At 43.6% G+C, this 144,179-nt stretch overlaps 2 protein-coding genes across 2 annotated transcripts; both read right to left on the bottom strand.

Annotated features, from left to right (window-relative positions):
* Positions 1-36,171: 36,171 nt before the first annotated feature.
* TMEM121 (transmembrane protein 121) lies at positions 36,172-91,158 on the bottom strand. The gene is made up of 2 exons (XM_072115247.1): positions 90,526-91,158; positions 36,172-37,887 (listed from the first exon to the last, which is right to left on the bottom strand). The coding sequence occupies exon 2, from the start codon at positions 37,380-37,382 to the stop codon at positions 36,444-36,446; it is 939 nt and encodes a 312-aa protein (XP_071971348.1). The 5' UTR covers positions 37,383-37,887; positions 90,526-91,158; the 3' UTR covers positions 36,172-36,443.
* A 10,118-nt stretch (positions 91,159-101,276) lies between these two features.
* Positions 101,277-131,570, bottom strand: TEDC1 (tubulin epsilon and delta complex 1). The gene is made up of 8 exons (XM_072115246.1): positions 131,384-131,570; positions 127,136-127,232; positions 124,888-125,090; positions 110,561-110,719; positions 108,500-108,598; positions 105,651-105,737; positions 105,228-105,422; positions 101,277-101,650 (listed from the first exon to the last, which is right to left on the bottom strand). The coding sequence occupies exons 1-8, from the start codon at positions 131,501-131,503 to the stop codon at positions 101,312-101,314; spliced, it is 1,299 nt and encodes a 432-aa protein (XP_071971347.1). The 5' UTR covers positions 131,504-131,570; the 3' UTR covers positions 101,277-101,311.
* Between the last annotated feature and the right edge of the window lie 12,609 nt (positions 131,571-144,179).

Below are 144,179 nucleotides of genomic sequence, written 5' to 3'. Positions count from 1 at the left end.
CCTATGAGGCTCCTCGATTCATTTCCCACTCCCATTGCCATGGAATTGGCTTGTTTGCATTTCCCTACCTCAAGTGGCACGATATCTTCCTTATATTCGTCACAGTTTTCCTCAGTTTCTTCTTTGTCTTGACTGGTAGCTAGGAAGAAGGACATCGGAGGCAGACGCTTAGTGATCACTAGCAAAATGGCCTTATATGTTGCAATACTGCAGGTATATAGTACAAATGATCAAACCCTCTTGGAGGTCTAAATAATAATTAAAAATAGTTTAAAAAAGTAAAAAAATATAATAAAAAACTAAACATTTATTTACTCCCTTTTTCTCTAGAACTGACATAAAAATAAACAAAATACATTATAAACATGTTAGGTATCCCCTTGTCCCAAAAGCCCTTATCTATCAAAATATGAAAACGGTTATTCCCAGCAGAAAATAGCGCCACAAAAGTCTGAACTGATGCTTTATCGCCATTCCACAACTCATAAAAACTTAATAGAACTTTTTGGAAACTAAAAACTGATCAAAATGTGAATGTGGTACAGAACGCAAAAAATTTAGATTTGAACAAGGTCGGGGGAGGGAATCGCGACAGCTTTGCATTCTCGTCGGGTAACGCACCTCAGGGATCGCGCAGGGACTGGTAAGTAAATCTGCCCCAATGTGTTTTGTTTTTTTTGCCAATTTCACCACATTAGGATTTTTTTTTTAACTGGCAACTGGAGAGGGGATCACACTGTTGTGTGGTAGGTATGACAATTGAAAGGAAATTTATGGCTTTGGTAACTTGTTTTTTAACTGGACACAACAGGATAGAGCAGTGGTGGTGAACCTATGGCTCAGGTGCCAGAGGTGGCCAAGAATGTAAAATATGGCTGAAAACGGCACATCGTGGGCCTCCTCGACCTGCAGAGAGAGGCCTAGAGTCCTATCTGGTGAGCTCTGTGCCGGGTTGTGAAGATCTGTGTGCCTACATAGAGGGTTCTGAGGGCCCGTTTTTTTTTAAGCCCATGTTCCAGGAACCGATGGCAATAAAAAAGATTGTCTGAGCCGCAGTTATAGGAATAGGACATGCTCTAAAATGAGGCTGTCGGCTTATATTAGGGGTTGGGGAAAATAGTCCAGGAATAGGAAAGCACTGAATCATCGGATAGCACATGGATTAATTCTATGGGGGAGATTTATCAGAAGTGCCTGAGGTAAAACTGTTCCAGTTGCCCATGGAAACCAATCAGAACTCAGCTTTCATTTTATGAACATAACACCCTTCCCACTCCTACCCCCACTTACAGTATTGTATAACACCCTTCCCACCCCTCCCCCACTTACAGTATTTTATAACACCCTGCCCAACCCTACCCCCACTTACTGTATTGTATAACACCCTGCCCACCCCTACCCTGCTTACAGTATTGTATAACACCCTGCCCACCCCTCCCCCCGCTTACTGTATTGTATAACACCCTTCCCACCCCTCCCCCCGCTTACAGTATTGTATAACACCCTTCCCACCCCTTCCCCCGCTTACAGTATTGTATAACACCCTTCCCACCCCTTCCCCCGCTTACAGTATTGTATAACACCCTGCCCACCCCTTCCCCCGCTTACAGTATTGTATAACACCCTGCCCACCTCTCCCCCACTTACAGTATTTTATAACACCCTGCCCAATCCTACCCCCACTTACTGTATTGTATAACACCCTTCCCACCCCTTCCCCCACTTACAGTATTGTATAACACCCTGCCCACCCCTACCCCGCTTACAGTATTGTATAACACCCTGCCCACCCCTCCCCCCGCTTACTGTATTGTATAACACCCTGCCCACCCCTCCCCCGCTTACTGTATTGTATAACACCCTGCCCCCCCTCCCCCCGCTTACAGTATTGTATAACACCCTGCCCACCTCTTCCCCACTTACAGTATTTTATAACACCCTGCCCACCCCTTCCCCCGCTTACAGTATTGTATAACACCCTTCCCACCCCTCCCCCCGCTTACAGTATTGTATAACACCCTGCCCACCCCTTCCCCCACTTACAGTATTGTATAACACCCTTCCCACCCCTCCCCCACTTACAGTATTGTATAACACCCTTCCCACCCCTTCCCCCACTTACAGTATTGTATAACACCCTGCCCACCCCTCCCCCCGCTTACTGTATTGTATAACACCCTGCCCACCCCTCCCACACTTACAGTATTGTATAACACCCTGCCCACCTCTCCCCCACTTACAGTATTTTATAACACCCTGCCCAACCCTACCCCCACTTACAGTATTGTATAACACCCTTCCCACCCCTTCCCCCGCTTACAGTATTGTATAACACCCTGCCCACCTCTCCCCCACTTACAGTATTTTATAACACCCTGCCCAACCCTACCCCCACTTACAGTATTGTATAACACCCTTCCCACCCCTTCCCCCGCTTACAGTATTGTATAACACCCTGCCCACCTCTCCCCCACTTACAGTATTTTATAACACCCTGCCCACCCCTCCCCCATTTACAGTATTGTATAACACCCTTCCCACCCCTCCCCCCGCTTACAGTATTGTATAACACCCTGCCCACCCCTTCCCCCACTTACAGTATTGTATAACACCCTGCCCACCCCTCCCCCACTTACAGTATTGTATAACGCCCTGCCCACCCCTCCCCCACTTACAGTATTGTATAACACACTGCCCACCCCTTCCCCCGCTTACAGTATTGTATAACACCCTGCCCACCCCTCCCCCACTTACAGTATTGTATAACACCCTGCCCACCCCTCCCCCACTTACAGTATTGTATAACACCCTGCCCACCCCTCCCCCACTTACAGTATTGTATAACACCCTGCCCACCCCTTCCCCCGCTTACAGTATTGTATAACACCCTGCCCACCCCTTCCCCCGCTTACATTATTGTATAACACCCTTCCCACCCCTCCCTCACTTACAGTATTGTATAACACCCTGCCCACCCCTACCCCGCTTACAGTATTGTATAACACCCTGCCCACCCCTCCCCCACTTACAGTATTGTATAACACCCTTCCCACCCCTCCCCCGCTTACAGTATTGTATAACACCCTTCCCACCCTTTCCCCCGCTTACAGTATTGTATAACACCCATCCCACCCCTACCCCCACTTACAGTATTGTATAACACCCTGCCCACCCCTCCCCCACTTACAGTATTGTATAACACCCTGCCCACCCCTTCCCCCGCTTACAGTATTGTATAACACCCTGCCCACCCCTTCCCCCGCTTACAGTATTGTATAACACCCTTCCCACCCCTTCCCCCACTTACAGTATTGTATAACACCCTGCCCACCCCTCCCCCACTTACAGTATTGTATAACACCCTGCCCACCCCTTCCCCCACTTACAGTATTGTATAACATCCTTCCCACCCCTTCTCCCGCTTACAGTATTGTATAACACCCTTCCCACCCCTCCCACACTTACAGTATTGTATAACACCCTGCCCACCCCTCCCCCACTTACAGTATTGTATAACATCCTTCCCACCCCTTCTCCCGCTTACAGTATTGTATAACACCCTTCCCACCCCTCCCACACTTACAGTATTGTATAACACCCTGCCCACCCCTCCCCCACTTATAGTATTGTATAACACCCTTCCCACCCCTCCCCCGCTTACAGTATTGTATAACACCCTTCCCACCCTTTCCCCCGCTTACAGTATTGTATAACACCCTTCCCACCGCTTCCCCCACTTACAGTATTGTATAACACCCTGCCCACCCCTCCCCCACTTACAGTATTGTATAACACCCTGCCCACCCCTTCCCCCGCTTACAGTATTGTATAACACCCTGCCCACCCCTTCCCCCGCTTACAGTATTGTATAACACCCTGCCCACCCCTTCCCCACTTACAGTATTGTATAACACCCTGCCCACCCCTCCCCCACTTACAGTATTGTATAACACCCTGCCCACCCCTCCCCCACTTACAGTATTGTATAACACCCTGCCCACCCCTTCCCCCGCTTACAGTATTGTATAACACCCTTCCCACCCCTCCCCCGCTTACAGTATTGTATAACACCCTGCCCACCCCTCCCCCACTTACAGTATTGTATAACACCCTGCCCACCCCTCCCCCACTTACAGTATTGTATAACACCCTGCCCACCCCTTCCCCCGCTTACAGTATTGTATAACACGCTGCCCACCCCTTCCCCCGCTTACATTATTGTATAACACCCTTCCCACCCCTATCCCCGCTTACAGTATTGTATAACACCCTGCCCACCCCTTCCCCCACTTACAGTATTGTATAACACCCTGCCCACCCCTTCCCCCACTTACAGTATTGTATAACACCCTTCCCACCCCTTCCCCCGCTTACAGTATTGTATAACACCCTGCCCACCCCTTCCCCCGCTTACAGTATTGTATAACACCCTGCCCACCCCTACCCTGCTTACAGTATTGTAAAACACCATGCCCACCCCTCCCCCACTTACAGTATTTTATAACACCCTGCCCACCCCTACCCTGCTTACAGTATTGTATAACACCCTTCCCACCCCTCCCCCCGCTTACAGTATTGTATAACACCCTTCCCATCCCTTCCCCCGCTTACAGTATTGTATAACACCCTGCCCACCCCTACCCTGCTTACAGTATTGTAAAACACCCTGCCCACCCCTCCCCCACTTACAGTATTGTATAACACCCTTCCCATCCCTTCCCCCGCTTACAGTATTGTATAACACCCTTCCCACCCCTACCCCCGCTTACAGTATTGTATAACACCCTGCCCACCCCTACCCTGCTTACAGTATTGTAAAACACCCTGCCCACCCCTCCCCCACTTACAGTATTGTATAACACCCTTCCCATCCCTTCCCCCGCTTACAGTATTGTATAACACCCTGCCCACCCCTACCCTGCTTACAGTATTGTAAAACACCCTGCCCACCCCTCCCCCACTTACAGTATTGTATAACACCCTTCCCAACCCTTCCCCCGCTTACTGTATTGTATAACATCCTTCCCACCCCTACCCTGCTTACAGTATTGTAAAACACCCTGCCCACCCCTCCCCCACTTACAGTATTGTATAACACCCTTCCCACCCCTTCCCCCGCTTACAGTATTGTATAACACCCTGCCCACCCCTTCCCCCACTTACAGTATTGTATAACACCCTTCCAATCCCTAACTCCACTTACAGCATTGTATAACACCCTGCCCACCCCTCCCCCACTTACAGTATTGTATAACACCCTTCCCACCCCTCCCCCCACTTACAGTATTGTATAACACCCTGCCCACCCCTCCCCCCGCTTACAGTATTGTATAACACCCTTCCCACCCCTTCCCCCACTTACAGTATTGTATAACACCCTGCCCACCCCTTCCACCACTTACAGTATTGTATAACACCCTGCCCACCCCTCCCCCACTTACAGTATTGTATAACACCCTGCCCACCCCTACCCCCACTTACAGTATTGTATAACACCCTGCCCACCCCTTCCCCCACTTACAGTATTGTATAACACCCTGCCCACCCCTACCCTGCTTACAGTATTGTAAAACACCCTGCCCACCCCTCCCCCACTTACAGTATTGTATAACACCCTTCCCACCCCTACCCCCGCTTACAGTATTGTATAACACCCTGCCCACCCCTACCCTGCTTACAGTATTGTAAAACACCCTGCCCACCCCTCCCCCACTTACAGTATTGTATAACACCCTTCCCATCCCTTCCCCCGCTTACAGTATTGTATAACACCCTGCCCACCCCTACCCTGCTTACAGTATTGTAAAACACCCTGCCCACCCCTCCCCCACTTACAGTATTGTATAACACCCTTCCTAACCCTTCCCCCGCTTACTGTATTGTATAACATCCTTCCCACCCCTACCCTGCTTACAGTATTGTAAAACACCCTGCCCACCCCTCCCCCACTTACAGTATTGTATAACACCCTTCCCACCCCTTCCCCCGCTTACAGTATTGTATAACACCCTGCCCACCCCTTCCCCCACTTACAGTATTGTATAACACCCTTCCAATCCCTAACTCCACTTACAGCATTGTATAACACCCTGCCCACCCCTCCCCCACTTACAGTATTGTATAACACCCTTCCCACCCCTCCCCCCACTTACAGTATTGTATAACACCCTGCCCACCCCTCCCCCCGCTTACAGTATTGTATAACACCCTTCCCACCCCTTCCCCCACTTACAGTATTGTATAACACCCTGCCCACCCCTTCCACCACTTACAGTATTGTATAACACCCTGCCCACCCCTCCCCCACTTACAGTATTGTATAACACCCTGCCCACCCCTACCCCCACTTACAGTATTGTATAACACCCTGCCCACCCCTTCCCCCACTTACAGTATTGTATAACACCATGCCCACCCCTTCCCCCACTTACAGTATTGTATAACACCCATCCCACCCCTTCCCCCGCTTACAGTATTGTATAACACCCTGCCCACCCCTACCCCTACTTACAGTATTGTATAACACCCTGCCCACCCCTTCCCCACTTACAGTATTGTATAACACTCTTCCTACCCCTCCCACACTTACAGTATTGTATAACACCCTGCCCACCCCTACCCCGCTTACAGTATTGTATAACACCCTGCCCACCCCTTCCCCCACTTACAGTATTGTATAACACCCTGCCCACCCCTACCCCCGCTTACAGTATTGTATAACACCCTGCCCAACCCTCCCCCACTTACAGTATTGTATAACACCCTGCCCACCCCTTCCCCCGCTTACAGTATTGTATAACACCCTGCCCACCCCTACCCTGCTTACAGTATTGTATAACACCCTGCCCAACCCTACCCCCACTTACATTATTGTATAACACCCTGCCCACCCCTTCCCCCGCTTACAGTATTGTATAACACCCTGCCCACCCCTCCCCCCGCTTACTGTATTGTATAACACCCTGCCCATCCCTACCCCCGCTTACAGTATTGTATTACACCCTTCCCACCCCTTCCCCCGCTTACATTGTTGTATAACACCCTGCCCACCCCTTCCCCCGCTTACAGTATTGTATAACACCCTTCCCACCCCTTCCCCCGCTTACATTATTGTATAACACCCGGCCCACCCCTCCCCCCGCTCACTGTATTGTATAACACCCTGCCCACCCCTACCCCCACTTACAGTATAATATAACACCCTGCCCACCCCTCCCACACTTACAGTATGGTATAACACTCTTCCCACCCCTCCCCCAACTTACAGTATTGTATAACACCCTGCCCACTCCTACCCCCACTTACAGTATTGTATAACACCCTGCCCACCCCTTCCCCCACTTACAGTATTGTATAACACCCTGCCCACCCCTACCCTGCTTACAGTATTGTATAACACCCTTCCCACCCCTCCCCCGCTTACAGTATTGTATAACACCCTTCCCACCCCTACCTCCGCTTACAGTATTGTATAAAACCCTTCCCACCCCTACCCCCACTTACAGTATTGTATAACACCCTTCCCACCCCTACCCCCGCTTACAGTATTGTATAACACCCTTCCCACCCCTACCCTGCTTACAGTATTGTATAACACCCTGCCAGCCCCTACCACCGCTTACAGTATTGTATAACACTCTTCCCACCCCTACCCCCACTTACAGTATTGTATAACATCCTTCCCACCCCTTCCCCCACTGACAGTATTGTATAACACCCTGCCCAGCCCTACCACCGCTTACTGTATTGTATAACACCCTGCCCAACCCTACCCTGCTTACAGTATTGTATAACATCCTTCCCACCCCTACCCCCGCATACAGTATTGTAAAACACCATGCCCACCCCTCCCCCACTTACAGTATTGTATAACACCCTGCCCACCCCTACCCCCGCTTACAGTATTGTATAACACCCTGCCCACCCCTTCCCCTGCTTACAGTATTTTATAACACCCTGCCCAACCCTACCCCCACTTACTGTATTGTATAACACCCTGCCCACCCCTCCCCCCGCTTACAGTATTGTATAACACCCTGCCCACCCCTTCCCCCGCTTACAGTATTGTATAACACCCTGCCCACCCCTACCCCCGCTTACAGTATTGTATAACACCCTGCCCACCCCTCCCCCACTTACATTATTGTACAACACCCTTCCCATCCCTAACTCCGCTTACTGTATTGTATAACACCCTGCCCATCCCTACCCCCGCTTACAGTATTGTATAACACCCTTCCCACCCTTTCCCCCACTTACAGTATTGTATAACACCCTTCCCACCCCTTCCCCCGCTTACAGTATTATATAACACACTGCCCACCCTTTCCCCCACTTACAGTATTGTATAACACCCTTCCCACCCCTTCCCCCGCTTACAGTATTGTATAACAACCTTCCCACCCCTTCCCCCACTTACAGTATTGTATAACAACCTTCCCACCCCTCCCCCGCTTACAGTATTGTATAACAACCTTCCCACCCCTTCCCCCACTTACAGTATTGTATAACACCCTACCCATCCCTAACTCCACTTACAGTATTTTATAACACCCTGCCCAACCCTACCCCCGCTTACAGTATTGTATAACACCCTTCCCACCCCTCCCCCGCTTACAGTATTGTATAACACCCTGCCCACCCCTTCCCCCTCTTACAGTATTGTATAACACCCTTCCCACCCCTCCCCCGCATACGGTATTGTATAACACCCTTCCCACCCCTACCCCCACTTACAGTATTGTATAACACCCTTCCCACCCCTTCCCCCGCTTACAGTATTGTATAACACCCTGCCCACCCCTCCCTCGCTTACTGTATTGTATAACACCCTGCCCACTCCTACCCCCGCTTACAGTATAGTATAACACCCTGCCCACCCCTTCCCCCGCTTACAGTATTGTATAACACCCTGCCCACCCCTACCCCCGCTTACAGTATTGTATAACACCCTTCCCACCCCTTCCCCCGCTTATAGTATTGTATAACACCCTGCCAGCCCCTACCCCCGCTTACAGTATTGAATAACACCCTTCCCACCCCTTCAGCCGCTTACAGTATTGTATAACACCCTGCCCACCCCTTCCCCCACTTACTTTATTGTATAACACCCTGCCCACCCCTCCCCCCACTTACAGAATTGTATAACACCCTGCCCACCCCTACCCCGCTTACAGTATTGTAAAACACCCTTCCCACCCCTACCCTGCTTACAGTATTGTATGACACCCTTCCCACCCCTACCCCCGCTTACAGTATTGTATAACACCCTGCCCACCCCTACCCCCACTTACAGTATTGTATAACACCCTTCCCACCCCTCCCCCGTTTACAGTATTGTATAACACCCTTCTCATTCCTACCCCCACTTACAGTATTGTATAACACCCTGCCCACCCCTACCCCCACTTACAGTATGGTATAACACCCTTTCCACCCCTCCCCCCACTTACAGTATTGTATAACACCCTTCCCACCCCTCCCCCGCTTACAGTATTGTATGACACCCTTCCCACCCCTACCCCCGCATACAGTATTGTATAACACCCTGCCCACCCCTACCCCCACTTACAGTATTGTATAACACCCTTCCCACCCCTCCCCCGCTTACAGTATTGTATAACACCCTTCCCATCCCTCCCCCGCTTACAGTATTGTATAACACCCTTCCCACCCTTACCCCCGCTTACAGTATTGTATAACACCCTTCCCACCCCTCCCCCGCTTACAGTATTGTATAACACCCTTCCCATCCCTCCCCCGCTTACAGTATTGTATAACACCCTTCCCACCCCTACCCCCGCTTACAGTATTGTATAACACCCTTCCCACCCCTCCCACACTTACAGTATTGTATAACACCCTTCCCACTCCTACCCCGCTTACAGTATTGTATAGCACCCTTCCCATCCCTACCCCGCTTACAGTATTGTATAACACCCTTCCCACCCCTTCCCCCGCTTATAGTATTGTATAACAACCTGCCAGCCCCTACCCCCACTTACAGTATTGTATAACACCCTTCCCACCCCTTCCCCACTTACATTATTGTATAACACTTTGCCCACCCCTCCCCCGCTTACAGTATTATATAACACCCTTCCCATCCCTCCCCCGCTTATAGTATTGTATAACACCCTGCCCCCCCCTACCCGCACTTACAGTATTATATAACACCCTTCCCATCCCTCCCCCGCTTACAGTATTGTATAACACCCTTCCCACCCCTCCCCCGCTTACAGTATTGTATAACACCCTTCCCACCCCTACCCCCGCTTACAGTATTGTATAACACCCTTCCCACCCCTACCCCTCTTACAGTATTGTATAACACCCTTCCCACCTCTTCCCCCGCTTATAGTATTGTATAACACCCTTCCCACCCCTTCCCCTGCTTACATTATTGTATAACACCCTTCCCACCCCTCCCCCGCTTACAGTATTATATAACACCCTTCCCATCCCTCCCCCGCTTACAGTATTGTATTACACCCTTCCCACCCCTCCCCCGCTTACAGTATTGTATAACACCCTTCCCATCCCTCCCCCGCTTACAGTATTGTATTACACCCTTCCCACCCCTACCCCCGCTTACAGCATTGTATAACACCCTGCCGACCCCTACCCCTCTTACAGTATTGTATAACACCCTTCCCACCTCTTCCCCCGCTTATAGTATTGTATAACACCCTTCCCACCCCTTCCCCTGCTTACATTATTGTATAACACCCTTCCCACCCCTCCCCCGCTTACAGTATTATATAACACCCTTCCCATCCCTACCCTGCTTACAGTATTGTATAACACCCTTCCCACCCCTCCCCCGCTTACAGTATTATATAACACCCTTCCCATCCCTACCCTGCTTACATTATTGTATAACACCCTTCCCACCCCTCCCCCGCTTACAGTATTATATAACACCCTTCCCATCCCTACCCCCACTTACAGTATTATATAACACCCTTCCCATCCCTCCCCCACTTACAGTATTGTATAACACCCTGCCCATCCCTACCCCCACTTACTGTATTGTATAACAGGGATACCAAATTTACAAAGGTATTATCAGGTTTTTAAAAAAATTAAAACCTTTTGTACGAAAAATATTTGTTAACTATGTCATATTTTCATGCTAACGCGTGGAGGGGCGTGTCTTGAGGCAGAGAGCAAGAATGCCGGAGCCTATGGATGCATCCGGCTTGGTGAAGGGGCGGGATTTACATCATAAATACCCCAATGAGTTCAAGAAAAAACGTGTGTAAATTCATGAAGCAATCAGCTACAAGTCCAGCACAAAGCGATGGGTGGTAAAATAACTTCTTTTATTATCCAAGGGGTCCCAGACCGACGCGTTTCGACACGGCAGTGTCTTTATCAAGGTCTGAATAAAATACAAGCGGACTAACTATTTGAAGGAACCGCGTCCAGGAAGCTCCACCCCACAAGGCGGGGAAAACCCATCACGTGATCGGAGCCACCGCAGTAGGCTCATATGTCACGCATAACAAAACTAAAACATTATACAGATACAAAGTAACACTACAATTGGTAGGTAAGGCGGTAACATGGAAAAGGAAACTAGTGCCAAAGACAATGGTAAGTATCAAACATATTATACAAATTCATCCCCAATGAAATATAGATAGAAGGAATCTAATGGACATAGCATTGTCGTTAGCACTGTCGTTTACATAGAGGACAAAGAGTTCAGAATGGATGAATGAATACATGGGTAAAAAAGAAAAAAAAAGTAAAAAGAAAAAGGATGTTCGGGATAATACTTACCTCACCTTTAGTACTACATTTAGCAGACAGTTCAATGCGGTAAAGGGTATCATCAGGAAGAATCTCCCCATTCTTGCGCGAGATCCAGAACTCTATGATCTTGTGAAGGATGGAGTCAGATTCATTCCCATGAGGGCTCCAACCTTGGGAAATCAACTATCCCCTAGTTTGTATCAGAATGAAAATGGTAGAACCCCCTCTTGGCTGGCATATCCAGGCAACCACAAGTGCGGACACCGCGTTTGTAAGATGTGTATATCACACAGGGCAATACAGATTCATCTTATTCTACAGGACAACGATATCCTGTGAAGTCCTACATTAATTGCAACACTGCATATGTTGTATATATTATTTCATGTACCTTATGTAGGATCCAATATGTTGGTTGCACCACTGGTCCACTCAAAATTAGATTACGTCGACACTGATCTGATGTTTCCAATAACGCATACATTGTATCTACGGTTTCACGCCACTTCAGAGATCTACATAACAAGGACTGTGCAGGTTTTACATGGCAGGCAATTGAAAGGGTTAATCGCCCAGTTAGGGGGGGTGACCACCAGAGAAAATTACTAAACAGAAAGTCCTTTTGGATTTTTTCTTTGGAAACTAGAACACCTAAGGGCCTGAATGCCAGACAGGACATCATTCTCTGTTATTGATAGATTGATATTATCTGTCATCTGCCGTTCTTATGTATGCTTAACTTTACTTGCTAGATGGCTCAAATGTAAATTTTGTTTTACCCATGTATTCATTCATCCATTCTGAACTCTTTGTCCTCTATGTAAACGACAGTGCTAACGACAATGCTATGTACATTAGATTCCTTCTATCTATATTTCATTGGGGATGAATTTGTATAATATGTTTGATACTTACCATTGTCTTTGGCACTAGTTTCCTTTTCCATGTTACTGCCTTACCTACCAATTGAAGTGTTACTTTGTATCTGTATAATGTATTAGTTTTGTTATGCGTGACGTATGAGCCTACTGCGGGTGGCTCCGATCACGTGATGGGTTTTCCCCGCCTTGTGGGGTGGAGCTTCCTGGACGCGGCTCCTTCAAATAGTTAGTCCGCTTGTATTTTATTCAGACCTTGATAAAGACACTGCCGTGTCGAAACGCGTCGGTCTGTGACGCTAGCTGTATGTTCCTGACAATGGTTTTACCCCTTGGATGATAAAAGAAGTTATTTTACCACCCATCGCTTTGTGCTGGACTTGTAGCTGATTGCTTCAGGAATTTACGCATATGTGGTCTGGCTCCGGACTAGTCCGCGCACTCTAGTGAAAGAGGTGTTGTCTGCTGGATTATTCCAAGAAAAAAAACATGTGTTTTAAATAAATAGATCAGTGTTAGGACTGAAATCATACAATTGGATAATTGGTTCATGGGCAATGCGCCTTATATTCTCCAGATGAGCCATGAGATTTGGGGAAAAGTTTAGTAGAGCAGTGTTTACCTTGATAAAGTATCCCTGTAAATAGGAAATGTATTTAAAATTATTATCATTATCTTTTATGTCCTATAATTGACTTATATGGTTTCTTATAGCAGTTATAGTTATTAGGTGTTGGATATTATTAAGTTATTGGTCCCAGCATTGATAATGCTATAAATTCATCTACCTCTATTTAAGACTATTTGATCAAGGGCTATATTTTATTTTATTTTTTCAATGAAAGAAGTTCTAAGTCGTAAAAATCTTTATCATTTGATCTCAGTGATAGGCGCCAGACTTGTCAAAATTCAGAAATCTGCTTTTAAAGGATGATTGAGAATCAGTGCTCTTTTATAAAATAAATACAGGCAGTCCCCAGGTTACGTAAAGGATAGGTCGGGAGGTTTGTAAAGGGAACCTGTCACCAGGAACCCATTTTTAGCACTCCCCCAGTCCCCACAGAGCATAGTACATACACTGCCAAAGTGTTTTTCTATAAAAAATAGGTTTTATAGAAAAAAAGATATGTTATATTGTACCTTTCATTAGCATCTGCTGTGTGACTAGGCAGTTGCCAATTAGGAGGGGCTGGAAAGGAGCAGTTTCCCCCCCACCCTTGGAAAACATGTGACCTTTTCAAATATATGAATAACTCCCAACACTCGGGATTGGCTGTAGAGGAGCAGGGGGCGTCGCTAAGCCAAGTGATGGGTGTTTTCATATATTTGAAAAGGTCACATGGAGAAGCTGTTTCCCAAGGGTGGGGGTGGGGGCTGCTCCTTTCCAGCCCCTCCCAATTGGCAACTGCCTAGTCACACAGCAGATGCTAATGAAAGGTACAATATAACATATCTTTTTTTTTTGTAAAACCAATTTTTAATACAAAAACACTTTGGCAGAGTATGTACTATGCTCTGTGGGGACTGGGGAGTGCTAAAAATGGCTCTCCTGGTGACAGGTTCCCTTTAAGTTGAATTTGTATGCAAGTCAGAACTGTAAATTTTTTTGGTCTCTGAGACAATTGGATTTTAAAAATGTTGGGTTGTCATAAGAACCAGGATTATCAATAAAGTTTAATTGCAGACACCTGTGATAACTGTTATAGCTGTTTATTGTAGCTTAAGGCTAAAGTACAGTAAATCCGGAGGTCGTCTGTAAGTCGGGTGTTCTTAAGTAGGGGACCGCCTGTACCAGAAAAAAAAATCAGAAAACAAAAACAGATGTAGAGACTGTCATATGAATAGAGGTAAAGGGAGCAATGCACGTTAGTGATCTGTACAGGTACAGTAACAATCCTGATGTTCTCTGTCTATAGATCCTCTATTGGCTGCTTTCTCCTGCATTCCTTGGTTTTCTTTGTCCTTTTTGGGCAGCCGGTACATGTGATCGCCATCTAGTGATAAAATTATGGTATTGCAACACTCCAGAGCTGTAGTAGCTGCTGTGACAGCCTGCTAAGTACCTGAACCTGAATGAAAAAGTTATGTTGGACTGTCTAGTGCTTTTGTAATTTTTTTATTGGACATTTTCGTATATGGCAGAGGGGTATAAGGATTTGGTTTACATCTACTGTCCTTATAGCTAAGCCTTTACCCATTTTTCCTGGTCCCTTTGGTGTGTCTGCTCTGGCTGGTTTATATCCGTTTTTCTACATTTCAGCAAGTCGTAGCCTCTTTGTTATAATTTTCACAGCTGCTTACACTTCCAGAAATTAAGAAAAACTGATTCAAATCAGTCAAATGCATGATAAACATGAAAAAACGCTGGGATTTTAAAACACAACACATGCACCAAGAATTCCACACACCAAGATTGCACCGTGTTATCGCACCCTCTGGCTGTGTTCACAAGGACCCTCTGTATTGTGTTTCAATACGCAACGGAGCAGGGTAGGGCTTGGCCTGATCGAATATGTGTTTCAATAGTTCCCGGTATTTGGAATGTAAACAATGCAATACACTGGGCACTCGTTACTGATTGCATGCTTTTTGGTTGAAACATATATGTGATCTGGCCAAGCCCCTCCCTGTCTGGATTGTGTTTTGAAACGCAACCCAGGCAGAACGTGTGAACGCAGCCTAAAGCTGGGGCCATGTGAGTCACAAACCACTTGAAAAAAATTGCTTTGTAAGAGAAAAAAACAAGCTGTGTAATTTTTTTTTTCTTGCAATGCAAATTTTGAGGCCACGTTCACATCTAGCATTTGTATTGCTATAAGATTTCTTGAAAGCTGTATTCACATATTGCATTTCACATGCAGTTTCATTGCATTTTAGATGCCTTTTGCCCGATGCTCAATGACTTTTGCAGTGTATTTCAAAACCGCAATGAAAATTCATCCAAAATGCAGCATGGGAAGAAATCCTTGATCCCATCTGTTAGGGAGATCGCATTGGTTTCGGACGCCATCTTGACTACTGTCCGCCATCTTAGATACAGCAGACATGTTCCCTGACCATTGTCCAGTTAATGTCGTGATTCAAACTTCATTTTATGTAACCTGTTTGCTCGCCTGTCAGCTAATACCCTTTAACATTTAATGAGAAGCCAGTCTGTCCTTGATGCTACATTATATTATGATTCTGGAGTCCGCTTATCTTCTTCTTCTCAGCAAATTAGTATAAACAATATCTGTCTACAAGGTCTCTGAGAACTGAGCACAATTAATCAATTTTTTTCCCAGAATGTGCTGATGTCCAATAGAATCTAAGCGCCTTATCTCCTTTCATACAACACCCAAAATGCTGATTTCTCTGTATTAAAATACAGCTGGGGTTTTTTGAAATAAACAGTGTGATTTGAGTGCATCGGAAGACCGGACTCTGTCTTTCTTTTACTCTGTCATCTCGCTGCCGGCAGCTATCTCATCCTCCCTCAAAGGGTTAATTAGGACTCACCTTACAAAAGTCAAGAGGGCTGTTGGGGCCCCTGCATAAAAATCCCTATCACCGTCCATATGTTATGATAAAACGGGGCAATATAACATCCATAGAATGTTAATCATTACTCTGAATGTTGATTCCACACACAATGCAATGATTTAGTTACATCCCCCCCCCCCCGTTGTAGCAATATATGTGCTTAAATCAGCGGTGGCGAACCTACGGCACGGGTACCAGAGGCGGCACTCAGAGCCCTTTCAGTGGGCACCCGGCCATCGCCCCAGCACACCATACTGGACTCAAAGTATCTTCCTGCAGTTCCAAGCAACTTAAAAGATGCTGCTTTCAGACATATTTTGATACTTACCTCACTGCTTGGGACTGTAGGGAGAGGGAGAAGGAGTAGACAGGGCCAAATTATCTTTGAAGGACCTTCTGCTGTGCCCACGATTCTCTGTGTACAGAGGGACACTAGAAAGAAGCTAAAATGAAGCAAATTTTTCATCTTTCTACTCTGTTGTTGTCCTCAGGAGACCAATAAGATTGAAAGTTGTTGAAGAACAGGGAGCAATAAGTTACTGCTTTAACTTTTAGTTGGCACCTGGCAATAAGTAAGGGGGGTTTGGGTTGCAGTTTGGGCACTTGGTCGCTAAAAGGTTCGCCATCACTGGCTTAAATCTTCTCACCAGGATTGACATTTTTCTATAGCCTATGCTATGTTAGTTTTAAAAATGCCTTTGTCAGCATTCTGCATCATTTCAATGCTTTATAAATCTTTATTTCACATGACCAGCATTTATTGACTCCTAAGGGGGGTGGGGAAGAGGCAGCAGCCTGTGTCCCTTCCTCTCCTCCAAACTCATCCAGCTCCCTCCCCACTTCCTGTCATTTACATTAAGCAGGTATGGAGGGAAGAGGATGGTGTGGAGGAGAGGAAGAATGCACAAGGATAATGAGACACAGGCACATGCAAAATAACACTGAAATGATTCTGAATACTGACAACAGCATTTAAAAAATTAGCATAGTGTGAGTTGTGGAACCTGTCACCAGCTTTAAAACATTTTTTTTCCAAAAAACTGAATTGATAAAAGATAAATATCAACTTTTGGAGTAGCCCCTGCATGTGCCCAGTCAGTATATAGATAGCCCCTGCATGTGCCCACTCAGTATATAGATAGCCCCAGCACATGCCCGCTTAGTATATAGATAGCCTCTGCATGTGCCCACTCAGTATATAGATAGCCCCTGCATGTGCCCACTCAGTATATAGATAGCCCCTGCATGTGCCCACTCAGTATATAGAGAGCCCCTGCATGTGCCCACTCAGTATATAGATAGCCCCTGCATGTGCCCACTCAGTATATAGATAGCCCCTGCATGTGCCCACTCAGTATATAGATAGCCCCTGCATGTGCCCACTCAGTATATAGATAGCCCCTGCATGTGCCCACTCAGTATATAGATAGCCCCTGCATGTGCCCACTCAGTATATAGATAGCCCCTGCATGTGCCCACTCAGAATATAGATAGCCCCTGCACCTGCTCACATGTATATAGATAGCCCCTGCACATGCACACTCAGAATATAGATAGCCCCTGCACCTGCTCCCATGTATATAAATAGCCCCTGCACATGCCCGCTCAGTATATAGATAGCCCCTGCACATGCCCACTTCGTATATAGATAGCCCCCCCAGCACATGACCCCCAGTCCATAGTCGCTTCTACCAGTCCACAGTCAGCCGACCCAGTTCACAGCAGCATGCCCTCTTTAATGAAATGCCCACCCCAGATTCCCCCCTTCACATATATCTCCCGACATCATTAATGTGATGTCCACAGCAGGATCCTCTTGAAAAAAAAATCTATACTCACCTTCGGCTTCTTCTCCGTGCAGCAAATATGTGGCAGAAAGAAGAGAAGACAGAGCCGTGGGGCCGGGGAGAAGAAGCCAAAGATGAGTATAGATTGTTATTTTTGTTATTAAACTGATGGATCTTTATGTAGCGCCCGCCTATATGAATATCCGCCATTGTCCGTCCGCAAAGTGCGGCACAGTGCTGGGGGGGGGGGTTGTCTTTACTGTGAAACCCCTCAGCCTCCCTTTTGATTGGAAAGCAGGGGGCCCTTGAACACAGTCCCACAGTTAAATACGTCGCTTGGTTCGAATCAGTTGGACGGAGCAACGGCACGCCGCCTAAGTTGTGTCGCACGGAGGCCAGTGCAGCTGCGCCACAAAAGGGTCGCGTGTGACACAAACCCAGCGCACACACTTCTTAAATACCTGTGTAAGCCGTATTAGCCTAGAAGAACGTGAAAAGTCCGACAAAAGTGCAGCGCAAAGCCCTTAGTAAATGAGCCCCATAATTGGCAAGCTGCAGATAAAGATCCAGTTCCCTCCTATTTTATAGCTATCTTGATGTCCAGTTCTGCAGCTCACAGAACCATTGAGATTTTTGTCTTTAATACGACATTTATAGGTTTTACAGAACCAAAGGGCTTCTGAAGTGACACTAACCTTACAACCTCTAAACTTGACTCGTCTCGTGTGAAAATGGGATGAGAAGAGTCATATTTGTCTGACTTTTGGGGAGCGATTTTAAAGGTAAATGGTAGATATTTGAAATAAAAGAGGGCAATCTAGAAAGGACATTTTTGTTAGCAGAGATTCATACGCTTAGCTGTCTATCCTCTGTGCAGTAGACTCTCTGCTCAGTCAGGCAGCAGCTTCACATCAGGCTTTTGCTGTGTGTAAGGATTATCTGATGTTCCTCTGTCTGATGTCCTACATTAGCGCTGCTATCATATCTTGATAAGGTATCACAGCTCCAGAAGTACTTGCTGTCTGTGCATTTGAAAGTGATCCAGCATTTATTAGGAGTCACTGATCGCTGGTGTAATGTTTTTTTCTCCTCTCCGGATGCTTCTATTACATCCCTCATTTTGTCTTAGATTCCCCAGTCACTTTACACTCCGCTTAATCATTTGGATTTGTGCTAAAACTACGTCATTACCTCAATATATCTCAAATATACATGAAACAACACAGGGGCGTAACTACATTGTTAACAGCCAAAGCAACTGCCATGGGGCCCGCAGTGTCAGGGGGCCCCGTCATCCTACCTGACATATTAAAGAGTGGATGATGTGCACCATTATATACCTTGAACAGCATAACATGTATATAACATACAGTATATGTGATGTATATATGCTCTAGATGTGTGTATAAATGTGTGACTTGTAACATGTCTGAGTATATGTATATTTCTTAAGTGAGAAGGGGGGGCCCCCATGCAGAAGCCTTCTATAGGGCCCTGCTTCTCCTAGTTACGCTCCTGAAACAACACATACATATATGGTGGCGGTCACACGTTCCGCTAGTGTTGCGGTTCTTCGGACTCGGCTAGAAAGCTAACCAGCACCCAATGTCTTCTATTGTTTAATTATCTTTTATAATTTTTTATTTATTTTTTACAAAGTTTAAACTGTGACTGCTGGCTACTGTGTGGGGTTACTGTTACACTGTCACTGTATTTTGTACAGTGGGGACAGTGTAATTATATTGGCTACTATGGGGGAACTATTACTATATTGGCTACTGTGGGGGAACTATTGCTATATTGGCTACTGTTAGTGGACACTGTGGCAGCACTACAGCCTATCAGTACAGAGCCATACATGGAGCTGTAACCACAGTGCGCAGCCATACATGGAGCTGCTTCCCTAGTGCACAGCCATACATGGAGCTGCAACCGCAGTACACAGCTATACATTTAGCTACAGCAGCAGTACATAGCCATACATGGAGCTACAGCAGCAGTGCCCAGCCATACATGGAGCTGCAGCAGCAGTGCACAGCCATACATAGAGCTAAAGCACCAGTACACAGCGGTACATGGATCTACAGCAGCAGTACACAGCCATACATAGTGCTACAGCAGCAGTACACAGCCGTACATGGAGCTACAGCAGCAGTACACAGCCATACATGGAGCTACAGCAGCAGTACACAGCTGTACATGGAGCTACAGTAGCAGTACACAGCCGTACATGGAGCTACAGCAGCAGTACACAGCCATACATGGAGCTACAGCAGCAGTACACAGTCATACATGGAGCTACAGTAGCAGTACACAGCCGTACATGGAGCTACAGTAGCAGTACACAGCCATACATAGAGCTACAGCAGCAGTACACAGCCATACATGGAGCAACAGCACTAGTACACAGCCATACATGGAGCTACAGCAGCAGTACACAGCCAAACATGGAGCTACAGGGGCAGTATATTTATTGAGTTTTATGGAATCTTGTGGATCGCTGGGAGAGAGTTTGTTGCAAATCCTCCTCATTTGGCATTTCCCAATACATTCAATGAAGTATTAATGGTGCTCATAGGAAGTACAATTTTCTTTGCATATAACAAGCCCTCATAAAGATCTGAAAATTAAAAAAAAAATTAAAATTATGAATTTGGAAGATGAAGAGTGAAAAATGTGAAAAGTGACCCCCTAGGAGAATAGCTAAATAAATTAAATTAATTTTTATGATTGAATAAATGTAACTTATTTTAGTCTTTCTCATTGTTAATGTTCTTTCCTTCTTTGCACTTTAAACCCCCTCTAGGGCAGTTATTTATCACCTCTAGGGCAGTTATTTATCACCTCTAGGGCGCTCACTTTTGCCACCCCTAGAATTGCACTGTATATTGTCCCCAACACTGTATTAGAGAATGGGTAATAAGTATCAATATGTTGTTCATGTCATTTCAGTCCATTCCATTTTTTAAAACACAACAGTATCCTGCTGACTTTAGAAGCAGCTGATTGACATTGCATGCTGATATAGACGCAGATCGCTTTTCATTAGTGACTTTCTTTGCTTTTTTTCCCCAGGACATGACTTTCTTGATGCATATATTTTTCTCAAATTGAATCTCATTTTCTAGGTGGATGTCCTCATATCCTAATATGCCCCTATTCAGTTTATCCCCCCTAAATACAAATACTAGACAGAGTCATCTTTGATAGATAAAGCCAATGCCCTTGAATATTGTAATACATGGTCATTCTCTAGTGATTTTCTTATTTTTCTGATTAGCAAACAGAATAGTGAACCCTAAAACTCCAGACCCCAACAGCCCCGCCTGCTTGTCTTTGTGTATCCTAGATATGTGAAAAACATCAAGCCGGTTGTTCCCTGTGCCAAAGTGCAGACACAAAACAAGAAAGACAAACAACACAAAGGGGAGGTCAGCAATCCGAATAGCACTTGAGATAGCATACAAAGTATAGAATCATATGCACAGAAGAATAGTCAAAAACGTAAGCCAAATATTAAAAAATCAAAAGTAAAGACATTTAGCAAAGTGAAGACCAGACAAAACAGCTAGCAAGACTTACTTACAGGGTCACCAGAGTTCACTAAAAGTGCATTGTCCGACTATAATGCACCATGCAGCTATTCACTAAGATTGTGCGCCTAATATTCTGCATGTGTCGCTTCCCCGCTAAGGTCCGACAGAGATCACCATCTTTTTAGTGGTGCATGTAAATTTGCTGTCATGTGAACAAGGATTAACAATAAAGCTAATCATTGCAGCCTGGGAGCTTTACCAGAGGTCACAGGGGGCAGAGAGGTCTGTCTGTAACTAGGGGTGGTCTGTCAGTCGGGGACCACCTGTAAAATGGAGTCAACAAAAACAGGCACCCCAATGATGTTATTGGAAAATACAACTCGTCTCATAAAAAACAAGACCTCAAATCCTTTCTTTGGAAACGTAAAATATATGAAAACTGCAGTGAAAAGGGGTTAATCTGAGCAGATTGACATAGATTATACTAATAGGAGAACTATTTACCTAAATACAGAGGCAAAAAATATCAGCAAAGTTCAACCTTGCAACCATTTTTTTTTTTTGGAATAAAGGAAATGTTCTCAGTAATCACAGGGCTGCACTTTGGGAGGTTTCGCTACCTTACAAATTGTTCCCTGTTCCGGTGTCCATGGAAACTGTGATAAAAGACTATAAAGACAGGGTTTAAGGTTAGTGCCGGACTTAGTTGTACATTTCTGTAAAATATTTGAGATTTTTTTTTTTTCCGTAATTAAAATCAATGTAGGGCGATGAGATCTATGGCGTCTGCACCCGGGTCTATGCACATTATATACATTCTCTTCATGGAGGGCTGCAGGATTGATTTGTCTTGATTGATTTCTCTCTTGCCGACTATTATTTGATGTCTTTTGATTCCCTGCTTCCTACGCGGCGGCAGCAGCACTTACGCCGGCAGGTGCAGTGGAGGTGCAGAGCGCCAAGATGTCCAGATTAATACCATTTTATCTCACTTTTGCTCAGTTTTTTTCTAACTACCCTTTATGGATTCTTACAAAATGTATCATATTTCACTTTAGAGGGATGTTCCAAAAAACGAAATAGATTGAAGAACTGCGTGATGCAAGTTGGGACAATGTTTGTAGATGTTCTATGCTCAGGATAAAAGATTAGAGAGTAGAGAACTTCCCCCAATTAAAGGGGATTTTACTATTAGTGTCAGATCTGTGCTCTGGGCTTTGATTGGCTCCATCGTCCGTGGTCACCAAGTGCCTTGGAAGAAACTAACAAGTGTGTGAGGGGGTTATCAAGCCGTGACTAAGGGCTATTTCACATTGACTTTGTTTTTCATATCTGTGGTTTAGAGATTTTTAGTGGTTTAGCCTCACAAAGCCATTATTTTCAATGGGTTTCTTGAAATGGGTCCGTGAAAAAAAAATTATGAAACATGTCCTATTATTTTCATGGATGTGGATCACTGAAGCCCATAGAATGGAGCATTTCATTAGTGAGGGGAGGCTGCTGGGTATTTTATTAATGAGGGGAGGTTGCTGAGAATTTCATTACTGAGGGGAGGCTGCTGATCCTTTCATTAGTGGACATTTCATTAGTGAGGGGAGGCTGCTTGGGGCATTTCATTAGTGAGGGGAGGTTGCATGGAGTATTTTATTAGTGAGGGGAGACTGCATGGGACATTTCATTACTGAGGGGAGGCTGCATGGGGCATTTCATTAGTGAGGGGAGGCTGCATGGGGTATTTTATTAGTAAGGGGAGGCTTCATGGGGCAATTCATTGGTGAGGGGAGGCTGTGTGGGGCATTTTATTAGTAAGGGGGGGCTGCATGAATCATTTAATTAGTGAAGGGAGGCTGCATGGGGCATTTCATTAGTCAGGGGAGGCTGAATGAGGCATTTCATTAGTGAGGGGAGGCTACATGGGGCATTTCATTAATGAGGGAAGGTTGCTATGCTTTTTTTTTTCATTAAAAAAGGCGTGACAAAGGTGCTGCGTCGCCACATGGAATAATGATACCCTGATTTTTCCACTACTTTGGAGTGCTGCCTATTCCTTAAAGTATTTACTAATATCCTCTGGCCAGGGGACATACGGATTTGCACCCACATGTATGCAGTGCTGCTCTGAACTTTCCTTTTTGAAGGCTTTTTTTTATTAGTGATTGCATGGGGCAATCGACCTTTAAATTGCATGGGGCATTTTATTAGTAAGGGAAGGCTAAATGGTGTATTTCATTAGTGAAGGGAGGCTACATGGGGCATATTATTAGTAAGGGAAGGCTAAATGGTGTATTTCATTAGTGAGAGGAGGCTACATGGGGCATATTATTAGTGAGAGGAGGCTACATGGGGCATATTATTAGTGAGAGGAGGCTACATGGGGCATATTATTAGTGAGAGGAGGCTACATGGGGCATATTATTAGTGAGAGGAGGCTACATGGGGCATATTATTAGTGAGAGGAGGCTACATGGGGCATATTATTAGTGAGAGGAGGCTACATGGGGCATATTATTAGTGAGAGGAGGCTACATGGGGCATATTATTAGTGAGAGGAGGCTACATGGGGCATATTATTAGTGAGAGGAGGCTACATGGGGCATATTATTAGTGAGAGGAGGCTACATGGGGCATATTATTAGTGAGAGGAGGCTACATGGGGCATATTATTAGTGAGAGGAGGCTACATGGGGCATATTATTAGTGCAAGGAAGTTGCTGGGCAGTTGCTGTTGCTGGGAAAGGCTTTGACCAATGCATTTTCCACCCTAGGATTATACTCAAGTCAATAAATTTTCCTAGTTTTTTGGGTGTAAAATTAGGGCCTCAGCTTATACTCAAGTATATAGGGGAAGTAACAGGATAAAATAAAGGTGGCCTAAAATTCAGTCTTTAAGATATAATGCTATTAATATAGAATGAACCCCTTTTTAAGGTCTCTCCACAGCATCTCAATTGGATTAAAGGGGTTGTCTGAGGGTATAAAAAACCCTTGGGTGGCCGAGATGGGGCAGGTTAAAAAAATAAATAAACGTGTACTTACATCCCGGGGTCCAGCCGGCCACACCCACCCAGACTGGAAGCTGAATGCGACCAGAGAGATTGCAGTGCTGGACGCCGGACCCACCCCATCCCGGCCACCCAAGGTTTTTTTTATACCCTTGGACAACCCCTTTAAGGTCTGGGCTTGGTCTAGGCCACTTCAAAGTCTTCATTCAGAGGTAGACATACTGGTGTGTCCATTGTCCTGCTCTATAACCCCCGTGCTTCGGCTTGATCTACCAGTCTCTTGCAGGATTTGTTTGTGGACAACAGAACTCATGGCTCCATTTATCTCAGCAAGTGTTCCAGGTCCTGCCCAGGACCAGCGCACCCTCACCACTATGTACTTCTGCTGATATGATGTTCCTTTTCTAAAATGATGTGTAGATTTTATGCCAGTTCTAATGGGACTTATATTTCCCAAAAGGTTTTACTTGTTTTCTGGCAAAACCTATAACGACAAGGTTCTTAATTATACTCAGGATAACAAAATAACACATTCTCTAATTCAATGTTATTAACAAAAATACAACATTTCACAGATATAAGTCCAACCTGTCTCTATCAGTCCTGGTGTATACAATTTCAGTTGCCCCTGGACACGACCCTGTATCTTCTGACTATGGGGTCGGTAGCCGTCTTGCTTTTTTATCTGACGGATGTGAAGCTGAGATTTCTGTTTCTCTCCCTCGGCTCTCTGCCTCTAGCCTTCCCTTGCATTCAAGGACAGAGCTCTCACTGATACACAGACACTGACTTCCTGCTGTGATACACAGACACTGACTTCCTGCTGTGATACACAGACACTGACTTCCTGCCAGCAGCAGCGTGAGGAGTGTAAAGCTACGGACAGATAAGTTCTTTATCTGGGAAGGGGGAGGAAGGTACAGCAGATGTAGCAGTGTGTTGTGGAATAGCAGAGATGTAGCAGACTGTGTCATTGTGTGTAATGGGCATCTCATTGATCTCATAATTTCATCTCTGATCTTTCTCATCTTTCTTTTTATGTGTCAGATACTAGTAAATGTTCAGAAGCTAAATAAAAGTGTCTATAAACCCTGTACCCTGATAATCTAACCACACTGTCAGCACTCAGTACTAGATAGACCATAATGTGTCTGCTTAGAGAGTCCCCGCTCACACTCTGGAATCTTACACTGACCATCACTGAGTAATGGGAGCTAATACAGCAATAAAACTGAGTAAGGGGTTAAAAATGATCTTTATTGTATCAACATCACTAGCGGGTTGAAATTTTAAAATTTTCTTTCATGGGCAAACCCCTTTAATGTTCTTTTAGCTCAGCAGTGGTTTCCTCTTAGGACTCTCCCATGCAGGATATTATTGTCCAGTCTCTTTCTCATGGTGGAGTCATGATCACTGATCTTAACTGATACAAGTGAAGCCTGCTGGTCTTTGGATGTTTGTGTATTTTTTTTACCTCTTAATTAAGTTGTTGCTGTGTTCATGGAGATCTGTTGCTGTTCACATTGTTCACATTTATTAAAGTTTTCCTTTTGGGGGTACTGAGTGACATACCGTAAATGATAAATTAAATCTTGTATAGCCAGTAAGTTATAAGGGATTGCAAGAAGATTGAAACACAAAGAGTGGTATAGATCAAAATAAGAACTGTAACAGAAGTAAATAGGGAGGGGGCAGAGGGCATGATGGTTAGGGATCGGGGCTTTCATAGTCATTTTGGACAGCCAGCCACTCCTGTGTTATGATGAGTGTTGCAGATATCTGTCACGCATGGAGGTGTGGGAAGAGTCTCTTGAGGCTAAAAGTCAGTGGACTCCCTGGACCATCGCGGGGGATGATGGTACTAGCCGCAACCCGGGAGCGGAGTCTAAGTGGACCCTGAGCCAGAGCCCGCCGAAAGCAGGATGGTTTTGCTGCGGCGGGTAGCCACCAGGTCGCTCCACGGGTGCGACTAGGCCCGCGGTGGCAGCCAAGGTAGACAGGACCTTGGGTAGGCAGGACATCGGGTAGGCAGGACCCAGGGTAGGTAGGACCTGGGGATGGCAGGACCTCGGGAAGGCAGGACCTCGTGAAGGCAAGACCTCTGGACAGCAGGACCTCTGGAAGGCAGGATCTCTGGAAGACAGGACCTCAGGATGGCCACCTGGATACAGGACCGTCACAGGAACACAGGAGCGCCACAGGAGCACAGGACCACCACAGGAACACGGAACCAAGAAGGCATCTGGAAACGCACAAGAAACACAGAGAGCTTTCTCTTCAGTGGAAAGACTTGAAGATCCAGCAGGGGATGCTGGGAGCCGCTGGGCTATATAGGAGTCCGGAAATGTCAGCGCCAATTGGGAGGATGCTGGCCCTTTAAATCTTGAAGGAGTCGGCCTAGCAGCGAGAGTGCGCGGCCTAACCAGGAAGCAGATCCACGGCTTGGACAGGACCGCGACGGAGCCATCAGGAGCCGGGAGAGGTAAGTATCAACCCGGGGGAATGGGGACCACTCATGCAGGCATGGGTGCACGGTTCGGATCGCAGGTGTAACCGTGACAATATCTACTCTTGGAGATGAAATTATTAGTATATTTAATACTGTTGTTACATCTGTGTTCTTGGTTCTCTGCTGTTTGGCTAAGAAGACACTGAATTCTATTCACAGATATAATTCCAACCTGTCTCTATCAGTGCTGGTGTATGCAATTTTGGTTGTACCTGGATACGAACGTAAAAATTCTGACTCATGAATAGCTTCTCCTGTCTGCATGATCCAGCACTCTCTGCCTCCTGCCCCTACCTCTACATCACAAGGCCAGCTCAGGCACAGGCACCTCCTTCCAGCAGTGTGGAGAGACTTACTCTACAAGCTACAGACAGATAAGGTCTTTATCCCAGGAGAGGGGGAGGCTGTGACTGTGTGTTTTATTGATTAGGTGAGTGAGCAGAGCTGAGAGTGTCATTGTGTTTTATATCCATCTCATGACTCTCATCATCTCTCATCTGTGAGCTGTCTCATCTCTCTTTCTGTGTCAGATACTAGTGAATGTTCAGAAATAAATGTTGTCAGCTAAATACAAGTGTAGATAAACCTAATTAGATAGGTAGGAGGGTGATAAGAGCCAAAGTAAGTGAAGAAGGAAGCATTTTCCTCTGATACGATATAATACAGTCACTCGTACTATTCAGATATGCAAAGTTTGTTGAAAAGTTACAAACCCGTTAAATTCAATCAATTCTCATGAAAAGCAGTGAGAAAGCAGGACCAGGGACAAACTTTTCTTTTTTAACGCTATTACATGGTCCAGTAGCTGTAATTCCTCTCTTTTATGTTTCTATGTATATTTACATATTCATTTATGTAGGGTACAGATGCCGGCGCTACATCTTCTCTATGTGCATGGATAGCTGCTAGATGTGATGGAAGAAGATGCTGGATGGTTGTGGTCACCTGGTGGGATCACTGTGAAGAAGTGACAGCATGAATAGTTATTAATGGTCGGCTCATTTTGTAAATCTGCTGGAGTTGAAGGCAAAATTGACAGATCACCAGGATGATAACCTGACAAACCCGCTGACTGGCTGCAAGCAATTACATGCACTAGAAAATTCAAGATTGCTTGGCGAACCTATCCGTACGAATGTTTGGGCTTATTTACTAAGGGTCCGTGGCCACACTTTTGTCGGAGTTTCCGATGGTTTTGGGATTTGCGCCGCTGTGACAGGTATTTAACAGGGGATTGTGTCAGAGCTGCGCTGGTTCCATGCAACAGAAATTGGGGGGTGGGCCGTAGGACGATCCGGATGATTCGGACTGAGCGCGGGATATAACTTTAAAATTGTGTCGCAAGATCAAGCACTTCTTCTACCATCTTCTCTTTGTAGTCAAACAGTTTGTCTGCTAGCTTCCATTCAGTGCTCCTGCTTTTCTGTTTTATTCTAGTCATTTTGATATTGGCTACGGCCTTGACTATTCTCCTGCTATTCAATTCTGTACTTTACTTGCTACCTAGCTGTGACTAGGACTGTTGACCTGCCCTCTGTGTTATCTGTTTGTCTGTCTTGTTACATGTTTACATCTTGGTGCAGGAAGATAACAACACCCTGGTATTGCCCACTTTTTAGGGTGGACCCAAAAAGCAGGCAGGCAACGGTTTAGTGGCTCAGATTAGGGGTCACTGTCCTTGTCCATGTCCTGCCCTTACAACTGCATTATAGATTTTCAGTTCAAGCTGATTGACACTAACTTTACTGGCATCAGGCAGAAGAAGGTGAACTCCGTCGGACCTGAGCGGGGAAACGACACATGCAGAATATCGTATGCATGATCTAAGTCAGTGGTGGCGAACCTATGGCACGGGTGCCAGATGCGGCACTCGGAGCTCTTTCTGTGGGCACCCGGGCCATCACCCCAACACACCAGACAGGACTCAAAGAATCTTCCTGCAGTTGCAAACAACTTAAAAGTTGCTGCTTTCATTCATATTTTGATACTTACTTTGCTACTTTCGACAGTAGAAAGAGGGAGAATGAGTAGACAGGGCTAAATTACCTTTGGAGGACCTCCTACTGGCCCCATGATTTTCTCTGTGTACAGAGGGTCACTGGAAAGAAGCTAAAATTATGAAAATTTCCATCTTTCTACTGTGTTGCTGTACTCAGGAGGCCAATATGATTGAAAGTTGTTGAAGAACAGGGAGCAATAAGTTACTGCTTTAATTTTTGGTTGGCACCTCGCAATAAATAAGGAGGGTTTTGGGTTGCAGTTTGGGCACTCGGCCGCTAAAAGGTTCGCCATCACTGATCTAAGTGAATCGTGGCACAGTGCATTATTGTCGGACAATGAACTTTTGGGGAATGCGTCAGGACGGATAAGTAAATGTGCCCTGTTATGTTGCCTGATTATGGCTTTACCCTTTAACGCCCCATTTTTCACTCCCCACCTTCAAAAATTCATAACTTTTTTATTTTTCTGTATACAAAGCTGTATGAAGTGTTGCTAAAGGGAACCTGTCATCAGGAGCCCTTTTTCTGGATCCCCCATAGAGAATAGTGTGCACATTGCCAAGGCGACTATGCCGGCGGCGTTTAAAAGACGGCGGCGCGCGGGCGCCGCCATCTTTTTTCCGATCGCCACGCCCCCGAAAGTAAAATTTGTTACGCACAAAATAAGCCCTCACACAGGTCTGTACACGTAAAAATGAAAAAGTTATGGATTTTTGAAGTTGGAGAGCGAGAAATCGGCCGGAAAACCCTGCGTCCTTAAGGGGTTAATAGCGAAAATTATGTTTTCATGGTGAAAAAAAGGGTGGTTTTGGACATTTGGGTGCTATTTTCTGTTATGAGGTTTATAATTGTTTTTATATTTTGATAGATCGGGACTATTGGGACTCCGGCCAAACCTAACATGTTTATTAGTTTCTTTTTTCTTTTTATTTCCAAAATGGGGGAAGTGGGAGATTTGAACTTTTTACATTTTTTTTATCTACTACTATGTTTTAGGCCCCTTAGGGTACTTTAACCCTAGAGGGTCTGATACCAAATACTGCAGTTTTGGTGCCCTGTATGTGTTACAGATCTGTCTAAATGACAGGCCCTGGAGTATAACATAGACTCTGAGCTGTGCCAATTTATAGGGTTAATACCTGTGAGAAGTTTCAGCACTGTCCAGGTGTAGTCCTATGCAGCAAATACCTAGGATGTACAGTATGGAGAGAGCCTTCTTCATATACCCATCCGGGCACTTTGCCGTAATAATTCGGAATGCATTGGGAAGGGGTTGATATACCTAAAAATATGGTAAGTCATGGAGACTTCTTTACATCTGACTAGCCACAGTTGCCCCCATTACAAGTCTAAAAGGGTTTTCCCAGGAAGGAGAGTTGAGCCCTATCCAAGGGATAGGACCTAATTTGCTGATCAGAGGGGGTCTAAGTGCTGAGACCCCCACAGGTTGTGAAACAAGGGGTCCTTCAGACTCCTCGTCGCTACGTCAGAGTAATAGAGCAGACGGCCGCACATGACCGTTCTGCTCCATTAATATTTATGCAGCTGACGGAAATTGCCGAGCTCCATGTTCACCAATCTCCGTCAGTTCCATAGATATTAATGGAGCAGAACGGTCATGCGTGGCTGGCGGAGCGACGAGGGGTCTGACGGACCCCTCATCTTCTAAATTTTTGGGGGTCTCAGCACTGAGACCCTTACCGATCAGCAACTTTCCTTTGTGGGAAAACCCCTTTAAGAACAAGTATATGACATGAACGGTCACTTATCTGCAGTAACCTGGACTGACCACTGCATGGAGAATGGAGCTGGAGTGAAGCTGGACCACTACAAAAAAATTGTAAAAACACAATAACCAGGTTTTATTTTACAAAATGCAGAATTGTAGAATTGCTTGTGTGTTACTGGGGGTATAGGATTGTATAACCTCCTCCTGCTGCAGTGTAACATCTGGACACCACATGGAATTACAGCCTTAGGCTTCATGCACATGGCAGAGCCACGGGGACTCGCTGTACTTCTCTTTCCTCCGTAGTGTGAAAAAGCTTCAAACATATGTATTTTATTTTGTATAAAACGTGATGGATTTCGTGTCACAGTAAGGGCCCACGCACTTCTATAGTATCCCTATAACTTCCCTATGGCCATGCTGAGCTCTGAGGGCCAGGAATACTTTGTGAATTGACATTGAATACATTCACATTGACACCGATTTTCCCCACATCTAGGGACCATGACATTGTAACAGCCTGTGAAGCTACAGCACAGAGGGGCTCTGATAACAACCCCTCAGAGCACTTCTGGCTCATTACCATAATTTCAAAAGTTGATTTTAGAAGGAAGGAGGCCACGGATAACACATTTAAGAAGATGACCACAGTCATGGGGCCTGGATCTATGAGTAATGTCCCTGGTTTATCAGGATGGATTGTGATGGTTGATTTCCTTTATAGAGGTTTTTTTCACTGATGACATTTTGGAAAGGGGATAAATGTCTGACATTAAAAGAAATCTACCATCATGATAAACCATGGACACGTGCTCACAGATCCAGGCACATTGACCGTGGTCTTCTTTTTTTGTTACCCATGGCCTCCTCCCTGCTAAGATCAACTTTTACCATTTAAAAAAATATATGCTAATGAGTAAGAAGGGCTCTCAGAGGCTTTTACCAGGGCCCATCTGTGCTCTTGCTTCACAGGCTGTTACACTGCTCAGGAACATGTCTCCTACTCCTCCTGCCTGCTGTAACACAGTGGGAGAGTGGAAGTGCTTATACAGTACACAGTGTAACAGCATCTGAATCTACAGCATGGAGGGGCTCTGTAACACCTCCAGAGCCCTTCAGACTCATTATCATAATTTTAAAAGTTGAAGGAGGAAAAAGATAGCAAATATAAGAATATTACCACAGTCACAGTGCATGGGTCTATGAGTATGTGTGGCTATTCATGATTGATTTTGATGGTTGGTTTCCTTTAACATGAGAGATAATATGGATATATTTTATCATCTCTTTTTTTCTGTGATCAGACATTACAAAAATCTGTTGTAATTTGTGCCCCAAACTAACATATGTATCAAAGTTTTAGATGTACATGACATTGAGGAGTGGCCTCTTACAAAGGAGCTATAGTCTAAGCTGCATAAAAAATGATGCTATTGTAACACAATTGTGGCTTATTCTACTGGTATAAACTTAGGTCACATAATGGAGGGGTAAAGTTACACTCAACCTACACTCGACTTATGATAGATCTCTTGAAGTTTAGAAGACTTGTCTAGTTTGATAGCAATGACTATGCAACAACTAAGCAACTGATACCCTGCAGGAATAGAGGCAGAAAAAACAGAATTCACAATGTGGATGAGAACCCAGATTTATATTTTTGCAACCCATTTTTTTAATTTTTAATCAAATATTTTCACATTGGTGGTGATAAATGGTGTAACTATAAAGGTCACAGTAATGACCCTGCATATAAGCCAGGGGTCCCCTATGCTCCTGTACAGAACTTTGATCTCCTTTGACAAATTGCAATGTAAGCATTTTAAATCCTTCAACCTTACTCTGTGCACTGAGATTTATGACTGCAATCTGCCATACAAAATCTGTGTGGGGACACTGGGCCTGTAAGTCTCTAGTTACACCCCTGATTTCATTTCTCAGTTTTGGCTAAGTGGTATATGTGTTAGAAGAATGTAGACTACTTTTAAAAGGCATTGACTTTCTTACTGATTGTCTTATAAGGATCGATACTAACCACGCCTGATAATTTGTGTCTTGACTTTTTGTGACCTTATTTCTATAAGTAAATTACTAGAATCAAAATAATAGTTCCAAAATAATCGGTATAAAATATAGTATATATGTATATTATTAGTCTACTGCCGTCTCTATTGAATTTGTATCATACACTTTCTAAAAGCTGAACATCAAAAAGAGAAAAAATAATTCACATTATTTACAAATTGAGCTAAAAAGTAGAAAAATTCTTAGTCACTACAAGATTATCAGAATGACATGTTTTTTAAATTTTAACACTTTTACATTTTTAAATCTCTCAATACAGAGTTCTGTGCAGAAGTTTTAGGCAGGTGTGAAATATATCCGCTGCAAATTAAGAATCAATTCAATAATAGAAGTGTTTGTTACTATCCGGTGTATAAAAAGGAAACGGAAGGAACTATCGGGGATGTAAATTAAGTTGATATTTGGTTTGTCCACACTTTTCCTGCAAAGTAGCAACAAAACTTCACTATTATTGAAGGAGCTCGGCAGGCAGGTTGTCCCAGACATCTTGGAAAATTGAGCATAGATTGTTTTTTTTGGATGAAGCCTTGCTCCAATTCTTGGTGGTCAGATCAGAGCTTTGTTGGGGCCATATAATCGCCTCCAGGACTCGTTCTTCCTTACGCTGAAGATATTGTTAATGCCCCACTGTATTGGGTTCATTGTCTTTCGGCAGAATACATTTACACTTCTATTATTACTTTGCATTATTCTTCCACACCTGCCTGAAACTTTTGCGTTCTACTGTGTGTTTTTGGGCCTTTGTACCTCTAGAAGAAGTGGGATGTTGCGGTGACTTACCTGTGAGCTCCCTGCTGCCTCATGTACACATCAGATGATTTTTAGGCATCGATCAATGGGATAAAAGGTCCTGGGATTCATGACCTCAAGCAAAGCAAAAATAGTTATTCTGGTCAAGACTTTCATGTTTGCTCCACAATTCGTTTTGCACATCTTTACCTCTTTAACTTACCTGCTCATGTGCAGACCAAGTGTTCATTAAAGAAGTTGTCCATAAGTTTCCCATGTGCCTTTACTACCTTAATAATAATCCCAAAATGTTCATCAAGTCATTCAGCAACTTCACTGACACAGATGCTGTAAGCGCCAGAAATTGGTGTTCTATGACTGATCTGTGGGTACATCTATGGGGACCTTTTAGTGATTTGCTGTCCCGAATTGCCCATCCAGATTCCCTACGAAGGTGTTATCCAAAATTTACAATTACTGACCTATCCTATTCAAAATGGGCATTAAAGGGGTGTTATGCCCTATCCACATCCCAGTGATGAGACCCCTACAGATCACAAGGGGTCTGATGATGTCTCAGGTGCCTCCGTCAAATCCCTGGTCGCTCAAGGAGATGAGTGGAGCAGACGGGCGTGCATGACTTTTCTGCTCCATTAATCTCTATGGAGCCAACGGAGATCAGTGAGCGCTGCGTTCGACAATTTTCGTCAGCTCCAAATACTCTCATTACTGTGGGAAAGCGACAAAGGGTCCGACGGAGGTATCTGGGACCAGTGTCGAACTGGGGCCTACCAGATCAACCATGCTGGGGGCCAGGGGCGCAACTTGAGGGGGTGCAGAGGTTGCGGTTGCACCTGGTCCCAAGAGGTTTAGGGGGCCCTTATGGTGTCACTTTCCCATATGAGAAGACTATTACTATAAACCATACATTATAGTCGGGGGCCTGGCACAGACTTTGAACTGGTGCCCATCAGCTTCTAGTTACGCTGCGGGCCCATCATCTATCAGCTTCTAGAAAACAGAGTCCAAATTAGGTGGTATTCTGCTGTACCTTTGGGATCCAGTACTGGTTTAGAGCCTGGGCCCACCGGAGGATCCTCTGGTACTCCGGTTGGCCAGGCCAACACTGCCTAGGACCCCAACGGACCCTTTGTTCTCATTATCGGTGGGGGCCTCATCACTGAGACCCCCACCTATCAGCAAGTTAGGCCCTATCTTGTAGATAAACCCTAACTTGCTTGTGGGAAAACCCCTTTAATTGGAGATTAGAGAGTGCCTGACACCAGGGCACTGCACCGATCATTGATTTCTACATGGTGCATGGAGCCAGACACAGATTGCCCTCAGGTCACATACTGTATTTGCTAATATTAGCTGATCATTGCAGGGCCTGGATATTAGTCCCATCAGTTTCTCTGTAACTCTTGGATCCTTTAGTTGTAATTTCCTTTAATGTAGTCTTTGTATAAAGATGCTGTGAAATTTAGAGCCCTATCTATGAATATAATGAGCTCTGAACGACCCCTATAAACATTAACTTTAATAAAGTTCAATGTTAAAAAGGCTTTTCATTGCATAAATAGATAATGTTTCATTTTTATATTTTAAGTCAGTGATGGTGAACCTTTTAGAGACCGGGTGCCCAAACTACAACGAAAAAAAACATTTATTACAAAGTGCCAACATGATAATTTAGGCAGTAACTTACTGATCACTGCTTTTTTTTATAGCTTTCAATCGTATCAGCATCCTGAGGACACCAATACAATAGAAAGACGGAAGAGAAATTCATATTATAATTGAAGCTTCAGGGTCCCTTGAACAGGAAGATTTGTGGGGCCCAAAGCAGAAGCTCCAATGATAATCCAGCCCTGTCCATACATTTTCCTGTAGTCCCAGGCACTCAGAAATTTGTCACATCAAAATAACACTGACCACGGCACGTCCTGGTTGTCCTTGTACTGCAGGAGATGGCATTGGTGTCTGGTAAACTCTCTGCTGGGTGACAGCCTGGGTGCCACAGAGAGGACTCCGAGTGCCACCTTTGGCACCCGTGCCATAGGATTGTCATTATAGGAAGTCTATGGGCAGGTTTGACCATGCAAACAAATAGTGTTAGTTATTGGCCCTGGAGACTTGTGTTATAGCTATGTTAATTGTTTTAGTAGCAGCAGGATTGTGAAAAATTTATTTATATAGCTTTTATCTAGTATTTATGTAGCTTTGTGGGTCTGTTCTTTCACTTCTGTCCTTTGACCCTGGTTGTGACAGTGATCATAGTTAATAGAAGTAGTTTCAGAAACTGATGTAGATATAATGAAGAGAGCCATGTGTTCCTTCAGGGGACCCCTATTTTCTTAGGAGGTGCTGGAAGTAGTTACACTTTTACTACACCCTTAATCTTTTAGGTTAGGGATTGTATGAGTCAGACCATACAATACGGTGCATCCTTGTGCTATACATAACCTCTAGCCATATATCACTACATAAGATGGACCATACCTGGGTTAAAGAGATCAAGGGACATAAGTTTTATTAAAATATTTTTGTGCCTTGGATACCATTTTTTTTAAATTTGAAAACAATCTGTTAAACAGAGATGGGCAAATTCTTCTTATAATACAGTACAATGGGTATATGTGAGTATTTATTCACGTATCACTAGTGCAATCTGAGGATATCACACACTTGTGTATTATCTGTACACATAAAACACATTTCAGGCCGTAAGAGACATAGCAATTCCTGTTTTTCCCCCGAAAATGTTCTTATAGGGTGACTTTTGACAGATGACATAGTGAAGTAGTAATTTGCCCATCACTTTTATTAGCCACCAATATTTCCATATATTCCATTTTACGATTCAGGTCCATAAAAAAAAAACAAATCATTGAATGGCAAAGCTGTCATGTATCCATGATTTCCCTGGAAGGAGACTGCTCGTGGTTGACTCCTTGTGTATTGTGAATTGTCTGATTATGTGAAATTGAATTCTGCTGTAGTTCTAATGCAATCGTATTCTGCGGAAATTCCTTCACTTGCTTCCTGTATTCCAAGAAAGTGCAGACCTTGGTGGATATTGCAATAATATTCTTGCCGATGAAGATGGTGGAGACTCTGCTGTCCTGAAATAAAATCATGTTGACCACTCGGATAAAAATGGTGACAATGTTGATGGTCACCAGGCTGAGGACGGGGTAAAGCATCATCTTCTGAGGAGCAATGTGCTCCCCCTGCATGCTTATTTCACTCAAAGAGACACAAGGTAAAATCAAAAGTAAGATGTAACAGTAAAAAAACATGAGTCCCTCTGCCCATATAGGAAGTCCTGTTTTATGTGGCTCCCACAAATTAGCCTGGATATCCAAAATGTCAAGTAAGTCGAGGGCCACCCAAAAGAGACGACCCCTCAAATCCTCCTTTTTCCTGAATGTCCTCACATACTCCATGCTGTCTAGTGACACCAGAACCAAGTAAAGCCCTGGGACAGAAATGGATAGGAGTAACGTCAGTGCTTTTCGCGCCACCGTATCTACGTTTTTCTTATCCGCCTTGTAATTCTGAAATATAAAATATAATTTAATTTCCAAAACAAATATGTACAGAAACCACAAAATCATTGCATATCCTCTCTTGGCTGTTTTTACTTCCGCTCCGACCCAGACGGCCACATAGCGCAGAACAATCAAGAAGCAGATGTCTCCGACCAGCACGATGATGCAGACCCCAATCTTTCTCGGGCCTTGGTTTTGCTCCACCAGATATGCATCCATGAAGGCCATGCTGGTCATGATGACGATTGTTGTAAGACACACATGACGCTTGTCTGGAGGTGGAAGAACCATTTTTTGCCTCTATGTTTTGGGTTTTCATGAAGAAAGTACAAGTCTCGTGCATTAGAAATGCCTCATCAAGAAAGGGATCATGGCGGATTTACTTTCTCAGGATTGATTCATGTTGGGGCCTCTTTCCATTTAGAGATGCTTCATGATGTCATCCCAAAGGCTTCCTTCTTCTCATCAGGCTTCCATGTATGATCACAGTATAAAAAGTAGAGTATATAGTAATAAATCCACATAAAATGTTAATATTTATGCAGCTTTGTTACCTGAGGTGATGTCCAGGGTTACACACAGTCATCAGATGATGGGATTTATCTCCTGTGCTGTCACAAAAACATTGCTTTGAAATTTCGGAAATACTGGAAAGGGGATTGTAAAGAAAAGAATCTTCAGAAAGAGGAGGAACGGAAAACCGCGGAAAGTTTAAAGTTCTTTTTTAGTTGTTAGTGACATGGATCTTGGTGGGATCCTACTGTTCATGTTTCCAATTCGTTGTTATATTTCAGTTCTGAAAAAAACAAACAAACAATAATTTAAGAGACTCTTCCGAAATACCACATGTATGGTTACAGACTCTGTACACACTGGGGCTCATTTACTAAGGGTCTGAATACTGCACTTTCTACGGGTTTCCCCGGGTTTTTGGTGCACGCAATCGGAATGTGGTGCATCGGTGTCGGCATGCATGTGACAGAAATCAGGGGACGTGGCCATCGGACAACCCGACGGATTCGGAAAAGACGCGGAATGTAAAAAACTAATTGTGTCGCAAGATCAAGCACTCTCATGCATCAGGAAGAATAAGGTGAACTCCGGCTGAGCTCGACGCAGCGGTGACACCTGCAGGAACTCGGGCACACGATCTTAGTGAATCAGACCCGAATCCTCGTCGGACAACGCACCACGGGATCGCGACAGGACCGGGTAAATAAATCTGCCCCACTGACTTCAAGGAGCACCTTTTAGAGTAACCAGGATTGATCGGGCACGCTACCTTCAAATCATGTGGGATCCACCATGGATCGCCCAAAATCAGTCAATGTTGGATCATGCTCGATTCTCAATTGATAGTCTTAGGCTACATGCACACAGCCGTGTATTCACTGGGGTCAGAACTCGGGTGTAGCACAGGGCCGGGTGGAGAAGGGAGAGGGAGTGAGCGCTTTTCACCCTTTCCCTCTCCAAACAACAACACAAATCTACCCAAGTATAAAACAGGCCAAATTATGGTTCGGAAATACGGTGAATCAAATGCATGACTGTATTTTCCATTGAAAACGATCGTGCCTTGGGCTAGCTGTGAAAAAAGTTGCACGTTACGGCTAGCAGAAGGCAAGAAAATGAGGCAAGAGAATATGGTCGTGTGGATGTAGCCATAAAGCGTCAAATGTCAGGTTCATAGTTTATTAGATGATTGAATGGCCCTAACAAAATCTGAGTAATCTATTGTTCTTAGTAATGTGTGTGGTTACCTAATAAGAACTTTAGAGGGAACCTAATAAAAACATTTTTATGAAATCAAGAAGATTTTCACATTTTCATCATGGAATTTTAAAAATTCTTAATACAATATTAATTGAATAGTGGGGGTCATTTACTAAGGGCCCGATTCGCGTTTCCCCGACATGTTACCCGAATATTTCCAATTTGCGCCTATTTTCCCTGTATTGCCCCAGGTTTTTGGCGCACGCGATCGGATTGTGGCACATCGGCTCCGGCACGCATGGGACAGAAATCAGGGGGCGTGGCCATACGAAAACCCGACGGATTTGGAGAAACCGGCGCATTGAAAAAAAAAAAAAGTGTCGCGGGACACGCACTTACCTTCACCAAGTATAGCATCGTGAACTCCGGCGGGCCTCGGCGGACTTCAGCGGAGCAGCGACACCTGGTGGACGTCGGAGGAACTGCCTTAGTGAATCGCCGGAAGGCCCGAATCCACTGCAGAGAACGCACCGCTGGATTGCGAATGGGCCGGGTAAGTAAATCTGCCCCAATGTTTTTTTTAATCATTGCAATAATGTGTGTTGCAATGATACAAAAGGATTCATTACTATCATGCACATACTATTATGCACTGATATATACATTTATACGTTGACATGTACAGTGTATACACATCAAATGCAAGAACATATAGTATGTATACAGTATATCCTATATACAGACATGCAGCATATATACAAACACACATACAGTACCATGTACACCCATACAGCATAGACACGCTATATACACAGACATACCAAATATACACATCCCATATGCACACACATATAGTAGATATACAGTACATCATATATACAGACATACAGCATATATACACACACATACAGTACCATGTACACCCATGCAGCATAGACACGCTATATACACAGACATACCAAATATACACATCCCATATGCACACACATATAGTAGATATACAGTACATCATATATACAGACATACAGCATATATACACACACATACAGTACCATGTGCACCCATTCAGCATAGACACGCCATATACACAGACATACCAAATATACACATCATGTATGCACACACATATGGAGCCTATGCACATGACATATACACACATCACATTGCTGATTCGCTAAGTGGACGTTGGGACCTCAGTTCTCATGATCACTGGGGGTCTCTGTGCTTGAAACTGTTACCCATACTGTGTAAATGGACAAGTGGGAAAATTCCTCAATTACTGCATCCAAAACCAAGCTTATTCCAAAAATCAAATTATCAGTATGGAATTACTAACCTAAAATCACATGGCGTTAATAGGTGGGCATAGCCTTTATACATATACTTATAATATGGAAAAAACAGCAGTGGGCAGAAGACGTGGCCTGTTAAACTGTTTCCGGATGGAAAACCAGAAGATTTATTTTGGCCTTGGTGTTGGGTCACATCCGATAGATTGTCATGGATATAAAGTTAATGAACCTAAATGAATAACACGCGCTCCGTCAGACCACTGACCTTACCGCTAACACTTTGTAATCCTGAAATACCGGAGCAGATTGTATCAGGGTAATGGATCTGACACCTTCCGCTCTCCAGGGACTACATTATGATCACAATGGACAACCTCTCCTTGTGCATTATATTTAGACTTGTGGGTAATATTTCCTGGAGAGTCTGTAGCACCAGAACCACCAGTGATGGATGTAGTTGCTTTCACCTCTCTGCACCGCTGGGTTTAAGAAGAATTATGTGCATATAGTATTCATAGCCGGAGCACAGGGGTCTGCTGGTAGAAAAATGATAAAGGGAAACTAGCACAAATCTATTCACAGCTATCTGCTAATGGGGGCGGGGGAGCCGGCGACACAAAAACCTGAGAGGTGCACAATGGAGAGCAGTGCCGAGCTCAGACGCCATAAAGAATAACAGAGCCGCCGGTGTTATTGTAGGTAAAACCATCTGTAGTTATTGTATGAAGAGAATGAATATCCGTGGCTGATCCACGTATACACCAGCAGGTGTATAATGTAAAACTGCTGGGCCCCAACCCACACTCTGTACTATAGTACTGGTCTATGCAGATTTTGAAAAGACATCTTATGGGCAGAGGCGTAGCTTGGGGTTCAACATAAAAAAAAACTACAGGAGTGGCCCCCTACCCAGGAATACCAATATTCCATTCTTGTGCCATATAGTGGTAGGTCCAAAAAATGTTTTCTATATTAAAATACTCACAGGTGTATCCTGAGGGAGCTACAGATTCAGGTAAGTCAAACCCAAAAACAAACCAAAAACTGAAAACATTTAATGTACCAAGCTTCTACCTTGAATAAAGACGCGGAGTCCTTGTAAAAGGTATGGAACCAACAGCACTTTCTAGTCCTCCAAATAAACAATAAAAGAGCTTGTAACCCGTCTCCTTTTCTTTCTCCACTGGCCCAATTGGTAACCGTACACACTGCTTCAAGAAAAACGCATTGCGGTTGTCTGGCAGGTCCGGCTCAATTTTTGGCTCCTTTCGTTGAGAAAAACAGATCCATAATGCAAATCACCAATGACTAGGGAAGTGCTTGTGAAAGAGACACAGATAGAGTTGAAAGCTGTGAGTGTGCCCCTCAAACTCATTTGGGCAGATTTACTTACCCGGTCCAGTCGCGATCCAGCGGCACGTTCCCTGACGCTGATTCGGTTTCTGCCAGGATTCACTAAGGTCGTGCGACCGATATCCACCAGGTGTCGCTACTGCACTGAAGTCCGCTGGAATTCACTTCCTCTGACTCTGTGTATGCGAGTGCTATTTTTGCGACACATTTTTTTTTTTTTAAATTACGCAGTTTTTCCGAATACGTCATGTTTTCCGACGGCCACGCCCCCGATTTCTGTCGTGTGAAAGCCGGCGCCGATGCGCCACAGACCGATCCCAGGGCAATTCGCTGCAAATCGGAAAAATTCGGGAAACCCCGTGGAAAAACGCAATTCGGACCTTTAGTAAACGTGCCCCAATGAGCCCGGAGCCACTGCTCCCTTTGCCCCCATGATAGCTACGCCTCTGCTTATGGGGCTTATAAGACTCCTCAGGGCACCCTCCGTACCTTCATAAATTACACCCCTCTTTGGGCTGTTACCCATCTGGGGCACGAAGGGTATATTGATAATAATGATAATATGAAAATGCCCCAATTAAGAAAAAAACCCACTTAGTATATTTTTAGGAGGCACTAAGAGGGTATAAAGTGGTTACTGCATTGTGAGGAGATTTACTGTGCAGATGGGAAGATTGCTGGAGAAATGTAGAGAGGATGATAGAAAACTAGAAGATATTCTGACTATTCTGAAATATCCAAAAGGGTGAGCTGTGGTTGTTTGAAGTCGTCATGATAAGGTCTGGGTAGAATGATAAGAAAAAATGTATGAATGTAAGAATTGTGGATTAAGGATGTCAATGTTTGGTCACAATCACCAAAGGTGTTTTCGGAGGAAAGAAAAGCACTTCAGGATATTTTGGATAATATAAAAAAATGCTCAAAATCAATGTCTCACAGTAAGTGATAAATAAAGCAAGACAGAGCCGCAGAAACACATATTTCAAATTCAACCTCGGAGGAAACAATTAAAGGGATGTCCAGCCACCGAAAAAAAAAAAACAGACTTGGGCAGGAGACCTAAAAAGTATCGAAATGGAATAAAATACTTCTTGTTTTACTTACTTCACCTCCTTGAAGGCATAACAGGGGGGGGGGGCATATTGACAAATCTCTGGGAGATGCCTAAATCATTTACTGTAGCAGAAAATCCAAGGGAGGATGTCGGCTGTTAGGTGATATTTTGTCAATTTTATTTACACTGGGGTCGCGTTCCTGGCAGAAAAGTTCTGCAGCTTTGATTTACTCGATGGAAATCAATGACAGATCAATGGCAAGACAGTTAGGTCCTTTCACAGGGAAAAAAATACATTTCTACACTCACCTAAAGAGAGAGGTATTAACTAGAAATACACTGAGGCCATTAAGTTTGGCATTTATATTTTTTAGGACCTTAGGGTAGACACTATCGGTAGAAAAGTGTGACAATCCGCACTCCCTAGGGTTATGCAAGATCAATCAGCTATTGTTTTTCACAGACACCACTGAACATACGGGTTCAGAGAGCCACATGAAGTGAGAGACTGGCCCACGTAACTTCTGACACCATACTCACCCAAAACCCTGGAAGGCTGAGAGTCCCTTTTCACTCACTTCAGTGAAACAGAGCTCACAGAGCTGCATAGTTCGGCCACCAGCCTCTTGTTAGATATAAACCCGGTCCTTAATAGGAGTATATTGGGCCAGAAGTCAGCCCAAGTAGCATATATATTGTGGACCAAAAACACAAATGTGTAGATCAAGAGAAAAGAACATGGAAACCTAGCAATTGTCCCCCCCCCCCCCCCCGCTATATTCACATAGATGTGCATTTGCCAGCCCAGCTGGGAGCCCGAACACTTGTGGGAGCCCGAACACTTGTGAGTGCCACGCTTACTTTTTTAAGGGGGCACTCTGCTGGACATTTTATTAATAGGGCACTCTGCTGGATATTATATTTATGGGGGCACTCTGCTAAACAGTACATAAATGAGGGCACTCTGCTGGACATTATATTAATGGGGGCACTCTGCTGGACATTATATTAATGGGGGCACTCTGCTGGACATTATATTCATGGGGGCACTCTGCTGGATATTACATTAATGGGGGCACTCTGCTGGACATTTTATTAAATATGGCTCTCTGCTGGACATTATATTAATTGGAGGGGCTACTGTGCACATTTCATTCATGCGGGGAGACTACTGTACATTTTATTAGAGAGTAGCAGCTGCATTTCCCATCCTTGGCCTATACCTGAGTCAATAAGCTTTCCCAGTTTTTTTGTGGTAAAATTAGGAACCTGGGCTTATACTTGGATCGGCTCATACTCCAGTATATATGGTAATAAAAAATCCAAAGATGGATTGGGTTGTCTAGGGCCCCCCAGTAAAATCCATTCTCCAATGCCCATCATACCCTAAAAACAGGCAACACAAATTTGTAATGCTTGCTCAAGCACTGGATAGTAGCGATGCTGTATATCTATATGTAGTACAGTCACTGTAGCCTGCCATGCATCACTCATGCAGCATCTGGGGGTTCAGTTGGCTCAGGGGTCCACTAGGGGATTCGCCTTATCACCTGTGGGCCAGCCCAAGTCTGAACTAGTCTTTATGCTTATGAGTAGGTGTAAAATCAATTTCTGACAATTGAAAATGAAGTATTTAAAATCCATATACAAACCAATGAGCACATCCCTTCATAAATCAGTGTTTGAGGTACAGGTGAGTACCCCACCCAGTCCTCTGTAGCTCACTGTGCTGCTTTGGGATGGGTCTTGCTGCCAGTTAATAAGGCTGGACCCTATGCAGAAGGGAGCAAGAAACTAGCCGTTATTCATCAATACAGTAAGGAGTTATTGTCTGATCTGGGGTCTGCATTATTAACCATTGTCTGGTTAGGGGTCCTCATTATTTGCTATAAGTTGGTTTGGGGTATATATATATATATACACACACACAAACACATATACGAGGGCGGTTCAATAAGTACCCATGTTAGAAATGAAGACACCATTTTTTCCCAAAAAATGTTTTATTATTTTAACCCCTCCCGCGAGCCATTTCTTCATGTGTTAGGGAACAAGAAAAAGTCGCAGGGAGCCAGATCGGGTGAATACGGGGGTGTGGCAAATAGTCATAACACAATCCATGCAGTTTGTCGGCAACAACTCTGGATGAATGTGCTGGTGCGTTATCATGGTGAAACGGCACTTCTTTTTCACCAAATGCGGCCGCGTCTCCTTAAATTTTTTGCCTAAGCGGTCCAATAACTCAATGTAGTATTGTCCAGTGATCGTTCTTCCTTTCTCTAAAAAATCCACCGTGCGCATCCAGAAAAATCGTCGCCATGACCTTTCTGGCCGATGGGACCATCTTCACCTTCTTTGGAGCAGATTCACTGGGAGAAATCCATTGTTTTGATTGTTGCCTAGTTTCTGGTGTGTAGTGATGAATCCAGGTTTCATCAACGGTGACAACTCGACGCAAAAACTTCTTTGGATCTCGCTTAAATTGCTCTAACTTCGAAGTTATCAGCTGCATCCGCTAGTTGTCCACCATGTGCAATTGCGAAACTTATTGGGCCGACAATATTTTCATCGCCCACTTATCATGTAAGATATTAATTGCCGTTCCGGTCGACACGCCTACGGCCTCTGCTACTTCGCGCACTTTCGTTCGTCGATCAGCGAGTATCATGTCGTGGACTTTTTGAATGATTTCCTCGGTAACCACGTCTGCTGGGCGTCCTGGTCGCTCCTCATCAAAAACGGATGTTCCCAAGTTTAAATTAGTTGAACCAATATCTAACTGTGGTCATAGATGGCGAAGTGTCCCCATAAATAGCATCCAACTTTGCTTTTATCTCCTCGCATTTTTTCCCATCCAAAAAACAAAAATCGAATTACCGAATGATTCTGCTTTTTTTTCCATCTTAGCGAAAATCACGAAACACTCAAATGGCTGCCAAATCTAAACTAACCAATCAGTCTGCAATATGTTTTGAGTCGTTTGATAGATGGAGTGCTTCACTTTAAGGGAAATCGTCTGAATCACTGATGGTAGACCCATGTCTGTCACATGTCCGTCTCTTCTTCTGGTCCCTTCACTTGCTAAAATATAGCTTCTAAATATATGAGACATGTTAGTGACAGTGATCTACTATGAGTGTTGATTTCCTTTAAGTTTTGGCTGTTCCAAAAGCAGTGCCAGACCTGACCTTGGCTTGTCCTGGTATTGCAGCTCAGATGTATACATATGAATGGAGCTTAGATACACTACCACACACCACCCATGGGAAGGTAAGGTGCTATTGATTGAAGAAAATCAGCCATGTTTCTTTTACAAAACAAAGTGCCTTCTCTTGTAGTATATCACAGTGTTACTAGTCTACCAGTCTAAGTTGCACATTCACATGTAACATATGGAAGTGTGCAGACCACGCAGTTGTCCATCCAACCCTTCCATTTCCTTTGCATTGTGTTCTGAGTTGTTCCGAGGCAGCTGCATCTTATTCATTATGATAATACATTCCAAATCAGTGGCCTATTAAGACAAGTTGCTTTGCAATAGGTATGACTTTCATGTACAATTTCTGGCGGAATTGAGATACAAAGTATAGGATATCCAACTGTCTCGGATCGCAGGCACTCCCGTGCCCCTCTCCGTGGCGGCGCCCTCCCTGGCCCTCACTTACCTCTCCACGCTCCTTCTTCCATCCTGACTGGTCGGCGCATGCCGCTGATTAGTGCTGATCACTTCCGGGTTCTTATTTTAACCGGCTGCTCCCATCAACCCCCCACCAGATCTTTGAGCTACCAGCCTTAGAGAAAGCTTCCCATTGCTGTTCCTGTTCCCATTCCTACGTTTGATCTCCTGTTGTTACCTCGGACCTGACCTTTACTCTGCACCATTGCTGCCAGCCCTGACCATCTTCCTGTCCCCGACCTCGAGCCTGTATTGTGATTCTGTACCTCAACCTTGGCTGCCACCGTGGGCTAGTCGCACCTGTGGAACAACCTGGTGGCACCCTGCCGCAGACCAATCTGCTTTGCAGCGGGCTCTGGTGAAGACCGGGTGCCACTTAGACTCCGGTGACGGCTAGGGTTATCGTCCGCGGTGGTCCACGGAGTTCACTGACCCCGAGCTCTGACACCAACATTGCTGTCGTTGCTATCTTAGGTGAGTACACTTCTCCTCTGACAACTTAGATGTCATGCTGGAAAAGTATATGAAAGAAGACAGGACACGAAAACAAGATTCTTAATTATACACTGGATAACCTAATAACAGATTCTCTAATTCACTGTTATTAACAAAAATGCAACATTTCACAGATATATTTCCAACCTGTCTCTATCAGTCCTGGTGTTTACAATTTGGTTGCCCCGGGATCCAACTGTAAATCTTCTGACTATGATCGGATTCTTCTCATTATTAGCTTCTCTTATCTGCACACTGCAGTGCTCTCTGCATCCTGCCCCTCCAGCTCAGGCACTTCATGCTGGCAAGCAGCAGTGTGCAGGGACTTACTCTATTAGCTACAGACCGATGAGGGAGCCATATAGCTGAGCTGACTCTGTGTGTGTTATAGGTGAGTTAGCAGAGCTAAGAGTGTCATTGGGGGTCATTTACTAAGGGCCCGATTCGCGTTTTCCCGACGTGTTACCCGAATATTTCCGATTTGCGCCGATTGTACCTGAATTGCCCCGGAATTTTGGCGCACGCGTTCGGATTGTGGCGCATCGGCACCAGCATGCGCGCGACGGAAATCGGGGGGCGTGGCCGAACGAAAACCCGACGTATTCGGAAAAACCGACGCATTTAAAAACCGAAAAAGTGTCGCTTGGGGAGCGCTTACCTTCACCTGGTCCGAGGTGGTGGATTCCGGCGCGATGAGATGACTCTCAGCGCAGCAGCGCCACCTGGTGGACGGCGGAGGAACTACCTTCTTAAATCCCGGCCGGACCCGAATCCAGAGCAGAGAACGCGCCGCTGGATCGCGAATGAGCCGGGTAAGTAAATTTGCCCCATTGTGTTTTATATCCATCTCATGGATCTCTCATCTATGATCCATCTCATCTCTCTTTTATAATGTTTCTGATTCTAGTAAATGTTCAGAAGCTAAATAAAAGTGTAGATAAACCATGTACCCTGATAATCTAAGCACATTGTCAGCCCATAGCATCTCATAGTAAAGGGGGATCATAAAGTGTGATAGGATTAAAATTACTATCACTAGGGGATTCAAATTTGAGAACTTTCTTTCATGGACAAACCTCTTTAAAATGAACCCACCAACACTAGTATCTTGAGAGACACTGAGCGTAAAGAATGTAAATGTTTTAGTCTTGTCCATATCAGAATGAATAACCTGCAGTGCTGCACAATACTTTGTGCGGGGGGTCCTATTGTAAAATAGTTCAAAAATGTTGATCAGTAAATAAATAATAGCCTTATTTGTACAGTAGGATGCAATTTGATGCTGGTGGCCTATATCACTTTTCTGTTGTTTGCACTGCTCAGCTACAGCCTTCTACTAAAATAGTTAAAGTACAACTGTAAAGTATAAAAACTTTTGTCTAACTCTTCACTAAGCAAAAATAAGCAATTCTCTAATTTACTATAATGCGCTATCTGCAGGAGCCTTGCTCCCCAGGCTAATCTCTATTTGTCATGCTTTCTGGATGCCATGGGAAACCGTATAGTACAGCTAGAGAAGACAGAAGGCTTGTTGAGAGCGGTTGTAGGACCAGGCCAGGTACATGCTTCAGGTCCTCCAATTACAAACAAGCTGTCCTGCATCATTTGAAAGTCCTTAGTGTTCTGGCAAAAAAGACCTTCAGTGATGTTACAAGCATGTGACTCATCACATGCTTCAGATTGGCCAATTACAAACATGCTGTCCTGTTCTGGCTTCACTGCCCTGAGCTGATGTCACAACCTACCCACATCAGGAATAGCTGAATCTAATGTTAAATATACCAGATATATCTCAGTCTAGGAAGAAGCCAGCAGCATGATACAGGCATCGTTGGAATTGTTATCAAAGTCTCTCTCCGGCTGTGTAGTTTTTGTCAGTGATTTTACAGTTACGCTTTAAAGGGAACCTACTTTAACTAGTAAGCTAATGGAATGCTGCTTAATTTCATTAAGATCAATCATATTATTTGCTCAGTGAGGCTGATTGTGGTGTATCTATCTGAGTTTCACTGATTCACACGCATTAGGTATTTTTTTACATTTAAATCTATTACAAGCAAGGACTGACATGGGCTCTGGGCTCACCACAAGTCTAACTTATTTAAATGGTTTGACAACTACTAATATTGAGACTGTCCTAAACCAGACATTCAAACACATGGTTTTCGGATAGGAGGCAGCTGTTGTTTCTCTGGCAATTTCGTTTGACAATTACTTCCTACATAAGTTATGAGAACTAACCTTACTGGGAAAGGAGGGGCGGTCCTTTCTTCTGAAATCTTGAATTAACAATGGACAGTGTTGTTTTACCTGGCAAGTTTGTTTAATCTCGCATGAAGACATCTCTTGAGTCTATTGACCTCTACAATATCATCATGGGATGGACAATGTGTGGGCTGTGTATATGTGTGCAGCTGATACACACAAACACACACATATATGGTGGGTCAGTGGTTAGCACTACATCCTTGCAGCGCTGGGGTCCTGGGTTGAAGTCCTATCCAGGACAACATCTGCAAAGGGTTTGTATGTTCCCTATATGTTTGCGTGGGTTTCCTCCAGTTTCCTCCCACACTCCAAAACATACTGGCAGGTTTATTAGCCCCATGGGAACAGGGACTGATTTGGAAAGCTCTGTCTCTGTGTAATCTGTGTGCACTGTATAAATAAAGGAATTATTATTATTAATATTATGAATCTGAACTGTATTTCTGGTGATAGTCATTGGCTATAACTGTGGCTACATGTTGGTCCTGCTGCTATGACAACTTGCCGATGCTTTTGGATTGTAGACAGTCTTTTTGAAAAAGTATAATTGTTAAAGGGAACCTGTCATGAGGTTTTAACCATTAAACCTAATGACAGATTCCCACAGATTCTGCATACTGTGCCACATGTGTTTTTTGTATAAAAATCCACAGCTCAGTTCTAGTTAAAATCACCAAAAAAGTAGTAAGCATCTCCACAGGAGACGTGTGGAGGGGTGTGTTTTGTCTGTCACTGTGTGATTTGGCTCAGCTCCATCATTCTCCCCTCTCTCGCGATTTCTCTTCAGTGAGTCACACACAGGCAATTTCTCCATCCACTCCCTCATTCACCCCTCCCTTTGGAATTCTCTTCAATGAGTCACACACAGCCAATGTCTCTCTCAACTCCCTTATTCCCAGGGATGAGGGAGAGAAGAATGAGGGAGCCGAGTCACACAATGACTTGGCTGAAGAGAAACCACATCGCTGGTTCACGTGGCGAGTCTGCTGGCAAGATCTACGTATTTGTATAACAAAAGAGCACGGGCAGACTTATGTGATTAGTTTTTACTAGCAAAAATCTGATGTCAGGTTCCCTTTAACCAGACATTAACCGACCTCCCTATACAGTATGTCATGCATTGACTTATACATTGTCAGAACTTCTCCCTGTATTCTTGTGTAGCAAATTAATGGACTATTCAGCCCATTTTTAATATGTGATTGCAAAAAACCCAAAGTCAAAATGATACAAATGTAGACGGGAGAAAAAAAAATTACGGAGAGAGGGGGAACAAATCAGCAACCTCCTCATTTGCCACAAAATCCAATGTAACAACACTGGGATGTAACGACGGCTAAAAATACACAATAATTTCCACTTTCAGATGCTGAGTCGCGGTCGTCTTGCTGGTTGCTAAGTGATGTTGCTAGGGGAGGCATTTTTTTTTTTTGCGAAAAGCGTTTTAGCTCAGAAAGAGGGTTATATTCCCATCCAGAACAGAACGGCTATGTTGCAACGTAAATTAAAATAATTATGTTTTTAGCATTGACCTTGGAGGCTTGTTCGGAAAAGACGTAAACGCTGCTTTTACTCGGCAGACGCAATCTCACGTACTTCCAGAGACCCCCATCCAGGTTGGGAGTCATTTAATGTACTTAAACTAGGACATATAGGAATAAATGGAGCACTAGGTTATTATAAAGGAGTCTTTAAAAATTTTTTAGAAAGTCGTGATGACGCATGACTGGAGAAAGCTTCATTCGGCGATATTCCCACAGAACAGGAGGGGTGTTGTAGACGCCATGGGGAGCGCTAGATATTGGATTGTTGAACTTGCTGTGTAGGAAGAGCGAGTCTGGCCAATGCTTTTCAATGTAATTAAGGACAATTTGTCTATTCATCTATGTTAATGACTTCTGGGATCACTGAATTTGCTTGTACTGCAAGCTGACAGTACAATAACTCTCCACCTAGAGGGAAACCCCACAATGTGCACAAATACAACCTGATAAGGTAAATTGGCTTAATCAATAATAATAATAATTCCTTTATAAAGTGCACACAGATAACGCTGCGCTGCACAGAGTTTGCCAAATCAGACCCTGTCCCCAGTGGTGCTCACAATCTAATCAACCTACCAGTATATTTTGGAGTGTGGGAGGAAACCGGAGGACCCGCAGGAAAACAACACAAACACGGAGAAAACATACAAACTCTTTGCAGATGTTGACCCTGGGACTTGAACCCAGGTCCCCAGCGCTGCAAGGCTGTAATACTAACCACTAAGCCCCCCTGCTGCCCTATGCTTTGTAACCGTATTATATCTCCATGTCACATATTCTTACCCCTTATGAATGACTTCATTTGGCAAAAATATATACCAAATGTACGCTATAGGCTAGTAATGCAGTCACTGTAGTGCATTGTTTTCGGTATACAGAATAATTGTCTGGCTGCAAGAATCCCTAGTAATCAAGAGGCTGAGGGTCCATAATGTCCTAATGCATGCTCCTCCATATTCCCTCTACGGGATATGAGAGATGTAATAATAATAATAATAATAATTCCTTTATTCATATAGCACACACAGATTACGCAACGCTGCACAGAGCTTACCAAATCAGTCCCTGTACCCAATGGGGCTCACAATCTAATCAGCCTACCAGTATGTTTTGGAGTGTGGGAGGAAACCGGAGGACCCGGAGGAAACCCGGGGAGCACATACAAACTCTTTGCAGATGTTGAACTGGATTTGAACCCATGTATATCTTCTACTGTCCCCCAGAAGGGAACAGACTGTCACTCTTACAGGTAGGGGAGAAATGTCATTAGTTGGAAAACTACAGGGCAAGTCAAAAGTCTCATTTTATTTGGGGAATAAAAGGGAAAAATGACATACACTGGAACTTTGGATTACGTGTACAATTAATTCAGGTCACATGCATGTAATGAAAATCACTTGTATATCAAAGTTTTTCCATAGGAAATCATTGCAACCCGGACAATTCGTTCACAACCCAAAAACCTGTAGTCATGTCTAGTAAAACATATACCGGCAGTCCCCGGGTTACGTACTATATAGGTACTCTAGGTTTGTTCTTAAGTTGAGTTTGTATGTAAGTCGGGACTGTATAATTTATAATTGTAACACCATATAGAATTTTTTTTGGTCTCTGTGACAATTGGATTTTAAAACTTTAGGGTTGTCATAAGAATCAGGATTAACAATAAAGCTTCATTACAGACACCTGTGATAACTGTTATAGCTGATTATTGTAGCCTAAGGCTAAAGAACAATAAATTAGCAACATCCAGACGTCCGTTTGTAACTAGGGGTCGTCTGTAAGTCGGGAGTTCTTCAGTAGGGGATAGGTTGCTTTATTTTCTACACCATTTTGTTATTTTTGTGCACTGGGGAGGTACAGTGCAGTAGAGGGTGGGGAGGGCTCATATAATGATTGTATAATGAAATTTAGCTTGTAAATCAAGTTACAATTTTTGCTTGTCTTGCAAAACCACTGCAGACCTAGTAACTTGTAATCCAATATACCCCTGCATCTGGATCCCCCAGCAGGCAATGAGTGATGGGCACGATCTTTTGTCAGTGAGAAGGAGGCACAAAAGACCCATGTGTGCCCTGGAAGTTTTTTTGCCAGCACCCGCCCATTACTTCACTTCCACACAATATTATTTCCCCCTTATTGCCCTCCTTTTCCCTCTCACATTGTAGCCTCTCTTACTCTTAGTGTGCCCCCAGCAGGTCCCCCTCACATTGTGCCCCCCCCCAGCAGCTCCCACTCTTATTTTGCCCACTTAATTGTGCCCACCCTAGCAGCTCCCCTAATAAGTGTAACCCCAAGAGCAGGGGCTTCTTCTTGCCCCCTAGCAGGTCCCCTTCTTATTTTGCCCCCTTTTTTGTGCCCACTCCCAGCAGCTCCCCCTGCTGTTGTACCCCCCAGCAACTCCCCCTGTTATTATAACTTCCCCAAACAGCTCCCCCTGTTATTTTGCACCTTCCCCATCTGTATGTGCCATTCTCCCCAGCAGCTACCCCTGTTATTGTTCCCCTCCAACAGCTTCCCCTGCTGTTGTACCCCCCACCAGCAACTCCCTGTTATTATGACTCCCCCAACAGCTCCCCCTGTTATTGTGTCACCTTCCCAACAGCTCCCCATCTTTTTGCGCCATCCTCCCCAGCAGCTACCCCTGTTATTGTTCCCCTCAATTGCTAAAACCTGCTCTTTATACATTATGCCGCTCATGTTCAGTACATAGCCTAAATTATACACTCACCGGCCACTTTATTAGGTACACCTGTCCAACTGCTTGTTAACACTTAATTTCTAATCAGCCAATCACATGGCGGCATTTAGGCATGTAGACATGGTCAAGACAATCTCCTGCAGTTCAAACCGAGCATCAGTATGGGGAAGAAAGGTGATTTGATGCCTTTGAACGTGGCATGGTTGTTGGTGCCAGAAGGGCTGGTCTGAGTATTTCAGAAACTGCTGATCTACTGGGATTTTCACGCACAACCATCTCTAGGGTTTACAGAGAATGGTTCGAAAAAGAAAAAACATCCAGTGAGCGGCAGTCCTGTGGGCGGAAATGCCTTGTTGATGCCAGAGGTCAGAGGAGAATGGGCAGACTGGTTCGAGCTGATAGAAAGGCAACAGTGACTCAAATCGCCACCCGTTACAACCAAGGTAGGCAGAAGAGCATCTCTGAACGCACAGTACGTCGAACTTTGAGGCAGATGGGCTACAGCAGCAGAAGACCACAACGGGTGCCACTCCATTCAGCTAAGAACAGGAAACTGAAGCTACAATTTGCACAAGCTCATCGAAATTGGACAGTAGAAGATTGGAAAAACGTTGCCTGGTCTGATGAGTCTCGATTTCTGCTGCGACATTCGGATGGTAGGGTCAGAATTTGGCGTCAACAACATGAAAGCATGGATCCATCCTGCCTTGTATCAACGGTTCAGGCTGGTGGTGGTGGTGTCATGGTGTGGGAAATATTTTCTTGGCACTCTTTGCGCCCCTTGGTACCAATTGAGCATCGTTGCAACGCCACAGCCTACCTGAGTATTGTTGCTGACCATGTCCATCCCTTTATGAGCACAATGTACCCTGTAACATCTGATGGCTACTTTCAGCAGGATAATGCGCCATGTCATAAAGCTGGAATCATCTCAGACTGGTTTCTTGAACATGACAATGAGGTCACTGGACTCAAATGGCCTCCACAGACACCAGATCTCAATCCAATAGAGCATCTTTGGGATGTGGTGGAACGGGAGATTCGCATCATGGATGTGCAGCCGACAAATCTGCGGCAACTGTGTGATGCCATCATGTCAATATGGACCAAAATCTCTGAGGAGCTTCCAGCACCTTGTTGAATCTATGCCACGAAGAATTGAGTGTATATTATTTACTTGGATATTGGGTTTTCTGCATCATATCCTGGGATTTTTGAGTCACCGTGTACGTCAATGCAAAATCTCCATCAGGCCCCAACTGCAATAACAGCACCGGGGTGTGATAAATCTCCCACAATTCAGTGCATGTTTTCCCAGAATCCCCCTAGTGGAGCATCTATGGCTATAAGACTCCACATGCCAACTCGGCGGCCTTAACCGGCAGTCTTCATAAGGAGAACTCTTACTCCCCGACCCTATTCATGAGCCTCTCTCTCAGCCAAACCAGTTTCCTACACTGTACTGATGAGACACAACCAGGTTGAAACAGCGCTGTCTACAGTTGTGAGTCTGTTCCTTCTGGAATAGATATACTGGTTTGGTTTTAATCCCGCATCATGTCATAAGGCTTCCAGAAAGTCATGCTTAATGTCAAGGGAGCTGCCTTACAAGGCAGATAAAGAGCTAAAAGCCAAAAGAGGCGTGGTTTTCCTTATCCCATCCTAGAAAACGTTGCATATTTTCCCAGAATCCCATTAATGCAGTGTGTAAGTAATAGCGCCATATACTGGGAATAGAAGCTATTGTCTGTTTCCGAGAATTATGGGTAATCATTTGGGGTCTTCACAACTTGACGCCCTAAGTCATCAACAGGTACTTCTTCTAACGAGAACTCATTTTGCCAGATACCTGAATGGTAATGAAGCTGCTATACCAGACATAACCCATGGACCACAATGGTGCTCTGTTTGGCAGTAAGCAGCCATAGTTTTCTAATTTCCCAAACCCTTTTAACCCGTCTTCTTAGCTTGAATATATTTAGGAACTCTCTGATGGGAAGGCCCATTTAACCTTTGTAACAAATTCTTGCAGAATGTAGAAAAGCTCCATAGAAACCTGCCATATTAAATTGAATCTCGGGTAATAAATCCCATTCTGACCATTATCAAAGGAACATTATTGATTTTTCCGGATCTCATTGAACTGTCGCAAAAACATAAATATTCATCTAAAACGCAGGTCGATAGCTCAATGACATCTACAATCGGAAGTATGAATCAGATTATATGTCAGGCAGTTAATATTCAGACCACAAAGTAGAAAAGTATAGGCACAGAGTCATCCGGCATACTGATCCAATCCACCAGAAGAACATAGGGAGAACATCAAGAGATGCCTCCTCACCAGCGTGGTCATCACCACCGCCCGCACAGTCACTGGAGGTCATTTACTAAGGGTCCGATTCGCGTTTCCCTGACGTGTTACCCGAATATTTCCGATTGGCGCCATTTTCCCCTGAATTGCCCTGGGTTTTTGGCGCACGCGATCGGAATGTGGCGCATCGGCGCCGGCATGCACGCAATGGAAATCGTGGGGCATGGCCGAACGAAAACCTGATGGATTCGGAGAAACCGCCGCATTAAAAAAAGGTGCGGGACACGCACTTACCATCACCAAGTATAGGATCGTGAACTCCGGCGGGCCTCGGCGGACTTTAGCGCAGCAGCGCCACCTGGTGGACGTCGGAGGAACTGCCTTAGTGAATAGCCGGAAGACCCGAATCCAACGCAGAGAACGCGCCGCTGGATCGCGAATGGACCGGGTAAGTAAATCTGCCCCACTTTGCTATGGGCTCCTGTACACTCCCCAATGAAAGGGAAATAGCTGCAGATCTCCCTCCCTCTACTCAGCTCTCCAAATATGTGCAAATGCCTCTCTTATATTTCGACATTGATAGACACATATACATTCCTATTACAGAATAATAACACAATCTTCTAATCTTCTTCTCTCCCGTGACTCCTTATCTGTATTTTAAAGCAATCCTTTACAAGTTTATCCAGAACCCTCATGAGAGGAGCCAGATCTAGGTCATGCGATTTTTGTGTGTTGCTTAAAGGTGTTGGCCACTTTTCAATAAATCTCCTCCATTAGACATGTATATCTACCTGCATCTTTGTATCCATTAAGAGCTTCAGCCTTTTCCTGTTCTCCCCATGCTGCCCTCTGCATATACACAGCTTCCTCTCTCTCACTGCTCTAGGCCGGCATCATGGAGTGTCCTACTGTATCTTTCATATCACATTCCCTCCATCATTACTGACTTAGACTGGAAGAGAGGAGGGGGAGGGAGCAGGATGAGTCATAATCTCCTGCTGTGGCTTCTCCTATTCAGCAGAGCACAAAAGTAGGTAGCAGGACTGCTGAATCATTTAATGAATATTCACTAGGCAATAAAGGCAAATGTGCAACATACCCCTTTAAGTAAACTTGAAAAGGAAATTTATGGTTGTTTATTTTATTCTTTTAATGCAAATTAAGTGAGTTTTCTTATGGCAAACCTGACATCAGGATTTCACATTATCTTTAGCCTTTATGATACTAATTCCCAATCTCCTTTAACTCCTTCCCGCCGCAGCCCTTTTTTCGTTTTTGCGTTTTCATTTTTCACTCCCCACCTACAAAAATCTATAACTTTTTTATTTTTCCATATACAGAGCTGTGTGATGGCTTATTTTCTATGTAACAAATTACACATCAAAATGGTGGTATTTATTATTCCATGCCGTGTACTGGGAAGCGGGAAAAAAATTCCAAATGCAGTGAAACTGGTAAGAAAAAATGTGCCGCATTCTTGTGGGCTTGGATTTTTACAGATTTTACTGTGCGCCCCAAATGACATATCTACTTTATTCTTTGGGTCGGTACAATTACGGGGATACCAAATCTGTACAGGTTTTATAATGTTTTCATACATTTAAAAAAATTAAAACCTCCTGTACAAAAGATTTTTTTGGGGATTTCTTCTGGTGCTAAAAACATTTTTATACCTTGGTATATGGAGCTGTGGGTGGTGTCGTTTTTGGGGGATTTTGATGACTTTTACAATGTTATCATTTTTAGGACTGTACGACCTTTTGATCTTTTTTCTAGAATTTATAATTTTTTTTTTAAATGGCAAAAATGTGCCATTTAAGACTTTGGGCGCTATTTTCCGTTACGGGGTTAAACGCAGTGAAAAAACTTTATTATGTTTCTATAGATCAGGCATTTTCGGACGCGGTGATACCTAATGTGTTTATGATTTTTACTGTTTATTTATATTTATATCAGTTCTAGGGAAAGGGGGGGGGGTGATTTGAGTTTTTAGGTTTTTTTTAAACTTTTTTTTCATTTTTACTATTTTTCAGACACCATAGGGTACTTTAACCCTGGGATGTCTGTACGATCCTATCATATACTGCCATACTACAGTATATGTGGATTTTACTCCTCATACATTACAATGTGCTGATAGCACATTGTAATGAATAGTTAACCCGAAATAGCCTCAGGTCTTCGGAAGACCCGAGGCTACCATGGCGACGGATCGCGGCTCCCCGATGACATCACGGGGAGCGATGATCCTCGGAAAGAAGCTTTTTGAAGCCGGGTGAACCACTGATGTTAATTATAAAACCAGACTATGGGAAGCAGTCAGCAGGTGAAACTATTAAATCCTGATGGCAGGTTCCCTTCAAATCCTGTTGTAGTCATTTCACCTGCCAAAAGTTTCTGGGAGCTTTTAACAACCTTAAGGTATTCACCAGCTTTTATTTGAAAAATTCACCTGTTAAAGGGTATCTACCACCAGGATGAAGAGCTTTATGCAAATGAGCCTCCAGCTCATTTGCATACAGGCTTTCATCCTGGTCATAGATGTCCTTTAACTTGTATTTAAAAAAAAATATCACTCCAAAGTCATAGCAAGTAAGAATCCCATTTTGCCTACGATGAGTCACTTTTAGAGGCTGTATGAGATGTGTCCCTTTCAGACACCCATATATTGAGCTCTATAGCAGCTGGAACCATGGTTCTGGTGTCAGAGAATCTCATCTTTCAGGTTCGCATTTCCAACTGTATATATTTTAGGTCCTATAGCACATGGAACCACAAACTAAGAGTGTATTGAAAGAGAAATTTGTATCTTTAAAATGAAACCAAAACTAGCTAGCTGTTATAGAGCTAGAAAAGACGCATCTGAAATTATGCTCACATTTCCAGCCTCTAAAAGTGACTCATCTCAGGCAAAAAAAAGTTACTTTTCTAAGCTCATTTGCAACTTTGAAGGCAAAGTAAATATGACATTCGACCTAAATGAGGTTTTAGAAAGAATATTTCATACTTGAGGGTTTCGTTTAACGGTGTAGAAGCTTGTGAAAGAATATTATGTAATGTTATTAGACAATAGTGGCAAAAATATTGGAGTGCATAAAATAATACTGTATAATGTAGATACCATGTAACAGAAATATAACCGTCCTATGTGCCCAAGGAGTGAAGTGAAGTAAAAAGGACAGTAGAGTCGCGATAAGAAGTCTGGGTAAATAGGCCACTTTGTATGTGCCTCAAAGGCTGCGGTTGTGGGTTTGATACATTTATGTATTACTGTAGCATGCCTGAATGGATGCGCAGAAGACAATTTTAGATCTTAGTTTGATGGCTCCGGGCTAAGGATAAGGAGCACAGCTGCACCACGGGAGAAGTCTTGGAGGCTCGGGAAGACGTTGTGTTACGGCAGGATGATAGGTCAATGGCTGAATGGAGTGTGAAGCAAAGATAAAGAGATGGCACAGCACTGGGGAGAGCTTTGAGGGCTAGTTAAGCTGGTCTTACAATCCACAGTTGTCTTGGCTCTGCCATACACGTGCAAGAGCACCTCGATTTATGTTCTCAATAGGGAGCCGCTTCTCTTTCTTAAAGGACATCTACTATCAAACTCAAGCGTGATAAACCAGGGACGCTTAGGGTGCATTCACACACCGTCTATATACACGTTCCCATAGACTTCAATGGCGGCGCGGCGGCGGTACGGTCTGTGCCGTACACCAGGAAAGGATAGAACCTGCTCTATCTTTTCCCTAGCGTGCGGTCGTGCGCGGCTGTTTCCTATGGAGGGCGGAGGGCTCACCTCTTCCTCCTCTCCAGCACACGGCGGTATGCCTGCACGGCGGGCATAGCGCTTGTGAATAAACCCTTACTCATAGATCCAGGTAATTTTCTTATATTTGTTATTCATGGCCTTATTCATTCTAGAATCAACTTAAAAAATGATGCCAGAAGAGTTTTGGGGTCCTTACCAGAGCTCCTCTGTGCTGTAGCTTCACAGGCTATTACACTGTACAGGAGCACTCCCCCCTTCCCCCTGTGTGTGATTACATCAGGGAGAGGGAAGGCAAAGTGCAGAGGGAGCAGAGTGGGAGACAGTGTAACAGCCTGTGAAACTACAGCACAAAAGAGCACTGGTTATCTCCCCTTCTCATTGGAGTAATTTTAAAAGTTGATTTTAAAAGCAAAGAGGCCGTGGATAACCAATATAAAAAGATTACCAATAATCAACAACCAGTAAGTTTCCCTGGTTTATCCGGATGGGTTTTGATGGTAGGACTTTCGCTGCTGCTTCCTAAATGCCCCCAGCATTCAAGTGCAGTGTGTGAACGCAGCCTTAGGGCTGGACTTGGACTAAAAAGCAGCCCTGGAAAAAACAACGTTACCAGCCTACATACAATTTTGCCGCCCCATGTGACAAAGACGGAGCTTTATTTGGTCCCTCCTCTTATAACTGTGTATTATACTATTTACCTAGCTTTATTTAAAGGAAATCTACCACCAGGATAAAGGATTGTAAACCAAGCACGCTGACATACTGGTGTGTGCCCCCTCTGGCAGAAGATGCTCTTCTTGTATGTCTTTGTTTTTAAGAAAAAGAGGTTTTATGAATTATGGAGATGAGCTTTCGGGTCTCCAAGCACCATTGATATATATATATATATATATATATATATATAATGGAGCCCCTGTGGCTCATTTGCATAATCTGTGAAATCTTTTTATTGTAAAAACAAGGTCTCACCAGTATGTCAGTGTACTTGATTTACAAAACTTCATCCTGGTGGTAAATTTCCTTTAAATAGTTGTGATATGCAGTTTTATGTGCCTATATCTTAATGTTTTTAAGTAACTTGTAAGGGAAAGGGGGTAGGGGGTTTCAATGCTCTCCTCAGGCGGCAGAATATCTAGGTTCACCCCTGAAGAGAAGTCATCAGGGCGATCTTCAGTGTGTATGGCAGCGCCAGGCAGAGTTGTAATGGGAAGTTTGATTTCAAGAGACTCAATTATTTGACACTTTAGATACCTGTTTTAGTGACAGCTATCCCACCGTAGCCCTCTATATACCTGCACGCCTGGTTGAGCATGCACGTGTTCTCAGTTGAAGACAGGGTAAGGTTATATAGATAATACAGAAGAAGTAATGTGTGTTACATTTCCTGGCAGCCGTCTTCTGGGCTTGTACTTTGTAACTGCACTTCAGCCTTCATAATAAAAATAGCTCTGTCCTCGCTGACATCATAAGAGTCATCATAGTGAGATAATAGGGGAGATGATGCTTGCCAATTAGTAACGAACATAAATCAAAGCCTCCTGAACATTAGCTTGCTATTCCGCCTGCCATTTGTGAATTTGCACGTCTGCCCACGCAGTTCGCCGCTGCCATGTGTGGGCAGGATTAGAAGTTTCAAGCGGCAGGATTGACCGTATTTGCCTGGAAAGGGTATATGTGCACCTGGTGGCACTCATGCGTATTATACATGTACAATGGAAGGTACAAGCACATAATTAGTATGTGTCTCTCTGTATGGTGAGCAATGCTTCTAAGGAAAAACTGTGTGAGATCACTGCGTCTCATGTAGAGCTATGACACAGATTCTGAATACGGCCATGTTCATAAGGCTGTAGTGTAATATCTGCACTTGGGCAACAAAGTGCGGTGTAGGGCGTCGTTCTGTCCTTACTAGTCTGAACGTTGGTCTATTACTTCCGAGCAGTATTGATTGATTATAAAAAGAAAAGAAAAAAGGGTTCAGCTCACCACCACTATGTGCCGATGATGTGGGCAGCCGATGCGTGGACATGTTGTGCGGGGGCCAGGGTAGAAATCCAAAAATGTAAAGAGAGCCCAGCATCCAGGCAAAGTATAAAATGATAAAATTACAACTAAGGACCCTCTGTGGTCTGAAACGCGCTAGAAACGTGCTATAGTGACGTCTCTATGTGTTTTTAAAGTTTTTCTTAAAAAAAGAGGCTATTACATTTTATATTTTGCCTGGATGCTGGACCCCCCGTTTAAATTTTTGATTATATAGACTGTTTTCTGTAATCCTCATCCTATCAGCGTTTGAACCAGAATTACGACAACACTGCTTATTATACTTCCCACTTAAACAAGCTTGTTTGTATTCTGTCTGCTCATATCTGGTATCTTCTGACCCCTTAGCTTGTCTTTCTGGTTCTGCCTATTGTCTATCGATTTGGTCCTCCGTTGTCCTCTTGGTTTTTCATTCGTTTCATTCTCTTCTTATTTGTTTGTCTTGTGCTCGTCTGTTATTAACCCTTAGAGTTAAGCAAGGACTGTTGTCCAGTAACTGACTACATAGGGTAGTTTCAAGTAAATAGGTAGGGAAGGTCTTTTGGGTTCAGCTTCAGGGTTTACGGCCTTTGTCCATCTTTCTGTTCACAGTCTGCACCTTACATGTGCATTGCCTGTGTATTATGTTTCGTGTGAGCGTTTCACTAAGAAAGAGCGCCAGAAATCATGAATGTGTCGCTTCCCCGCACAGAGTTCACTATCTTTTTTGAGGTGCATAGCAAACACAGACATCCGGCTTCAGAGGAAAACTCCACTCCAATTTAAAAGTGATAAGTTTTTTTTCTTTATTCAAATCTTCAAAAAGCGGACACGGAAGACTGGGAAGCCATGGATAAGAATAAAGTTTCTATCCGAAACGTGTAGGATTTTTTTCGTTACTCTATTTGCCTTCCGTGTCCGCTTTTTAAAGATTTGTGTGTACTTTTGAAGATTTGAATAAAGAAAAAACGCATCACTTTTAAATGGGAGTGGAGTTTTTCTCTGGAGCCGGATGTCTATTTTTGCATAGTATACTCCACAGAAGCTGGTGAAACCCGTGCTCGGGCAACCCACCCCCCCACCAATCAACTGCATCTCAGGTGAGCTGACAACGCCTTTTGTTTTTTGGATCACCTTTAACATAGGGCGTGCAACACAATCTAAAAGTTAAAAACGCAGCTCGGTCCAAATCAGTCGGATGTACACCAGCACGACTGCGCCACAGGAGGGTCGCGTGCGAAACAATCACAGCGCAGACACTTCTTAAATACCTGTGCAAGCTGTTTTAGCCATGAAAAACGTGCACCGTCCGAAAAAAAGTGCGGCGCAAAGCCCTTAGTAAAGGTGCCCCACAGTGTCTAACCCCACTGAGCCCTGGCCATGCAGCCATGCCACAAAGGATAGAGCAGGTCCTAATCCTGCCCAGTGAGCGCTCCTCGCCCCTGCGCTTTCCACTCGGCTTGTGGCTCACAGCACATGTCTATTACTGGTGTAGATTTGTACCGTGTTAGCCATGGAGAGCAGAAGAAGAGTGAAGAAATCAGGCGATACCTTTTTGAGGTTAAGTAAGTATATTTGATGGTGAGCTTTCGAGAATACTAGTTCTCTTCGTCAGACATGATGTTATGCCAACATCATGGGGCCTATTTACTAAGAATCGCAAATCATACTTCCGTTGGACTGTTTGCCATTTTTGGGATTTGCACAGCTTTCGCACACGGATTTTGGCGCAGCTGCGTTGGCTTTCATGCGACAGCCGTTGGACGATCCGACTGATTTGGACTGAGTCCAGGATTTAACTTTAAAATTGTGTCGCACTTACATGCACCAGGAAGAAGATCGTGAACTCCGTCGGACCCTAGCGGGGAAACGACGCATGCAGGATATCGGATACACAATCTTTGTGAATCGCGGCAGAGTGCATTATCGTCGGACAATTGACTTTAGGTGAACTCAGTCGGACAGGTAAGTAAATGTGCCCCCATGTCTGATGAAAAGAGCTGGTATTCTCGAAAGCTCGCCATCAAATATACTCAGTCAGCCTCAAAAAGGTATCGCCTGATTTCTTCACTCTTCTTCAGCACATGTCTGTAGCTGTGTACGTGTGCATGTAGCCTAAGATATGTTACTGAGACTGGTAATTTATACTACAGCTAAGTAGTTAAGACAAAGGCTAAATACAGGCTAAAAATAAGGCTTTATTTCTGAGTGTCTTTGTAAAATGAATCTAGGGTCAATCACTAAGAACCAAAATTGGGATGAAATATAGTTTGGACTGATCTTGGATTTTAATGATCTTATTGGACTGATCTTGGACTTTATGGACTAGTCTTTTCTTACTTTAATTACTACGATGTGAATGAAAAAAATAATAATAATAAGTGGATGGACAAAGGACGTATGGTAGTCCTCCTCCAGGTGACCGTACTGGGCTGGGTAGTAAAGTATGTGGGAGATGTATATCTAGGGGTGGCCATAAATTCACAAGTAGATTGTGAGCCAGATTGGGGACAGGGACTGATTTGTCAAACTCTATGCAGCATAATCTGTGTGCGCTATATAAATAAAGGAATTACAGGTGGTCCCCTACTTAAGAACACCCAACTTACAGAGGAACCCTAGTTAAACGGACCCTTCTGCCCACTGTGACCTCTGGTGAAGTCTCTGGATGTTATACTATAGTCCCAGACAGCTGTAAGGTGTCTGTAATGAAGCTTTATTGATTATCCTTGGTCCAATTACAGTGAAAAAATGTGAAACTACAATTGCCCCTGGGGCAAAATTTTTATTTTGTCTGGAACTACAATTATAAAAATATACAGTTTCGACTTACATACAAATTCAACTTAAGAACAAACCTATCGAACCTATCTTGTACGTAACCCGGGGACTGCCTGTGTTATTATTTTAATATTAACATAAGACATAATATAAAAAATGTGGTCGTAAGGTGAGGTTCTCATCTCCTTTTGTGCCATACTTTGTAAGACGTATCCCACTGTATGCTTATACAGTGGGATAAGTCCCCCTGAATGCGGGGGTCGGGGGAGAGGAATGCGATGTACAGGGGGGTTTCCACAGTGATGTCACTATCCTTATATGGACTGTGACATCACAAGGGCCCCCCTTTCCTGCTGAGCAACTTTTCCGCTCAGCAGCTGGGGCTCTGGGATGTAATATGCTGCATCCGCTCCCGCTAGACTAGTATTGCCAAGTGTTAAGCAGTGGGACGCTGGGTCCTGCAAGCTTCTTCTGATGTTCTTCTGATGCCATAGAAAGGCATCACGTCACAAGAAGTATCTTAAATGGCCGCTGTAAAAACATGGTATGGCGTTATGAATAAGACTGGACAGTTTTGGCTTAGGCAGAAATATTGCTAGGAAAAAACCTCCACATTTCCAAAAAGAAAACAGCAGCAAAACTTCAGTTTTCAAAGTTGTATTTTAACAGACCACAAGCCTTCTTTCCTGTGTAAATACAAGACTTAAATGAAGATGTTTGGTCGTAATGCACAATGTCACGTATGGGGAACAAACATTATATAAGCGCAAATATCTCATACCAGCTCTACAGTGTAATGGGGGAGGGAGGATGATCTGGACTTGTTCTGTGGTCACAGGACCTGAGCACCTTGTAGTAATTGAATCTAACACACACTCCTCTGTAAAAGTGTTCTAGAAAGAAATGTCAGATCATTTATCTAACAGCTAAAGCTTGGCCGATCCTGCGTCATGCAGTGATATTAAGCAAAATGGCTAAAGAAATAAGCATTTAGATTTTGCAATGGGCTTATCCAGACCTTTACCCAACCAAAATGCCAAGACAAGACATTGAAGGGGTATTCTCACAAAAACAAAATTCTTAAAGGAAACCTACCATTTAGAATGGTAGGTGTAAGCTGTAAGTACCGAGCACCAGCTCAGGGTGAGCTGGTGCCGGTACTTACTTTCGTTAGTGTTATAAACCGCGGTATCGCGGTTTTAACACTTTTTAAACTTTAGAGCAGAAGAGGCTTCAGTCTCCTTTTTTCCTCTCGTCGGTTATGTATTGACTCCTTGATCTTTCGATCATCCATATTGCTTCCTGGATTTTATTCATCTAAATAAAAGTTACTTTTTAATACAGTTTTCCGCCATTTGTACTTCCCCAATAATGCGCTTTGGCTAGATCAGTGTTTGTAGACAGAAGGCTTGAGTACCAAATTTAACGTCTGAAGAAAAATGTCCCTACAAGTCTACGAGCGCCCTCATCTGATGGAAGACACCCCTATATAATGTGTACCTGTCATAGAGAGAATGTGACGAGTGAGCGTCCCCTCAGTTCAGGATCATGTGGAGGAACAATCCGTCAGATCTTGGCACCGTCATACAGAACACCGTATCTGTATCCTTGGGACACAAATATAATTGTCGGGTGCTAATAATTCTACTGCAGCCCCCGATGCAGTGATGGACATATCCCCCCCTATTCCCCCGAGGGTTGGCACCTCTCACATCACTCGGAGTGCTAATACTATGGCCTCTCATTCGTATTTTCCTATTCGTCATCTCACAGGCAGATACGGCACACAATGGCTTTTATAGGTGAAGCTTGTGAGTTCGCTGTTAGTCTTTCCTTTCATAAATGCATGAGATTCTCGTAAAACGGTCTTGTTTGGATTGAGAGATTTATCCTAACGCAGTGTCAGGGCCGGCTAGCTAATAGTCACACTGCTCCTTGCAGTTTAATTTTATTGGCCATTATTAGATCCACTTAGGACAAATGTCATAAAGCCGCGCCATGTGACTTCATTAGTGCTCACTGCTCGGAGAGCTTAACCTCTTCATCCTCTGCACCGAAACATCTTAGTTTTCGTCTGCAGCGGTGGGCCAGGAGAGGCGATGCCCAAGCAGGTGCCAAGAGTGTCCAAGCATTTGGCTGGCATACAGTTTTTCTTTATAACTATATTAAATAGTTTGTAGTATTTTTTTAATTATAGAAGTCTATGGATAATATATGCAACTTTGTGTGTAAATATGCAAATTTTATGGACGTACAATGAGCAGTACAGTTCAAAAATTGGCTTAGGGCTACTCCAAAGGGCTCTAAGTAGCCCCCTGGTATTCACCCTTTAGCACCCATTGTGGTATGTGGACTTTTCTATAAGAAACCACCAGGGCACTACTCAGGAGTAGTCTCAGTTAATCTTTGTCAAAGTAGTCCCCTGGTATCCACCCTTCAACACCCATAGGAGTATCTGGACTTTTCTATAAAAAAAACACCAGGACATTACTCTGTAGCGGTCTCACTTAAGCTTTGTATAAGTAGTCCCCTGGAATCCACCCTTCAACACCCATAGAGGTATATAGACTTTTCTATAAGAAAATCACCAGGTCGCTACCCAGGAGTAGTCTTAGTTAAGTGACATCAAGAAGCCACCAGTATGTAACACCAAAGGGAAGGGTGGAGTCATGATCACGTGCGGCACCGTACCGCTCTGTACCCCGTGAAAAGATAGGACATGTCCTATCTTTTTGCGGCAAACGGCGCTGTGCGCCATGCATACCTATGGAGAGGGGTTGGTGTGAGCAGCGCTCACCTCCTCCTCCTCTCCCCGCGCGCTGCCGTGTGCCCGCTGTGCTACGGCACGGCGGGCAATGGCTGTTTGAATCCAGCCTTAAGAAACCATGTCTTTTCAGAATCAATGCTCCGTATAACCACCTTTATCTACAAGTCTGTTGGGGGGTGTCTCTACCACCTTTGCACATCTACAGGCTGGAATGTTTGCCGATTCTTCATTGCCAGATAGCTTGGCCTCAGTCAGATTGGTTGGTTCAAATCAACACATCTCTGGACTGTGACTGGGTCATTGTAACATGTGAACATGCTTAGATTGCCCAAGGATTGCCCCTGTATTTAGCTCAGTCCATGTTCCTATCAACTCTGCTTAAGCAAAGCATCCCTATAAAATGATGCTGCCACCACAATGCTTCATGTTGGGGATGATGTGTTTTGGAGGGTGTATAGCTTTCATAGTATCATTAACTTAGGCCAAAAAGTTCCATTTTGGTGGCCCCTTCATCTATACTAACTCTGGGGAAAAAAAGGTTTGAAGACAAGGCTCCTTTATTATAAGAACTTTGGAGCAGCTGAGCTCAAGAGCAGAGCACAGCAGAGACTGCAGCGAGCTTCAAAAAGGTCCTAGATGACTTCTTTCATCAAAATAAATACTATGTAATCATATTCTTGGGTTTTTGCGAGTTGCACACAGGACTTCTTATAGCTTTCAGTAATATCTTTCTTCTAAGCCATTCTTTCATAAAGGGCAGAGTTGTAGAGGACATGACAACCTGTAAACAGGTTCTCCCACCTTGAGCTCCTATCGAGTGACTTTTGGCTACTTCTCCTGGTTTGGGCTGTCAGTATAGGTGGACGATCATGTCTTGATCGTATTCAGAGGATGGATTACACAGTTAAAAAACTTTATCCCTGAGCTGTCTACTGTTTTCCTTCGTTTTTGTGATGCTGTTTGTTCACTATTGTTCTCTAACAAACCACTGAAGCCTTCAGAAAACAGCTGTAGTTATACTGAAAATAAATTAAAGGGAACATGTCATCAGAAATTGGCATAATAAACCAAGCAGTTGAGCATCTTCTAGATCGGATTTTATTAATGGCCCAGTGCTTTGACATCATCCAAAAAAACAACTTTGAAGTGAGATGCAAGTTGGATGTATAAAGTCAGGGAGGCGGAGAGTTTAACACTGAAGTCAAGCTCTCCATGCCTCTGAACACTAGTCCCATGTGATTGACATCATGTGCTGGACTTAAGGAGATTGTCCCTGGACGCAGCGAGAGGGTGTTCTAAGCCGGGGAGAGCTTGACTTCAGTGTTAACCACTTATCGACCAGGCCCTTTTTTGTTTTTGCATGCTACCATCTTTAGGACTGTATGGCCTTTTGATCACTTTTTAAAGATTTTTAAAAATAGTTTTCAAAAAGGCATTTTCGACTTTGGGCGCTATTTTAACGGGGTTAAAAGCCAGGAAAAACCATTATTATATTTTGATAGATGGTACATTTTGAAATGGAGCGATACCTAACATGTTTAGGATTTTTATTGTTTATTTATATCTATATCAGTTCTAGGGAAAGGTGGGTGATTTAATTTTTTAGGTTTTTTAAATTAATAAATTTTTTAAAATTTATATAGTTTTTTTTTTTTTTTCACAATTTTTAGACCCCCTAGGGCAGTGATGGCGAACCTTTTAGACACTGAGTGCCCAAACTACAACCAAAACCCATGTATTTTTCGCAAAGTGCCAATGCAACAATTTAAGCAGTAACTTATTACTCCCTGCTGTTTTGCAGGTTTGAGGTTTAAATTGTATAGGCACCTGAGGACACCAATACAGTAGAAAGAAGGAGAAGAAGTTTGGATTATCATTGTAGCTTCCTTCTAGGGGCCTGGGCTCCAAGAGGGCTCGAGTGCTGTCTGATGAACACTGCCCTGGGGTGATGGCAAAGGTGCCCATAGAGATGGCTCTGAGTGCCACCTCTGGCACCCGTGCCATAGGTTCGCCACCACTACCCTAGGGTACTCTAATCTTAGGTTGTCTGATTGATCCTACCATTTACTGCCATACTGCAGTATGGCAGTATATAGGGATTTTGCACAACATCTATTGCAATGGGCAAAGCGCACCAATCGTTAAGTGCTTGCTGCAATATTCAGCAAACACTTAGCAGCTATGGAGAGGGCTCTGCCGTGTGCCCTCTTCAAGCACCCGGAGCCTTTGCGTGACGTACAGGTACGTCACGCCTCTGTAAGGGGTTAAACTCTCCACCTCCTTGACTTCATAAAACCAATTTACATCCCACTTCAAAGTTGATTTTTTGGATGATGCCACCAGACTAGACCATAAGAGAAACATCATCTAGATTCTGCTGAGCTGCTTGACAACAGACTGGTAGTGGGTTATTAGGCTAATTTCTCATGACGGGTTCCCTTTAAATACAGATGTTATTTTGGTGACTTCTAAAGGCAGTTGGATGCACAGGATTTTATTTTAGGAGTATCAGAGTAAGGGAGGATAAACAGATATACAATTTTACTTTTACTGTATTTATATATACCGTATTTTTTGGACTATAAGGCGCAGAAATCAAAGGTGCGGCTAATATATGAACCGTACTTACAGACAACAGCTGCCTTGAACTGTGCACAGGTCTGCCACCTGCTGGTCATTCATCCTTATAATCAGGTGTGCCTTATACTCCGGTGCGCCTTAGATATGAACCTAGACGTTTTAGCAGGCATTTATTGATGCTGCGCCTTATACTCCGGTGCGTCTTATAGTCCAAAAAATACTGTATATATATATATATTTACATTTTTTAACTAGTATATATCTTGACTAGTTTCAACTTTGTTGCTCTATCTTATACAGTATCAATAAGATATGTTTAAAATTAAGAAAAGTTCAAGGTGTATGAATACATTTGCAACATGCTGTAAAAGATCTCTATCCAGAATGCAGTAAAACTCAAACTTAAGAAACAAACAGCAGGAGATACATCTGACTGCAGCATTATAATGTGAAGACATTGAAGAGTACAGAAATATTCCCTTTTTAGATCAATTATTAAGAAGAAAGGAGATATGAACCTAAAATAATGTAAAAACCATGTAGAATGGCACTAGACAGAACAATGGAAGACCTAGAAAAGTAACAATGATTCTGTAAGAAACTTGCCTGACAATGGATACAGCTTTATTGAAGGACTCGCTGTCTAACAATTAGCTTAAATGCTAAGAGCTGCTCACTTTTAAAGGGATATTCAACATTTCGGAGAAATCTTCCAAGAAAATGCACATTATCCCAAATATATAATACAGTGTCTACAGTGCATTCAATGAGATGCAGTACACACTGTGTAACCCTGCCTTCTGCTTGTGGTAGGTTTATCCCTTTCATTTCTTACAAGCATGAGAAGGAGGGGAGCAATGTGACTCTTAGACTCCATAGGCCGTGACAAAAGGTCTTGATCCCGGCGCTGTCCATCGCTTGTCTTGACAAACTAGGATCACCTAGAAAAGAAAGTTATAATTCGCAGCACTGAGCACGGGGACAAGATGTCCGGAGTTCTGGGCTGCTAATTATGCACGCCCCGCCCCCTCCTCTCCTATGCAGGAAGCATGGGAGTGCGAGGTGAGTTTGCGACTAAGACTAGCGACTGACAGCACCGGGATCAAGACAAGAGGAGCGGGGATGAGTGTTTCTAGATTTTTTTTTCAGTGGTTGGTAACCTGTTAAATGCCATGGGCAAAGCGCCTTGTCCGTTCCGTCCTTTTGTCTGTGATATCCCCCCACCCCCACATGACGTCATCAGGGAGTGATGATCTGTTGCCATGACAGCTTGCAGTCTATATGAGACACCAGGAGGTCTAAAAATACAGTAAAAAATGTATTTAAAAAAAAAAATCTACAATTTACCCCCATTTCCCTAGAACTAATATAAAAAAGTTAATATACATGTTAGCACCGCGTCACAAAAGTCCTGATCTATCAAAATATAAGAATGGTTATGGAAAATAGCTCCCAAATGTCCGAATCTTTTTCAACATTTTGCAACTTAAAAAAGTTGGAATAAAAAGTGATCAAAAGATTGTACAGTCCACAAAATTAAACGAAAGCAATGAAAATGTCTCATCCTGCACAAGATGACACCGGACTCGTACACCATCCATATACCGCAGTATGAAAAACTTATTAGAGTTATATTAGAGTTTTTTTTTGTACAAAAAGTTTTCATTTTTTAAAATCTCCATATAAATCTGATATTCCTATGATCATACCGAACCAAAGAAAGAAAGAAAGTTGTCATATGGAGCAAACAGTGATATCCGTAAAAACAGAGACCACAAGAACATGGTGCGAATGTGTTTTTTTTTTGGTCAATTTCACCACAATTGAATTTTTTTCCACTTCCCACTATACTGCATGGGATAATAGTAATAATAATAATTCCTTTAAATATATATATAGCACAAACAGATTACGCAGCGCTGCAGAGTTTTGCCAGATTGGTCCCTGTCCCTATGGGGCTCACAATCTAATCAACCTACCAGTATGTTTTTGGAGTTTGGGAGGAAACCGGAGGACCCGGAGGAAACCCACCCAAACACGGAGAGAACATACAAACTCTTTGCAGATGTTGACCCTGGAACTTGAACCCAGGTCCCCAGTGCTACAAAGGATATGAAATACCATCACTAGGAAGTACAATTTGCTACACAGAAAACAAGCCATCATAAAGCTCTATACAGGGAAAAATAACTAAAGTTCTGGATTTTTAAAGGAGGGTAGAAAACTAATTTAAATACAAAAAAGGGACATCGGTGGCTATAAGCATCATTCATGGCATTAAGTCGTGATTACCATGCGGCTGACCCAGTTTCAAGCTTTGCATTGTAAAGGTCGCAAGTCGCAGCTAAATTCACAGATTTTTGTGCTGTGTATTTTTCGTCTGGAAATTTTAGGCGCTGGCAACTCAACTGCAAAAATGTCCTTGAAATATGCCAAAAATGCACTAAAATAAAATAAAAATTTTGCCAGATTGCGGCGTGTTTTAAGACATTCCTTGGTTGCCACCACAATAGTAAATCTGCCCTCACCATATTACAGACCAAGTGCCCCCTAATCTCAGTTGTGATCCCATTTTCTCAGTGTTCCTCATCTGCTAAAGTACAAAAACATCTCTCATGAAGATGAGGTACGTGCTGTATTAATAAGTAATCAGAAGATTCTGTCTTATTATAGATGCATTCACCCAGTGCCATATCATATGCATGAGCGAGGCTTTGAGGTTAGGTTATGGCTCGGTGATCAGGATGGTTAGAAACAGCAGTAACAAGCAGAAGACCTGACTGCTGGTACATGTGTCTAGTATGGAGGGTTCAGTACCTTTCCCAAAAACAATGGGGCACATTTACTAAGGGTCCACGGACCGCATTTCCCGACTATTTCCGTTTTGCGCAGCATTTAACTTTCATGCAACACAAATCGGGGTCGGGGGGCGAGGCCGTTGGACAACCCAACTGATTCGGACTGAGCGTGGGATTTAAGATTCAAATTGTATCGCAAGCCATGCACTCACATACACCGGGAAAAGGAAGGTGAACTCCAGCGGACCTGAGCGGGGAAGCGACACGTGCAGGATCTCGGGTGCACGATCTTGTTGAATTGAGGTCTTCATCCTCATCGGACAACGCACCTCGGGGATCGCGCAGAGACTGGGTAAGTAAATGTACCCCAATGTATCCAAATGGCTATAATCCAGTGGCCAAGAACTCTGGTAAGAAGACCTAAACCATTGGTGGAGTTCCGATGACACTCAGACCCCTCTGATGACCTAGGCCATCACACCATCATCCCAGGACAGTTCGCCAGACAAGGTCTCCTCCTGCTGCTCAAGGAAGACCAGGCTAAGTGCTATTTTAAAGTGATACATCATTGGCTGCCTTGGACTACAGGAGGAGGGAGAAGGTGTGGACAGAGCTGGATTATTATTGGAGCTCCTGCTCCAGACCCCCAGTTTTTCCGGTTCAAGAGAACCTGGTTGGAAGCTACGATGATAATCTCAAGGTTTCCACCTTTGTTGTACTGTATTGGTGTCCTCAAGACGCTGATACAATTGAAAGCTGTGACAGGACAGACCATGACTGCTTAAATTGCCATGTTGGCACTTTGCTATAAATTGCTATAAATTAGTGGGTTTTGGTTGTAGTTTGGGCACTCGGTTTCTAAAAGGTTTGCCGTCACTGACCTAGACTGTGTCAACCCTACACAGTGACCTAATGACTATGGATAAGTATATCAAAGACCAACACCAAATCTATCTGAATGTTGGGCTAATCTCAAATAATTTTTTTACAAAGACAAATTAGAAGACTTCATAGAGGATCTGGATGTACTTCTTATATATGACAACATCCCCTGTTATAGTTACTAGAATTTTTCCTCTAATATGTTGAAAATTAGCTTTTTTCTGGATCAACATTGTATGATCATACGCTGAACTCGATAAACTGATGAATTTATAGATTTTACACGGATGAAAAAAAAAATCACTGAGCCATAATTGTCAGTTTAAAGGTAATTTCAAGGAATTTCCGGTTTGCCCAGACAAGGCCAGAAGTTGAAGGGGGTCGGAGGACACTCTTCAGTCTATGATTGGCCTTCTCGGACTAGGGGACAAAGAAGAAAGCGGAATCCTCTGGAAAGAAGAAGTAATGTCCCATGGTCCAAAAAGGATAGTTATTGGTTAAGGTGGGTCTTGTGACCCCTAGAATGGGCCAGACAGGTACCAGTTTAAAAAAACAGGAGTACCGGCAAACGTGGGAACCAGGAGCAGGAGTGGGGTAAGTGTGTATTAAGGCTCCGGTGCAACTTTTTTCACTGTAACTTTTTTTTTGTCCTGTAGTAGTTGCATGCACATAGAGACAATAGATAAGCGGGAGCCTTATTCGGGGGAGAGATTATGTAGAGGGGTACAATATTGATCTAATATTGATGTTGGATTACAAACCAGAATATATATCCCAGATTACAGCTTGAAGATCAGATGCTAAAATAATTGCACACCCTAGACTTGCCATATAATAATAGACTCTCAAGACACCCTAGATACAGACTACAGAACTGACCTCATAATAACTAGAAACCCACACATGACAGGCCAACATAATCCATAAATCGAAGGAGGCCATGGATAACAAATATAAGAAGATTCCCACAGTCCCGGTTCCTGGATCTATGAGTAATGTCCCTGGTTTATCATGGTGGATCTTGATGGTGGATTTCCTTTCAGTACAGAACCTTCTCAACAGATAACTGCATTAAATAATTAACCCAAAAACCATCTGAATACAGACCCTACATATACAAACACCCCAGACCAAACACTTATTCATAGTCTTCTAACAACAAGGGTCCTTTACTCTACTATAGCACCTACCAGGGGACTTCTGAGGATGATATAATGGTCCTTGACTATGCAATAAAAAGTCCAACTGTTGCCCCAATCAGCTATTTCCTTGCAGTTGGGTGAACACCTTGAGTTGACGAGACAAAGCCACAAAAAAAATCGAGAAACCCATCGTTTTTCTTGCCTGCAATCATCAGACGGTGCATTAAGACCTTTAATAATTTAAGCTCTGCTCACTTGACGTTAAAGAGAACTGTAGCCCTTCAGCGTGGACACAATAGAGCCAATCACGATGGCTTGTACACACCCCGTAGTGTTGATAATTGATTGTAACCATTGGGAAAAAAAAAAACTTCTGAGGAAATCTAAAAGGCTTAAACTGTAATTTTCACAAGAAGAGCCCTGTCAGTGAGCCCTTTCGGAGGGTGTTTGTTGAGCTATAATTGCGCTGCCCTAAGTTCCCTGTCACATTAGTGCTGAGTCGTTGACTGTCATGCCGGTCTAAATCACTTTTACACAATTGCTGGCAAGTCCCGAGCTATAAAAGGATTTTCAATCCTACACTGCTATGCCAGATGGGAAATATGCAAAAAGTAAAGAGAAACAGAAGGAGGGCATCATGAGGCAATACCCGAGGGAATCCAGTGACGAAATAACCGGAACAGCCATCTTGGAGACATGTACCCCCTACTCCACCCCCGGGAGTGTACCTACCAATGCTTCACCCACTAAATATCACTTCTGTCCTCAGGGAAATAATGGAGATGTACAGATTATGAAATGTAGGAAATAAACTTGCAGGCTTTTTCCAGTTTCTGGATACAAACCTCAGATGTATTAAATTTACAAAAGGCATTTGTGGCATCCGGTACCCATGGGCTCCTCTGCTACAAAAACATACACTATACGTGATAGATTTCGATTTTTTAAATGAAAAAAAACCTTAGGCGTCTACTCTAGAACACAAAACATTTGAAACCAAATATACGAGATACGCTCAGAAAGTCTCGCCTCCAAGTAACGAAAAATGATACGTTTTCTCCTATTCTAGTGCCAACAGGTGCCCCCTTATTCCCATGCCCACAGGACCCCTATAGCATTAATTACTACATAATGTACAATCCATTGTTATTTACACAGTGCCTTCATATTCTGCACCACTTTACAGATCATGGGGTACATAAACAGGGGTAAAGAGTGAGTTTAAATGAAATCCATCATCACAATCCATCCTGATAAACCAGGACCACTTACTCATAGATCCAGGCACCGGGACTGTGGGAATCTTCTTAATTTTGTTATCCATGGATTCCTTCCTTCTAAAATCAACTTTTATAATGATGCTAATGAGCCCCAGCGGCTACCCTAGCCCTAATTTGATCTGGCTTTACAGGCTGTTATACTGTCTCTCCCTTGCCCTGCCGTATTCTCCGTGCTGAGGGAGCAGGGAGGAGGATGAAACAGTGTAACAGCCAGTAAAGCCAAATTACCAAGTGGCTAAGTTAGCCCCTCAGATTTAGAATAATTTTAGAAGGCAGGAGGCCATGGATAGCATGAAGGATTATGACAGTCACGGTGCCTGGATCTATCGAGTCAGTGTCCCTGGTTTATCATAGTGGATTTTGATGATAGATTTCCTCTAAAGGACATCTTTCATCAGGATCAAGGTTTGTAAACCAAGCACACTGACATAGGATCTGCTCTTCTTTTAGCTTCTTATTCCCTGGTTTTTAAAGAAAAGAATATTTATGCAAATAAACGTGAGGGGCTCCAGGCTCCATTTGTACCTATGCAACCTGGAGCCCCGCAGGCATATTTGAATAATTTTTAAAGCCTTTTTTTTTGTAAAAACAAGGACATAAGAAGCTAAAAAACAAGCAGATCCTGTCAGAGGGGGCACACACTAGTATGTCAGTGTGCTTGGTTTACAATCCTTCATCCTGGTGATAGATTTTCTTTATAGAGAATGAAATTTACATGCAGTTAGGGAATGGGATAGGCCTGCTTGAAGAGATGGGCATTTAGGGGAGAATTGAAACTTTGTAGGTCGGCCATTAGTCAATAAAATAAAATAGACAGGCACAGGTAGAAGGAGAGGCCTAAAGGGTCCAATAGAACACAATGGATCACAGTTGGCCATTAGTCTAATAGTTGCAGTACAAATTTCCAGAAAATTGGTACAGCTTGGAAGAAGTCTTGTAGACATGCGATGTTTGGTTTAAAGAAGGGCACAATCTTATAGTGTTGGCAGGTCAAAGAGCACGGGTCAGGGGACGGACTGCGATAAAGGAGGGAGGTGCAGCGCAGATCCTTATGGATGGGGGTGATATATTGCATTCAAAAGGTGACAGGGAACCATTGCAGTGACTCAGACTGGAGGCATCTGTGTAGCTTCTGGTTTGCAGAGGAGGGAGTTTAGCAAGTGGGAGACCGATTAGAAGAGAATTACAGTAATTGAGACAAAAGTGAATCAGAGCAACAATTAGGGTTTTTGTAGGATTCCGTGTTCGAGAAAGAACACATTCTGGAAATGTTTTTGAGATGCATGCGGCACATATGTACAAGTGAGTATCAAAAAATACAAATTGGTACTATGCTCACAAACAATTGTAAATATTAAATACATTTTATTAGTTATGCAAAAAATTATTAATAACAGCAAATTTACATAGCATGGTAGTTATACAATGGGAATACATGATTAAAAACAGTGCATAGCCACATATAGAACAAGCAAAGTGCCATAGGGAATAAAATGAATCAGTATGGAGAAGGAGACCTAGTAACTAGAGGTAGAAAACAGCTATATACAAGCCTTAGCTTGCTAACATGAACGGCTCTAAAACAATACTAGAAAGTCATTACCATACCAGGATACCGGGTGTGCACTGTGTAGCCCCAACACGTGTTTCGCCCACTGGCTTTCTCAAGGGATGGGGCACAGGATTTTGCAGTGGCATTTGGATTTGGTGCCCATATCCTTAGCTCCCCCATCTGTTGGATCTGATCATATGTACAAGTGATTCAACATATGGTGCAAAGGAGAGCTCAGAGCCCTGAACGACCCAAAGACAGCGGTCCTAAAGACTCGGCGTCAGACCACTTTCACACTCACCATGTGGGGATGTATAACTATGGCGACCCGGCGGCAGTACAGCTGGGAAAGGCTAGTCCTTTAAGGGATCACCTAAAAAAGAAAGTAATAATTAGCAGCATGGAGCGCGGGGGCGAGATGTCTGGTATTCCGGGCTGCTAATTATGCATGGCCACCACACCTCCCACTCCATTGAGAGTGAGGTGACGTCACGCAAGAGGCGTGAATTCATGCCTCTCACATGACGTCATCCCGCTTTCCCATGCTCCCAGAATGGGAGAGGGAGATGCGAGGGCATGCATAGTTAGCAGCCCGGAGCTCCGGACATCTCGTCCCTGCTCTCCATGCTGCTAATTCTAACTTTCTTTTCTAGGTGATGCTGGCGTGTCAAGATTAGCGACAGACAGAACCAGGATAAGATGAAGGAGCGGAGTTTTTTTTTAATGTTTTTCAGTGTTTGATTTCCTTCTAAAGATTTAGTTTCAGGTATAGAAAGGACATGACATTAGAGACAGTTCAGAGATAATTGTTCATGTTCTATAGTAAAGCAGGGGTGATGTTAGGTGAAGGAGTATATAGTTGGGTATCCTCAGTTGGTACTGAAAACCAAATCTACTGAAGAAGACTCTTCGCATTACTTGGTAGATATTCACTTTTTTTGCCCTCTTGAAGTTGTTAAAAGGTTACAAATTAAAACCATCTTGGGATCTACTCAGGTAAGTTGCTGCCCCTGCTGCAAACGAATATATCACACTAGTAGTGCAAATAGTAGATGCTCAACTATGAACAAACCCTAACCTCATCAGCAACAAAGAATGTAGAATGTTGTCGATACATTGAAGTCTCCTATTTGGGGGGCAATAGTGATCATCCACATGGGGCAAATTCTTCATAAGAGCCAGGACTCCAGCACTGTTCTGTCTGTAGCGAAATATCATTTACTCTACTAAAATCCAAATAGCTGAACTTGGTTTCCCGATAATTGGCTTCTACATGAGTGAGACTATAAAGCCACCCATATACATTAGATTAATAGTTGCAGATTCCCATCAGCAATCAATGTAATAGGGAGAAACAAGGCTTTGGTATATTGGATTGTAACGTGCCAGTCCTTTACCCTGCCAGGAGATAAGCTGCTGTCAGAAGTTATGGGGAGATAGCCATCTAGTATGTACTCAGCCAACAACTATATTATGTGTATATAAGCAATGACTTCTTCTTCACTTACAGGGTATATAAGATTAACTTTCTTCACCAGCAGAAATTTTCTTACCTGCATCCTCATGCACACAGCTCTGCTCATCAATGTCTCCATATTAACTGCTAAAAGCATCGCTCTTTAGGAAGAATATTTCCAAAGTATAACACATGGAACAATTTGCTATCTTGCAACAAGACGTGGAGCTACTGCGCATGCGCAGGAAACCGGAGACGCTGCCTGCATTTACTCCGCAGGACGTGGATGCAAAGGGATACAGTGATAGTCAGAAGTAGAGAGGCTGATGATGGCGCGTGGATGGCGCGTGGAATAGCCTTAGCTTCCTGCACTCGGACACACCCCAATAGCCTCTAAAGCTAATTTGCATATAACAAAAATAACATTTTTATTTTAGTTAGACTATGTAAAATGATTAGCTTAAGATAGTGTAGAAAAAAGTATAGAAATGTACCATCAGATCTAACTCAATTAGTAGAATATGGTTGGTAGGTTTCCATTAAAGGATACCCACAGAAACTAAGAGCAAAAAACTTCAAGTTACTGTTCTATTTTTGCATGAAATAACTGCGTGTGTAAAGCCTTTGGGTAATGAGCATCTTTTCAAAGGGTTGTAAAGAAAGTTTTTGGACAATGATTTCTCATTTGTTAAATATCAGAATTTGTTTGCACATTTGTTACATCTTAGTGCTAAGCTAAGGAAGTGATATAACCTTAAAGGGGTTGTCCACTTTGGCACATAATTCATATGGTTTACGTAAGAAAAAGTTATACAGTTTTCCAATATACTTTCTGTATCAATTCCTCGTGGATTTCTAGATCTCTCATTGCTGTCTGTCTATAGGAAGGTTAAGGCTATAATCACACTGCCGTTGCCCGCCCGTACCGTACCGTAGCGGGCAACGGCAGTGTACGGGGAGAGGAGAAGGAGGTGAGCGCAGCTCACCCCCGCCCCTCTCCATAGGAAGTAATGGCGCACAGCGCCGTATTACGGGTAAAGATATGGCTCCCATAGGGCGCCGTGCGCCCATTGCCGTCTATGGAGGATGTATATCGGCCGTATATACGTCGGCCGTATATACGTCCTCCATACGGTTGTGTGAATGTAGCCTAAGCCTGTATGAGGAGGGCCCACAGGTAGCACATGGACGCTACCATATTGGCTCTGATTGACTCCTCCCATGACACCATCGGCAGGGGCCAATCAGTTACCATGACACCCAGGAGCCTCACCAAGCCATCAAAGATTATAATTCGAGCACATGTATAACAGTCTGTTAAGATGATACCCCTTAGGGTGAATAAGTGATATTAAATTGCGGGGCTCTCACTTGTTGCCTGCAGATAGGACACTATGTACAATCTGCTCAGCTCCTCCTGCTCTATAACATGCAGCCTACAGATAGGACACTATGTACAATCTGCTCAGCTCCTCCTGCTCTATAACATGCTGCCTGCAGATAGGACACTATGTACAATCTGCTCAGCTCCTCCTGCTCTATAACATGCAGCCTACAGATAGGATACTATGTACAATCTGACCAGCTCCTTCTGCTCTATAACATGCTGCCTGCACATAGGACATTGGGGCTCATTTACTAAGGGTCGCACGCTGCACTTTTGTCGGACTTTGCACTTTGGTGAACTCCATCGGACAGGTAAGTAAATGTGCCCCATTGAGTATAACCTAAACTGTTCCTCTTGCTCTATAAAAGGATATATGGATAACAGAAAAAAAGTCTTTCATCTAAAAAAATCTTTTACAATCCGGAACTATGGCGGGTAATGAACAATTGTCACTGTCTGTGTAATCAAAAATTACCCCGTACTGTCAGTCACCAGTGACACTTTATTTCCTGGGGATGAAGAATGGTTTGTACAATGTGTCACGGAGAGGAGACTGCACAACACCCCAGCAGTCAGGCGGCAGAGCCTAGATGTTACAGATATCTCACACGGCGGCTCTGTAGCTTCTAAAGCAAAGCAAATGCATAATAACAAGATCGCTGATAGATAATCAGTATGCACTGTCACTGCCAGTATACACACACTCAGTAATCCGAAAATGTGCTATTTACCGCCGTTCTGTAACCCAAAAACAGCTATTAATGTGAACCGGCAAAACATTTGATAGCAGAGCCAGATGACTTGGGCCGGATCACTGATTCAGGATATGATTTTTCTCTCGTATTAACTAGAACACCATCTTCTGCGCTCCCTAACACAGATTAAAGCAAGATCAGAGAGGGTCTGTAAGTAGGAGGAAAGGCGACGTGAATGTAATGTAAAGATGGAATATAGAAGAGAGATACCGGAAGACAGAGAACGCTCATACGATGACTGTGTATTAATAATTATATAGGACCGGGGTGATATAATAGATGAGGTGGTCAGTCATGAGCCCTGGAAGGCTTGTGGGGTTATTATGATTTCTCATTTGTTAAATATCAGAATTTGTTTTCACATTTGTAACATCTTAGTGCAAAGCTACATAAGTGATATAACCTTAAAGGGGCTGTCCACTTTGGCCCATAATTCATATGGTTTGCGTAAGGAAAAGTTATACAGTTTTCCAATATACTTTCTGTATCAATTCCTTGTAGATTTCTAGATCTCTGATTGCTGTCTGTCTAAAGGAAGGTTAAGCCTGTTTGAAGAGGGCTCACAGGTAGCACATGGACGCTACCATTTTGGTGTTGATTGACTCCTCCTATGACATCATCGGTGGGGGCCAATCAGTTACCATGACAACCAGGAGCCTATGATTTTTTTTAGATTAGGTGGTCAGTCATGAGCCCTGGAAGGCTAGTGGGGTTATTATGTAGGTCACTGATGACCTAATGATATCACCCCCAAGGCTCGATTTTTCTGCCTCCATTACTTGCAACCAGAACTATAAAGAATGGCTGTACCGCTCTTATATCTCCTGTGTCACTCCTCATCCTCATAGACTGTAAGCTCTTGTGTCATCCCCTCATCCTCATAGACTGTAAGCTCTTGTGTCATCCCCTCATCCTCATAGACTGTAAGCTCTTGTGTCATCCCCTTACCCTCATAGACTGTAAGCTCTTGTGTCACCCCCTCATCCTCATAGACTGTAACCTCTTGTGTCACCCCCTCTTCCTCATGGACTGTACGCTCTTGTGTCACCCCCTCATCCTCATAGACTGTAAGCTCTTGTGTCACCCCCTCATCCTCATAGACTGTAAGCTCTTGTGTCACCCCTCATCCTCATAGACTGTAAGCTCTTGTGTCACCCCCTCATCCTCATAGACTGTAAGCTCTTGTGTCTCCCCCTCATCCTCATTGACTGTAAGCTCTTGTGTCTCCCCCTCATCCTCATAAACTGTAAGCTCTTGTGTCACCCCCTCATCCTCAGACTGTAAAGTCTTGTGTCACCCCCTCATCCTCATAGACTGTAAGCTCTTGTGTCACCCCCTCATCCTCATAGACTGTAAGCTCTTGTGTCACCCCCTCATCTTCATAGACTGTAAGCTCTTGTGTCACCCCCTCATCCTCATAGACTGCAAGATCTTGTGTCACCCCCTCATCCTCATAGACTGTAAGCTCTTGTGTCACCCCCTCATCCTCATAGACTGTAAGCTCTTGTGTCACCCCCTCATCCTCATAGACTGCAAGATCTTGTGTCACCCCCTCATCCTCATAGACTGTAAGCTCTTGTGTCACCCCCTCATCCTCATAGACTGTAAGCTCTTGTGTCACCCCCTCATCCTCATAGACCGTAAGCTCTTGTGTCCCCCCTCCTCCTCATAGACTGTAAGCTCTTGTGTCCCCCCTCCTCCTCATAGACTGTAAGCTCTTGTGTCCCCCCTCATAGACTGTAAGCTCTTGTGTCACCCCCTCATCCTCATAGACTGTAAGCTCTTGTGTCACCCCCTCATCCTCATAGACTGTAAGCTCTTGTGTCACCCCCTCATCCTCATAGACTGTAAGCTCTTGTGTCCCCCCTCCTCCTCATAGACTGTAAGCTCTTGTGTCCCCCCTATTTCTCATAGAATGTAAGCTCTTGTGAGCAGGGCCCTCACTCCTATTGTACTATATGACTGTTTGTACTCTGTAATGTAATATTATATTTCATACCTCCCAACATTTGTGAAAGGGAAAGAGGGACAAAATGGCGGCACACCCAGAACCTGCAGTGTCCATGTACAATAATGACACAGTGCCCCAACCAACTGAGCTATAATCCCAGCAATTAACAAGGTGTAGAATTTTGGTAACTAAGAACTATGACTACTGTTACACTGTGACACAGATTTAATGCTTTGGTATATAGGGAGGGATCTTCTCATAGATTATTGTAATTATTGAGACTATTATTATTATTATGGAGATGATTATTATTATTATTGAGATGATTATTATTATTTTTACTATTATTAATAATCATCTCCATAATAGTCTCAATAATTACAATAATAATCTCTGAGAAGATCCCTCTCTATATATCAGTGCATTAGTCTGTGTCACAGTGTAACAGTGGCAGATAACACTTCTTAGTTACCAGAAATCCTCAGCTCTGTATCACTGGGCTTATAGCTCAGTTAGTTAAGCTTCTGTCTGCAGTGCAGAGGGTCCCAGGTTCGAATCTCAGCCTGGCCAAAACTTTATTTAATTTAATTAAATAAAGAGCTTGTGTCTGGGGAAGCCCTGGAGACCATATATGGAGAGATGCTGATCTGAACCTGATGACGTGGTCCTTGCTCTCTGCTAAGCCGACACTTCTCTGAAAAGGATTCCCTGCCCGATGTCTGCTCTGGGGAACCCTAGGAGATGCAGTGACCATATATGGACAGATGCTGATCTGAGCTGATGAAGTGGTCCCTGCTCTCTCCGCTAACCCGACACTTCTCTGAAAAGGATTCCCTGCCCGATGTCTGCTCTGGGGAACCCTAGGAGATGCAGTGACCATATATGGACAGATGCTGATCTGACCTGATGACGTGGTCCCTGCTCTCCGCTAACCCGACACTTCTCTGAAAAGGATTCCCTGCCCGATGTCTGCTCTGGGGAACCCTAGGAGATGCAGTGACCATATATGGACAGATGCTGATCTGAGCTGATGACGTGGTCCCTGCTCTCCGCTAAGCCCGACACTTCTCTGAAAAGGATTCCCTGCCCGATGTCTGCTCTGGGGAACCCTAGGAGATGCAGTGACCATATATGGAGAGATGCTGATCTGAAGCTGATGACGTGGTCCCTGCTCTCTCCGCTAAGCCCGACACTTCTCTGAAAAGGATTCCCTCCCGATGTCTGTAGAAGCCATTCTGTACTGTGAGTTCAGACTTTCAAAGTATTTACTATGGGGACACAGCAGCGGGACCTGGGGGGAAAATCCGTGACAATCTCATAGCTGCCCGTGACGTGGGGCAGGGATAAGAAAAACAGGAAAGTCCCATCAAAATCGGGATGGTTGGGAGCTATGATATTTGTATATGTTATTATGTTTCATGGCCACTTTAGATTTGAAAAGTTACATGCACCCAAGCAATCTATAAAAACAAATTGGGGGAGATTGATCAGAACAGTCTAAAAGCAAAACTGTTCTAGTTGCTCATGGCAGCCAATCAGAGCTCAGCTTTCATATTTCCACAGCTGTTTATAAAATTAAAGCTGAGTTCTGATTGGTTGCAATGAGCAACTAGAACAGCTTTGCTTTTAGACACTTTGCATAGATCTCCCACAAGTGTACCCATGAGATAATAGAGTCCCGGAGGTGTCTGCGACACATTTCTATTTGGACATAGATTCTGATTTGCAGCCAAATCCAAAGCATGTATTGTCTCCTAACCCTAAGGGTCGGCTTGCAGGCCTGTATGCAGCAGAAGGCTGTACTGTGACATGTCATTTGTTTGTATGTCAGATAGATTTTACAAGGATTCTGCTTTTTAATTTGCTGGAAAAGTATCTTCTGTGCTAAATGGCATGTCCCTTTGGATGCCGTGGTGGATTAAGTGCCCTGGGCTATTCAGACGACTAGGGTCCAAAACCCGGATGTAAGGACTTATGTACTACTGTATATACTCTATATCCTAAATCTTGTACAGTACTGTTCATAAAAGTATTTTAATGTTAAACTTATAACCCATCTTTTTAGCATAGCCAATCACATTCCCTAACTGCATGAAACCATCTTCCAGACAGTGTAGGAGATATGGAGGTGCCCCTGGCTGGCCCGGCCTCTGTGTTCTGTGTCCAGCAGTCCTCAGTCTAAAATGCCCCCTTTCCAGCAGCTGCCCCCTTTTCTGTAGCCCCTCCTGCTAGTGCTCCTTTTTCTGTTGTCTGTCTTTATAAGAAGGGGCTACCGAAAACAGGACACTGTAATATCCCTTTTACTATTACTCCCCACACACCGATAATATCCTCATGTCTTTGGCCTTTTCACTATGAAGAAAATATTTTTACTGTATGCTGTAAATACTCGCCTATAAGTCGAGGCACAAAATTTTACTACGAAAAAAAAACCTAGGAAAACTTATTGATATGAGGATACTGGGGTAGGAAATGCAGCTGCTACTATAATATAATGTCCAGCAGCAGCCGCAGCTCATTAATGAAATACCCACAGCAGAGCCCCCCCTTTACAGAAATATCCACAGCAGAGCCCCCCGCTTTACAAAAATATCCACAGCAGAGCCCGGCCCTTTACAGAATGTCCACAGCAGAGCCCCCCGCTTTACAGAAATATCCACAGCAGAGCCCGGCCCTTTACAGAATGTCCACAGCAGAGCCCCCCCTTTACAGAAATATCCACAGCAGAGCCCGGCCCTTTATAGAATGTCCACAGCAGAGCCCGGCCCTTTACAGAATGTCCACAGCAGAGGCCCCCTTTACAGAATGTCCACAGCAGAGGCCCCCTTTACAGAATGTCCACAGCAGAGCCCGGCCCTTTACAGAATGTCCACAGCAGAGCCCGGCCCTTTACAGAATGTCCACAGCAGAGCCCGGCCCTTTACAGAATGTCCACAGCAGAGCCCGGCCCTTTACAGAATGTCCACAGCAGAGCCCGGCCCTTTACAGAATGTCCACAGCAGAGCCCGGCCCTTTACAGAATGTCCACAGCAGAGCCCGGCCCTTTACAGAATGTCCACAGCAGAGCCCGGCCCTTTACAGAATGTCCACAGCAGAGCCCGGCCCTTTACAGAATGTCCACAGCAGAGCCCGCCCCTTTACAGAAATATCCACAGCAGAGCCCGCCCCTTTACAGAAATATCCACAGCAGAGCCCCCCCTTTACAGAATGTCCACAGCAGAGCCCGGCCCTTTACAGAATGTCCACAGCAGAGCCCGGCCCTTTACAGAATGTCCACAGCAGAGCCCGGCCCTTTACAGAATGTCCACAGCAGAGCCCGGCCCTTTACAGAATGTCCACAGCAGAGCCCGGCCCTTTACAGAAATATCCACAGCAGAGCCCGCCCCTTTACAGAAATATCCACAGCAGAGCCCGCCCCTTTACAGAAATATCCACAGCAGAGCCCGCCCCTTTACAGAAATGTCCACAGCAGAGCCCGCCCCTTTACAGAAATATCCAGAGCAGAGCACCCCCTTTACAGAAATATCCACAGCATAGCCCACCCCTTTACAGAATGTCCACAGCAGAGCCCGCCCCTTTACAGAATGTCCACAGCAGAGCCCCCCCTTTACAGAATGTCCACAGCAGAGCCCGCCCCTTTATAGAACGTCCACAGCAGAGCCCGCCCCTTTACAGAAATGTCCACAGCAGAGCCCGGCCCTTTACAGAAATGTCCACAGCAGAGCCCGCCCCTTTACAGAAATATCCACAGCAGAGCACCCCCTTTACAGAAATATCCACAGCATAGCCCACCCCTTTACAGAATGTCCACAGCAGAGCCCGCCCCTTTACAGAATGTCCACAGCAGAGCCCCCCCTTTACAGAATGTCCACAGCAGAGCCCGCCCCTTTATAGAACGTCCACAGCAGAGCCCGCCCCTTTACAGAAATGTCCACAGCAGAGCCCGGCCCTTTACAGAAATGTCCACAGCAGAGCCCGCCCCTTTACAGAAATATCCACAGCAGAGCACCCCCTTTACAGAAATATCCACAGCATAGCCCACCCCTTTACAGAATGTCCACAGCAGAGCCCGCCCCTTTACAGAATGTCCACAGCAGAGCCCCCCCTTTACAGAATGTCCACAGCAGAGCCCCCCCCCTTTTACAGAAATGTCCACAGCAGAGCCCGGCCCTTTACAGAATGTCCACAGCATAGCCAGCCCACCCCTTTACAGAATGTCCACAGCAGAGCCCGGCCCTTTACAGAATATCCACAGCAGAGCCCGCCCCTTTACAGAAATGTCCACAGCAGAGCCCGCCCTCTTACAGAAATGTCCACAGCAGAGCCCGCCCCTTTACAGAAATGTCCACAGCAGAGCCCGCCCCTTTACAGAAATGTCCACCGCAGAGCCCCCCTTTACAGAAATATCCACAGCAGAGCCCCCGTTTACAGAAATATCCACAGCACAGCTTCCACCCCTCCACGCCTGGAACTTTCTCATTTAGTCCTCATAATTTCCAAGCTATCAAAGTCAAAATTTTGTCTCTTTCCTATCAGATGGGTGGAGCCAGGTTGAATTCTCCCAGCCATTTGACAGAAGAGAGGTTAATTAGTATTGTTTTAGGAAAGTTTCAGCACACAATGGGGGCGAATGGACCGGGTAAGTAAATCTGCCCCACTATTCTTGTTGGCCAGAAACAAGATTTTTTTTTTAACAATTTCCTACCTCACAGTTTGGGATTTTGGCTCAATCACTCCACACATAGCTTATAAGTATCTCCATTCTTTAAGACCTGGTTCCTAACCAGTTGACCTACCACCCAAAACACAAAACCTCATGCTGACTTTGATTTGTCCGAAGACCTACTACCTCTCCATCAACAGAGGATCTATGCTCTAGGATTAAGGATGTCCTATGGATAGAGTAGCTAACAGCTCTTCTTTCTTCCATGATGGTCAGATTCCAAAAGGATGGATTCCTTGAAATTCTTTTAGCATCTGATTTCGCCTGTGTTCATAGTAGCCAAGGTTGAAAGACGATGTCAGTCTATCTGACCTACAAGTCGTACAGTGTTAACCCTGAGGAAGGCAAAAAGCCTTCAAGAAAGATGCCACCTGGTTATAAGTAGGGAAAAATTCCTTCCCGATACCAAATATAATCTGAAAGTAAGATCTCTCCTTACTGAGACTTGACAAATTAAGCCTCCTTGCAGGTTTGTGGAGTCTTATAGCCATTGATACTCCACCAGTGGATTCTGGGAAATATGTAAATATGTGTGAATTGGCCCTAATGATTAAAAAAAAATGAAAAATAGTGGGTTTAAAATAATCCAATGAATATAAGGTAAAGAAATTAATGTTTAGATGAATGGAATGGATTTTCAGTTTCAGATACTGAAATATGACAGCAATGTGTTGTTAAGCAGCTCACCATCGCCCCTTTGGATCCCAAGGTAGTGTCCATCAATTCAATGAGAAAGATGCATACTGCACTATTTTTCACTCCAACAGTGAAAAATGGAATATTAACTCTATAAACCAAAACCAAAAACACTTTGAAGAGTTGTTTAGAGGACTAGGTACATTCACCCACAAACCCCTTTTAGATTAAGGTCACCATTGACTGTTTTTAGCTTGAGTGGGCATCCATGCCCTGCCCTTCATTCTCTGCAGTCTCAACCCACACACAGCTGCTCTTCCTAAGGGGCCTCAGTGCATAAAGACCCCCACTGGGATCAGCTGGTGCCGGGTGAATCACAATCTAAAATACTTGTCTCAAAAATTAGTATCTAACAAATAATCTAGAAAGTCTGACCATACAGATTAGATGTGTATCAGGTGGACAGCTCAGGTGGCAGCTCTCTTTCGACTCCCATATACATGGACACTTATGTCACCACCGGAGGCGGCTTATGTCCCCTAAGAGCAGAGGGATCAAGCATGTTGGAATCTTGTTACCCGATAATTGCTTGATAAGGGCCACCATATAACTAAGAAGGCCAAAGAGCCATTATTGGGTTTCACTGACATTCCACTGTATATGGCAAACTAAAAAAAAAAAGTTGCAGGGCTTGATCCAAGTTCTCTTGATACAAGTTCTCGAAACATCTCATGTTTAATGATGATGACATCATATATGGTTCTCTTTAAAAGTCTGCACAGGATGGAGCTGCCGTAGACTTGTCAGTGCGTAATCTGCTGTTTAGTGGGTAATATTTTACCAAATTTCATCCACATCCTGCACAAAATGATGTGCACAGTGGTTTCAACTCATGACATGACGGACTATGCATTGGCCAGTCCCACGGCTTTTACCCTATCCATTACATTTACTGTCGTGCTGCCTTTCCATTAGTTGTCTCACTGCAAAAAACAAACAGTTGAGTTGCCCCATTTACATGTACCCTAATGTACATAATCCTCGGATTCTAGATAATCAGATTTTTTAATGCTAGGATCTATTCCCATGAAGGGGCTATAAGAAAGTGTTGTGTCCTTGCTCTTCACAGAACACACGGCTATGTCAAAGTTAGTGCAGGTCAATGCATCAATTTACATTGGCAGGGGTGAAACTTTGGTACTCTGTGTGGTCCCATTTTTCATCTGGGACACCTTGTTCCCCTTGTACTTTGTAAATTCCCCAAATTTTCTTTTTGGGAGTTGTAAATGTCTATTATTTGGAATGTTAATAAAGTACATACATATTTTTCTAAAAAATCTCTCTAGCTCTTTGTTTTTGGTATTGTTGATTCTATATTATTGAGAGCTGTACTGGATATATTTTGTATGAGGGCACAGTCGGTTTTGGTGAAACTTTGGGGGGCCCAGCAGCTGATGAAGTGTCCATTTGTGGCCCGGTACAGGATTTGCTTTGGAGCCCCATCGCTTCAGGTTACACCCATTTTTTTAAATGACCTGTTTGACCGATCTTTAAAAAAAAACTATAGGCACGTCCTGGTCTGCGGATCCCTCCTGGATAGTCTACGAGGATACATGAGAAACTGCTATGAACGACTATGACTATGTCCGTTTTAATGTCCAATTTGCATAGGAAAAATGTCACCTTCAAGTAAATATCACTACATCTCCAAGTTATGGAGATGTTGGACCAGCAGTAAAGGGTTGGGATGTAAGAGAGAGAGCCCTGTCATCAGCGGGGCTTTAGAACTACTTTGTAAATCCATATAGAAATAGATTTTTTTTAGTATTACAGACAAGAGTTTCCCTCTTTTCTAAATTCGGTGCAGAGAGACAACCAGATACCGCCCCCTTCCAATGGATGAGTCACTGATCCCCCCCCAAAAAAAAAGTCATACCTGGTGTTAGTAATGTAGCATCTAATTCCATCAATCCCCACATACATGAGGCCCAGTAGACATCCGGATGCACATGTTACATGGTCCCCCCTACTAAAGCCTAGACACAGAAGACTTCCTTAGCTTCAACCTTTCTTTCCAACACATTCCGAGTCACATACTCCCGATTATCTTCTCCATCTCACCCCCTTACCTTTCCGAGCTAATCTGATGTGTCTATACATCTGAGGTATGACATGGGATCATGTAGATACACAAGACTCTTATGTAATTCTTGGATCTATATACAGGACACCTCCGAGGGCTTTATAAATAGGAAGAAAACCCACATTAAAAACTATATCATGCTCCTAAAAACTGGCTCCGACGAACTTGCATGATTCCCCCCGAAGAAACATATTGTGGCTTTATTATAAGCTGCCGTATATACAGACATAAATGGAGAAATATACTGACCAGATGTATCCAAGTCATGAAGTCCCAATATTCTGCATCCAATACATTTTAATTAATTTTTTTTTTTTTTTGCAAAAATGATTTTATATTAAAAATCATATTCTTATTATTCTATTTGTGTGTTATTTTTTTTGCCATCTTTTAGCCTTACCTTTAACAATCCGGCCAATCACTCCTTCCACCTAAGACATTTGCAACAGCTGGGTATCAATATTAAATCCAATCAGGTTTGCAGTGATCTCCGGCAAGACCATTCTCCCTGTACAATCCAGCATCCTTTATGGCCCTGATGGTCGCAGGCGATGCCCCCGGTGGATCGGCCACTGTTTTTCCTTGTCTCTTAGGCTGACGCTCGCTCCTATATTCCCCCTCCGGTAGGCTGCACTCAGTGGAGGGAGCCAGCAGCACAGCACTGCATTCAAGCAGTCATTTGTAGGATGAATGCCAGTAACAGTGGAGATACTGTTGTGTAGGGGGAGGGGAGAGGGATGAAGGCAATAAGCACTGAAGCCTCTCTCCTTCGTCTCCTACAGACTTGTACGAAGCAGAAATACAGAGGAGTGTTCCCACCCATCGCATGTCAATGTCTCCGGCACACGGCTGCTGCACCTGCACATCTGCAAGCACCCGCTGCCATTCACCCTAAGCAGGATACCCACATCTAAATGATATAGGATTTTTCATCTGGATAAAAAAAAAAAATTCTAAAAATGAAGCTCCACCTCTAGAGATCTCCGTATACCATGAAGAGCCCTGCAACCGCTACCTTCAAGGATCAGGGAGGAAATACAATTCCTTGCACCTGCCCTGCACCGCAGCCTCTGCTGTTCACCACGACTTGTAGACCATCCATGGACTGCAGGGATTTCGGAAAAATGGGAATTTTTTATTTTTTAAACTTTGCAGAACCGTTTCGAGTTTTTATTGGATCACATCCAAATAAAATGACATAAATATCCATTTTGGAGATTGATGGCTTATTCCTAGGCCATATCAGTCAAGGAACCCCCCACCAATCCCTTTATTTACTGCTACTGGACATCTGGGAATAGTCATAATTCTATAAATCTCCAAAATGGGAATACCCCTTAAATATCACATCAAAGCATTGTCATGTTAGAAGATTTACTTGTATATTCATTACACAGACTTATTATATAGCTTTACTTTAAAAGGAATATCTCATGGGTTATTTTAAACTTATTTTATATAAGAGTGTCGGGGAGTTTTAACATTTTCTGTGTTATAATCTCTAAATATATATCTATATGCCGAAAAGAAATTACACTTCTGCAGTTTTCCCTCCAGCCACTAAGCCTAATAATAGTATTCCTGTTTGGTAACAGATCTATCCAGCAGACACCTCATTATCAGCACAGGTAGGATTACACTGACAGCTATCATGTATATATATAGATAATGAGGATCCACCATTCATAAAATGTAATGTCACAGCTTATCTCCTCCCCCTCCCTGTACAATGACCTCTATATAGATATCACTGACCCATCATTACATCACTACTGACAATAGATGATGTCACAGCTTATCTCCTCCCCCTCCCTGTACAATGACCTCTATATAGATAACACTGACCCATCATTACATTACTACTGACAATAGATGATGTCACAGCTTATCTCCTCCCCCTCCCTGTACAATGACCTCTATATAGATAACACTGACCCATCATTACATCACTACTGACAATAGATGATGTCACAGCTTATCTCCTCCCCCTCCCTGTACAATGACCTCTATATAGATAACACTGACCCATCATTACATCACTACTGACAATAGGTGATGTCACAGCTTATCTCCTCCCCCTCCCTGTACAATGACCTCTATACAGATAACACTGACCCATCATTACATCACTACTGACAATAGGTGATGTCACAGCTTATCTCCTCCCCCTCCCTGTACAATGACCTCTATATAGATAACACTGACCCATCATTACATCACTACTGACAATAGATGATGTCACAGCTTATCCCCTCCCCCTCCCTGTACAATGACCTCTATATAGATAACACTGACCCATCATTACATCACTACTGACAATAGATGATGTCACAGCTTATCTCCTCCCCCTCCCTGTACAATGACTTCTATATAGATAACACTGACCCATCATTACATCACTACTGACAATAGATGATGTCACAGCTTATCTCCTCCTCCTGCCTGTACAATGACCTCTATATAGATAACACTGACCCATCATTACTGACAATAGATGATGTCACAGCTTATCTCCTCCCCCTCCCTGTACAATGACCTCTATATAGATAACAATGACCCATCATTACATCACTACTGACAATAAATGATGTCACAGCTTATCCCCTCCCTGTACAATGACCTCTATATAGATAACACTGACCCATCATTACATCACTACTGACAATAGATGATGTCACAGCTTATCTCCTCCTCCCTGTACAATGACCTCTATATAGATAACACTGACCCATCATTACATCACTACTGACAATAGATGACGTCACAGCTTATCTCCTCCTCCCTGTACAATGACCTCTATATAGATAACACTGACTCATCATTACATCACTACTGACAATAGATGATGTCACAGCTTATCTCCTCCCCCTGTACAATGACCTCTATATAGATAACACTGACCCATCATTACATCATTACTGACAATAGATGACGTCATGGCTTATCTCCTCCCCCTCCCTGTACAATGACCTCTATATAGATAACACTGACCCATCATTACATCACTACTGACAATAGATGATGTCACAGCTTTTCTCCTCTCCCTCCCTGCACAATGACCTCTATATAGATAACACTGACCCATCATTACATCACTACTGACAATAGATGATGTCACAGCTTATCTCCTCCCCCTCCCTGTACAATGACCTCTATATAGATACCACTGACCCATCATTACATCCCTACTGACAATAGATGATGTCACAGCTTATCTCCTCCCCCTCCCTGTACAATTACCTCTATATAGATAACACTGACGCATCATTACATCATTACTGACAATAGATGACGTCACAGCTTATCTCCTCCCCCTCCCTGTACAATGACCTCTATATAGATAACACTGACCCATCATTACATCACTACTGACAATAGATGATGTCACAGCTTATCTCCTCCCCCTCCCTGTACAATGACCTCTATATAGATAACACTGACCCATCATTACATGACTATTGACAATAGATGATGTCACAGCTTATCCCCTCCATGTACAATGACCTCTATATAGATAACACTGACCCATCATTACATCACTACTGACAATAGGTGATGTCACAGCTTATCTCCTCCCCCTCCCTGTACAATGACCTCTATACAGATAACACTGACCCATCATTACATCACTACTGACAATAGGTGATGTCACAGCTTATCTCCTCCCCCTCCCTGTACAATGACCTCTATATAGATAACACTGACCCATCATTACATCACTACTGACAATAGATGATGTCACAGCTTATCCCCTCCCCCTCCCTGTACAATGACCTCTATATAGATAACACTGACCCATCATTACATCACTACTGACAATAGATGATGTCACAGCTTATCTCCTCCCCCTCCCTGTACAATGACTTCTATATAGATAACACTGACCCATCATTACATCACTACTGACAATAGATGATGTCACAGCTTATCTCCTCCTCCTGCCTGTACAATGACCTCTATATAGATAACACTGACCCATCATTACTGACAATAGATGATGTCACAGCTTATCTCCTCCCCCTCCCTGTACAATGACCTCTATATAGATAACAATGACCCATCATTACATCACTACTGACAATAGATGATGTCACAGCTTATCCCCTCCCTGTACAATGACCTCTATATAGATAACACTGACCCATCATTACATCACTACTGACAATAGATGATGTCACAGCTTATCTCCTCCTCCCTGTACAATGACCTCTATATAGATAACACTGACCCATCATTACATCACTACTGACAATAGATGACGTCACAGCTTATCTCCTCCTCCCTGTACAATGACCTCTATATAGATAACACTGACTCATCATTACATCACTACTGACAATAGATGATGTCACAGCTTATCTCCTCCCCCTGTACAATGACCTCTATATAGATAACACTGACCCATCATTACATCATTACTGACAATAGATGACGTCATGGCTTATCTCCTCCCCCTCCCTGTACAATGACCTCTATATAGATAACACTGACCCATCATTACATCACTACTGACAATAGATGATGTCACAGCTTTTCTCCTCTCCCTCCCTGCACAATGACCTCTATATAGATAACACTGACCCATCATTACATCACTACTGACAATAGATGATGTCACAGCTTATCTCCTCCCCCTCCCTGTACAATGACCTCTATATAGATACCACTGACCCATCATTACATCCCTACTGACAATAGATGATGTCACAGCTTATCTCCTCCCCCTCCCTGTACAATTACCTCTATATAGATAACACTGACGCATCATTACATCATTACTGACAATAGATGACGTCACAGCTTATCTCCTCCCCCTCCCTGTACAATGACCTCTATATAGATAACACTGACCCATCATTACATCACTACTGACAATAGATGATGTCACAGCTTATCTCCTCCCCCTCCCTGTACAATGACCTCTATATAGATAACACTGACCCATCATTACATGACTATTGACAATAGATGATGTCACAGCTTATCCCCTCCATGTACAATGACCTCTATATAGATAACACTGACCCATCATTACATCACTACTGACAATAGATGATGTCACAGCTTATCTCCTCCCCATCCCTGTACAATTACCTCTATATAGATAACACTGACCCATCATTACACCACTACTGGCAATAGATGATGTCACAGCTTATCTCCTCCTCCTGCCTGTACAATGACCTCTATATAGATAACACTGACCCATCATTACACCACTACAGGCAATAGATGATGTCACAGCTTATCTCCTTCCCTCCCTGTACAATGACCTCTATATAGATAACACTGACCCATCATTACATCACTACTGACAATATATGATGTCACAGCTTATCTCCTTCCCTCCCTGTACAATGACCTCTATATAGATAACACTGACCCATCATTACATCACTACTGACAATATATGATGTCACAGCTTATCTCCTCCCCTCCCTGTATAATGTCCTCTATATAGATAACACTGACCCATCATTACATCACTACTGACAATAGATGATGTCACAGATTATCTCCTCCCCTCCCTGTATAATGTCCTCTATATAGATAACACTGACCCATCATTACATCACTACTGACAATAGATAATGTCACAGCCTATCTCCTCCCCCTCCCTGTACAATGACCTCTATATAGATAAAACTGACCCATCATTACATCACTACTGACAATAGATGATGTCACAGCTTATCTCCTCCCCCTGTACAATGACCTCTATGTAGATAACACTGACCCATCATTACATCACTACTGATTCATGGGGCTGCTGTAAAGTATTACACTAACTGCTGTAAACATTAGCTCATTGTAGATGGCGGACAAAGAAATTTGAAATATTGGGTGCAACCTTTTTAATGTGCTTTGGTAGTCTCAGCCACACCCCTTGCTCTCTGCTATTCCAAACAACATGGGGGGGGGGATTATGTAGAATAAAGGCTGAAGTCCCCAAAAACTTCAGCTTCTGGCTTTATACGGTGTATAGGTTCCAGACTAAACACCTGATGTGAGGCCTAGATGTCAAACCTTCTCAGATTACAAGTGAGTGACCTAATCTGAGGTCAAGTAATTAGTATGAAAACTGCTTAGAAGAACCAGAAGGCTTCATTGCTGAGATCAGTTTATATGTGTTTATGGTCGGACAAGGAGTATAACTAGACACCACTGGAGAAAGGATGAAGTCACAGAAGACCGTTTTAGGTCAACTTCTTGTCGTTGAACTTAGGGGTGTTACCTACAAGGAAGGATAAAAAGACTAGTGGAGTGACCACGGAAACCCACCAAATATGCGGTGGGTGCAAACAAGATAAGAAGATTGTGAAAAGTTCTACACGTGGTGAGCTCACAAGGATAGAGTGGGATAGGGAAGTTCTCCATGTCTTGGATTTTGGCTACTTTAAGGGAACCCTTCCTCTTAGGTTGCTAGATCCACAGATGGCCAGGGCTTTAGAATGATAAATTGTGGCATTTCATTCGCTCATTTCACCACATTCCTTCATGATCTGAAGCGTCCAATCTATAAAGTATATCATCTTCATGGATGGTTCTATCTTGCCAGGATCTAAAAAAAAAAAAAAACCTCCCTTCTTGAGCTTTCGAGGAAATGACTGCTTTGCAAATTAGATAAATACACTTGGCCCATTGGCAGTAATGAATTGCTTGTCTAGTTAAATCCCCCATAGACTACAAAATTGGGGGGGGTTGAGTGTGATAGGAAATCAATAATTTGTACACAGATGAGGTTGTGTGCTGACGGACACGTATGTTCAAAGGCCGTCATGGACCAATGAAGAGTGGAAATGCAGCTAAATATATTTCGGAGAATGAGAATGAGGGGTCTAAGGTCGGAGTATGGTGTAGATGTGCACTAGGTTCCCTCTCGAGAGGACATGTCACAATCAGGCGTCTTTGTGTTGTCTAAGAAATTATTGAAGGAGGAGGTTAGGAATAAGGGATGGTAAGAACGTAAAATAGGTCATGTATATTGAATATAGAATTACGTGGAATTGTTTCAGTAATTTTGTTGACCCATGTTTTGAAGAAGAGGGTAGTCCAGTTTGAGTATAATGAAACGCGTTAAGGAGGCTGAGGAAAGATTCATGAAGACCACCACCCCCCAAGTGGGACCCTATCTGAATCCATAGGTCCCGTTTCCACTATTATCTCTAATCTTAAGTAATTTTCCTGTGCTACTACAGTATAACAGTCTATGGGTACTCTTCTTCGCCCACTATGGTTCCTCTTGGGGAAGATGGCATCTGTCCATTTTTATATTCGGCTTATGTTATGTTGGCTCAGTTCCTTATGACGGTGCGCGAGACAAGGAAGGAGACAAAAATAAGCTGTGAAGTGTTCTGCATACTAAAATACAGCTCATTAGTGCATGCCATTCTATCAAAATTTGACAAAACTAGCAATAGAGTGTTTTCGGGCAAAGTGGAAGCTTTTACAGAGCGTACTGGCTATAATTCTTCTTGATGGACTACAGTTCTAATGAGCGCAGGAAAGTTTTTTTTTTTGCATTTTCGTGTATATGGATCTTCAATGTCCCACAGCAGCCCCCTCAGTAGGATCACAATTTTGAGTGGGAGATGAGTGGACCCAATGTTCGCGTACGGCCGCAGGACCCGGACATATTTCTAGAATGACACCCCTAGAAACTAGCCATGGCTATGATTGTCTGGGTCATTCGGCCAAACCCGAACGTCAGGTCCAAACATCTTAATTTACCCCGTTTCCTCATTACTGTCCTCTGGCCCGTTACCTAGGCCAGAAGTATGCGTGATCTAAGCGATCATAGGAGGGATGTGACTGTTCTCTGTAGCTGCCAAGTGACCACCGACCCGCCCAACAAAAAGAGATTCGGTCAAGAAAATCCCACCACTTCCAGGAGCGTTTTTCTCCAAACAAGCTCGCGAGCAACCAGCTTAGTCTTCTATGCAACATATAGTGGGTGTGAAAACACCTTTAAATTACATCTACCACCAGGATGGAAGACTATATGCAAATGAGCCTGAGGGGCTCCATTAACACCTACACACAAAATGTGGTCTATGTATCCACATTGTTACATGTAATTCATGTGACCAATGGCTGAACACTCATTACAGCTATATTATCCATTCATGTTTTGTCTGAGGGTGTATTTTTTGCAGAACACATTGGGGCACATTTACCAAGGGCTTTGTGCCAGTTTTATGACGGACTTTGCACATTCTTTTAGGTCTGCACCATAAATGTGTTGCACGCGACCGTTTTGTAGCGCGGCTGCACTAGCCTCCATGCGACACAAATTAAGGGGCGTTCCGTCAGTGCAATTTATACAGTTAATTGGTTCTGATCATTGGTGGAGGTTCTAGGTTTGAAATCCAGGCCTGAACAGGGTTTTAAAATTTTTGTAGTTCTATTACTTAAAGGACATCTACCACCAGGATGAAGGATTGTAAACCAAGCACACTGACATACTGGTGTGAGCACCCTTTGGGAGCATCTGCTCTTCTCTTAGCTTCTTATATCCTTCTTTTTAAGACAAAAAAAAATGCTTTAAAAATTATGCAAATTAGCTTGAGGGGCTCCATTAACACCTACGGAGACTGGAGCCCCTCAGGCACATTTGCATAATTTTAAAAGCCTTTAAAAAAACTGGGCATAAGAAGCTAAAAGAAGAGCAGATCCTGCCAGAGGGGGCACACACCAGTATGTCAGTGTGCTTGGTTTACAATCCTTCATCCTGGTGGTAGATGTCCTTTAAGGGTGCTGGGTTGATGTGCTGTACATGGTGTCACTTTGAAGTCACAGTCTGCAAAAAATTGTTATCTCCCATTTCCGTGCAGAACCTCTTGATGGGTTTGACCAGCTTAATCATACAGTGGGTTTTAATATACAAGACCGCGCAGTGTGTAAGTGCTCAATTCTGAAGATAATTTTGTCATGTAATTGCTCTTTTGATAGAAAAAAAAAATGACTAAAGACAAAAAAGCAGAATACAGGAAGGCAGGGATCAGGAACAACCTGCCGTAAGACAAGGCGCACCCTGCATAAGACAAATACATGGAATATATGTTGCAGCTAATCATTAATTATTCATACATGCTAATTTCAAAGCTGAATATTTATGCAATGCGGGACGCGGTGCAGTCTCTTGCGTTATTTATTTATTTTTTTTACTTTTTTTCTAAGATCAAAGCCATCTATGGCCAGCAGCAATTCATAAAGCTATAAAATGCTACTCCTACAGGACTTTTATTAGTTAACCCCTTAGCACCATAGCCAGTTTGAACCTTTGTCATATACAAGTTTTGTATGCTTTTTTTTCCAGTCCTCCCGACATCCAGTGGCCATAATTTCCACACCCTCATCATTGTAGTCTTATGGGGGTTTGTTTTTTTTTATAGTATCATAGTATATAAGGTTGCAAAAACACATGGTCCAGCCCTGTCACATGATACAATGATACTCCAGCTCTCCTGATCTGTTACCCAGAACCAGAGTACCATTCCCTTAATCCCCCTGTGCTTAAGTTTTACTGGCTGTTACACTGTCTCATCCCCCCCTCCTCTATGACTGATGTAATCTAACAGCAGCACAGGAAGTTTCAGCACACAGTGGGAGGGGAAAAGCTCCTTGAACACTGTAGAAACCTATGAAACTACAGTATAGAGGGGCTCTGGCAACCGACCCATCAGCCCTTTAAGCTCATTAGCATAATTTTAAAAGTTCATTGTGGCAAGTGGGTGGCGAAGGTAGCAGATCACAGAGGTTGCCACCCTCAATGGCACAGGGGCCACATTGTAGTCATTTTGAGGAGCACATAGCTGCCTAGGGGACATTATATTGACTGTGATTTTTTTTAGGGACGGAGTGTGGAGGCCACTGGCACCAGGGTACCAAATTATGCAAGGATAAGTGTCGGGAGACGTCGCCATGGCGTTTTAGACCTGATGGAGACGGATTGTCGACCATGAGGAGGCGTTTATTCATTGCTGGTAAATATTTACATGTGCGGCACAGTCATTAGTATCTATGTGTTTGCATGATTCATTGCAGGTATATATTTATATGTTTGTTGTATATCATTTCAGGTATTTTCTCAGGAGGGAAATAGTTTTCTATCTGTACTATAGTCATTGCTCGTAGATGACCCCTATTGTAGATGATTCCATAGCACTTAGTCTTAGATTTCAATCTTTTAAATATTAATGATGGGGGAAGAAGCCTTTTTATTTTTCTCCTCAGGGCCGGCTTTTTCCACGCAAAATTCTGCTCGTCTGCCTAGGGGACCAAATTGCAGTGTCTCAGCCATGGTCGTTGGTTTCCTCATGCTTGATATGGTTGGAAGATTTCCTGTAAATATTTTAAAATTTATCAACTTTAGTTTAAGGGGAAGGAGCCTTTTGGACAGAGAGTTTGAGAGTTTTCTGGACAAGTGCTGTGCAGAGAAGATATGTAAAATGCTGGCATTGCTAAAAGATTTTTATCTACGATTGTTATCCCATTTGTGATGCTAATTCTGAAGCTAATTTTACCTTACTGCTTTTACTAGGCCTAATGCCAGAACTCTCTGAATTGACTCCTTTTCCACCTTCCTTGCTACTTGTTCTGGAGCAAGGTTCTGCAGATCAGGTCTCCTGTCTGGAAACCATACACGGGTGTGATGTTCTGCGGGAGGCAGTTTGAGGGACAGGACAGCAACCTCTCCAATTTGTTTCTTAACTTTCTCGGAGTTTGTCTCAGGTACCAGCTGGAGTGATGGAAGGCTGAACCAATCAGCTGCAGCAATTGCGTCCAAAGATCCTACTTATAGCTGTTAGTATAGTATACCTGTACCCGTTACTGAATGTGTCTTTCTGGTTCTGTCTGATACTTGGATATTCTAATGCAATTCTGCCCTTTTGCCTGAATCTGGACTACTTACCTTATGATTTTGTATCTCGCCACTATCTTGGATTTTGACCTGGTTTGACAGACTTTGTTTTATTGTCTGTTATTCTGTACCTTGCATTTATCCAGGGTAGGGACTGCTGTCCACTAGTCATCTGCGGCTTGGTGAAGACACCTAGTCATTTTGTGGCAATACCTTCCCTTTTTAAAAAAAAAATCTTTATAACCAAATATATGAGTACAAAGACATGACAATTCAAACAACAGACATAACAATGTGTTACATAATTTATTAAGAAATAAAATTATCCCTTTGCTGGAGGAATACAAATAACCCCGTCCAACTCTTCCGCCATGTCATCCAGCCTCTTCCTGCACCGATCCTGCAGATGGTAATACTCGACTTCCATTTCCCGTATGGCAGACTGTAAGCACTTAGTCACCTCGGTGACATGAACGTCATTTATAGAACAATCCTTATTTACAGATTTCTGAAGCTTGTGTTCTTTAAGAACAAGACGATAAGAACCATGGAGATCGGTGGCATCGACACCCGCAGGTATGAAAGGTTCAGTTTTCTTTATTACCTCTTGTTTTATTTTCTTCAGCTCCTTTTCACTAAATTCTTTCTCCAATTCTTTCATCTGTCAAGTAGAACACGGAGACGATATACAACAGCAAATTAAAAGTAATTATGAAATAAAAGCTAAAAAAAAAAAGGAGGAAATTTCGGCAGTTGGGCTCCAGTACAAGATAAACCTGCCTCGGCTGGCGGCATTGTGAGTACAACAATTGGAAATGATTAGTAATAAAGATTGTTTGCTTCATACGCAAAATGCCATTTACACGACGTGAATGTGAAGCCAACGCGGCAGGATGGGGGCGGCGCTCACATAATCACACATCGACGCTCAGATAACATTTCCCTGAAGAACCAAGAAATGTCAAGTCTCGGGATTTGTATATAAATAACTTCTTCTACTCTGACCGAGAATATCTTTTTTAAAGATGTCGCTTGCTCAATATTTACTCGATAGAGAAGTGTCCTAACATCAGAACCTATCGACCATAGCAAGAGCTCAATCATCTCATTGGAGCTATGACAAGTCTACGAGAAGGCCTTGTGAATTGCCCGCATTGGGAGATGCAGGTGGAGAGAATTATTGTCAAAGCCAAGCATGCGTAGTTATGGTAAGGCCATGGCCAGATTCTTAAAAGGAGAACTGAAGAAGTGGTGGTGGAGCGGAGAAGGTTCAAATTACCATCGAGGAGAACATCTGCATTGAGTTCACCATGCATGTTCACCTTGAGTTGGCGAGGTGTTCCTTTGGGTGTGCTGGCTTACAAAAAAACATTCTGGTAGGTAAAGTAACCATTGTTCCCCTATACCAGTGGTGGCGAACCTATGGCACTGGTGCCAGAGGCAGCACTCAGAGCTCTTTCTGTGGGCACCCGGGCCATCGCCCCAGCGCACCAGACAGGACTCAAAGAATCTTCCTGCAGTCCCAAGCAACTTAAAATGCTGCTTTCAGTCATATTTTGATACTTACTTCGCTACTTGGGACTGTAGAAAGAGGGACAATGAGTAGACAGGGCCAAATTATCTTTGGAGGACCTCCTGCTGGCCCCACGATTTTGTGTGTGCAGAGGGACACTGGAAAGAAGCTAAAATGATGAAAATTCTCCATCTTTCTACTGTGTTGCTGTCCTCAAGAGGCCAATATGATTGAAAGTTGTTGAACAGGGAGCAATAAGTTACTGCTTTAATTTTTGGTTGGCACCTCGCAATAAATAAGGGGGGTTTTGGGTTGCAGTTTGGGCACTCGGTCGCTTAAAGGTTCGCCATCACTGCCCTATACATACTGAGGTAGGTCTTCAAGCTTCTCACATCTTTTGCCTAGGGTACACCTTTTTGTAAAGGACAAGGTTTTCAAGACTTTTCCTAGACTCACTTGTCACTCCAGGCTCAATTATCAGCTCAAGCTTATTTGCATAATTTTACAGCTTGTTTTGTGCAAACAAGGGAATGAGAAGCTAAAAGAATAGTGGATCCTGCCACAGTGGCCACACACCAGTATGTCAGTGTGCTTGGTTTACAATCCTTGATCCTGGTGGTAAAAATCTCTTTAACATATCTTTACAATACTGACTGTCCAACTTTTAGATACAGATAAATATGCCCCAATGTAGCAACCTTATTTCATACCTAATTTTCCACATTATATCTAATAGAGGACCTTCCTGCATAGAGAGGCCCACTTTTATACATGGATAAACTGTCTTCTATCCATGGAATCTCCTGAGATTCATAGAACCAGAATGTCCTTAGAAGGTGTTCTCCAGGATTTCGATATTGATGACCCACCTTTCAGTCAATGGAGGTCCAGTGCCCAGTAGAAACACCAATCAGCTGACATAACCATCCATGCCACCAGAAGTACAGTGTATGGAGCTAGATGCAGCCAGCTCTGTACAATGGTTAGTGGCCATGCTAGGTTACTGCAGTTTATCTCCCCAAAAATCTGTTTTAACCTAAATGTGCCATTTTTGTACCATTTGCCCAGATCCAAGTCTTGCCCTTTAAAACTCCAATTAAATCCACCTTTACTTTACGCGTCCATCCAGAGTTCATGCTGAATGTTGGGAATATCTATTTGTGGCAAATGGGAGGAACTTTGTTAATTTTCTTATAAATGAGATTGATTTCAGCAATAAATTACAGACTATTTTTGGTAGATGGCGGATTATTTCTGAACACTGCAGGTGTATATCGCATATTAACTCCAGAAACCAATCAGTCACTTGCTAATATGAACTAACTCTCCCCCAGGCACAAAATCAGCACTTCGAACACTACACGTCCATTTATTTTGATAGCCGATTACTTGTGTACTTATTGCCCTTAGTGCACAGTTAAAGGCAAGTTTAGTCATTGAAATTGGTGAAAAGTGGTCTCCTAAGGGTGGTTAACACACTAAATCTGTATTTATCATCTGCTCTGTTACTTTTCCAGTAGCCCCAGTCCTGGTGCCTACCACATGTCCTGACACTGCTAGAAACACTAAGGAAGGTTGCGATGTACCCCCAATTCACCTACACTGAGCCAATTTCTGAGTCTTTCAGGTCTTACCCTGTTCCATCCACTTCTCCCAATACTAATATTGGGGAAAACACATGCTCCAAATATCATGGAGACATTCACTGATATGAATACCTAACACAATTCCTACAATAAATCATATTATTGGACTGTAGTGTCCTCCCAGTCTTTATATTTATTGATGCACATCCGTTGCATTAGTTATGATCCCATTACGGTACCTTTTTCAAGCAGAGACACGATCGAGGAGATTTATCAAAAGTGTCTAGAACTGTTCTAGTTGTTACTTTTGATAAATCGCCTCGTATGTCTCTATAACCATTAGGAACCCACTAGGCTTTTGGAGATAGTTCTTTCCTTTTGGTCCATTGTCTTTACTCTAGGACAGTGATGGCGAACCTTTTAGAGACAGAGTGCCCAACCTACAAACAAAACCTACTTTTATGTCGCAAAGTGCCAACATGACAATTTCAACAGTAACCTAGTGATCCAAGCTGTTTCACAAGTGTCAATCGTATTGGCATCCTGAGGACACCAATACAATAGAAAGAAGATGGAGACATTTGAATTACAGCTTCCTTCCAGGGTCCCCTGAAAAGGAAGAATCACGGGACCCAGAGCAGGAGCTCCAACGATAATCCATCTCTATCCACACCTTCTTGTGTAGTCCTGGCAGCTGGTGCTGGGTTGAAGGCCTGAGTGCCCACTGAAAGGGCTCTGAGTGCCACCTCTGGCACCCGTGCCATAGGTTCGCCACCACTGCTCTAGGACAACCGGCAGGTGGCACTTCTAATACATCTTGATTCCTACTTTGAATGAGAAAATGGGGTCCATTTCACCAAGAGCTGTACGCTTTGGATGATTTAACTGCATGTCCTGTGCCAGAAATTAATTTCTAAGCCTAATTCTAATTGCTATGACAGAGCAAAGGTTTTCTGAAACTATGAGGTGCGCTTTAATTTGAAAGTTACCAAAATTAACCCCATACGGAGAAGGGACAACGGTTAAGAATAAACATTCATAGGGATGCCAGTTCCTCATATAATCCGGGGGCTAAAAGCAAACACTCCTTAATTATTTGTTTTTCATTAGTTTTTGCCATATTCAATACAACCTCATACCTGTTCCGGTAAGGATGAATTGCTGAGCGCAGCGAGTCTGTGGAGCTGATCCTGTGTGTGATGTAAGCACTTGCTTAACTCCTTTATATCTGTAGGTGTATACTCTGGATGAGAACTACTAGAGACATATATTGTATTCTTAGTGAGAGTGGAGGAGCCACATTCATCTTCACATGCAGACTCCAAGACCGTGTCCTGTGAGGTGATAACACATAAAATTATCAGTGTCATGTAAAACACAGAGCTCAAAGTCTGTAGTAAGTAACCCATTTTTTCTGGTCAAAATTCTAAATATTCCATTTAAGAGTGAAGTAAAATGGTGAAATGTACAATGGTTCAGAGCAGTGGTGGCACAGCCGCCCACTACAAATGAGTGGAATGAAGGGGTATCTCGTTTTGCCATGTGCAAGCGAATGTCCTTACCATCCATTGCCAGTACACGGATTCTACATGTTTCCACTCCACGTAGGCTTCTAGGTAGGACGTCTCGGATTCCAGGGCCTGCAGTAACTAAGGAAAGAGGATTTCCTACATCAATAATCATGTCTTATTGCATGGCTTCTAAAAATAGCACTTATCAAAATATAATATGAATATTTTCTTTCTGATCTCTCGTAGAATACCAGTAAAGTAACCCATCTTCTCTCAGAGACCATTAGTTTAATCTCATGATTTTATTCCACTTTGCTTGGATTAAGAAATATAACCAGTGCGGATAAATTCACACTTGTTCTCGGCGGTTTTGATTACACATTCTGTTCCGAATAGTGGAAAAAATTAGACCAGGAGCCTGCGTCTTTTTTCTTCCATTAATAACTGAAGCGTAATGGAAGATAAGGTCTATTAAATTCTATGTGGAACAGAACTGAATGGACGACTTTCTGTTTTATTATCAAAAAAAGATGCATCCTGCATCCTCCATTGTAGCATCATCTCCAGGAATCTAGTGCAAGCAGAGTGGGTTACAATGTGGGCAGGGTGAGGGGTCATCAAATGCTCCTCCAGGATAGCCACATTATAGACAGGAGCGGACTATGGTCAGAAGATACAAAAGAAGGGGTCACAAATCTATTCCCGATTGGCTCCCCCCCAAACAACATGGCTGATAATAATAATAATTCTTGTTATAGCGCACACAGATTACGCATGGGTATAGGCCACCATGGGCTAATTGGGATCTTGGATTTACTATGTACAGTAAAATTTGGTTTAAGATTTTTGCATTGCACCATTATAGTTGAAAATCATTTCCCCAATAGGTTTTTTTAAAAAAATGTAATTAAATTTTTTCTTGTTTCTCCTCTATGGATGCTTTTTCTCACACTGATTCCAGTTTGGGGTTTCCCTTGTGCAGAGAAATCCATCACAGAAGCAGCCCGACATCAGTTTAGTGTAAAGAGTAACATCTCCCTTGTGGTTTTAGGATAGTCAAGACAGATGGGAGATACACAACTCAGGCTGCTTCTCTGATGGATTCTCTGCACCATGAAAAAACTATCCTGCAGGGAGTGTGAGAAGCAGCATCTACAGTAGAGATGTGGGGACCCAATGTTTGGTTTCAGCGGCCTGAGCTGGACATATTGCCAGATTGGGGGCTGAATAGGGCAAATTAGCCACCAATCCAGCAATATGTCCAGGTTCGGCAGCTGAAACCGACCATTGAGTCCATTCATCTGCACTGTATATGTTTCTTCTCACACTCACTGCAGGATAGTTTTTCTCTTATGCAGAGGAATCCATCAGAGAAGCATAGTGTGTATCTCCTATCTGTCTTTTCCTATTTGGTTAATGTAATACATTCTGGGTTATGACGCACCTTCTTTCCCAGAGGAAATCACCTTTGTCCCATGAATACAAATATTAATTGATACAGACTTTGTAACTCCGAGTCTCATAGGCGTTTGCCATTTGGGAAAATGGCTGCTTAACAATATGTCAAAATGATACAAAGAAAACCGGGGCAAAACTCACATATTTGAATTTATGCGCCCCTCTCACATGACAAAGGGGGCAGATTAAGTGGTTATTTAAAAGCAGCATTTCATTGACACTTTCAAGGAGATGCAACCAATTTTGTAGAGCTGCCCAGGATTACATCTGTTCTCCTCCGAGGATCTCTATGCCAATCCAATTAGTTTTTTTTCTATATTTTATTCCCGTTTTTGCTTTGCATGCATGTCTTTTTATTTCACCATTTTTTGTAACCTACAAGCGTTGTGCCTTTTTGCACATTAAATTGTAATTTAAAGCTTTTCCTTGTGCTCTCCATGTTCCCATAACTCTGGAGAGGTGACTTACCACTAATCCGTGTTACCCTGTGAGTGTCTAGCAGTAGCTATAAAGCAAGTGTATATCCAGGTAACCCATACAGCACCTGGAGGAGTGTGTATCTGGGTTTATATGCCCGCACCTGGTGTAGGTGCCACGTAAGCCGTAATTGTAAAAGTGGTGGCAGCAGCAGCTAAGAAGTGCATGTAATAAGTGTGTGACTGTATTGGGGCATAGAGTGGCTTTGGGAAGTAAGTTTAAGTAAGTAGTAAGAGGGGTACATCGTGTGGTTGTGCGTCCGCTATGTGTGTGGTGTCTGGGATTCTGATGCATTTGGTTTCCCTGACCGAATTGGGTGCTGGGAGAGTAGTAATAAGTGTAAAGACGCCATTTTGCATAATTGGACGAAGTTTAAAGGCCAATTTGTGAGGCTCCCTAGCGCAGGTGCACCCTGTAATTGAACTGGGGAGTGGCGGTTCATCACAGTTAAAAACACATACTAAGAGAAGTTTATGGTCAGCTTGATCATCTCTAATCTCCAGAAGAGAAATCTAGTAACATTTTTTATAAAAACCTATTAGGAAAATAATTTGTACATCATTACAGATGCAATCCAATCATTTAAAAGGCTGCCCCTTTAATAGCCTGTAATAGAAATAAGAACAGTATGTTCCGGTAATAGTCATAAACCAGGCCTTAGTCAATTAAACAAAGATGGCATCTCCCATCAATGTCTCCGCTGTCCTGGAGAAAATTTTATTTATCTGCGGGTGAAGCACGTTCACATCGAGTCCTGAGGCGCAGATCAGAGAACGACGAGAGAATTTTTGTTTGGTTTCCTATTCTCTTTTTCAAAAAGGGACGTTGTACGGCCGTCATTGTCCTTGTTGTTTGCTCTGGGCAGCACTTATAAATCCATTACTTCCTCCGCTCTTACGTAATGGATTTTTCTGACTGGTCTATCACTATAGAAAAACTGCTTCAGCTTGGTATTATTTACTTACCTTTTCACAGCTTTTATGTCGTCGAACAAGCTCAGTTTCCTTGACAGACAAATGACCGGCGGCCTTGTCAATGTGGCAGCCTTGTGTATAGGAATGGATCTAGACGGGGGAAAAAAAATATGACTTAATTTTATGAAGTCTTTACCATAAAATGTATTCTTGCAGGGACTACGTTTTGCATGTTAAAATCCGATAAAAAAAACAGAGATATAATTAGCGATCTATACCTGGCAGAGTATTCCATAGACACAGCATAGTCTTCGACCGCACGGGTTAGAGGTTGCGGCAGAGTTTTACAAGCCTCTTAGCTGATTTAATGTGACTCCCATTCTAATTCATCGGAACAAAAGATCCTCATAAAGCTTAGAGCGCTCGGCAGGAATGAGGACGCTGTTACAAATTAGAGACCCATGTACAAAAAAAAAGCCTTTTACGCATGAGTTTGGACTCTCCTCCTGGGATGCCGGAGGCCAACATCTCTAGCTGCTCCAGTTCTCCGGCGGCTTATGTGCCACTTCAAAGCACTTGTACAGTCATGAGCAGGAGCAGCTGTTATCGGCTGATAGTTTGCAATTGAAATAGGTTAAAGTCACAGACTCTGGAGGAACATATTAGGGACCTATGTTACTAGTAGTGTCTTCCTGCTAAAGTCATTCACCTTCCATCTGTAGGTCTAGGGTGTGGCTGCTCTTGGGTGTTAAAAGACACTGGAATTATGTATAACCCTGCGTCCTGCACCGCCCCCTTTAAAGTTCATTGAAGGTAACCTAACATTTGATTTGATGCATTATGAAGCAAACATACCTTGAGACTGCTGTAGCTACACTGATGCAGAAACATATCTTGGTTAATCCCTGAGTTGAGTGGTTTTGCTGAAAAAACAGTAACGTTCAGGACCTTGGGAAAGCTGGACTGCATGATTGCACAAGTTACACAGAGCTTGTATGACACATGTTGATTAGTCCAGACAGAACTAATCAACCTGAGCTGGAGCACTAAAACACAGCGGCGGGGGGATGATGCAGCAATTGATTATTCTGCCTTCAGGCACAACCCAGGGATTTCATCATCCTGTAAAGCAGTGCATAACTAATGTGCTAGGAGAAGCACTGAAGGAGCCACAGAAGCAAGACAGCTTCATTATCATAATGTTATAATTGTTTTATCAGCAAAACCACTCAGCACAGGGATTAACCAATATATGATCCTGCATCAGTGTAGCTACAGCATTCTCAAGGTATGTTTGTTTCAGAATGCATCAAATAACATGGTAGGTTTCCTTTAATTATTCCATTTTTTTTAATTCCATATTAGAACTTGTTTTTTAGTGAGATGAACTGTATTCTTGCTAGGCACCATTCATCCAAATGCTAATGAATAATAAATCCAACACCCACTATGTATATTTGGATAAAAACTTTAATAATCCCAGATGGGGAAATAAACCCTAAGAGGACCAGACAGTTTAAATTTTTTGCAATTCCATTTTTAACTCCCCGTCCATAACTTTATCTTTGTACAGAACTGTATGTGGGCTTGTTTTTTGCGTAATAAATTGTACTCCCTAGAGTCAGTGTTTTATAATAATAATTAATTCCTTTATTTATAAAGTGCTCACAGATTACGCAGCGCTACACAGAGCATGTCCACAGTCCCCAATGTGGCTCACAATCTAATCAACCTTGCATGTTTTGGAATGAAGAAGGAGGAAACCAGAGGACCCAGAGGAAACCCAGGCAAACACGGAGAGAACATAATAAATCTTTGCAGATGTTTACCCTGGAACTTGAGCCCAGGTCCCAAGCACTGCAAGGCTGTAATGCTAACCACTGAGTCACCATGCTGCATTCCATGCCTTTATATTCCATGCAGTGAAATTGATGGAAAAAAATGCATCTGCTCTGTTCTTACGATTTACATTGCGCGCTTCAGACAACGCCTCCACTTATTTCTGTAGGTCGGTACGATCACAAAGATACCACATTTATATAGTTTGCCACTGTCACACTGTAACAGATCTCCAGAAACGTCAAGCCCTGGAGGCTCACATATCCTTCTTACCTTATATAAAACAGCACATTCCTCTAGATGAGCCGCCTGTAAGGTTCTCCAGCAGAATCGCAGCTTGCCACTCATCCACTGGATATATCGGACATCCACGCCTTGTTTAGGTGATGGAAAAATATCTTTCAATTTTTGGATGGATACACCATGAGGACACTAGGAGACATACAAGGTGCATTTTATACATAATATCTCACGCTGAAAGTGCAAGACTAGTTTTATTTCTTTTAAAACACAAACTGTGCTGTAAGGGTTTCAGATGCTTTTCTGTACAAAAAAAATAATACAAAGCATTGTGGTGCGCTTCCGGTATTCCTCTAGGAAATGTAAGAATACAATGGAAACTGGATGTTATCAGTTCTCTAGTAAAATGGTTTCCTTATTAAAGGGGTTGGTGGAGGTTTGACACTGACCTTTGTAATCAATGAAAAAAAATAAATGCAGAGCAAAAAAAAAAAAACTTTTAGGAACTCTAATAAAAAAAACAACAACTTTTCATCCTTGCATTATATACCTTGTATATATTATATACACATACATACATCTGCATCGGTTTCCATTTTTTTTTGGTCATTAATCCCATGATGCTTCAGCACAACATGACACCAGCCAGAAATAAAATCATATCTGCTATTTAGGGTTGTACTGTGGTTATTCCTTTTATCTACCTTTTGTTAAATAACCTGAGATACCATTTTATACAGTCAGGGAGGCTGAACTGAGTCCTTAGTGACAGGAACATGTCCTTTTATTATTTAAATGAAATCTACCACTAAGTTAAACTAAACATATACTTGGTTATTGCCGTCTTCTGTAGGGTGCCAGCGCTGAGTGATAGATGCCTCCCTCTGCCATGGTAGAGAGGGAGGTGCCATCAAGCGAGAGGCGTGAAAAATTAACAGCCCGCAGCGTTGGACATCGCGTCCGGCGCTCTATAGCTGCCTTTCCTAAATCTTTTTTTTACAGCGATCCTGGCAGGTCAAGATTAAGGGGTATTCTGGGAAAAAACCTGTAATACCATAAATAAATGAATACATGACACAAGGGAGCTTAAATAGTTTGCTTTAATTATTCACAAAATGTTATGGGCTTTCTAAAGTAGGTGGAGTTATCTCCAAGATGGCCGCCATCTACAACTACAACTACTATGATCCCTCAGTTCTAAGTAACAGTTCCTCCCTCTTATGCTCTGCTCCCAGTGAAGAGATAACAGTCTGTCCAGCTCTGTTACCATAGTAATGATGTGTAACAGCCATCACTCCACATTACCTTACTGAGATGATGTCTCACCACAACACCGGCCATACTGGATGCACTGGGAGCAACTGACTACAGACAAACAGTGGTGATCACATGACCTGCCCAAGCAGGTGCAGGACATGTGACTATCGGCCATCTCCTGTCCTGTGTCTCCTCCACAGGTACAAAGTCACAGGATTGATTAAAGGGCCAATAGCATTCAAGCCTTCATTATATTGTATGACCACAACATTTTTTTTTTTACTAAGGGGACCAAAATTTTAAATAACTAATTACACATTAGCTTATATTTTAATGACCGATTTGAATATGAATTATGCTAATTCCTGGAATACCCCTTTAATGAAGACCAGCGTCGGGATCCAGGAGAAGATGCCATAGTGGTAATTCCCTTTAAATACGTTTCCAAAGTGTTATATCGAGATGTATAAAATATAAGAAAAATTAGTCACAGGTTAGAAACCGGTAAACTATAACGGAGAACAAAGGAATTTGTTTTGTTGGGGTGTCTGATTGGATGGCGTCAGACTGTCTACGGACAACCCTAATAACAAGGTGATGGGTGGTATTTCATACATTTCCAGGAGGAATAACACTGCAGCATCAGAGTTACTATAAAATACATAGATATTAGAAGTGGCTGATCCATCTTATCCATCCTCTCTCCATTCCTGCCTCTACACCATCAACAAATAGAGATTATATGGACTATTGGAAAACTTCGAGGACGGGATGAGACTTTAATTAGCTAAAGAAGTCGAGTCAGAAGAATTCTAACTATAGTCAACAAAACCATTTCTAGTAAACGGTTAATTCCATGGGAAAGCAAATTTCTACTCGAATTGATCCGTTTTACGCTCTATGGGGCACATTTATCATACATTGGTGCAGATAGTTTGATGAACCCTCCTCCCTCTAAGATCAAGTGGTTTCGTGTGGGGGAGGGGGGGGGGGGGGGAGGCTGTGCTGCCAAGGAAGTTCTATGTCTGGTCCAGAATTGCACTATAGCCTGCCCCTTACGGGCACAGACTATAGCCTTTGTATAGCCTTTTTGGCAGTAATGCCCCTTGCCGGCCCACTCCACCACAGGCATGGAGGTGGTGTAGATAGGGAATAGGTGCAATCCCTGGAAGTGTACCAGATTTCAGCCATACAAGTCCCAACAAATCTCCCCCAATGTGTCCAGTATCATATACTGTATGTATTGTGGGGCCACCTCCTACACCAACAATTGCTTGTTTGTGTACATTATTTTTTGTACTTTAAGTGTTTTTATTTTGGGTTGTTTGTAATTTATATATTTTGGATAATTAATAGACATGAGTTGTTTACATTTACCTGGCTTTTCACACGTCTACGACATGGAGGTGGCATGGAGGGGGAAATAGGCACAATTCTTGGCCGGGGGCCAGATTTAAGCCAAATAAATCCCAATAAACTTCCCCCAATGTGTCCAGTATCATATACAAGCAGTACCCGGGTTATGTACTAGATAGGTTCTGTAGGTTTGTTCTTAAAGGAAACCTACCACTTCTGAAGGTAGGTATGAGATGCAAACACCGGGCACCAGCTCAGGGTGAGCTGGTGCTTAGTCTCGTTAGTGTTAAAACCGCGGTATCGCGGTTTTAACACTTTTTAAACTTTCTAGCAGAAACTGCTTCGGCGCTGCGCGCGACCGTGCGCGCGCAACGCCTGCGGCATTTCCAATGTAGGCGCGCGCACGATCGTGCGCACGCAGCGCCGAAGCAGTTTCTGCTAGAAAGTTTAAAAAGTGTTAAAACCGCGATACCGCGGTTTTAACACTAACGAGACTAAGCACCGGCACCAGCTCACCCTGAGCTGGTGCCCGGTGTTTGCATCTCATACCTACCTTCAGAAGTGGTAGGTTTCCTTTAAGTTGAATTTGTACGCAAGTTGGAACTGTATACTTTTTAATTGTAACCCCAGCCAAATTTTTTTTGGTCTCTGTGACAATTGGATTTTAAAAATGTTGGATTGTCATAAGAACCAAGATTAACAATAAATCTTCATTACAGACACCTGTGATAACTGTTACAGCTGATTATTGTAGCCTAAGGCTAAAGTACAGTAAATTACCAACATCCAGAGGTCCGTTTGTAACTAGAGGTCGTCTGTAAGTTGGGTGTTCTTTAGTAGGGGACCGCCTGTGCTGTACTTTGGCGTAGGATGCAAGTTGTAAGTAAAGCTCCAAATGGCCGCTTTTATGGGCTACATCCATCTTCAGAACCAATGGACTACCTGGTAGTGGGGAGGTTGAGTAAGAAGACATAGGTGAGACACGCTACACACGCACAATCTGACGGCAATATGGCCGAGCGTGTTGCCAAGTAACAAGGACATTACAGGCAGTTTCGGATGCCAGAAAGTAAAATAATAGTAGAAAATAGCAATATGGTTAAACGGATGTAGTTCAGACTCAAGTGGATATGTCAGGCAGCGTAGACGGAGAAAACCAGGGCAATCTTACACGGTAATGGAGAGCTATCAATGTGTGAATGGAGATGATGGGCTGTAAACTGACTAAAGTGAATGAGTACAATAATAACAACAAATATTACACGACATACTCCATGTACTTTCACTTCCCTGCTCAGACAATCAGTACTTAAAGGCCCATAAGACGCACAAGATGTGGGTTTCCAGGATTGCTTTGTAGGATCCACCATCTGGAGAATCATTTCTGGAATACAGGCGGTCCCCTACTTAAGAACACCCGACTTACAGACAAACCCTAGTTACAAACGGATCTCTGGATGTTGGTAATTTACTGTACTTTATCATTAGGCTATAATAATCAGCTGTAACAGTTATCACCGGTGTCTGTAATGAAGATTTATTGTTAGTTCCGGTTCTTATGACAATCCAACATTTTTAAATTCCAATTGTCACAGACACCAAAAAAAATTTGCCTGGAGTTACAATTCTAAAATATACAGTTCCGACTTACATACAAATTCAACTTAAGAACAAACCTACAGACCCTATCTTGTATGCAACCCGGGGACTGCCTGTATATAGTACATATTTTTATACCACCTGAAAAAAAAATTCATGATTTAGCTAGTCTTCTGTAGCTGCTTGTTCTCACACTCACTGCAGGATGCTTGATCAGTTTGCAGAGATACCTATAAGCGAAACAAACTGGCAGTAAAAGTGTCTCTAATCTGTCTTTTTAGATTAGAAACACTCATTTAGGACAGATGTATGCACTTTCTGATAAGAATTTCTCATAAACAGTGCTTTTATGGATACCAGGTATAAAGGTGAATATATGGGGATCTGAGGGAAACTATTTTTAGCTAAAAGAAGGGGGTCAGTTAATAGGGCTCTAAGGGAACCTGCCACTGGCTGTATATGTGAAAAATGTGGTGACATGTTCCCTTTAAAACCTATATGGAAAATACATGTAATAATAGATTTTAAAACCTGTCATGATTGGACACATGTGGCACCCGAAAATATCACCTTTCCTAAGCTAAAATACAGAATACAGGCGGGTCCCCTACTTAAGGACACCCGACTTACAGACAACCCATAGTTACAGACAGACCCTCTGTCTTAATGCTTTACTGTAGTCCCAGACAGCAATAATCAGCTGTAAGGTGTCTGTAATGAATCTTTATTGATAATCCTTGGACCCATTACAGCAAAAAAATTTTGAAAATCCATTTGTCACTGGGGCCAAAATTATTTTTTTTGTCTGGATCTACAATTCTAAAATATACAGTTTCGCCTTACATACAAATTCAACTTAAGAACAAACCTCCGGAGCTATTGACCAAATGGTATAGGGTCCCCCATAAAATGTACCCCGAGGTCTCTCCAAACTGTTGGCGCTGCGGTAAAGAGGGGGGTTCTCTCCTACATATTTTCTGGGCTGCCCCTCTCTTGCTTCGTACTGGACGGCGGTGCTGGAGGCGATTTGCGAGTTGACAGGCAAAGAGTTGCGGGACGACCCCGCTTGGGTTTTGCTCCACCACCACGAGATTTCCCTTGCCACCTACAGAAAGTCCCTGCTGTGCCATCTCCTTAATGCAGCAAAGGCTTGCATCCCAGCTACTGATCCACCCTCCTTGCATCAGTGGTTGGCCTGTGTTGGGGAGCTGCGGCGGATGGAGAGCCTCCTGAATACCGACCCCAAGAGAGCAGCCCGCTCTCAGAAGACTTGGTTCCATTGGATGACCTTTGACATCTCCTCGCTATTTGGAATTGACTAGTACAGTCCCGGTATGGCCACAAGATGGTGCAGATGGAGCACTGAACACCAGGTATAGGGGAGGCACGGCCCTTTTTCCTCCTCCCATTCCTTCCTCAATCTTTCAACCTTCTTTCCCCTTCCCTTATTTCTCTCTCTTTTTTTCTTTTCTCTCCTTCCCACTCTCCCCGATTCTCTACTTCTCTTTTCTGGTTCCCCATTTAATCTGGAAATTACTCTAGGTAACTGATTAAGAACGTTAGGCAAATAAGGATATTCTGGATAACTACAATAACACTGTGCGACAACTTATGGTATTATTGTTTTTATTGTTGCTTTGTATCTTCTCTTCAAACTGAAATTTGTTGTTACTGTTATTTGTAACCCCCCCCATATTGGATACTACTTGGTATCCATGATTCCTTTCACATTGTTTTCCATCCCTTCCCTTCCGATTCTTTTACTGTTATAAAAATCTTAATAAATTCAAATATGGAAAAAAGAATAAACCTCCGGACCCTATCTTGTACTGCCTGTAGTATGAAAACCTGGAAATGGTACAAATCTCTCATTTCACTTTGTTGTGTAGGTTGTACTATTGTCTTTGCCTTGTAAATAGTGTGAACGAGGCCTTATACCAGTGGTGGCGAACCTATGGCACGGGTGCCAGAGGCAGCACTCAGAGCCCTTTCTGTGGGCACCCGGGCCGTCACCCCAGCGCACCAGACAGGACTCAAAGAATCTTCCTGCAGTTCCAAGCAACTTAAAAGATATATTAAAAGCCATATTAAAAGCCATATATTAAAGTGATACTTACTTCGCTATTTGGGAATGTAGGAAGAGGGAGAATGAGTAGACAGGACCTTTTTCTGTCCCATTGATTGTCTGTGTACAGATAGACACTGGAAAGAAGCAAAAATGATGCAAATTTCCCATCTTGTCCTCAGAAGGCCAGTATGATCAAAAGTTGTTGCAGAACAGGCAGCAATAAGTTACTGCTTTAATTTTTGGTTGGCACCTCGCTATAAATAGGGGGGGTTTGGGTTGCAGTTTGGGCACTCGGCCATTTAAAGGTTCGCCATCACTGCCTTATACTGACTGTTATGTTTATATCACACTACAACATGGCAAGAAGTGAATTCTTGGGAAATGTGCGAATACCTTGCGGATGACTTGTTCTTCCGGTCTGAAAGCTTCTCTCTGATTAACATTTTCCAGCTCCACTCTTCGGCGCGCACACTTGCACTTAAAGCCGCATGGAGTCATTTATATAAAGCAGGACTTTACACAAGAATAATGCGATCCAGGGGCGAAAAACAGCGAGTTGTAAAAATAGCATTGCAGCAGTATAATTATGTCACGGCGCCGGAGTACAGCGTGTACGTCTCGTAATCCTGCCCCTGTACCCGCCACAATCCGGAGAAAACAACCTCTCGCGCACAGCGGGACCACGCATCAACCTTTAGAGGTTTCTATAGAAATGCTTCATAATGATCACCAATAGGGAGTCCGATTTGTCGTAAAAAGAAAGGTTTTTTATTCTTTTTTTCTTTCAAAGCTGCAGCGACGACATCTGACAATCCGAATTCCTGCTAATAAACTCACAGACTAATTATCTGGATTCCAGGCCGGGGGGGGGGGGGGGAAGGCTTTATCAAAAACTTGTAATTGGAGTGAAAAATAATGAGTGATTTGTGTGTCTTCAGTTTGAAATTTTTCCAGTTTTAAGGAAAACTCCAGATTTTAGAATAGGATAATCAGTAGCCGAAGTCACCGTTTCCACTGCCAGTCATGTGACTACTGCAGCCAATAGACTCAGAGTGATGATATCACTGCTTTATAGCCCTATTGCTTCCACCCAGGGGTTCTCCTATAGGGGGCGTTTTGATTGCGTTTTCAAACGCATTACAACAGCTGAGGAGAGGTGATTTGCCTTAATTACGTTACTGTTAACATTTGCGTTTACAAAACTCAGTGTAAATGGGATGTTAACGCATGCATTAACAATGTGTTTAAATCTGTGTTTTGTTAACACATGTGTTAACATTGCGCTTACTCTGCGTTTTGTAATTTTTAACAGTCATGTAATTAGGCAAATCACCGCTCTTCAGCTGTTGTAATGCGTTTCAAAATGCAATGAAAACACAACCGAAACGCAACGTTTGACCGCTCCCATAAAATGGCGAAATCTATTTAACTCTACACCATTAACTCCTTCGCTGCCCCCTTTCGTCCTAAACACAAGTCTATTTTATTTTTCCGTGTACAGAGCTGTACAACCAATGGTACTTCCAAGTGTCATTATAGCTTCCCAGTACATTGCATGTACATAGCATCCCATGCAATGTACTGGGAAGCTGGGAAAAAAAAAATTCCAAAATTGTCAAAATTTTGCCATATCGCCCTAACTTTTAGATACTGTGGTGTACGGTGCTAAGTAAGGTATCATTTATTCATTTATACAAGCTGATGTTTTCATCAATACAATTTGTGGGACCGTATGACCTATTGATAACTTTTTATCCATATTTTCTACGTGTTGTGAGAATGTGGCTATTCAGACTTTTGGACACTTCTATCATCACCATTTTTATATTTTGATATAAAAATCTGACATTTTGGCACGTGGCGATTTACATACAGGCAGTCTCCTACTTCAGAACACCCAACTTACAGACTGACCCCTCTGCCCCCTGTGACCTCTGGTGAAGTCTCTGGATGTTACTTTAGCCCTGGACTGAAATGATCAGCTGTAAGGTGTCTGTAATTAAACTTTCTTAACAATCCTTGTTCCCACGACAGCAAAAGATTTTGAAAATCCAAATGTCACTGGTGTAAAAAAAAGTTTTGTCTGTAGTTACAATGATGAAATATGCAGTTCCGACTTACATACAAATTCAACTTAAGAACAAACCTAAGGAACCTATCTAATACGTAACTCGGGGACTGCCTGTACACCATGTTTATGATTATATTGATTTATATTTTCATTCTAGGGAAAGGGGTCGATTTGGAATTTTTTTTTATTTTGTTTTAGATCCGGGCACAGTGACTGTGATAATCTTCTTATATATTTGTTATCCATGTCCTTCTTCCTTCTAAAATCAACTTTTAAAAGTATGCTAATAAGCTTGAAGGGCTCCTGAAGGGTGTTAGCAGAGCCCTTCCACACTGTAGCTTTTAGAGACTATTACACTGTGCAGGAGCATGGGTAGAGGGAGACAGGAACAGCCTGTGAAGACAGAGCACAGTAACACCCCTCAGAGACTGTGTGACTCATTAGCATAATTTTAAAACACCGATTTTAGAATGAAGGAGGCCATAGACTAACAAGTATAAGGTTAGCACAGTCATGGTGCCCGGATCTATGAGTAAGTGTCCTTGGTTTTTCATGATGGATATAAGTGGTAAATTTCAGTTACCCCTGCTCCTGCACAGTGTAACAGTCTATAAAAGCTACAGTGTGGAAGGGCTCTGCTAACCCCCTTCAGGAGCCCTTCAAGCTTATTAGCATACTTTTAAAAGTATTTTGGGCTTTCTACAGTGTCTGAACCTAAGATACAGATACACAACTGTCCAGCCTCTGGCAGGGTCCAGTTCTCCTTGTTCTATGACCGGCCTGGGGGATTCTTTGCTTTTTCTAAGCCCCATACACATAACATAGTCACGGTAGGATTGAGAATCTATAAAGGTTGGACCTTCAGTCTCTTGGACAATGTAGGGGGCAGCAGGATGAATGGATCAGGAATCAGGACTGTATAGAATGAGATGGGATAGAGCAAGGCGATCAGACATTGGGGATGATAGAACAAATGTTACACTCTTGGGTTCACTTCATCCCTAAACTGTGTCCTCCCGGAGGGTAGCTGCATTTTCTAGAACATTTAAGCTGCTGTATAAACATGACACATCCATTAGGACGGGTTACTTTATGTGCACAGTCTCCTTGGACTGTGCAGAGTATTTTGGGACGAGTTCTCCGTAATCAGGTCACTGATTATAATATCTGACTGTGGTCTGTAATCTGATTGATCACTGTGGGCTACACCGCATCCTTTAAAAGCTTCCAACTCTGAAGAGATTAGCATCGACAGGCACTTCTAAGTAGTTTTAGAAAAATGACATCTTAAGACACAAAACATAAGAACTGATCTAGAAACACAGAAGCCGAGAATATTAGAAATACCTGAATATGTATAAACATGGCTCTGGTCATGCCTCTTATTGTCCACACAGAGCAGCTGATAGAACGGGGTTCAATTATTTATTAACATTGAAATATCTCTTGAAATATGTTTAATATGTTTCCACTAGAATGACCAGGACCACATATTGTATATAGTATCAGGTCCCAAAATTCCTTCCTGACCACAGAATAACTCATGGATCAATATCATATTAACAGAATTTTTCATTCCATCACCTAAGATTTTTGCTCTCCAGATCCAGGCAACTCCTGAACATGTACAAAGTATCCGCCATAACAACCTCCAGAGACTTCCACAGTCTCACAGTAAAGGATGATGATGGTAGAGCCGCCAATCCTCTGGTGTAGAGGATGTCCCCTGTCTATGGTGATGGTAGAATCTCCTCTCCTCTAGGTGTAGAGGATGCCCCCTGTCTATGGTGATGGTAGAACCGCCTGTCCTCTAGGTGTAGAGGATGCCCCCTGTCTATGGTGATGGTAGAACCGCCTGTCCTCTAGGTGTAGAGGATGCCCCCTGTCTATGGTGATGGTAGAGCCGCCTCTCCTCTAGGTGTAGAGGATGCCCCCTGTCTATGGTGATGGTAGAACCTCCTCTCCTCTAGGTGTAGAGGATGTCCCCTGTCTATGGTGATGGTAGAACCACCGCTCCTCTAGGTGTAGAGGATGCCCCCTGTCTATGGTGATGGTAGAACCTCCCTCCTCTCCTCTAGGTGTAGAGGATGCCCCCTGTCTATGGTGATGGTAGGACCACCTCTCCTCTAGGTGTAGAGGATGCCCCCTGTCTATGGTGATGGTAGAACCTCCTCCCCTCTAGGTGCAGAGGATTCCCCCTGTCTATGGTGATGGTAGAACCTCCTCTCCTCTAGGCGCAGAGGATGCCCCCTGTCTATGGTGATGGTAGTACCACCTCTCCTCTAGGTGTAGAGGATGTCCCCTGTCTATGGTGATGGTAGAACCTCCTCTCCTCTAGGTGTAGAGGATGTCCCCTGTCTATGGTGATGGTAGAACCTCCTCTCCTCTAGGTGTAGAGGATGCCCCCTGTCTATGGTGATGGTAGAGTCGCCTCTCCTCTAGGTGTAGAGGATGCTCCTGTCTATGGTGATGGTAGAACCTCCTCTCCTCTAGGCGTAGAGGATGCCCCCTGTCTATGGTGATGGTAGTACCACCTCTCCTCTAGGTGTAGAGGATGCCCCCTGTCTATGGTGATGGTAGTACCGCCTCTCCTCTAGGTGTAGAGGATGCCCCCTGTCTATGGTGATGGTAGAACCGCCTCTCCTCTAGGTGTAGAGGATGCCCCCTGTCTATGGTGATGGTAGAACCTCCTCTCCTCTAGGTGTAGAGGATGCCCCCTGACTATGGTGATGGTAGAACCTTCTCTCCTCTAGGTGTAGAGGATGCCCCCTGTCTATGGTGATGGTAGAACCCCGTCTCCTCTAGGTGTAGAGGATGCCCCCTGTCTATGGTGATGGTAGAACCTCCTCTCCTCTAGGTGTAGAGGATGCCCCCTGACTATGGTGATGGTAGAACCTTCTCTCCTCTAGGTGTAGAGGATGCCCCTGTCTATGGTGATGGTAGAACCTCCCTCCTCTCCTCTAGGTGTAGAGGATGCCCCCTGTCTATGGTGATGGTAGATGTGCCTCTCCCCTAGATGTAGAGGATGCCCCCTGTCTATGGTGATGGTAGAACCCCGTCTCCTCTAGGTGTAGAGGATGCCCCTGTCTATGGTGATGGTAGAACCTCCCTCCTCTCCTCTAGGTGTAGAGGATGCCCCCTGTCTATGGTGATGGTAGATGTGCCTCTCCCCTAGATGTAGAGGATGTCCCCTGTCTATGGTGATGGTAGAACCACCTCTCCTCTAGGTGTAGAGGATGCCCCTGTCTATGGTGATGGTAGAACCTCCTCTCCTCTAGGTGTAGAGGATGTCCCCTGTCTATGGTGATGGTAGAACCGCCTCTCCTCTAGGTGTAGAGGATGCCCTCTGTCTATGGTGATGGTAGAACCTCCTCTCCTCTAGGTGTAGAGAATGCCCCTGTCTATGGTGATGGTAGAATCTCCTGTCCTCTAGGTGTAGAGGATGCCCCTGTCTATGGTGATGGTAGAACCGCCTCTCCTCTAGGTGTGGAGGATGTCCCCTGTCTATGGTGATGGTAGAACCGCATCTCCTCTAGGTGTGGAGGATGTCCCCCGTCTATGGTGATGGTAGAACCACCTCTCCTCTCCTCTAGGTGTAGAGGATGCCCCCTGTCTATGGTGATGGTAGATGTGCCTCTCCCCTAGATGTAGAGGATGCCCCCTGTCTATGGTGATGGTAGAACCTCCTCTAGGTGTAGAGGATGCCCGCTGTCTATGGTGATAGTAGAACCGCCTCTCCTCTAGGTGTAGAGGATGCCCCCTGTCTATGGTGATGGTAGAACCTCCTCTCCTCTAGGTGTAGAGGATGTCCCCTGTCTATGGTGATGGTAGAACCTCCTCTCCTCTAGGTGTAGAGCAGGGGTCTCAAACTCGCGGCCCGCGGGACAACATTTTGCGGCCCCCACCTGGAAAAGCACCGCCCGCCGTGTATTCACGGCGGCGGTCGGGTCGCGCTGCATGGAGAGGGCTCACGGGCTGAGCCCTCTCCATAGCCGGTAAGTCTTTGCTGCATATTGCAGCAAAGGCTTACTGGTAACACCCGCGATCGGCGCCGCCATCTTACCTGGGATCGCCGCTCCCCGTGACGTCATCGGGGGGCGGCGATCCGTCTCCATGGTAGCCTCGGGTCTTCCGAAGACCCGAGGCTATTTCGTTTTAACCCCTTCATTACAATGTGCTGATAGCACATTGTAATGAATGAGGAGGAAAATCCCCTTATACTGCCATACTGTAGTATGGCAGTATATGGTAGGATCGATCAGACAACCTAGGGTTAAAGAACCCTAGGGAGTCTGAAAAATAGTATAAATAAAAATAAAAAAAAGTTTAAAAAAAAAAAATTAGAATAAAAAAAAATTAAATTTCAAATCACCCCCCTTTCCCTAGAACTGACATAAATATAAATAAACAGTAAAAATCATAAACACATTAGGTATCGACGCGTCCGAAAATGCCCGATCTATCAAAATATAATAACGTTTTTTACAATGCGTTTTACCCCGTTACGGAAAATAGCGCCCAAAGTCGAAAATGGCACTTTTTTGCCATTTTGAAAAATATAAAAAAATCTATAAAAAGTGATCAAAAGGTCGTACAGTCCTAAAAATGATATCATTGAACATATTATCAAATTTCGCACTGAGCCCCTGACTGGGCTCAGTGCGGTAGGAGCTTGGGACCCCTCGGTGCACAGGACGCGTTCATAGAGAAAACACGTCTCCCAGCTCGGGGCTTTCCTTGCGCTGGGAGACGCCATGACATTTGAATCTGAATAATAGCAATGAATAACAAGTGAAGCAGCACTCCGTGTGGATAAGGTGAAGAAACTTTTATTCCACCATAGGTGAGGATGCAACGTTTCGTCTCGCTCTATGCAGACATTTTCAAGCATGCTTGAAAATGTCTGCATAGAGCGAGACGAAACGTTGCATCCTCACCTATGGTGGAATAAAAGTTTCTTCACCTTATCCACACGGAGTGCTGCTTCACTTGTTATTCATTGCTATGACTAACGGGGTTGGTTGGACCCCCGACGAAGACCTGCACCCACTCAACTACGTACACGGTGCCGTTCCACTTTTTGTTTTTTTGAATCTGAATAATGATATTTTGTAAGCGCATTTTGTGTGGAAAACTTGATGCGGCCCAGCCTTACCCAGAATCTACCTCCAGCGGCCCCCAGGTAAATTGAGTTTGAGACCCCTGGTGTAGAGGATGCCCCCTGTCTATGGTGATGGTAGAACCGCCTCTCCTCTAGGTGTAGAGGATGCCCCCGGTCTATGGTGATGGTAGAACTACCTCTCCTCTAGGTGTAGAGGATGCCCCCTGTCTATGGTGATGGTAGAACCTCCTCTCCTCTAGGTGTAGAGGATGCCCCCTGTCTATGGTGATGGTAGAACCTCCCTCCTCTCCTCTAGGTGTAGAGGATGTCCCCTGTCTATGGTGATGGTAGAACCTCCTCTCCTCTAGGTGTAGAGGATGTCCCCTGTCTATGGTGATGGTAGAACTACCTCTCCTCTAGGTGTATAGGATGCCCCCTGTCTATGGTGATGGTAGAACCTCCTCTCCTCTAGGTGTAGAGGATGCCCCCTGTCTATGGTGATGGTAGAACCTCCTCTCCTCTAGGTGTAGAGGATGCCCCCTGTCTATGGTGATGGTAGAACCTCCTCTCCTCTAGGTGTAGAGGATGCCTCCTGTCTATAGTGATGGTAGAACCTCCCTCCTCTCCTCTAGGTGTAGAGGATGCCCCCTGTCTATGGTGATGGTAGAACCTCCCTCCTCTCCTCTAGGTGTAGAGGATGCCCCCTGTCTATGGTGATGGTAGATGTGCCTCTCCCCTAGGTGTAGAGGATGTCCCCTGTCTATGGTGATGGTAGAACCTCCTCTCCTCTAGGTGTAGAGGGTTCCCCCATTTATGACAATGGTAGAGCCGCCTCTCCTCTAGGTGCAGAGGATACCCCCCCTGCCCCACCGACTTAGCTGAATTAACTATATGCTTTAGGTACATACCAAGCAAACTGTAATATGGTCTCCCACTTTCACTCTTTTCTTCTCCAGTAGGATTTCCAGTATCTTAACTTTGTGCAACAGCCAAGAAAACGCCAAGAGTATCTCCCTGCTGCCCTCCTCACCATCATCAGGCAGGCGGTAAAATTCCAACCTTCCATATCCTTGGATCTGAAGAAAACATTTCACGTATCTCACACAATCAGCTGTAAAACAAATCACAAGGATAATAAGTGATCACATAACAGCTAATGATAGGGGGGCATATCCCTGGTGGCCTGGGAATATTCACATTGTTACTAACACCGGGTTTCATTGATGAAGATACAAAGTCTGACAGGTTTAAAGGGGTGCTTCTGCAACAACGGATTGCTGAGGTCCTACTGAACATGAGTCATTTACCCCACCAGCCTATGAGAAGGATGGGGATGGCACCCGACATCCCTGGCGATCTGCTGTCCTATGTGATTCCAGTGCTTCTGCCTCAGGAGACCAGTGATGACCCCCTGCTTTACTTCCACCACCCAGCACCTTCTATCATTCTTCCCCCTTCAGCCATGTCACTTCGGGAGTCACTTCTACCTCATTTGCATATTGCTTAAGTGAAGTTTTGGCGAAGAAGGAGCAGCTGGACAATAAGAGCAAAGGTTGAGTAAGTTGTGGCGAGATTCCCTTTAAAAAGGTCTATCAATTTTACTACTCCCAAACAACCTTTTTATAGGGGTTTATAGCAGGTAGTATTGTTCTCCTTTATGACAAGGTATAACAATCGGACCGGTGGAGGACCAAATCCTGACCACAAGATCCTGGTTGATCCCAGGTCCTGGTGCTCCATTCAATACTGTGGGATTGCTGGATATTGCATGGCACAGCGACCTGTGCATCTCACCCATTAGGGAGGTCTCCCAGGAAATCTGATGTGCAAATTTGGGGCTCCATTGTATTGAATGCTGTGGCAGGACACATGCTCAACCTGCCGCTCCAGCGATTTAGTGATTGAGAACAATCAGGTATAACCCATATAAATAAGGAGGCAATATAAATGGGTGACGAAAATCACCTGAAAAAACAAGATAAAATCTGCTCATTTGTCGGTCTTCAGTTTACATGGGAAGATGTACTACTAAGAAATTAGCACATCTTACCTTGCATTTGCTTCTTCAGGTGACATATACTGTATGTACGTGCGGTTTCACATCTCCATACAGCAGCGACAACTGCTCCTTGTACATGCACTTACAATTACTGGAAATGAATACCATGTCTGTTCCCAAACCCCCCCCAAAACTCTTCAGGCTCATTAGCATAATTTTAAAAGTTAATTTGAGAAAGAAGGAGGCCATGGATAACAAATATAAGAAGATCACCACAGCCACGGTCCCCGAATCTATGAGTAAGTGTCCCTGGTTTATCATGATTGATTTTGTTGGGAGATTTGATTTAAAAGACATTTACCACCAGGATCAAGGATTGTAATCCAAGCACAATTACATACTAGTGTGTGCCCCTTCTGCTCTTCTCAAAATTATGCAAATAAGCCTGAAGGGGCACTGGGCTCCATAGGTGTTAAAGGAGCTCAGACCCCTCAGGCTGATTTGCATAATCGTAAAACCTTTTTTTCTTCAAAACAAAGGCATAGAGAAAAGTTAAAGAAAAGTTGACCCTGCCAGAGAGGACACACACACCAGTATGTCTGTGTGCTAGGTTTACAATCCTTCATACTGGTTGTAGATGTCCTATAAAGAGGGATAAATATTGAAAATAACTTTGCATGTTCCAATGCAGGGCTGGATCTCACAGTATTGTGCAGAATAATTTTTTTTGTCTACAGCTCCTTTTATACTTAAAAATTCATCATTTTGAACAGAGCCTCATTTACTACAAAGGTTTGGAGACCCTTGGCCTATATTTTGGCATTCTCAATCGACGGAACCAGCCATATAACTATACTTGTAGGGATAAGAACAGAAGTGAACCCATTAATAACCTCAACTAAATCTATAAAGTGTTGGCGGGCCGCCGTGTGACCAGATGAACTTCTAGAAAAAGTGCTTCTCCCAGTAACGCATGTCACAGAACTGTGAAGACAATTGCCTCCAGTTCTGTCTGATGTGTCATCAATACAGAGGTAAAGTGGGGAGCTGCCAGAAAAGCTTCTAATCTGATAGAAGAAGCGCTGAAGCATCAGTGCAGCCATTAGAGGAGCATCTTCTTACCATCATAAATCAGAAGGCTTGAGGTTGTGACATACCCGTGGTTATCTCCTCATGTGTCCAAGGTGATGGATCATTTCTGCCTGGAAAGATCTGTCTCAGCAAGGAATACAGCAGCCTCCAGAACTCCGCTGTCTAAGAGGCAATAACATTATGTAAAAAAATATCAATATGTAAAGAGAAAATGGATACTTATATTATAATTCACCAGTCTGTCAAAGATACAATGTAAGCAAAACAGCCTGGTGTAATAATAGAAAGGCTGAATGGAGCTGCGGGGCTTCTATCTGTCATCTTTTCTGTCCATCTTGTCTCCTCCATCTCTAATTCCAGAGGTAGAGATACCTACACTACATGTATGGGGCTGCTCACATCTGGGGGGGGAAACAAGGGTGATCCCCCCTAAGGCAGGTGGCACACGGCCCTGGTGGACTTGTGAATCCTGCACCATGCACTGCCTGGATTTTATGGAGGACGGGAGTCCAAGCATCAAAATCATATATGACAGAAGGGATCCCTGATTATAGGTCTGTGCTGCTGTTCTGCAGGGGAGCAGGGACTCCTAGTATCATATATCACTATGATGTATGGAGTCCCGTCCACTGCGCTGTGGTGCATCCATGAAATTGTCCAGTGCACGGGCAGGGATTTACAGACCGACTACGGTTGGGTGCTGATGGTCTAAGGTTGTTAATCTTTGGTTGTTAATCTGTACCCTAAACCAGGGACACTTACCCAGAGGTGTTACCAGAGCCCCACCATGCTGCAACCTCACAGGTTGTCTCCTCTTCCCCACTCTTTCTGCCTGCTGTAATCTAACACAGTGGGAGGGAGAAGTGCTACTGGTGTAACAGCCTGTGACGCAACAGCACTGAGGGGCTCTGGTAGCACCATCAGAGCCTTTCTAAGTCATGAGCATAATTTTAGAATTGAGAAAGCCATGGATAATAATAAGATTACCACCGACATGGTGTCTGGATCTATGAGCAAGTGTCCCTGGTTTATCCATCTACTTTAAAGATAAAATTGATTGCATTGAAATTTTTAAGACCCTCACTCCATTAATCCCCTTCGCCCTGGTACCCCACCTTGCTCAGTCTCTTCCTGTGAGCCAGAAGTGTCCAGGCTCCTTTCCTCTGCTCGCCGCACTACCTGCATCAGTGACCCCATCCCCTCACATCTGGCACAGTCTCCCTACCCAGCAGTCACTTCTCACCTCACTATAGACATCAATCTCTCTCTCTCTTCTGGGGTCGTCCCCTCTTCTTTGAAGCATGCTGTTGTTACCCCTTTACTAAAGAAACCTTCCCTGGACCCATCCAGTGCTGCTAACTACAGGCCAGTCTCTAATCTTCCTTTCATCTCCAAACTCCTGGTCTATTCTCGACTAACCCGCTATCTCTCAGCTAACTCCCTCCTTGACCCCCTACAATCTGGTTTCCGCTCTATGTTCTCCACTGAAACTGCTCTTCCTAAAGTCTCTGATGATCTCCTCACTGCAAAATCCAAAGGTGACTCTTCTCTCCTCATTCTTCTGGATCTATCGGCAGCGTTCGATACTGTGGACCACCAGCTCCTCCTCAGGATGCTTCACTCCATTGGCCTAAAGGACATTGCACTCTCTTGGTTTTCTTCCTATCTCTCTGACCGCACTTTCAGTGTCTCCTTTTCTGGATCTTTCTCATCTTCCTCTCAGTGTCGGGGTTCCCCAGGGCTCAGTCCTAGGTCCTCTTCTCTTCTCCCTCTATACTGCCCCCACAAGACAAACCATCAGCAGATTTGGTTTCCAGTATCATCTTTATGCTGATGACACCCAGCTATATACTTCTGCACGTAACATCACCCCTGCCTTACTCCAGAACACTCTTCACTGTCTCTCTGCCGTCTCTAACATCATGGCCTCTCTTTCTAAGACTGAATTTCTCGTAATCTTTCCAAGAATGAACCTCTGGTCATTTCACCATCTACTAACCGACCCAACCCTGACCACTCCATTTCCATCTGTGATGTCACCATAACACTTAGGCAGCAGGTCCGCTGTCTTGGGATTGTGCTGGATTTTTAGCTCTCCTTTGCACCGTATATTCAATCTGTTGCACTCTCATACCACATACATCCCCAGAATCCTCTCATTTCTCAACCTCTAAAATGCTAATAGTTACTCTGATTCACTCTCGACAACACTAGTGTAACCCCCTACTAATCGCTCTTCCACTCACTAAAACTCTCTCCTCTCCAATCTATTCTTAATGCAGCAGGCTGGTTTTTCAGACCAGACGCCTCCAGTCTGTGCCAATCACCGAACTGGTTGCCGATCTCCTTCTGAATACAGTTTAAAATAATAACCCTCATCCAGAAAGCTCTGCATCTCTCTTCTCAGTCTATCGCCCAACCCATGCTCTTCTATCTGCCAGTGATGTTCGATTAATCACTACCTTAAATTGAACCTCTCATGCACGTCTCCAGGACTTCTCCCGAGCTGCACCAATTCTCTGGAATGCCCTTCCCCAGGCTAATACCCAACCAGCAAAGCTTCAGACATGCTCTTAAAACCCATCACTTTAGGCAGCCTATCACACTCGCTAACTACATGAAATGTCACCGCTCCCTTTACTAATCCATCCTGATTTGATTTTATTCTGTTCCCTTATAAAGAATGGCTGGACCATTATAAAAGCTCTTATGCCTCTTGTGTCACCCCCTCATCCTCAAAGTCTGTAAGCTCTTGTGCCCTCACTACTATTATTTTATATGGCTTAATTCTATATGTTCCCTATGATTTGTAATGCGCTACAAAATATGATGGCACTATATAAAAAAAAGATTATCATCCATGCTCGATTTTTATGGTAGATTTTCTATAAAGAGGTTTTCCAGTGTCATGATTTCAAATACTAGGTCGCAAATATAAGATTGCTAGGGTTCTAACATTTGGGTCCTGGATTACTGGAATCAGCACAGAGAACAAAGAAGAATATCTCCGCTATCGGAGTAGCATTACTCTAGCTCAGATCCTATTCACTTTCATAGAAGTTGGAGTGGCAGTTACCTGGACTTGCTAATACACAGAGACTGGAGCTCTTCTCCTGACTGTACTCAAATCAATTCAATCAGTTAATCAATACATTATCAATATCAAAACATTTAAGGCTTTCCCATAAGCAAAACCATTGAGATAATTTTTATAACGTTTCCAGCAGAAATCCACAGCTAAATTCCGGGTAACTCACCAGGATTTTCCCTATTATACTTCCATAAAGCTAACCCATGCAGTGCAGGATTCACTAGAATAAGGAATAGCTTGATGGGTTTGGGAGAAAAGATTAATACATATTCCATATCCCCCTATAAAGAAGGGACATTGTACAGGACAGCATTTGGTTCCTGGGTGCCGGCCATATTCCCTAGACTGGACACCGTGCAGGGACCTGCACTTCTGGCTTTGTTGTCATGGTTGTGCTGCTGTTCCCTTCAGGGCCAGTGCCAGCACTGGGCATAGCTGGGCAAGTGCCGGGACCCAGAGCTGCTGGGGGGCACACATAAAACTGTACATAAGGAATCAATGGGGGATGAGTAGAGCTGTATATAATATACCCATGAGGGGGGCTGTATATAATATACCCATGAGGGGGGCTGTATATAATATACCCATGAGGGGGGCTGTATATAATATACCCATGAGGGGGGCTGTATATAATATACCCATGAGGGGGGCTGTATATAAAATACCCATGAGGGGCTGTTTGGGATGATAATATGGAGAATATTTTAGGGAACAGGAGACTGCTTTGTTTTTTGAATTATTAATGCAGCCACAAAGGGGCCCACTGAGGCTCTGTCACCCAGGGGCCTACTGAGACCTAGAGCTGACCCTGCTTCCCTTCAACTCTATGCATATTGAACCTCCCCATTCTTACCTAGTGAATAGGCCAGAATGTAACATCGCAACGTGTCATGAATTTGATCTATGGTGCGGATTCCGTCGAAATTTGACATCAAAGTCTGAGAATATCATATATATCATGTAAATTAGTTACTAAAATGCCTCGCTCAAGAAACAGATGATTCAGTATTTCTGGGCAGAATTTTTAAGTGTGTGAACAAGGCCAAACACATGGCACTAGTTTTGTAAAACTACAACATAAACACCTAGTACACATAGAAATGGCTGCACACGTCTATCAGCCAATGAGATCACGGCTTTCATTTTGCTGCAGACGTTTGACAAATAAGAAGCGTGACCTGATTGGCTATTCAGGCTGTCAGAATATATGCGGTTTTCTTACCGCCTCTGGACGGTTAAACTTAGACTTCCGGAACGTTTCAGGATCCCAGTATGACCCGGAGGCGGATAACACCCGGCACAGGGCGCACAGAGACTCCTTCAAGCTGTTCACCCGCTTCATCTTGTTTCGCCCGCCACTGTCACGGGTTGCTTAGCAACATTGTAGAGTGCGGAAGAACGCCGGAAGTGGACGTCAGAATCACATGACTCGCCGTGAAGCGTCAGTGGCGGACATGTTTGTTTCTGGCACGTTTACCATACTGTGCTCTGCACTTGTGTCATATGCTCTATGTTATACATTATTACAAAACAAGGACTGCTGGATATGAAGGGATTACAGCGTCAAAGGTATTGGTTTTTTTTAAAAAAATAAATATTTAAAACTATGTTTTATGCATAAGCTTCTCCCACAGATCAAGTGACCAGCAACCCATTTCATTACTGCCCAGAGCAATTATACAGGCAAAGTTACCCACATAACAATACATTCCCAGTCCCCCGTAAAATACACACCACAGTTCCCTATAGTGTACCCCCAATCTCTGTGCAGCGCTGCGTAATCTGTGTGAGCTTTATAAATAAAGAATTATTATTATAATACACACCACAGTGCACCTTCAAATGTGCATCTGTGTGACATCACATGACCAGGGAGATAGTGAACCATGCACCTGTGTGACATCACCTGACCAGGTATATAGTGAGCCGTGCACCTGTGGGACATCACCTGAGCAGGGATAGAGTATGTCCCTGTGTGACATCACATGACCAGAGATATAACAAGGCGTGCACCTGTGTGACATCACATGACTAGGGTTATATTGAGCCGTGCACCTATTTCACATCAACTTACCAGCGATATAACGAGCTGTGCACTTGTGTGACATCACATGACCAGGGATATAAGAAGCTGTGCTCCTGTTTGACATCACATGACCAGGGATATAAGAAGCTGTGCTGCTGTTTGACATCACATGACCAGGGATATAAGAAGCTGTGCTGCTGTTTGACATCACATGACCAGGGATATAAGAAGCTGTGCTCCTGTATGACATCACACGTCTCCACACACCTGCAAGGCTGCCTTAATTGGCAAAGTCTCTGTAAGGAGAACTCTCAGGTTGCATTCACACGTTCAGTTTTTCAGGCGTAGTTTTTGAAGCCAAAAGCAGATGTGCATTATAATAAGTGAGACATATAATTGGGAGATGCTGCCCCTCCTCTTTTTTTAACTCTACTCCTTATCTACTCATCAAAAACTGCATCTGAAACACTGAACGTTTGAACGCCCCCTTACTCCCATACCCTCGCAGAGACCTAGAACACCGTGGGGAATTGATACAGAAAGTATAATGGCAAACTGTATAACTTTTCACTATACAGGCAGTCCCCAGGTTACGTACAAGATAGGGTCCGGAGGTTTGTTCTTAAGTTGAATTTGTATGTAAGTCGAAACTGTATACTTTATAATTGTAGATCCAGACCAAAAAAATTTTGGCCCCAGTGACAATTGGAGTTTAAACATTTTTTGCTGTAATGGGACCAAGGATTATCAATAACGCTTCGTTACAGACATCTTACAGCTGATTATTGCAGTCTGGGACTATAGTAAAGCATTCAGAAAGATTCACCAGAGGTCAGAGGGGTCTGCCTGTAACTATGGGTTGTCTGTAAGTCGGGTGTCCTTAAGTAGGGGACCGACTGTATAGACAGTAATACTGTAGGTTGAGTAGATTGTGAGCCCCATTGGGGACAGGGACTTATTTGACAAGACCTGTGCAGCGCTGCGTAATCTGTGTGCGCTATATAAATAAAGGGATTATTATTAATAATAATATTTATTCCCTGTGGAACGATGCTGGAAATTCTTGAAATGTAAATATTTTTTTGTATAATTACTTGTTCAGGATTTGGAAAATATATCCACACCTTGCTAGAAACATGAAAATCAGAGATATCTCTTTGGATTCTTGGTACAGGCGGTCCCCTACTTAAATATACCTGACTTACGGATGACCCCTAGTCCCAGACTGCAATGATCAGCTGTAAGGTGTCTGTAATGAAGCTTTATTGATAATTCTTGGTCCAAATTTTGAAACTACAATTGTCACTGGGGCAAAAAATGTTTTTGTCTGGATCTACAATTATAAAATATACAGTTTCGACTTACATACAAATGTACTTACATACAAATTCAACTTAAGAACAAAGCTATGGAACCGATCTTGTACGTAACCTGAAGACTTCCTGTATATTGATAAATGCAGAATACAAGGGTGAGCATATATATATATATATATATATATATATATATATATATATATATATATATATATATATTACAATTTGTGTATAGCTATGCAGTAAGTTACAGCATATACTTCCATAAAGCAGCAACTAATTTTCTCCCACTAGGGGGCAGTAGACGCTTATAAGAAGTATTGATACATTGCACAATTGTCACACAGTCTAAAAAAATATCTAAATACTGTAACCACATGTGTTTGATACTAAATGTTACAGTCCATGAAGTAAAATCAGTAAAATAATGCTGTGTGTTGCTATTCTACTACAGTTGGAGCTTCACTTCTGTCAAATTAAGAAATAAATGGGAGCATAGTCCATCTGTTTGAAGACTGGAACAGATATTATACTAAATTTCCAACTACTGTGACCGCTCCTAGTATGACACTAGTCATAAGGGGCTATTACACAAGGAGCAGGGGCATAGTAACCACTCATGAGACTGTAGTGGAGCAACAACTAGATTTGTGAAGGATCCTCCTAATATTCCCATACTAAATCAGCAAGTGTTTGTCATGAGATGGGTGATATGAGAAAAACATACTAGTTCATGCTTGTTTTTCGGTTGGGTGGAGTTCAATGAACATTAATCACATTAATATGAGGTCATCAAAGGTTATCTCCATTGTTTGCAAAAATGTACATCTTCAGAATGTTACGCTTCTAATCTAATACTTCCTAATGCACCGCATTGGTTGTATGAAAACACATCATGTGCTCCACTGACTTCAATGTGACTTGTGGTCTCCTGTTCTTCTGACTATGGGGATTCTGGTAATCGGACCTCCATGTTATCAGCAGGGCCGGATTAAGGTTGGTGGGGGCCCCTGGGCGCAAAATCTGGTGGAGGCCCCCACTGAGTGTACATGTCCTCCTGATGCCTTTCCACTATCCCAGCAGTAACACAGCTACATACAGCCGCCTCGCCCCCAGTAACACAGCTACAAACAGCCGCCTCATCCCCAGTAACACAGCTACCTACAGCCACCTCATCAACAGTAACACAGCTACATACAGCCGCCTCGTCAACAGTAACACAGCTACATACAGCCGCCTCATCCCCAGTAACACAGCTACATACAGCCGCCTCATCCCCAGTAACACAGCTACATACAGCCGCCTCCTCCCCAGTAACACAGCTACATACAGCTGCCTGGCCCCCAGTAACACAGCTACATACAGCCGCCTGGCCCCCAGTAACACAGCTACAAACAGCCGCCTCGCCCCCAGTAACACAGCTACAAACAGCCGCCTCATCCCCAGTAACACAGCTACATACAGCCGCCTCAACCCCAGTAACACAGCTACATACAGCCGCCTCACCCCCAGTAACACAGCTACATACAGCCGCCTCACCCCCAGTAACACAGCTACAAACAGCCGCCTCACCCCCAGTAACACAGCTACAAACAGCCGCCTCACCCCCAGTAACATAGCTACATACAGCCGCCTCACCCCCAGTAACACAGCTACATACAGCCGCCTCGCCCCCAGTAACACAGCTACATCCAGCCGCCTCATCCCCAGTAACACAGCTACATCCAGTCGCCTCACCCCCAGTAACACAGCTACATACAGCTGCCTCATCCCCAGTAACACAGCTACATACAGCCGCCTCATCCCCAGTAACACAGCTACATACAGCCGCCTCATCCCCAGTAACACAGCTACCTACAGCCACCTCGTCAACAGTAACACAGCTACATACAGCCGCCTCGTCAACAGTAACACAGCTACATACAGCCGCCTCATCCCCAGTAACACAGCTACAAACAGCCGCCTCTCCCCCAGTAACACAGCTACATACAGCCGCCTCTCGCCCAGTAACACAGCTACATACAGCCGCCTCATCCCCAGTAACACAGCTACATACAGCCGCCTCATCCCCAGTAACACAGCTACAAACAGCCGCCTCTCCCCCAGTAACACAGCTACATACAGCCGCCTCTCGCCCAGTAACACAGCTACATACAGCCGCCTCATCCCCAGTAACACAGTTACATACAGCCGCCTCATCCCCAGTAACACAGCTACATACAGCCGCCTCATCCCCAGTAACACAGCTACATACAGCCGCCTCATCCCCAGTAACACAACTACATACAGCCACCTCACCCCCAGTAACACAGCTGACTACAGCCTGGCAGGCACACGTTAGGCGTGCTGAAGAGGAGAAGAGGTGATCGCGGCTCACCACTCCCCTCTCCATAGAGAATAGAGCTGCATGGTCGTTCTTACTGCACGCTCTATCTCTTTTGCGGGCGCAGCACGAAACAGTGAGTACTCGTTGTGCTCTCTGTACCGAGCTGAGGCGGTATAGAAGCCTATGGGGGAAGTATATCCGGTAGCAAATTTGCGGCCAGATATACGTCCCCCATACGTTCTCGTGAATGTACCCTTATACAGACATGTTTATACAATTACACACATTTATACACTGATATATACACACCTTTATATACTTATATACACACATAAAGTTCTACACTCGTATGCTTGCACCCATACATACACACAAGTATACACTTATACACACACATTTATGCACTCAAATACATCTATACACTAATACACAGAGTATACATACAACTCATAAAGTATATACACACATACAGCAAATACACACACATTCAGTAAATACAGCATATACACACACATACGGGAAATACACACGCACATTTAGTATATAGAGCATAAACATACATACCGTATACCCAGCATTATGTATATATATTTAAATGTACACACATATATGCGTTTATAAATACAGTATATGCATCTATACATAGTAGATGCATATATACCCATATACACAGTATATACACCTATACACAGTGTGTATATATATATACACACTGTGTATAGGTGTATATACTGTGTATATGGGTATATACAGGGTATATGTGTATGTATGCATCTACTCTGTATATATGCATCTACTGTGTATATGGGTATACCCATATACACAGTAAATGCATATATACACAGTAGATGCATATATACACTGTATATACACATATACACTGTATATACATATATACACATATACACTGTATATACATATATACACACCGATAAATACATATGTATATACTTACATTTTGGGGTGACCGGCTGTGGCTTCAGGCAGGCGTTCGGGAGGTTGCTTGTTCAGCCGGGGGGGGGGTGGGGGCTGCGGGGGAGTCGACGCGTGCTTGTTCGAGCGGTGGGGGGCGGAGGGGGGGGTCGCTTGTTCGGCCGGGCAGGGAGGGGGGCGGGCACGGGGGTTGCTTGTTCCAGCGGGGGCGGGGGGGGTCGAGCGGGGCTGCTTGTTCGCGCGGGCCGGCTGCGGGTTGGTAGCTCGGCCATGCATGGCAGGGTATGGGCGCGCCGGGAGGAGGTGACCTGTGCGGGGGGGGGGCGGGGGCAGCGGGTCGGGTGCCGGGTGGAGAGGCGGGCGCAGTGTCATCTGTGCCGAGGGGGGCGGGCGTGGAGGTGGACGCAGTGTCATCTGTACCAGGGGGGGAGTCACCTGTGCCAGGGTGGGCGGGCGGAGAGGCGGAGGCAATGTCACTTGTGCCAGGGGGAGCGATGCAGCCGCGATGCAGCCGCGCTGCAGCCGCGCTGCAGCGGGCATCTCAGGAGCGGGGACACGGCATCGCAGGGGGTGCGATCTGGTGGGGGCCCTTAGGGGGGGCAAGATGGTGGGGGCCCCGGGGCTCTAGCCCCGGGAGCCCCGCCTATAATCCGGCCCTGGTTATCAGACATCTATCCCTGTCTAATTAAAGGGAACCTACCACCACGATTCTACCTATAAAGGTAGAACGGGTGGTAGGTGGATGTATAGGACGTGATTATATCCCTTTTTATAGCTAATCCTCACGTCCCGCTATCTTTTTGAAATCTTTATTGCCCATATATGTAAATTTTGTAAAGCGGCTACTGGGGCGTGGAGTAGCCAGACATGAGGCTATGCGTCGCGGCTACTCCACGCCCCAGTAGCCGTTTTACAAAATTTACATATTAGGGCAATAAAGATTTCAAAAAGATAGCGGGACGTGAGGATTAGCTCTAAAAAGTGCTATAATCACGTCCTATACATCCACCTACCACCCATTCTACCTTTATAAGTAGAATTGTGGTGGTAGATTCCCTTTAAGGCCAAGTATGCAGGTTATAGAATTATCAGCGATTAAAGGGGATATCTGAATTTATTAAAAAATCCCGCACCGCCCTCAATTGCAGCCAAGCCCCTGTTTTTATACAGGGCAGGCACGCTCGCCTCCAAAAACTTCTGCCCGCCTGGTACGCCCACCTGTCCCCTACCCTTGTCATGCTATTCAGCAGATCTCAGACATGTAAACAAAGATCCATGGAGAGTTTCCAGACAACACTAAAGTAAGTAGCAGGAATGCTAAATCACCCTGATGAGCATTCAGGGATTATTATTAACTCCTTAATTATAAGGCCCTTTTTCGTTTTTTGCTTTATAAATTTTTTATTTTTCCACGTAAAGAGTTATGTGAGGACTTGTTTTCTGCGTAACAAATTGCACTTCATAGTGATGGTATTTAATATTCCATTCCTTGTAATGGGAAGCAGGAACAAAATTCCAAATGCAGTGAAAATGGTGAAAAAATGCATTTGCACCATTTTCTTGTGCAGTTGGATCTTACGGCTTTCACTGTGAGCCCCAAATGACATTGTCACAATCTCAGGGGAATAGTATCTTAGGACTAAGTCACTGGACTCCCTGGACCACCGCGGGAGATAACAATACGAGCCGCAACCCAGGAGCGGAGTCTAAGTGAACTCATGGTCTTCGCCAGAGCGGGATGGTCTTGCTGCGGCGGGGAGTCACCAGGTCGCTCCGCGGGTGTGACTAGGCCCGCGGCGGCAGCCAAGGTAGGGACACGGGGACCACGGGAAGGCAGGACCACAGATGGCAGGCAGGACCTCGGATGGCAGGCAGGACCTCGGATGGCTGGCAGGACCTCGGATGGCTACTGGATTACCGGACCGCCGCAGGATACCAGGACCACCACAGGATACCAGGACCGCCACAGGATACCAGGACCACCACAGGACACAGGAACACCACGGAACACCACAGAACACCGGAACAACACGTCTGGAAACGCTCGGGAACACAAAGGCCTTTCTTTTCAGTAACAGGACATGAAGATCCGGCAGGGGATGCTGGGAGTAGCCAGGCTATATAGCAGAGCCGGGAATACCAGCGCCAATAAGGAGGACGCTGGCCCTTTAAATTCTTGAAGAGTCGGGTGTGCCCTAGCAGCGGGAGCGCGCGGCCGGGAAGGAAGGAAGGCGAGGGGAGCAGGGCAGGACAGCGGAGCACGTGTCCACCACGGGACACCCGTGACAAGAACCGGACCGGGGGGCTGCGTGTCACAGCAGGACACGGGTGTCCCCGCGATCCGAGACATGGATCGCGGGGTCACCCGTGACAGACATGTCTACTTTATTCTTTGGGTGCGATTACCAATTTTGTATAGATTTTATAATGTTTTCATACATTTACAAAAATGAAAATGTATTGCTTATGTTATTATATTTTGATAGATGGTGCATTATGGGATGCCGCGATACCTAACATGTTTATGATTTTTACAGTTTATTTATATCACTTTTAGTTTTTTTTTAATATAATTTTTTAACTTAAAAAAAAAAATTCTTACTATATTTCAGACTCCCTAGGGTACTTTAACTGTAGGTATTCTGATTGATCCTACCATATACTGTCATCCTACAGTATGGCAGCATATGGGGATTTTCCTCATCATTCATTACAATGTGCAAATCATACATTGGGGCTCATTTACTAAGGGTCGCGTTCGCACTTTTGTTGGACTGTGCACCGTTTTTGGGGCCAAAATCGGCTTGCACAGGTATTTAAGAAGTATGTGAGCTGAGATTGTTGTGGTGCAACTACGCTGGCTTCCATGCCACACAAATTAGGGTGCGTGCCGTCAGACTTAACATTGGGTTAAACATGACAACCAAACTTTGGACAGCCAATGTTCATGCTGCTTCAAATGTAAAATTAAAAGGAAGGAAACTTCAAAGGGAAATTTTTTTTAAAGAACCAAACCCCAAGGGGCTATTACTTGACACTATCCTAGAGAAATAAAGTTGCGTCATTAAGACAAAATCAGGCGTCTTAAAGACATCTGTAGCCATTAAGTCATTTAGTTATAAATTACCAATCACCACCTACGTTATTAGGTGGATAATGGGGAGATTGCGTTCTAACATAAGAAAATGTGTTTAATCCACACAAATTGTACAGCTCTCAGCCGCATATGACTGTCATGTATACAGCATTACCCAGTCAACCTGACGAGACCTGTCAGACAATGCTGCACACATGCGTCTCTTGTATGCTTTGTATCTCTGGCTGGAGATTTCTTGGACCTGTTCGGTGAGCATCTGGTATGAAAATTGGAACAATCTTTCTGTCTTTCAACTAATAATGTCCATATTCAGGTCTGATCTAAAGGTCTGCGTAAAATTTGGCTCCGATAACGTGTATTAGCATCTCTAAGTATTGACATGTGGATAGTCTTTTATTACATGTTTTGATCACCATTTTGTGTTAATTTATATTTGGGGGGAATCCAACTAATTGCATCAATTGATGTACAACCAGACAGACGCTTAGATCCACCATCTCACCGCGTTCCAATCTGTACATCTGTTTTAATAAAATTTAGTGCATATTCTCTATAATACATCATAATAATCATTGTCTTGTATATTATAGCTTGTAAATATTATAGGCTTTGGACAAATGCATTGATGTGTTAGAGCTTTCCAATAAATGAGTAATTAATTCATCTCATAACAGGAGATACATTCATGAGCAAAATAAAAATGCCCTCTTTAAAATTTATGGTTATCACCACATAATGAAAATAGATATGGTCCTAAGAGTGTATTATAATATGTTAAATATAACCTCTGATGAGCATCATACAATAGATTACATTGTGTCATTGTTTATTTAGGAAAAACTAGACCCAAATACCAGAGTGTGTGAAAATATAAGTATATACTTAAGCCAATCAAATTCCCTTGATTAATTGATCATCAGTTAGTGTGACCACTTTTATAAAAGCAGAAGTTTTGGGCAGTTTTTTGGTCTTGAACATTCACACTACCAAGGAAGAAAAGACATCAGCAAGGATCTTAGAAAAGCAGCTTTTTCACCCGATCAATCAAAGGTATTAGGTCATTTTGAAATATTTTCAAAAAATCATCTTCTGTCTGCAGAATTCCTACTTAGAAGACACAGATTCTCCTGAGTGTTTTTGTGTGTGTGAATTGTGGCCAGGTTGCTAATGTTTTGGGACAGATTGAATTTCTCCCAGCTCCTACGTAGCCCAGCCCTTTCCAGTAAGGGTTACTGGAGTGATGAACGGGCGATTCAGTCAGCTTCTGGCGGTGGGGGCTAGGAACTCCTTTATACACCTGCCCAGTTTAATTACACCTTGCCAGTTCTACTATTCTCTTTATGCCTCATGCCTTATCCCTATTTCTGCGAGCTATTACTTTGTTATTCTGTGTATCCGACCTTTGCTACGTTTACACGACCTCTCTCTAGTTATTTGATTCTTTGCATCGCCACCATCTTGGTTTTGACCCAGTTCTTCCTGACTCTGCTGTATCTGTTGTTTGTCCCTCTGTATGTAAGTTGGAACTGTATACTTTATAATTGTAACCCCAGTCACAATTGGGGCTAGACAATTTGGATTTTAAAAATGTTGGGTTGTCATAAGGAGCAAGATTAACAATAAAGCTTAATTGCAGAAACCTTTAATAACTGTTATAGCTGTTTATTGTAGCCTAAAGCTAAATTACAGTAAATTCCCAACATCCAGAGGTTCGTTTGTAACTAGGGGTTGTCTGTAAGTAGTGGGTTTTCCCTTAACAGGGTGGTTTGCTGTAGGCAGGGCCCTAGTTCGCAGGGACGTCACAGGGTGAGTTCGCCAACACTTACACAGTCTGACAGCTAGCGCCAAGTCTGGTTGTGGTTGCGCCGTTTACTGGACAGGTATCTGTTACCATTGTTCTACAGTGGAGAAGATAATTCACAGGTGGATTTCCCAACAAATTCAGAACATTGCTCAGAGAAATTTTCATTAAAGCCACAATCTACATCTTAGATAGGGCTCTGTTGACATGGTAAATATTCAAGTTCATGACAGAACAGACTTTTGGACAAATGAGATCAAAGTGTATATATTTGGATATAATGCACAGCAACACCCCGCACTCTGTAGGACCTTATAGTCCTATTGCCAGCTCACACTTAGGCTGCATTCACACGACCCTACTTGGGACATATATATATATATATATATATGTATATATATATATATATATATATATATATATATATATATATATATATGGCCACTAAGCTTGCGCCCGCTTATTAGTCCCCACAGATGGCAATAGGCGCACTTGTGGCCCCTTACACAGGGAAAATGTCCTATCTTTCCCCGTTTGTATGGCCGTGCGGCGTTCATCCCTATGGAGAGGAGAGGACATCAGACATATGCTGTCCACATACATCCATGTGAATGTAGCATTAGCATGTTTGCAAGATACAGAAATCTGCATAGAAGCTGTAAACACAAACTGGTAGGATATTTATACCCACTTATCAGATTTTGACAGTAGGCAGTACATGGCGCTAGACTTTTGGCTTTGCTGTGTCTGAAAGGAGAGGAAGGCTCCTGTTCCAAGAACAAGCAGTTTCTAAAAGCTTCTGTTCTAAAGACAACATTCAGGAACCTCTGATCCTGACTGCTTAACCATTGGATTACTGCAGTGAAATGTGATAATGGCAAGATCAAAGAGGACTCGTCCCCTTCAATAAGGACACCGGGTGCTCTGCTAATGCATTTGGGGACTGAGAGATCCACGTCACAAATAGAATGCGGAGCTGCCTGTATATCAAGCCTGCCATAGCTTGACTAGTTACATACAAGATAGGTTCCATAGGTTTGTTATCAAGTTTAATTTGTATGTAAGTCGAAACTGCATATTTAAAAATTAAAAAAAATAAAAAAATTTAGCCCCAGTGACAATTGTAGTTTCAAAATTTTTTTGCTGTAATGGGAACAAGGATTATCAATAAAGCTTCATTACAGACACCTTACAGCTGATCATTGCAGCCTGGGACTATAGTAACATCCAGAGAGCTTCACCAGAGGTCACAGTGGGCAGAGGGGTCCGTCTTTAACTAGGGGTTGCCTGTAAGCCGAGTGTCCGCCTGTATATAAAGTATAAAATATAAATTTCTCGATGGAATATGGAAAAACATTATAAAAATGGTAATAAAAACCTTTCTTTTAAATATATAAAACTTAAGAAAAAAGCAAGTATTTGCATAAAATACAACATATGACCAGTATTAAAATAAAATAACTCTTTATTTTATAGTTTTTTTTTTAAATGTACAAAACCTATGTTGAAAATCCTTTTTTTTTGATAAGTTTGTGTTGTTAAAAAATTCTACAAAATTAATTTATACTGTATTCAACCCCATATATTCAACATACATTCTACAAAATAAGAACATCCCATACAGCCATGTGAAGAAAAAAAAACAGAAACAGAAGGGAAAGATTTGGGTCGGCAATTAAGAGGTTAATTTAGGTATTTGTAAAATAACCAAATATTTTGTTGTAACCAATTCATTATTTACAGGAATCCCCCCTTCACATTGGTTTGAGGGCAGTGAGTATGTTTGGGAATTTGGTGTACGAAGAGCCATTTCCGTCTTTTTATGGCGTGCACAGTAGAAGTTGATGATCTGTTATACAATGTGATCCAGGTCGTGTTTCCTTTCTATAAATATATATATAACTTTTTCTATTATTTGACAAAATGTAGTTTCTTAGCTTTCAATGAATTCTATCGGGTGACAGAAGGTGTAAAGGTGTCACTTTTGACAATTGCGCCCAAAACCATGACCCATGGGTGGGGTATATAGAGTATAAATTGATCTCCCATTTTAGGCACTCAAAACTCCCATTGATGATCTGAATGGAAAACACTATTTATGATTTTTTAAGAAACAAATAGAGCATTTTTGGTTAATTGGCCAATGGCCAACACATTAAAAAGCCTTGAAACATGCTAAGGGGTGTCACGCACAACAGAGGAAGGTTTTGTTTTGCTGGGTGAGATGCCATTGAGTTCTTCCTTCTGGAGGAGAGCTAATTTGCATAATTGTATTCCCTTTGCTTATTTTTATTCCCAGGTAGCATAGGTAGTAAATACTGAATGAATTAAGGAGGCAGAAGGGGGATTTATAAATGCACTTGCGCCATAATTCTGGTGGTTTTGTCTAAAATGCCTTGTACCAGACTTATCAAGACTTTTAGACCTTTTTTGGGCACTTTCCCGACTTATCTGATTAAGGAGCGTGGCCTGTGGGGAAAGGGGTGTAGCCTAGTGAGAAAGGGGCGTGGGTTGGAGGA

This window comes from Engystomops pustulosus, chromosome 7 (assembly GCF_040894005.1).
Source record: "Engystomops pustulosus chromosome 7, aEngPut4.maternal, whole genome shotgun sequence".
In the NCBI taxonomy this organism is placed as follows: domain Eukaryota; kingdom Metazoa; phylum Chordata; class Amphibia; order Anura; family Leptodactylidae; genus Engystomops; species Engystomops pustulosus.
The sequence above is the reverse complement of the archived record's forward strand: the minus strand, read 5'-3'. Positions and strand labels throughout refer to the sequence as shown.

Excerpts from the sequence above, each read along its gene's own strand:
- TMEM121 (XM_072115247.1), bottom strand. The coding sequence starts at position 37,382 with ATGGTTCTTCCACCTCCAGACAAGCGTCATGTGTGTCTTACAACAATC.
- TEDC1 (XM_072115246.1), bottom strand. The coding sequence starts at position 131,503 with ATGAAGCGGGTGAACAGCTTGAAGGAGTCTCTGTGCGCCCTGTGCCGG. Across the intron at positions 108,599-110,560 it reads AATGTGCTGTTTTATATAAG|ATCCATTCCTATACACAAGG; the intron begins GTAAGAAGGATA and ends TCCCCCGTCTAG. Across the intron at positions 105,423-105,650 it reads CCGTGTACTGGCAATGGATG|GACACGGTCTTGGAGTCTGC; the intron begins GTAAGGACATTC and ends ATCACCTCACAG.